The sequence below is a fragment of the Podarcis vaucheri genome (assembly GCF_965113315.1).
Source record: "Podarcis vaucheri genome assembly, chromosome: 17".
Classification (NCBI taxonomy): Eukaryota; Metazoa; Chordata; class Lepidosauria; order Squamata; family Lacertidae; genus Podarcis; species Podarcis vaucheri.
Genome location: NC_138755.1, coordinates 24732298 through 24854193, shown reverse-complemented (window position 1 = coordinate 24854193; position 121896 = coordinate 24732298). Strand labels below are relative to the sequence as shown.

General features: G+C 41.4%; 3 protein-coding genes across 8 annotated transcripts in view; all 3 read left to right on the top strand.

Moving 5' to 3' along the window:
• The first annotated feature begins 3592 nt into the window (after positions 1-3592).
• Positions 3593-5691, top strand: CER1 (cerberus 1, DAN family BMP antagonist). Its single transcript, XM_082205605.1, has 2 exons — positions 3593-4089; positions 5273-5691. The coding sequence occupies exons 1-2, from the start codon at positions 3595-3597 to the stop codon at positions 5564-5566; spliced, it is 789 nt and encodes a 262-aa protein (XP_082061731.1). The 5' UTR covers positions 3593-3594; the 3' UTR covers positions 5567-5691.
• An 11976-nt stretch (positions 5692-17667) lies between these two features.
• Positions 17668-65833, top strand: ZDHHC21 (zDHHC palmitoyltransferase 21). Of its 4 annotated transcripts, none has more exons than XM_082205119.1 (10): positions 17668-17805; positions 24047-24158; positions 25176-25384; positions 26980-27078; positions 29615-29726; positions 31975-32113; positions 40364-40480; positions 55940-55983; positions 56463-60952; positions 61130-65833. In XM_082205119.1, the coding sequence occupies exons 3-9, from the start codon at positions 25231-25233 to the stop codon at positions 56593-56595; spliced, it is 798 nt and encodes a 265-aa protein (XP_082061245.1). In that variant the 5' UTR covers positions 17668-17805; positions 24047-24158; positions 25176-25230; the 3' UTR covers positions 56596-60952; positions 61130-65833. The 4 variants fall into 4 exon arrangements, with proteins under 4 accessions (XP_082061245.1, XP_082061247.1, XP_082061246.1 ...); XM_082205121.1 differs by having other exon boundaries at positions 24047-24162; positions 25182-25384; XM_082205120.1 differs by having other exon boundaries at positions 24047-24162.
• A 15732-nt stretch (positions 65834-81565) lies between these two features.
• Positions 81566-121896, top strand: part of NFIB (nuclear factor I B) — a 300127-nt gene continuing 259796 nt past the window's right edge. For all 3 annotated transcript variants that reach the window (XM_082204901.1, XM_082204908.1, XM_082204907.1), the window contains exon 1: positions 81566-81676. In XM_082204901.1, coding sequence (XP_082061027.1) covers positions 81581-81676 — 96 coding nt within the window. In that variant the 5' untranslated portion in view covers positions 81566-81580. The remainder of the gene's footprint in view (positions 81677-121896) is intronic.

Genomic DNA, 121896 nt, shown 5'->3' with positions numbered 1-121896 from the left:
TGGAATTAAAAAGGAAGTGATGAGGAGTGTAAAGGACCTTGGCATAATATACGTAATAAAGTGGTACCTCGGGTTACAGACGCTTCAGGTTACAGACTCTGCTAATCCAGAAATAGTACCTCAGGTTAAGAACTTTGCTTCAGGATGAGAACAGAAAGTGCACGGCGGCAGCGGGAGGCTCCATTAGCTAAAGTGGTGCTTCAGGTTAAGAACAGTTCAGGTTAAGAACGGACCTCCAGAACGAATTAAGTTCTTAACCCGAGGTACCACTTTATATGGTGATGTGCACAATCCTGCAATTTATAATCTATAGTGTATGCTTGAAAGGCGCTACTAGCATATGGCTAGTTCTCCTGTAATATTTGTTAAATCTTGTACCCTAGAAAACTAAAATAGCATAGGAAAGTAGTTTTCGGGCAAGTCCTCACTTATACGGCAAAAGCTACAACACGAATTAAGGACGCCTTTACATGGAAGTGATTTCTTTAGTAATAAATAGAATCTACAATAGCTGAGGCACAAGAACGAGCCTGCCCCCATGCATAACTTGTATTTGCGGGCACAGGCACTAAACCCTGTCTGTGGTGCCTACCCTTTTCCCCAAAGAATGAGACCAGAGACCAGAGTATGGGTTCAAATTGGCCACAACTTTATTGAGCTTCAGAAGTGGGAAACTTGGCATAGGCCTTGGCAGGTAACCCTCTCAGCCCGTCTGGCTGAGGATATGCAGGCAGATGAGATCCAGTGAGAGGGGAGTGTAAAGCACAAACTTACACAGTATGCCCTTCCACTGACCTCGTCCCGGGAGTTTGACCTACATGCCACTGCTCTAGGGCCAGGGACTCCCGGCTTTTGTCCTTTAACGTGCCCTGCAAACACCGCTGCATGGGAGGGAGCATGAATGCACACACACACACACACACACCCCGACTTGATGTCAGATTAAAGGATACCTTGCCAAGGCCTAAAACCACCAAAGTTGTGACAAAATGCTATAAGGAAAGCAAAACCTGCCAATGCAGGGGAAATTCCTTCCCGGTTCTGAATACAGCAACCAAACCTGGAACGCAAAATATTAGTCTGTAGGAAAAAGTATCATTAACTTGGTGACCGCTGACCTAGGATGAAATTATTTGGAGGCAAGAAATTATTAATTTGAGGGAAGGTGGGTGGGTGATCCTGGAAGGAAGAAAACCAAAAGAGGCTTGAAGAAAGGGGTCAGCCTCTTTTCTTTGGCCTTTGCCCCACCCCCAGCCGGCCGTCCATTGTCCTCCCTGACCGAGGGTGGGTCAAAGGCCAGCCCAAGCTGGTGGGAGACAGCTGCCCAGGTGATCCCTCGTTCGGTGCCGCAAACCCCACCCACCTGTGGAGAAGGCAGGGCGGAAATTACCAGTGTGGTGTAGCTTTTAGAGTGTTGGACTATGGGCTGGGAGACCAGTGTTCAAATTGCCACTCAGCAGTGAAGCTCACTGGGCAACCTTGAGGCAGTCTCTCTCTCTCTCTCTCTCTCTCTTTGCCTATCCTACCTTGCAGGCTTGTGGTGAGGGTAAAATAAGGAAAAGGAGAACTAGGTGCACCATCTTGAGCTCCTTAAAGGAAAAATGGGGTAGAAATGCAATAGATGGATAGATGGATAGATGGATAGATGGATAGATAGATAGATAGATAGATAGATAGATAGATAGATAGATAGATAGATGATAGATAGATATAGATAGATAGATAGATAGATAGATAGATAGATAGATAGATAGATAGATAGATGATAGATAGATAGATAGATAGAAGATAGATGATAGATATAGATAGATAGATAGATAGATAGATAGATAGATAGATAGATAGATAGATGATAGATTGATAGATAGATAATAAAACATACCACTTAATCAAATAAATAAATCAAATATACCTGTGAGCTGGGCCAGATACCACATGGCAGCAGCATTGCATTTGACTCCTAAGGTCAGTTTTACAGTAAATGGGTTTGCTATATTGTGCTGTCATGTGTACATATTTATTACATTATATTTCAAGGTTCCTTAGGCACATGGTCTCAGCAATCCTGACAATAGATCTGAAAATCAGGCTGGTATAATCCCCACTCAGTGCAGAGGGTGATTTGCTTAGCGTCATCGAACAGCTCTCTCCCTCCCTCAAAAAACATACACCATTATTTTCAGACACATTCACTGCCCTCCCAAGTAAAATTCCACTGTATAAATTTAACAATAAAGGGGTTGGGGGGAGATTTCTGTGCTTTCCTGCCGGGTAAGATTTAAGGCTACCTAGAAAGTTTATATCTAAGGACCAGTGTTGTTGTTTTTCTGGGGGGACACATACTCCTAAACATTTTGTGAATCTTTGTACTTTTATCCATTTACTGTATTTATTTTCCCCGATTTGAACTATAAAATGGTGATTTTCTTGAATCAAAATAAGAGTACCCCTAAACATTTTTTTTGGGGGGGAGCACTCCACTCCAGAGGACAGATTTGATCCTAACTCCCAGGAAGTTGAATAACAATCGGGATTTTTATCTGGGGTGTGGGTCTGATCTCGATATGCATGTGTGTCTACGCAGAATAGTTTGAAACTGCTTTAGATGTGTTAATGGATCTGCCCATAGCAAAATGTTTGCAGACATGGGTTGCATATAATACCCAGCTGTGGGAATATCATCTAGCCCAGAAGCACAATAGCTAATTTTGAAGGTGGGACTGTGCTGAGGTGGGAAAGGGGGTGTTATCTCTACCTTCAAAAAAAAGCAGGGCTGGAAGAATTTTGGCCATGTTTGTTTGTTTTTCGTTGTTGTGGGGTTTTTTTTTGTTTTTTTTTTTGTTAGCAGTAGTGACTGGACTGCTCCATACAGTATATGTTTTTACAATGTTATTAGTTCTCTTTAACATGATAGCCACTTCATAAAGTCATAGAAATCACTCTCTGCGTAGCCGCATTAAATGCCACATTTAATGTCTCGCATTCCCCTCGGTATTTACCACAGTGTGTGCACCTGAAGTAAAAAGGGGAGAGAAGCTGTCTGCTTGGCCATAAATGCCATTGGAATTTTACAAATATAGGCACATGGTGCTCAGAGAGATGATTTAACCTTGCTTTAACCTACACCTACAATTGTGGCAGCCTTCCTTTTGTTGTCTTGAGCGGCTACATTCCTTTGTGCCCTCCTGAGATATTCAGCAGGGCAGAAAGAAGCTAATACACAAGTGGGAACTTTTCCACAGTTCCTAGACAGCAGCTAAACAATCAGTCCAAACATTTAAAATCACTCCCTGGCAGGGAAAACACATTTTATGGTAGATCCAAACTTTGAATACACATCCTCCAAGAGTAAAAAGGAAGGATAAGATGCCCTTGGCCTGGAGTCTGGGGTTAATGAGTGTTAATGGGTGTCACCTTCTTGGTCCCCGTTTTTTTTTTTTATCTCTTCCTCATGTCCCCCCCCCCCAATTTGGAGCAGCTGGAATCTAAAACTTCAGGCCCTGTGTATAAATATAGCAGTCTGCCTTCAGCCTTTTTTGAAACTGCAAGAAAGTGAGGAAGGGAAAAGCAAGCCAGAATTTTTCCTAAAAGGTCATGTTTTTGTTGTTGCTCCAGATGATGTTGCTTTCATGGCTTGGAACAACAGAGCAAATGGCTGTACTGCAGAAGAAAAGGAGATTTCTACACCTCCTGCCTCAAGACAGAGATACGCTAGTGAAATATCTAAGAGGCCAAGAAGGAACTCTGGCAGATACTGGTTTGTTTGGGACACCCCTCTTGGCGGAAATGGAGGGCGAGAGGCAAAATGGCCCAGAGGTGCCTAGGTTTCTTTTGGCCTATAAAGATACCCATGCTTCTCAAGATTTGGGAAACAGAACTTCTTCTGCAAGTGCATCTCCAGAGAGAACACTAAATGCTTCTTGCCACCCTCACAGGAAAAGGGAAGCAGAACTGCCCTTCAGGAAAGATGCCAAGAAGTTCTGGGACCTTTTCATGTTGAAAACCAAGTCACGGTCTGATGTGATTGTCCTTCCAATCAAGACAAATGAAATGTATCAGGATACCTGCAGCACCATCCCATTCTCTCAGGTAAAGTTAAATCTTAAAATCAGCACTTAACCCAACGCTCCTTCTATATACTTAGGAACATTCAGTGAAGCTACTATTTGCATTGCAATTTTAATCTGCAAAATGGTTCACACACACGCACACACCCATAGTAACCCTGTGAGGCGGGCCATTGTTTCCCAGATTTACAGAAGTGCGAGGGCTGATTTTCCCATGGTCTTATCAGTGCAAAATTTGCTTATGGAAGCAAAAAACATTACAAGTGTCTGTGCCAGAGACAGCCTATAGCTTTGGGCTGCTAAAACGTTTTGTTGTAATAGCCAGTTTGTTTGTTTGTTCTAGTTACAGGTAGGTAGCCGTGTTGGTCTGCCGTAGTCGAAACAAAATAAAAAAAATCCTTCCAGTAGCACTTTAGAGACCAACTAAGTTTGCAATTGGTATGAGCTTTCGTGTGCATGCACGCTTCTTCAGATTTGTTTTTATAAAAATTTACAAACATTTGGAAGCATGTCAATGCTTCAGGTGCATGATTCCCATTTTATACGATGGAAGTTTCAGAAAACAATATACAGTGCTAGATTTTAGAGCACAGGAATTTATTTGAATTTATTTTCATTTTATGTATCTGAGCTATTTCTATACCACTTAATCTTGACATTTCTAAGCAGTGTACACAAAAATGATAAAAAACTGTACAGTGGATAAAATTATATATATATATATATATATATATATATATATATATATATATATATGTGCCAGAAACTCTCCTAAAATGCCAGTTGAAATAGAAAAAGGGCCTATTCCCACCCCCCCAGTAACTGTAGCAGCAAATATAAAAAGTGACTTAATTTTTTAAAACAAATGTAATTCTGTATACAAGATAATGGTTTCATATGGAGCTGATGTAGCACACTAGTTGAGTGCCTGAGATATGTGCTTACAAGCCCTGACTCAAATCTCTGTTTACCTGTGAACTCACTGGTAGTCAGATGGATAGCCACTATTTCTCACTCCCCTATTTGTAATATGGAGATAATATTACTGGCCTACTGCAGAGTGTTGATCTAAAGATTACTGAGATACGTTTTGAATAATGGTTTCATATATCAAAAGTATTCCATATGATTCTATTTCTTGTATTTATATGCTATCTAATGAAGTGCCATAGAACTTGCTTTAACAGTGGTGTGCTTTTTTTCAGAGCATTGCGCATGAGAACTGTGAGGATCTGGTGGTGCAAAACAACTTGTGCTTTGGCAGGTGCAGCTCTTTTCACGTTCCTGGTCTTGAAGATCGCCTTTACACCTTTTGCTCGCACTGCTTGCCCACCAAGTTTTCCACGGAACGTCTGGAGATGAATTGCACAATCGCTGCTCCTGTAATCAAGGTCGTCATGATTGTCGAAGAATGCAAGTGTGAGGTTCAGAAAACAACAGATCACAAAATGGGATTTCTGCACTCAGATCTGCATGCCAATGTGTATGAACAAAACTGAGCCTTTCAAAACGAGCTTTTCTTAGTAAGTTTTTATCACTGGTGAGAATAGCCAGGACTTCAGTTTAACGCCAACACAACATCTTGAAGAAGCCTCTGATTCAGTTTGTGCAAGTGTAAGAGTGTGAGTGAATGAGTGAGTGAGAGATTCGCCACACGAGATTAAAGAGCTGAGCTGATCTATTCTCAGCTACTACTACAGGTGCCCTTTACCTGTTTTTAGGTGCACACCACAGTTTTTCATGTCTGTAATTGTGATTTCTGATCAAAATTATGTCCCTGTTTATTTATTAGGTGCACATATACCCAGTTAGTTCAGCTGCACTCTGGGTGCAACAATGCAGGAATGTGTTCAGGATTGCCTCTTAACTGATGGAGCCACCTAATTAATTATCAAACTGAAAAAAGGGGGATTCTTTCTAATCAAATCTTTCTGAGCACTCATGGGCAATAATACCTTGTCAAGCCATTTATCCCTATGTCCTTAGTTCTCTGAATAAAGCAACCAGAACTCAGTTTTTCTAACCTTTCATTACCAAAAAAATCCCATCCGGATCAAAGGGAATTTTCAATATGGAGAACTTGACGGATTGGGCCCTAACTGTGAATATGCACCATTTAGAAAGGAGGTATAAAGAGGAAAACAGCAGCTGTAGTAATTGTTAATTAGATTAGTGCCTTAGCTTTTGGGGGTGAGTGTTTAATTAACCCAGCAATGATCAGCTGCATGTAATTAACACTGTATTCTGTTATATCAAGGATGTGTTAATTGGATCTGATTTTCAGAGTCAACTTCCATATTCAGAGCAAGTTGAGCCCAGGTGCTAACGGAATATTGCTCCAAAAAAAAAAAAAAAAGGAAGGAAGAAAAAACAAATTCGAGCCAGAGGACAGTGGTCTTGTATACACCCCAGGGACTGTTAACTGTAGTCACATTTGAAACATAGACAGGGTAACTGTTTCTGCAAAGTTCCCTTTGCTTTTAATTTGTCATAGTGTTCTATTTTATTTAACAGGATTTTCAGAGCTATTCCTAATTGCGGGGGGGGGGGAGGACAGTTTCCAATTATTGCAATGGTGCATCTTGTACAGAGACTGTTAACTTTAAGACTTTTTAAATGAAGTTAATTGTCAGCCCCTAGAGTACACTTTTTCTCTGCTTTAGAATATCAGATTAATCACCACAAATACCTGCACAGTTTCAAAATGCCAGTAAAGTTTAATCAACACTGTGTTGCATGGTTTTTTATTTATTTTTGGTTGCTGATAGAAGAGGTTCAGTTGGAGAAAACTGTAACACCTTGAAACTCTGAAGCCCTTCCCAGGAGCACAAAACCCTTTCAATGCCATTTACCTTTTATTTTAGCCATTGACACTGAAAGATCCACTGCTTGCAAGTTAATAAAAGTAGAATACTAATAATATAATTATTCAGGCCTTTTTTTTACCAGCAACATATTAAAATTGACCATTTTGTCCATTATTAGATTTACCTGTTAATAGCTTCAAAGCATATACAATCTTGCTTTGTGAAAAAGTTGGTAACTATATGGTATTGCTTCTTTTCATGCATATATGTTAATAATTTAGGCTGCAGTCCTAGGAACTATTCGTCTAAATTCATGTGTATGTGACTCTAGTAACATGAGTGGCTTGTTGGCGCAATGGATAGTGTTCTAATAAACCTCTAATAAACCTTAGGACATATTCACATGTACAGATGTATCACTGCATGTCTCATCACTTGATAGTTCTAAAAGTAAAGGGACCCCTGACCATTAGGTCCAGTCGTGACCGACTCTGGGGTTGCGGCGCTCATCTCACTTTATTGGCCGAGGGAGCCAGCGTACAGCTTCCGGGTCATGGGGCCAGCATGACTAAGCTGCTTCTGGCGAACCAGAGCAGCGTGCAGAAACGTCGTTTACCTTCCCACTGGAGTGGTACCTATTGATCTACTTGCACTTTGACATGCTTTTGAACTCCTAGGTTGGCAGGAGCAGGGACCGATCAATGGGAGCTCACCCCGTCATGGGCATTCGAACCGCCAACCTTCTGATCAGCAAGTCCTAGGCTCTGTGGTTTAACCCACAGCGCCACCTGTAAAATGGCAAACTTGCGTCTCATCCGAACCATTTCAGGTTACAGGTGAGTCTCACATATGACTGAATACCCTGCCATGCACAAGAAAAGTACCGGTAGTATGTCATGGGAAAAGACAAACTTCAACCCTTATCCTTAACATCTAATTTTCTGCGTACAAGGGTTCCTCAATATGTGGAACACCTTAACTGAAAAATACTGGTTAAGATAGCATGAGGTGGTTCTAGTTGTTGTTACAGATATTCAAGGAAGAACATAGTTGTTTGAGCTTGCTTTCCATGATATTCTTTGAAAAGCCAGTGTCCCTTGCCATCATTTCCACCTTACAGGATTGTTGTGAAGATAAAGATTTTAAAGCAAACATTGTATGCACTATGTCGGTAGTAATATTAGTGCATCTTCTGAACAAAACCCAGTATTTTGTCACGAATATATAGGTAACAAAACAAACAAAACAAAAAAACACACGAATATATAGGTAATAAAACAAACTAAAATTTAACCATCCTCTCAATGTATAAATATATCCCAACATAAGAATAGTTACCCACAGAATGTTCTTATTCAACTGCTTAAATAAATCTTCCTTATTTCAATGCTGGTATACAGTGGTACCTCGGGTTACGTACGCTTCAGGTTACATAAATTTCAGGTTACAGACTCCGCTAACCCAGAAATATTACCTCAGGTTAAGAACTTTGCTTCAGGATGAGAACAGAAATCTTGCTCTGGCGGCGCAGCAGCAGCAGGAGGCTGCATTAGCTAAAGTGGTGCTTCAGGTTAAGAACAGTTTCAGGTTAAATAGGGACCTCCAGAACGAATTAAGTACTTAACCTGAGGTACCACTACTGTGTTCCAAATACAGTACACATGATTAGGATTGTAACCCAAAGCATGTGTCCAGTGTAATTTTGGGGGGAATAGATGATGGGTGTGCAGAACTCTGCCTAGATGTGGAAAACCAACGTCATGTTATTTCTGCTTCATGCATATCATTTGAAAGTGGAAAAATGTCTCTGGCCCATCAGCATCAGAAAAGTTGGCTAAATGCGTATGTTTGGAGTGAAAAGCTCATGTGGAGGTATCCATATTAAAGCATGGCAGGGAAAAAGGTGGAGATTCTGGTTTACAGATCATGCCTTAAATGCATTGGGAGGACCAAAACCTGCATTAGCATTGCAAAATATCCTTCTGGTGTAGGAGGTTTATAGAACAAAGTGCCATCCCTTCTTTTGCAGGCTGCCTCCATAAGAGAGCATCAGCTGCCGCTACACATGGCATGATTTTAGCATGCTGATTTAATATTTACAGAGTGCCAATAAAATTTTTATGACGACAGCTGGTGGTTCCTGTGGTAATTTATAAACAACAACATAACACAGACATCAGGGAACTCCCGAGGAAGGTTCTGCATGGCTGTACAATATTTAGGAATATCAGACACAAGGTTGTTTCTCCAAACACGGAAAGGGTTTTTGTTTTTGTTTTTTCTCCCCTTTGCTTTGCAGGTTTTTAAGGATCATTGCAGAATGCATTGCTGAAAGACTTTCTGCAGCTGAACTGCACAGTTCAAACTTAACTTTGTAGCACTCAAAAGTCATAATACCTGGATGTTTTCCCTCTTGAGGGCTGAAACAGCAGATGTGTTTTAAGAAACAACCTGTCTGTTGACTTACAGAATACAGAGTCTGTATTCTTCCTATACTGTACCAGATTTTCACAGGCCTGTTTCTGTGGACCTGATAAGCCTGCAATTTCATTGTGGTTGGACATTGCCGGATTTTCGTATAAGCTAAACAAGCTATAGCTTAGGGCCCCACTCTCTTGGGCCCCCCAAAAAAATTAAAGGAAAAAAACTGGGTGTACATTTCCAAAATATAAGATAAAAAAACAAATAAAATAAAACTTAGATTCAGCAACAGTGCTTTGTGTTGTGTAATTTAAGCAATGTGCCCCGCCTGCTAGCTTGCTCCCTAAAGTATCACATATAAAGGGCCGCATTACCTTCAGTAGCTTAGGGCCTCATCAAACCTAAATCCAGCCCTGTGGTTGGAAGACCTATTAAACCTTCCAGACAAGTTAATTCCCTTCCAGGAGAAGCAGAATTTCTCAGCGCTCCAACTGGTAAACCCAGCTGGGACTGAGTCTTGCTCCAGCAAGGGTCAATGTCACAAGTCCTTTCCCTTCTCAAGCCCTTTTTAAAATTAGCAGAATAAACGTTTTATTCTGTTGTATTTCAGCTCCCCCCCCCCCCTTTGGAGGCCCCACTTATGATGCTGGGGTGCATGGCACCTACAATTAACACCACATCACCCCCCCACTGCCATCCCCCAAGCAGCATGGTTATTAGAGAGGACAAAGTTGTCACTTCATGTAACTAGTGCCAAGGAAGTGTGTGGAAAACAAGATTAAATCCTCTCATTCACAAAGAGAGGCTCATAGTCTGTCTAACCTTTCTGGTTCCTACTTTGTACTGAAGACCACAAGACTCAACAAGATTGCAAACAGCCTGGGCATGAAGCATCTCATTATTATTATTATTATTATTATTATTATTATTGTTGTTGTTGTTGTTGTTGTTGTTGCTTTGAACAGCGAAGACTGCCATATCCTTTAAAAGCACTATTCCACTATTTTTAAAAGCCAGCTTCATATTTCCCATTTTGTGAGACAAACTTTTTTCCTCCACAGCCATTGAAATACTTAATTCATTCTGAAGTTGTAGCTTTTCCAGAAAGAAAGAAAAGTGAAATTTTCCAGTGTCCTAAATCAATAGAGATCTGATGAAGTGTGCTTCTTTCACTTGAATTTGGTGAAGAAATGTTTTTCTTACATGCTAATTTTATATGAAGTGTAAATATCTGAAAAGTTATTCCATTAGGCAGAAGTCGTTGGACTGAAAGTGTACAGTACTTAGTGTGATTTTGATGCCATGTTCAAACCAGTTCAAAGCTTGAAGCAAACTGTCCACGGACAAATTTTAACATGTCGTAAGAGCTGTGTAGGGAAGCGGATGGTGCTGTGGGTTAAACCACAGAGCCTACGACTTGCTGATCAGAAGGTCGGTGGTTCGAATCCCCGCGAGGGCTGAGGGGTTTAGATGATCATAAATTGACTCAGTAAGATATGAACAAGCCTTTTGCCTGCTCTTGCAACCTCTTCTCTCCTCCTTTTCATAGCATGCAGTGATTAAACATGGAAGTCTCCAATTAACCACTGTTACCCTACTGGTGGGGGGACGTGGGTGGCGCTGTGGGTTAAACCACAGAGCCTAGGACTTGCCAATCAGAAGGTCGGTGGTTCAAATCCCCGTGACGGGGTGAGCTCCTGTTGCTCAGTCCCTGCTCCTGCCAACCTAGGAGTTCAAAAGCACATCAAAAGTGCAAGTAGATAAATAGGTACCGCTCCGGCGCGAAGGTAAATGGCATTTCCGTGTGCTGCTCTGGTTTGCCAGAAGCGGCTTAGTCATGCTGGCCACATGACCCGGAAGCTGTACACCAGCTCCCTCAGCCAGTAAAGCAAGATGACCGCCGCAACCCCAGAGTCGGTCACAACTGAACTTAATGGTCAGGGGTCCCTTTACCTTTTAAGAGCAGTGTACATGAGAAAGGGCCAGTCTAGCTGTGACATTCTGGATTAGTTGTAGTTTCCGAGTCACCTTCAAAGGTAGCCCCACGTTGAGCATTACAGTAGTCCAAGCGGGAGATAACCAGGGCATGCACGACTCTGGTGAGACAATGCACAGGCAGGGAGCCACAGAGAGGTTGTTTTCAGGAGCAGCATGTGACAAACGTAACATGCGCACTATTCTCTATGAGCATAGAAGAGTTGCACCATAAGTGGAGTAACACCCAATCAGTTGGGCAGGGTACACCTATTATTATTATTATTATTATTATTATTATTATTATTATTATTATTATTATTACTGTTTTACCTGTAGGTTTATAAATCATTTAATGTGTCAATACAAATGGAGGTCGTTAATATTGCAATTGTTGTATAAGGAATTGCTATTTAGACTGAAATTAATAAAATTTTGGAATGCAGAAATAAAGTAAATCATCAAACCATCTATTCTAGCATGAAGGGGGGCACCTAAATTATATAATTTGGCATCTGAATGATTGGTATTAATAATTGTACTGTATTACAGTTTGGCATTGTTATAATGCAGCTATTATTGTAACTGAAAACTTGTTGTTGTTGTTGTTGTTGTCCTGCAGGATCAGGCTAACCCGATGCTCCAAGCAGCAGGAGCAAAAACAAAACCATTCCCTTTGCTTCTGCGTTTTAGCCTAGCTGGCGAAGAGGGCGAGTTTACTTCTACTCGCGCCCGACTTCCGTCACAAGCCGCAAGAGGGCGCTGTGCAACCAACCGCCGCCATGGAGACAGGGTCCCGGCGATCCTCTTTCTGGATAGCCGGATGTTCTGCAAGCTCGGAGCGCATGCGTAGTTTGCCGTTGTGGGTTTCGAGAGAACTGGGTTGCCATTAAGAGGAGGCGGTCTAGGGGCTGGGAGTGGACCCTGGCTGCTCCCATGGGCGTAGCCAAGGGGGGGGGACAGCTGCCCCTCCTAAATACTCAAAAATTATTTTAAAACATTAAAAAGACTCAATTAACTGCTGTTCTGCCCCCTCTCCAGCAGAAGCCTGCCCCCTGCCCGTAATGTCCTCTTTTGGAGAGATTTTTTACTGGTGATCTCCCCCCAAAAACCTCAACAACTCCCCCACCCCCCAAAAAATACTGGGCTGTGGGGGAGGGAGGTGAAGGGCATAGCTGTCAACTTTTCCCTTTTCTTGCGAGGAATCCTATTCGGAAAAAGGGAATTTCCCTTTAAAAAGGGGAAACGTTGACAGCTATGGTGAAGGGATTAATTGAAATTGTTAAAGATTGGTACAGTATTTAAGAAATTTAATTTTTTGTAAAGATTCTATAAGGAAAACAGAACGCAGCAAGAAATATCAAGTAAAGGTATTGGAGAGGAGATCAGTGTAAATGAAAACATGAGACTTACATGAAACAACTTTGGAGTTGTTTGTTGTAAAGCATGTATATTATGTGAATAAAATAAAATAAAAATGTTATAAAAAATAAAATAAAATAAAATAAATGGAAATTGAAAATAAATAAATAAATCCTGGCTACGCCCATGCCCCCATAGATTTGCTGAGCTGGAAGGGAGCCCAGGGGTCATCTAGTCCAACCCCCCTGCAGTGCAGGCAACTTTCACCCAGCATAGGGCTCAAATGACCCTGAGATTAAGAGTCTCATGCTCTACCAACTGGGCTATCCCAGGCTTGTTCCTAAGATAATACAAGACTCTTCATTGTTGTTGTTGTTTTACTGCACAATGCCATCCCTCTGGAAGTTTACACAGAGCAACTTAGGCAGAGGTGGGATGGGCATCTGTCCTGGATGCTTTAGCTGAAATTCCTGCATTGCAGGGGGTTGGACTAGAAGACAACTCTCATGGTCCCTTCCAACTCTACGATTCTATGATTTCCAAATTATTGGCCAGTCATATCTTACAAGCCTTCTTGCACCCCTTATGTTTCATAATAAAAATAGTTAAAGCAGCAGTCTGAGCTACGCTTGCCTGGGTGTAAGTCCCATTGAATTCACTTGGACTTACTTTTGAGTAGACACAGTTTAGATTGCATTGCTTAGTTGCCTTCCGATTACAGCCTCCCAGGTTCTACCTTTTCAGAGCTGTATTGTCGTTCAGGATACACAGAATGCGCAACTCCATTAAATGGTGCAGCAGATATTGCCAGAATCTACCACTATATGTTAACAAGCTCCAACCATTGCTTATTGTGCTTTTCATCATGCATTGCATGTGTAGTGAATGTGAGATTTGAAATTGTTCTAGTTTATTTCCAAACTTGAGCCTAATCCTACTAAAAGCATGTATATTACAGCACTCACAATTTATCCAATAAGTACTTTTTTATTTTTACCAAATACATATCACAGTGCATGGTGATAATCTTTAAACTACCCATTTCATCTATTACAATTTAGGATCTGCTTAGGACTTTTGCTGGAGGGCAGAAGTCAGACTAATTTAGAGTGGGCATCATGCCACTCAGACAGATGGGGGGTGACTTTCCATAGCCAAGAGATTGTGTATGTGCATCAGTTATGGGTGCTCAAGGCATTATTCCCAGCTGGGAGCAGCGAAACTGCTGTCCATTCTGAGCTGCTTATGGCGACCAGCCATCGCTGATTAGTCTCAGGCCAGAATTCTCTTAAAATATTTCTTCTTTCATAGCCACATAAGGGGAATTTGCTGGACTTGAATAATGTGTTGGCAAATTGTAGCTGACCTTATATTTGGCAATTTTTTTGTCAGAAAATATATTTGCAGATGTGAAACGTGGGATACCCAAATTATTTGCATATTTCTGTTAGGACTCCCCCATATATTTTGTGATCTGCAAAATGGATGTCAAGGATGCCCGCTGGAAAGAATGAGAGCCAGCTGAATGCTCGTAGGAAATAATGGGAGCTACAAATTCTAATTGGCACAAATGGGTTCCAATAAAATAAAATAAAGCTACAAATAAAGCAAGGAATAGATTCTTAGAAGGAACACATCAATACAGGCTGTAGAATTGGAATGATGGTACCTGGAACTGGGGTGGTCCTCACCCCACTCCAGTTCCTGAAGGTCTGTCCTTGCAAATACCAATTAGTGCTCACTATCAATCCACAGAGCCTAGGGATTGCCAATCAGAAGGTTGACGGTTCGAATCGCTGTGACAGGGTGAGCTTCTGTTGCTCGGTCCCAGCTCCTGCCCACCTAGCAGTTCGAAAGCACGCCAAAGTGCAAGTAGATAAATAGGTACCACTCCAGCGGGAAGGTAAACGGCGTTTCCGTGTGCTGCTCTGGTTTGCCAGAAGCGGCTTAGACATGGCCCAGAAGCTGTACGCTAGCTCCCTTGGCCAGTAAAGCAAGATGAGCGCCGCTATCCCAGAGTCATCCGTGACTGGACCTAATGGTACCTTTACCTTTTTAATGTGATGAATGATATGTTCCATTCCTGTGGCCCACTCCATCCCTTCTAAATATTATTTGTTTTATTCGTAGGTTATTCTTTTATTTCAGTCATATGCAATTGGCATTCACAGCTCTCAGGAACTTCCCATTGATTCCAATAGGGTATTCTGATAATTTCTGAGTCTCTAGTTCGAGGCATATTCCGGATTACTTATCACAAGCGAATTGCCCCTTAAAATAACATTCTGTACTCTGCACCCCTGCCATTCTTCCAGTGTCCATTTATATGAAAGAAGTGGGACTATAATTTCTACTAGGGAGGATATTTACTCCAGAGTAATATGACCTACAATAAGCATGATCTTCCAGTATCTTCTCACACCCTGTTGCACTCCTGACCAGTGTGGTCCAAATATTTCCCTCCTCCTCAAAATACATGTTTATTCCTCCTAAACATATTTACTCAGAGGTCCCGCTGCAGGAGCGCCAGCTTGGCCCCACAACCGCAGCATGCATGAAACTGGCACCGAAATTTGTGGGTGCCCAGCCACTTCATGAGGAATTTTGTGGGTGCTCAGGAACCCAGGGAGCCAGCCCCTATATCCCGCAGAGTTCAGCAGTACTTATTTCCAGTGCTTTTTTTTCTTTTTTAAAAAATGTTTACGGGTACTCTCATTTTCACTCAAGAAAATAGCCATTTTATAGTTCAAATTGGGAAAAATAAATACAGCAAATGGACAAAAGCACACAGATTCACAAAATGTTTAGGTGTATGTGTACCCCTGTGTCACCCCAGAAAAAAAGCACAGCTTATTTCCTAAAAAGCTTGTTTAGGATTGCACCCAGAAACCCACACTGGTGGCTGCAAGCATGGAACCAGCTGACACTGTAACTCCGAATTTGTGGTAGCTGTAACATTCAGTCTGCAATTGTAACACCACGAAACAATAAGAGGCATGTAACTACGAATGGACCTTTAAGCAAATGTTCCCAGGCATGACACTAATGTGAGAAGTTAGCATTGGCTCACTTAAAAAACACCCAACTATTTTGGAGCAGTTTCAGGGCCGGATTTTCGTTTGATGAGGCCCTAAGCTACTGAAGGTAATGGGGCCCTTTATATGTCCAGCTGTCCTTTGTCAACAACAAATTGTCCCTGTTTTTTTTGTGTTGAATATATGTTGTATGGTAATTTATGGACCTAATAGGTCTCTATGCCTGTTGTCTTTGTCCATGGAGTTTTCTTGGCAGGGATACCGGTGTGGCTTGTCCGGATGTATGGAAGTGAGAGCTGGACCATAAAGAAGGCTGATCGCTGAAGAATTGATGCTTTTGAATTATGGTGCTGGAGGAGACTCTTGAGAGTCCCATGGACTGCAAGAAGATCAAACCTATCCATTCTGAAGGAAATCAGCCCTGAGTGCTCACTGGAAGGACAGATCATGAAGCTGAGGCTCCAATAGTTTGGCCACCTCATGAGAAGAGAAGACTCCCTGGAAAAGACCCTGATGTTGGGAAAGACTGAGGGCACAGGGAGAAGGGGACGACAGAGGACGAGATGGTTGGACAGTGTTCTCGAAGCTACCAGCATGAGTTTACTAAACTGCGGGAGGCAGTGGAAGACAGGAGTGCCTGGCGTGCTCTGGTACATGGGGTCACAAAGAGTCGAACATGACTAAATGACTAAACAACAACAACAACATCAAAAAGAGCTTAAAAGCTCCTTCACATGAAGGGGACCTAGACTGGGATTCACGTAGAAGAGCTCTACCTGCAACTAAACAATAGGTATCTAAAGCCATTTGCACGTAACAAATAGGAGCATACACAACACAAAACACTGTTGCTGTATGTAGGTTTTATTTTATTTGTTTTTTATCCTATATTTGGGCAATGTACATCCAGTTTTTTTTTCTCTCTAAAATTTTTTGGGGGCTCCCAAGAGAGAGGGGCCATAAGCTATAGCTTGTTTAGCTTATACGTAAATCCGGCACTGATTGCACCCAGAAACCCACGCTGGTGGCTGCACCCACCTGACACTGTAACTCCAAATTCACTGTAATTCAGCCTGCAAATGTAACACCACGAGAGAGTAAGAGGCATGTAACTACAAAGGGTGCTTTAAACAAATGTTCCCAGGCATGACACTAACCTAAGAAGTTAGCATTGGCTCACACTAGACAAGAGTTTCAAAAAGCATGGGGGAAATGCAGAGAATAATTCACAAGACAGTGCCCTAAAATACATACCTGGACTTGTTTCAATTAATGTCTGCAGGAGACTTTGTGGATATTTAAGTTATAATTAGAAAAATCTTAATAATTGTTCATAAAGGAAACAGTTTATAAGAAGTAAATAAGGAGGTCAGATACAGGATAAAGGAAGTCTTTTATTTCGTTAAAATAAAAAAATTCCTTCCAGTAGCACCTTAAAGACCAACTAAGTTAGTTCTTGGTATGAACTTTCGTGTGCATGCACACTTCTTCAGATACACCATACACTTCGTTGTTTGTATTGTTGTATGTTATGCTCAATGTATGTTATGTTCACGTTTAATGAGGGTGGGTTGTGTATTGGGGGGCTATGTTATGTTGCAAATAAAATTCAAATAAAAAATATTTTTTTTAAAAGAGAGAGAGAGAAGCTAGCATTGGATCGCTTAAAAAACACCCAACTATTTTGGAGCAGTTTGGATCCGAAGCGCGCCGAGGCTGTTTGCAGGCGACGTCTCCCAGGTTTGCTCACAAGCAAGTCCCACCGGGGGCTTAATGCTCCCAAGGAAGTTTGCGCTGGGTTATTATGATGAGAGCTTCTCCTGCTCTGCTCGCCTGGGACACAGCAATTCCTCCACTTCCGTGGCTCCAGGCTTGCTGAAAGACTTCCAGCTCTGGGCCAGGGAGAAGCGAGCCCTCCGCCCCCCGCGCTCCCGTTGCTAGGATGCCTGCAAAAGCGCCAGGAAGTCGCTTTGACAGCGAAGGAGGCGAAGGGCGGGAAGCGCGCCGTGTCCTTCCTCCGACTGAGAGAGCATTTTTTTTTTTGGCTTCCCCCTCGGTGCGCGTGCGCAGAACAGCAGCCGGAAGCCGGAGTACGGCCGAGTGCATGGGGTACATGAGGGTCGGCGGAGCTTCCCACCGGTAAGTGGATGGAAGGGGAGTGACGCCAGGGGCCGCCAGGGGGCGCTGTGGGCCGGGATGCTCCGGACCCCCCTGCACTTGTGGGCAAGGGGAGGCAAAACTGGGAGGTGGTGGGAGGGAGGGAAGTGAGGAAGGGGAGGGGAGAGTGGTGTGGGGCCAGGTTCTCCCTCTCCTTCTCCCTCTCCCTCTTATTCTTCCTCTCCTCCCTCTCCCTCTCCTCCTCCCTGTCCCTCTTCTTCTCCCCCTTCCTCTTCCTCTCCCTCTCCTTCTCCCTCTCCCTCTTATTCTTCCTCTCCTCCCTCTCCCTCTCCTCCTCCCTGTCCCTCTTCTTCTCCCCCTTCCTCTTCCTCTCCTTCTCCTTCTCCCTCTCCCTCTTATTCTTCCTCTCCTCCCTCTCCCTCTCCTCCTCCCTGTCCCTCTTCTTCTCCCCCTTCCTCTCCTTCTCCTTCTCCCTCTCCCTCTTATTCTTCCTCTCCTCCCTCTCCCTCTCCTCCTCCCTGTCCCTCTTCTTCTCCCTCTTCCTCTCCTTCTCCCTCTCCTTCCTCTTCTTCTTCCTCTTCCTCTTCCTCTTCCTCTCCTCCTCCTCCTTCCTCTCCTTCACATCTGGGCAAGGAGAAGTCTCGCTTTCCTCCACCACCAGGGCCATCTGCAAGCCCAGTGTCCCTCACCACCACCTCATGGTCCAAAGAACCATCAAACATGAACCCTTCTTCCCAAGCTTGGAGCTGGGAAGGGGTTGAGGAACACACACCCTTTTGACACATCCATGGAGCTTGTTGGCTTGCAGTTGAGATCGGCCAGGCAAGGACCTATAAAGCCCGCTTGAAGGGGTTACACTGCCTCTGAAGGAGTGGGCACGTAGCTTGAGGGTGCTTCTGGGTCATCGCTGTCCCTTGACACTCAGGTGGCCTCGGTGGTGGTGTGGAGTGCCTTCAATCAGCTTCGGCTGGTGGTTCAGCTGCGCTCCTATCGAGTGAGCCTAGCCACCAGGTTAGATTACTGCAACACATTATTTGTGGGGCTGTCTCTGAAGACAGCTGGGAAACTGAAGCTGGTGCAGAATTTGTGGTTGCTCACTGGGGCATGATGGCTTTAGTATACAACGCCAATCCTGGCTTGACTACACTGGCTACCAGCTAGTTTCCGAGGCCGATTCAAAGGGCTGGTTTTGACCTATAAAGCATTCAACGGCTCAGGACCGCAATATCTCAGGGACCGCCTCTCCCCATATGAGCCAACCTGGACCTTGCAATCATGACCTGAGGCCCCTCTTTGTGTGGCCCCTCTGCGAGAGGTTCGGAGGGTGCCTACACAAGAAGCTGGTCTCCCCAGGTAGGTTCGGTTGGTGCCAAGCAAAAACGTTCCTCTTCTCCCAGGCCTTTGGCTAATTAAACAATCTGTGTCCATTTAAACTGGGGGGGAGGTTTTTATTGTTTTCGTTTGTTGCTATGTTATATATTTTGGTGTTTCTATATTGTAAACCACCCTGTGCTGCTTGGCTGAAGGGGAGGTATACAAATTAAATTAATAATAGTAATAGTAATGATACTGTTGCGTTCCTGGCTTCTCCGTATCACATGTTTAAGAAAGCCCACTGTTTGCTCTCCTGGGAGGCAGGCCTGAGACTTCCTGGCTCTCTCTATTGCTTTGGAACAGAAAAAGGTGGTGGTTGGCCAACCAGTTTGGCCAATACCTTTTCTATTACATCTGCGATGTGTAGGGCTGGTGCTAGGAAGCTGCCATCTCATCATGGGCGTAGCCAAGGGGGTGGGGCCTAGATCCACAAATATTATTGAAAAGCATTGCAAGTGCTCAGTTATCTGAGGTTCTGCCTCCCCCTTTGGCTGCTCCCCGCTAACAAAAATCCTGGCTACGCCCATGCATCTCATGCCTCCAAAAATGCATTGCCTGTGTTGGGCATTACAGTTTGGGAGATGAATGGTGGTGGCTGCCCAACTTGCATACAAAGGCACTGCCAATGCCTAGTAAGTATGTTCATGGCAAGGGAATAACTGGCAGCACCAATACCAGGGCAGATGTCCTAGTGACTGGCAGCACCAGTTCCTGGTAGGGTCGGAGGTTGCAGTGCTTAGTGAATGAAGCAATCACCTGGGGCAGTTAAAAGGCAGTAATTATGTAATTGTTAGGGGTTTTTTTTAAGTAACCAAATTTATATACCGATTACTCAAATGAAAGGCTTCTGGCCCTCCTGTGGCACAGTGGGTCAGTACGTCTGGAAGGTTGGTGGTTCGAGCCCACCCAGGGACAGTTGTGGGCAGGATTCCTGTATTGGATTTGATGATCCGTGGGATCCCTTCAAATTCTATAACTCTAATGACTTAATTTGAAATATTAATTTAAGATACTGAAAAAGAAAACACAGGTTATATATAGTGGGTTGTATAAGTTAAGTTATATTAAAAATAAAGATCTTTACCAAAATCACAGGTTGAAAATTGCATGCTAAAATTACATGCCTGGGAAAACTTGCTGAAACAAAGGTGTCTCCAAGTTCTACTTCTTCAGGTGAATTGTGTAGTCATTTGGTGCCTGTGGTCTGTCCCATGTATGTAACTCATTCCTTGAAGAGCTCACATTTATCACAGTTGATTCATAATCCACATTCCTTCAGCCTCTTGAAAACATGTTCCAGATTCTTCATATGATCCTCATCACTAGGTGATGTCATCCAGATTGTATCTGTAACTGGTCATAGTATCAATGTCTATCAAATTGTGAGTGAAGGTGCCGCTCCAAATACCAACAGGTTACACAGGAACAAACCCTTTTCAGTGTTGATGGTGGTCAGAAACTTGACTCTTCTTCTTCCATTTGGAGATGAACCTGTGCCACATCTGGTTTACTAAACTCCTTTCCTTCAGATAACAGTAAGAAAATATCCTCAGTTTGAGTCAGGGAACCATTTTCTGCTCTTAGCAGTGGGTTAATGATCTCCATGAAGTCACCGCAGACCTGTTTCAGCTCATATTTTTTTGCCCATAATTAGATCATAAAGTTCAAGCTACCCATTGAACTAATGGCTATGAATTACTGGTTTGTGGCTGTGAAGTGCCTGGATGCCAATATAAATGTTAAGTGATTGTTATATTACCTGTCAGAAATTATTAGAAAATATAGTTTTAATAGTTATTTCAACCTTAACCACAGTTGTGCTCCGTGTGTAAGCATGTACCAACTGATGTAGTAGGTCTGATGGGAATAATTTTTATTGGCTGTGTGAAAGCATGTTCTTTAGTTCTGGAGTTGGCTGAGATTAGCAATATTTGATATAGATAGTACAATTGAAGGTGTGAAATGCCTGCTAAACGTTTGTGTGGCACACCGGGATTAGCTTTTAAAAAATAGATTATTTGTTTAATTAAATTATTTACAAATGGATACTTGTGCTAACAGGGCTGGTTTACAGCAAGGTTACTTTGGAAACATGCATACACCAAAGAAAAAGTTAACAGCACCCTGAAGTTCCCTTGGTTTGATTGCACATAAACTTGTTGAATTCATTTGTTTTAAAATTAATGTGTTAATCGCCTCAAAGGCATTTTACAGGTGTACCACAAAAATGGCTAAGAATAATTTCAAAAACAGGTTTGTTTGTTTTTTATTAAAAAAACCAATGCTAAAAGCAAATAACTAAAGACAGGTTTAAAAATACTACAAAATTAACACCTAAGGCAGCTGGAGAAGCTTGTTGAAACAAAAATGTATCCAACTGTGGCCAGAAACTACAGATAACCAAGTATTCCTCCTGTATAGCGCTTTGACAGCTATGCAAAGTTTGATAGCAGTATAGCAGTCTTTCCTCTGTAATGCTTGCATTTTTCTTGATTCTGTGGCGCTTGGTTTCACAACTCATGCTCTTTTTATTACGTTAATTATTTGTCGGCTTAATCACTCTTGCTGTCACTAGGAGGCTAATTGGCAGAGTTCTGCTGATAGACAACTTGCAGCATGTTCCCAGCCATGCTTACTTTGAATTCAGTGGTATTTACTTTCCTGTTTAGGATCGTCACAGCCGTACAGGGGCCTACCTGAGGGTACCTTGGGGTGGAAAACCTGTGGGTGTCCATATTCTGTTGTACTACAACTCCCATCATTGGCCATTGGCCATGCTGCTTGAGGGTTGATAGGAGTTGGAGTCCAGCAATATTTGGACAGCCGCAGATTTCCCATCCTTGGTATGCCTAGCTGTTATGCTGTTCCTTCCAGTGATTAATGGCAAAACTGCAATAATGCACCCAAGGACAGCTGTGGGCAGGATTCCTGCGTTATGGGGGATTGGACTAAATGACTCTCAGGGTCCCTTCCAACTCTACAGTTCTATAATTCTATGGTAGTAAAAACGAGAACCGATGAAGCAGTGATGCTGGCCTTTCCCACAACCCCCTAGCAACATCATTGCCATCTTACCCAAATGTAAGCAACTGCACTTAACATGTGGAGCACCTTTGTAAAGAAAACTTTTTTTAACTATGGCGAAAAAGAAAACACCTGTACCAATTTTCTGATACGGCAGATATCATAAGGGATGCAAAATCTGTTAATCTGAGCAACAACACAATATGCTAAAACAGCACCTATCGTTGCACATGTTGATGAAATTCTCAGCACTTATGGCACTGTACAGTAAAATGTGTCAGGAAACCTGCTCTGTGTTTGGTTTCCTGTGCTTGATGGAGCTCACAGAATAAAAGGGGTTGCAACGGCTATTTAAAGCTAGTTGCAATGCGATGTAGAAGATTAAGAAAGGCTGTTCATGCAATCTGTGATATTCAAGGAAGAGAGGAATTTAGGTGGAGTTCAGTGGCAGCGTGTAGGTGTAGCAGAAGAAATGCGGTTTGACTTGTAGTAGTAGTAATAATAATAATAATGTATTACCTTGCCCATCTGGTGTAGGACTTTAAATATGACTACCTGAATTCTTAATTGGATGCAGGTGCAGAATTTATATAGGAGAAATTTGGGGTTGCTTGAGAGAGATTTGAAACACATTTGGTTGGCCTATACTTATGGTTTGGAGGCAAAGTGTGAAATTAGGAGTAGAGTAAAGCCACCGCTTAGATACACGTCTGTTTTGTTTAAAGTTTTTGATCATGTACAGCCTGTTCCTAAACACGTTGATCTGAACCTGTGGGAGTTTGATTCTATGTCACGATCAGATCATTTCCCAATGAAGTTTACACTGGCGGTAGTCTCCACAGGGATGATGGATCTATGAGTATTTGGCTGATGGAATCCGAGGGATTTATTTTTTTAGTTTCCTTGCCAAGTTCTCTGTTTGGCAGAGCAAGTACCTCTGTTGAAAACCTAGTCCAGGAACGTTCATGTTTGCCTTGACTTGAATGCCTCCATTTCTATAGCTCAGTCAAGGGAGATGTTGAGAACACCTGTTAGTCTGGTTTAGAAGAGTATAAGACTCTTAATCTTAGTGTCATAGGTTTGAGCCCCATGTTGAGCAAAAAAAGATTCCTGCACTGGAGTTGTTCACCCTTGTGGTTCTTTCCAACTCTACAGATCTATGATTCTCTGACCAGAGGATGTGGATGAGTTGCTTAGAGAGGCGCAGCAATAACACACCGTATTTTTCTCTCTATAAGACGCACCAGACCATAAGACGCACCTAGTTTTGGGGGGAGGAAAATAAGAAAAAATATATTCTGAATTTCAGAAGCCAGAACAACAAGAGGGATCGCTGCGCAGCAAAAGCAGCGATCCCTCTTGCTGTTCTGGCTTCTGGGATAGCTGTGTAGCCTGCATTCGCTCCATAACACACACACACATTTCCCCTTACTTTTTAGGAAGGAAAAAGTGAGTTTTATAGAGCAAAATATAAGGTATCTTGCAGACCCTTTCCTGGCATGGCTGATACCAGGATGTGGATGTGGTTAATGCCTCTTTGCAAGAGGGAGTAATTCTGGCCAGCTTGGAAAAGCTGTTTGTGATAAGATTCCTAAGGAAACCTATACCAGACCCACCCCCAAGCTATAACAAGCCCTGGCCAGTTGCAAATATCTTGTTCTTAGGCAAAGTGATCAAGTAGATGGTGGCTGTGCAACTTTCACCTTTTAAAAATAAAATAAAATTGATCTGTTCTAGAGGAATGTTTCTCCGTTATTTTTCTTAGGGAAATATTTGTAGAGAATGCTTTATGTCACAAAGCCCCCATCGCTAGTTAGTAGTAGAAACAGGATAATAAATCACCTAACTCTCTTTCTTTTTTAAGTCTGATTTCAGGTGAAGTTGCAGAAGTGATGAGTCAATGACTGGAATCAGTAATGGGCTTCATGAGAGCCAACAAACTGAAGCTTAATCCTGATAAGGCACAGGTTTTGTAGGTACGTAATATAGCTACGCGGGTGGCGCTGTACGTAATATAGCTACGTGGGTGGCGCCGTGGGTTAAACCACAGAGCCTAGGACTTGCCAATCAGAAGGTCGGCGGTTCGAATCCCTGCGACGGGGTGAGCTCCTGTTGTTCGGTCCCTGCTCCTGCCAACCTAGCAGTTCGAAAGCACGTCAAAGTGCAAGTAGATAAATAGGTACCACTCCAGCGGGAAGGTAAACGGCGTTTCTGTGTGCTTCTCTGGTTCGTCAGAAGTGGCTTAGTCATGCTAGCCACATGACCCGGAAGCTGTACGCTGGCTCCCTTGGCCAATAAAGCGAGATGAGCACCGCAGCCCCAGAGTCGGTCACGACTGGACCTAATGGTCAGGGGTCCCTTTACCTTTAATATAGCTACCCTTCCCAGGTAGAATTGCCTGGCACCTATGTTCCTCTCTTATCAGCACCAAGCAAAAAACCTTATTATTATAATTTTCCCCCAACTTTTGAAGCTTTCAGCTGTTGCCCTCTTTTTTTTTTTTTAAAAAAGAAGATACTGTTTTATTGTTTATTTTAATGACGATGCTTTTCTTAGTGTGTTTTACTCTCATCTGTTTTGTAAACCACTCCAGGAACTATGTGCTGAATGTAAAGCCCCCAAAAATAAATAAGTAAAAATAATGATAAGCAATGTTTGTCCAAAAGTAATTATTTTTGTGTTTCATGTGACTTGGTTACCCAAAAAAGTGTGTATAGGATTTCAAACTTAGTGGACAACAAGAAATGGAAGACTGGAAGCCTGTCTGGCTAAAGGTCATTCAGTGATGTGTGGAATCCTATTTGATTTCCTAGTGTGAACCATGTAGTGGCATCTCTTTCATGAAAGGGCAGCTTCCCTGGCTTAACTTCTTTTTCACCTACAGCTGAAGGTTGCTTCCGTCATGTGCGGTGCCATTCCTTTGTGTGTTACTGACACAGCTTGGGAACTTTCATAAAATTGTTAAACTAATTAATGTTTTTTCCCCTCCTTAGGCTTAGTCCCCCCCCCCCTTTCTGCGTGGAGCAAGCTGCCTTCAGATTATGTACAATGGGACTACGGATTCACTTTGTTGTTGATCCTCAGGGCTGGTTCTGTATGGGCCTGATTATCTTTGTTTGGCTTTTCAACACGCTCTTCATTCCAAAAATTATCCTCTTTCCACACTATGAAGAGGAGCATATATCACTGGTTACACTACTGTGTAAGTCACATTTCTTGCTAGTTCTTTTATTTCACTCGGACTGAGTATGCCACTGCAGTCAGTTAAAAACTTTTAATTATTATCTGTTTGACTAATTGGGTAATTAGTTAAAAGCCAATCAAATGGACATATTACAGCAGTTAAATATATTGTATGCAGCTTTTTGCTTTTTTTTGAGGCGTCTGAAGGAAAGAGTCAATTTCTTTTAATATCATGATTAGAGGAATAAAAAAAGTTCCCAATAACTGCAGAGGGGGGAGATTGTGATCATAGCAATATTTTCATTGACTTTCATAAACAAATCCACAGTTATTGTAACTGTGTTCAGGTAAGCCAATTTGATACTTCCATAGCTTTTTCCCAATATGTTCTGCATTAACTTTGTGCACTGGCTATATTCTCAAGACAGGAGGCATAGAAACCGGTTTAACAGATTGTATGGAGATACAAATGGGAGAAGAGAGTGAGAAGGGAGCTGGCAGTAGGTGAGCTTGTGCAGAACAGATGGAGCAAAGAGACAAGAGAGACGGAATAATCTGGACGAAGAGATGAATAGCTTTAAAAGTAAAGATCAGACTCTAAAGTTGCAATAAATCCGGACAGAAAAGTTGTTGAGCTTTTTTCATACGTCCACATTTTGCCAATTTCCGCCTGACTACAGTATTCCGGGAATTTCCAGGTGCATGGCAACCCTAACGAAAGGGGTGATTGAGAGTGCTCTCCTGGTTATTCTGCCTGCGAACAAGTTTGGGAGTGCCTTCAAGAATATCGAAAGGTCACCCAAAACTTCTACATTGTACTCTTTTGCACATTTCCCCTTTCCTCTTCACAGCAACATAGTGTTTTTTGAGTGTGTGTCTCCCGCTGTGCTCCATCCACACATGAGTATTGTTTATCCCTTCTGCTTTCCTCCCAAAAGAAGTAACTTTAAAAAAATATGTTTGGGTATTATCCCTCTAAAGATGTACCAAGTAGTACCAGGGATGTATGATTTCACAAACAAGATTAGTCTTGACTGGGGTGTTTTGAGATTACTGATCCTAGCATGATACGTACAGGAAATATTGACTGACTCTCTGAGTAATCGATTTGCCATTTCCAATCAATGCCACTTGTATCAGTAAGATTATATTTTAACAAATATTTCACAAGTAAAAGTCCAGCGGTTGAGGTAGTACCACTCTTATTATGGGCTGCAGTACCTCTGCAGCCCTTTAATATCTTGGAGTGGTTATACCCTTAGTCCACTGAGCTGGGGAGCAATATGAGGGCATAGGAGAGGAAGTTGGTAGCATAGACTAGACTCTCTGCCATCTGCCATGCCCATCAGTCTACTTATTCATAACCAGAAGTGCCACAAATCCTCACTGCTTCTGCCATTTGTGCGGCAGGTCAGTCCACCTGTAGGTTATATCATTGCTGTGTGTGTTGCAGCAAGACATATTCTGTATTCTCCCTATATTTTCTTTTGCTTCCAAAAAGTGGAGCAGTTTGCATTTGAACCTTCAGAGACGTGCATGTAATTCATTTTCTTCAGTAATTTGAGAAAAGCCCGTTAAAATTTCCGTTAAGAAGACTGCCGTTATATTTTACAGGTTACTACCTAGTTGCATTTTTCTGTGTTGTCTCATTACTGAGAGCCTCAGTAGCTGACCCAGGAAGACTACCTGAAAGCCCGAAGATACCAGTTACAGGTACAGTTTTGGTTCGCCTTCCTTTATGTTGCTGGTGTTGTTGTTGTTGTTTTTAAAAAAGGTTCAGTTTTGAATGTATTCCAACTAAAGGAGGTTCTGCCTAAACATCAGAAAAAAACTTTCTGACAGTAGGAGCTGTCAGAATGGTCTCCCTCGGGAGGTTGTGGTCTCTCCTTCCTTGGAGGTTTTTAAGCAGAGGTTGGGTGGCCATCTGTCCTGGATGCTTTAGCTGAGATTCCTGCATTGCAGGGGGCTGGACTAGATGACCCTTGGGATCCCTTCCAATTCTATGATTCTGTGATTTCAGTCTGAGTTTTTGCCAGGGATTTGCTTTCTGATAAAACATAATGTACTTCATGACTTCTTCTTTCTGGTATGCACATTCCTTTGGATTTTGCTGAATTAAAATCTTTAGGTACATACATACATCATTTTACTTGTATGCCACTTTCCCACAGTTCAAACCATGCTCAAGGCAGCTTACAACTTGGGGGGGGGGGAGAGCATAACTACAACCTAACAAAAGTGGTCCTAAACGGTATACAAGACATACACAACAATTAAAAATACACAACCAAACTGAACAATTGCTACATAAATCATGAGATCTATAATAAAGATACAAAAAACAACAACAGCAAGAGCAACAATCCCCTCCAATGAAACCCAACTGACTCCACAAACTTTGTTGCAAAATAAAACTAAAGGAGCTTTGATTATTTTGTTATTTTGTATCTGTTAATTCAGACTGTTTTGTACCATTTCAGAGATAATTTTATCTTTGTTTCTGTATTATTGCACAAACTGGTATGGTCAGATTCATTTGTTGCCTGTTTTAAATCACATTGGAAAACTTGCCTTCTGTTAATGGTAACTCTCTTATTAAAGAGTAACACCTTTGTGACATTGGCTTTATGGGAACAGATTGAAAATCAGTTTCCCATCTGGCATTATTACTAGTTTAATGATCTTGAATATTGGGTTTCCATACTGCCAATGTGCAAATGATGTCATTTTTCAACAAGATGAGAAACATGGCAGCTCTCCGACTTAAAATTGAGCCTACATAAATAAATATATAAATGTTTCCGTATAAGCAAATTCAATAAGAAATGGTTGAAAAACCCTATAAAATAATTCTATATATGACTTGTGTATTAGTGAGAAGCATACGACCATGCAAATGTCACCTCGCCTAATTCCATTTCCATTTCAGGGGTCACCTTTCCTTTTGTCATCCTCAAATATGAAAATCTAATTGTGTCTCCTCTTCACTTAAAGCAAATAATCGAGCTTGTGGGTTGTCTCCTTCCAGAGGGAGGAGCCTTTGGATGAAAATCCCTTTCACTGCAAATGGACTTTTCCAAAACTAAATGCATTATCAGAAGCCAAATTAATCTTAAAATAGCTGTACATATACCATATTTTTTGCTCTATAGGACACACCCGACCATAGGACGCACCTCGTTTTAGAGGGGGAGAACAAGAAAAAAAATACCCCCCCCCGCTCAAGCGCCCCTTCAGCGAAGCAGCAGGAGAAACGGAGCCCCTTCCATTTCTCCTCCCGCTTGGCTGAAGGGGCGCTGCGCAGCTCTCCTACTCTGCTGAAGCTAGGAGAGTCTTGCTCTCCTGGCTTCAGCAAAAGGAACCCGAAGCCTCTGGAGTGCAGCGGGACCTCCTGCTGCGCTCCGGAGGCTTCAGGCGGCTTCAGCGAAAGCAACGCGAACCCAAGGAGCGCCGAGGGAGCGCTCCCTCTGTGCTTCGGAGGCTTCGCGTTGCTGTCGCTGAAGCCAAGGAGCCTGCATTCGCTCCATAGGACGCACAAACGTTTGCCCTTAATTTTGGGAGGGGAAAAAGTGCGTCCTATAGAGCGAAAAATACGGTGCTATTCAGAGAGTGTTAGGTGCACCTTAGTTAATTTATAATAAATGGGACTTAACAGTTTGCAATTCTGTTCTAGTGACCTAATGTACACTAAGAACACCATTTAGAGGTTATTTCCATTGTAGTCACTGCATTAGTTTAATGAAGGCAGGTAGTTTGATCATGGCAGGTGTCACTATCCTTTTCACAAACCAGAGAAACTATCATAGGCACCTCTCAAACAAGCACCCACCACAAAATATTGTATTGGACGCAACAGATTGCTTGATGGACGATTGGTCTGACTTAGTATAAGACATCTTCTGATGTTTGTAAAATCTATAGTCGCATTACCTAAAATTCTGTGAGCTGAGCATTCCATTTTGCATGATGAAGAGTTCTGTGAAACTGAAAGCTTGTATATGTTTTGATTAAATTAAAAGGGGGCGGGTTTACTTTTTATCTTTTGTAGCCATCATAGTGGTCTTCTAAAACACCTGGTGTGTTTTGGCTAATCGGGATGCAAACGAGGGACATTTTTGTACGTTCGTTTCTTTTCCTGTAAAATCATCAACTACACTAAGACTTTATGGGTCTTAAAGAAGCAAAAACATAATGGCAATTCTGGGAAAGGGGAGAGTTTGTAATAACCGACTGCATTTTCTTTCTTTAGAAAGAGACTTTTGGGAATTATGTAATAAATGTAATATGATGAGACCAAAGCGTTCCCACCACTGCAGTCGATGTGGACACTGTGTTAGGAAAATGGATCATCATTGCCCGTGGTAAGTTTATTGCCTCGCCACATCCTACATAGGCACACTGACTGCTAATGTAATCATTGTTTGACATTGTTTCCCAATAGTTGTGTATTTCACAGTAATGATATCACCGTAAACATCAGGTCCCCCCAAAAAAAGTGACTTTAGGATTCAAGATGTAAATGTTGGTTTTCAAAATTAAGCTTTGGAAATGGATTATGAATACTAGAATATAATTTTGTTTCAAAATACTGTGCCAAGATCCATATAAGCATTTGTTCATGCACTCAACCTTTTCTCTTCTCCCTTTATGTTAAACCAGCAACGAAACCCAGATGTTTCCAGTTAACCATGGCTTCCCATTTCATAGAGACATAGAATTGTAGAGTTGGAACTGAAATCGCTTGTAGGGTTACAAGAAGTTTTGTGAGGAGAATTGTATAAATTACTGCAAAAGGGATTAAATGTGAGTTTATTTAGGATTTGGATCTATAGCAATAATTATAGTAATGCAGAATTAGAAATGATTTTAGAAAACCATTAGACGGTTGAAGGAAGTCTTAGGCTGTGATACCCAAAGATTTGATTTGATGTTCATGAGATGTTATGCTGGAAAATATGTGTAAAGACCAATAAAATATTATTTTAAAAAAGAATTGTAGAGTTGGAAAGGACCACAAGGGTCATCTAGTCCAACCCCCTGCAAGGCAGGAATCTTTTCGCCCATCATGGGGCATGAACCCACCACCCTGAGATGCTCTACTGAGCGAGCTATAATCTAAACAGGAAAACTATGCTTACGAGCCAATATTTTGAAATATGGTTTGAGGTTGAGTTAAGATGGCAGGTTGTTCTGAGCCTGTAAATCATCGTTCACCGGTAGGGTAACTGTGGTTAATTGGAGACTTCCATGTTTAATCGGGGACTTCCTTGTTTAAAAGGGACGCGGGTGGCGCTGTGGGTTAAACCACAGAGCTTAGGACTTGCTGATCAGAAGGTCGGCGGTTCGAATCCCTGCAATGGGGTGAGCTCCTGTTGCTTGGTCCCTGCTCCTGCCAACCTAGCAGTTCGAAAGCACGTCAAAGTGCAAGTAGATAAATAAAGTACCTCCAGCGGGAAGGTAAACGGCGTTTCCATGCGCTGCTCTGGTTCGCCAGAAGCAGCTTAGTCGTGCTGGCCATATGACCCGGAAGCTGTACGCTGGCTCCCTCGGCCAATAAAGCGAGATGAGCGCCGCAACCCCAGAGTCAGTCACAACTGGACCTAATGATCAGGGGTCCCTTTACCTTTACCTTTTATGTTTAATCACTGCATGCTATGAAAAGGAGGAGAGAAGAGGTTGCAAGAGCAGGCAAAAGGCTTGTTCATATCTTATTGAGTCAATATATGATCATCTAAACCCATCTAAGCCCATGGTATGACTATTTTCCACCTTCCCATTTCGACTCTCTGGCACCCTATCTGCATAACGTAACAATTCTAAAATATAGACGCCCCTTTACTCTCGCAAGATTGAATGTATTGCCCTTGGCTGTACTTGAGGGATGATTCCACACGAAAAACGCTTATGTCCCTGTGGAGATGGCAGCACCAAATCGGGGGTGCATGCCCTTCTGGCTTGCACTCTTTATAAAGACTTGAGGAATGAGATCATCACCCCTCTTTTATTGTCCATTCTGGGTCGCCCAACCACTGCCACGGTGTCCTTTCTCTTGGCAGATCAAGATGAGCAGGTGACAGCAAAGGTTGCAAGTGTTTTAGCTGGGCCAATAGCGTTTTGATTCAAAACCCTAAAATGTATTTTATATAGCTGACTTTTTGTTTCTATTCTTTGTATATTGTATTGTTTTATTGCTATGGCCAATGGCTGTCGCAAATAAAGATTCACTCATTCATTCAACCTGTCCTATGTGGTGATTCTAGTTACAAAAGCCAAGCAAAATTTAGTACAGAATCTTCACCCCCTACTTTTATACTAAGAATGTTAGATAAAGAGTGGAAGAATGTGTCTCCCTCAAATTCCCCTGTTTACCAAAAGCCACATTGCCTTGGTGTATAAAAAGCCAAGATGACTAATAGAACCGTACAGCTGAAGACTGTGGACAGAGATAGATGAGGAATGAAAGTATAAAAAGATAAGTGGTGAACATTTTCCCTTCTGCCCTGTCCCCAACTGGTAGGTCATTGGTTTGGCTTGAAAGGCTTATTTCATTGTTAAAATTTAGAAAGCGACTAATGCTCCATTGTGTGTGTTTACACTTGTTTTCTGCAGGATTAATAACTGCGTTGGTGAAGATAATCACTGGCTGTTTTTGCAGCTGTGCTTCTACACAGAACTTCTCAGTTCTTATACACTGCTACTTGATTTCTGCCACTGTTATTACTTTGAACCACTAAAAAAAGTTAATTGGGTAAGGAAAAAAAATTATGCTTGCAAGATGTGGATCAGTGTTAACATAATCACAGTTTATTATTCGTAGTTAACTATATGATGAATTATTTTAAGGTGTGTGTGTGTTTGTTTGTGTTTTACCTGTTCTTGCATTCTAGGGCAGAGATGTGAATTTGGTTTGACATATGTAAATGTATGGATTTGTTTCCATTGATCTAGCAAATAGGAAAATAAGGAGGGGGCCAAACACCCGAAAATAGCTCTTACAAAACCAGAAAGTTGCTGCAAAATGCAAAGGCTTTTAAAGGAACCTATAGCGAATCTATAGGGAGAAAATAAAGCAATCTGGACCCTTGACATTGATTCTAATGCCTGACAATTCTAAACTGAATTTAAACACAACAGTTTTGTTTATTTATTTTTATATATATTTATATATGGTTATTTATATGCATTTCTGGTGCCACTCAGGGTACCTTACAACAGTTCAAAACCACAACACAATGTTAAAATACAAATGCACAACAAATAAAATACACAACATTAGTGTTGGGCCAACTATCACATGCTATGCAGGAAATACGATGGTTACATGTACACCAATGGTACAAGTTGTTCTTCTTTTCCATACCAGCTTGGAGATATACTTGAGCACCTTTAAATGCCTAGGTAACATAACATCAGGGCATACCAATGGTCAAGCTCTCCAGATGTGGCAACCTGGGTGTTTACACAGATGTAAGCAAGTCTGGTTTTTTTGGGGGGACGGGTTAGCAGAATCTGAGTGTTAACACCTTCCTTCACATGTGTAATGTTCATAGTGTCCTACTGAATTAGGACCTCTTCAGAAGACATGTACTTGCTCAGAGGCATATCAAGTATTAAGAGCCAAATGCTGAACCACCCTGATGTAGGATGTCTTATACATGAAGAACCATGAACGTATATTCTCCCAGGAACGTACAGTCTTTGGGGTTGTTATATTCCCCAGATAAAAAGGGTCTAGAAGTCAGACATGCAGTGCTGGATTTACATTTAAGTTAAACAAGCTATAGCTTAGGGCCCCACTTTCTTGTGGGCCCCCAAAAAATTTAAAGGAAAGAAAACCCTGGATGTACATTTCTAAAATATAAGATAAAAAACAAATAAAATTAAAAACAAATAAAATAAAACCTTCATACAGCAACAGTGTTTTAATATAATTTTTCTTAAATGTATTTCAGTTCAACAATTACTTTGATAAAATACATATTTTGTTATGTGCAAATGGCTTTAGATACTCATTAGGTCCGTAAATAACCATATAGCATATATTCAACACAGAAAACAGGGACAATTTGTTGTTGACAAAGGACAGCTGGACATATAAAGGGCCCCATTACCTTCAGTAGCTTAGGGCATCATCAAACCTAAATCTGGCCCTGCAGAAATGTATTTTTACAGGACCTCGGGCTCTGTCATAAAGGACCTCACAGTTAAGGTGTAGGCATTGTGTACAAAATCGATAGAGAGGTGCAATATTAAATAATGGAATATATCAGCTTTTGAAAACAATTTTTCATGTATAAGGAAAATGACCAAGGGATAAATGTCATCTTTATAGATGGGAACACAGATAAGGGCCTCAGGTGATTAATGTGGTATATATCTGCAGGAGCGTCTCCACCCCCATCGTTCTACCCGGACACTGAGGTCCAGCTCCGAGGGCCTTCTGGCGGTTCCCTCATTGCGAGAAGCAAAGCTACAGGGAACCAGGCAGAGGGCCTTCTCGGTAGTGGCGCCCTCCCTGTGAAATGCCCTCCCACCAGATGTCAAAGAGAACAACAACTACCAGACTTTTAGAAGACATCTGAAGGCAGCCCTGTTTAGGGAAGCTTTTGATGTTTGATGTATTACAGTATTTTAATTTTTTGGGGGAAGCCGCCCAGAGTGGCTGGGGAAGCCCAGCCAGATGGGCGGGGTATAAATAATAAATTATTATTATTATTATTATTATTATTATTATTATTATTATTATTATTATTATCATAGCTATCAGTTTTTGGGCAAACCAGGATTTTAAACTAACTTAAAACCATGGTTTAAGATCCTGACTGTTTCCAAAGCTGGTGGCCACACTTTTGCAGTTCAGAGTCTTGGGAAACTATGGGAAGCTGCTGAATTGCAACTCATTACCAAACTTAAAACCATGGAGAGACCTGGTCTGAACAAAGACATTGGATTCTTATCTCATTATACATGACTAAGCCATTTTTCACCTTCTCACCCCTTGCCTTTTCCTGTAAGACCTATTGCAGTCGTTAAGAGTCGTCAACAGGCTCATCTCAGCTACCTGCCAATCTCCCATTCCCACCACCCTTCTGAGTAATACCCCTCCCCACCTTCTCACTATATAGAAGGATCTGGCAACTTCTGTTTCAGTGTATCTGAAGAAGTGTGCATGCACACGAAAGTTCATACCAAGAACTAACTTAGTTGGTCTTTAAGGTGCTACTGGAAGGAATTTTTTTTTATTTTGACTATGGCAGACCAACACGGCTACCTATCTGTAATTGGGAAACTATGGTTTATTATATATTTTTTGGTTTAATCATTGATCGCACAAAGGGAGAAACAGAGGGTCTGTATATGTGGGCAAAACTTGTTGATATCTCAACTTATTAAACTGATTATAGGTCCCAAATTATAGATTTTGATGTTTTGAGAGCCTCTTGCTTCAAAAAAGAAAAAAATCACCCTTTGGCATTCAGTGTTGTTTGCATATTGCAAATGATTTGGTTCAGATGATTTGATAGCCGCAATTAAAAAAAAAAATGCAGAATTGGTAGCTGAGTGAAAAATATATGGGAATTCAGCCAGATCTGCAGCTTCAGTAATGACATGAGTGTACTATTTGGCTCATTTCTGACTGTGTAGCTGAGGATTTGATATCCCCCATAAATGTGTGCCACCCAATCACTCATTCTACTGTTTGATACTAAGGGACACAAACAGCAAGCAAAATCCATTTAATTGTCCTATAAAAATTACGTACAGTTTAAGACAATAGCTTAGTACGGTCAACGTTTTGCAGTAGAATATGTCCACTGCATTGAATAGATGTTTCTAAGAATTCGATCCAAAGCAACTGCACTGGCGCAACTGCTTCTTGTGAATGTTTAGCTTCTCCATAATGCTAATGATGACAGGAAGATGCACAGTTTACAAGGGTTGTCACAGATCCACATACTTACTCCAAGTTGTAGGATCACACTGTTAATGACTTCTGCTCATTTTAAAAAAAACTGAATGAAACTAGCATTTACTTGTATTGCAATTTGTAAAACCGCACTTAAATTAAATCTAAGACTAAGCATTTACAGTGGTACCTCGGGTTACATACGCTTCAGGTTACATACACTTCAGGTTACAGACTCCGCTAACCCAGAAATAGTGCTTCAGGTTAAGAACTTTGCTTCAGGATGAGAACAGAAATCGTGCTCCGGCAGCGCGGCAGCAGCAGGAGGCCCCATTAGCTAAAGTGGTGCTTCAGGTTAAGAACAGTTTCAGGTTAAGTACGGACCTCCGGAACGAATTAAGTACTTAACCCGAGGTACCACTGTATTTTTATCCACCCCATCTTCTCCGACTGATACCCACAGGGCATTTCAGTTCCTTAGACTTCTGTTATCTTTGTAAGCTACTGAATAAGATTTAATTTAATGAAAGAGATTGTTATTTGCATGATCCACAGGAACCATTTTTTTTTTTTTTTTGCTGGATAAAAACTTAAGTATTTAAAAATTGAAGTCCTTAAAAGTATAATATGTACTCTTATTCGTTTAGTAGGCTGCAGATAATGTACTTGTTCCTCCAGTAGGAGGAGCAGTGTTACTACAAGAACTAAAAAGAAACTGCACAAAGCTATTAAGGGACTGTTGGTTTTTGTATCCTGGCCACTGTCAGAAAGGATTGCTTATTCATATCTGACAGGTATAACTTTTCCCAGGGAGTGCTGTACTTTCCAGAAAGTATGAAAACAACATCTTGTACTTGACCAGCTTACAGCAAGGGTGGCTAGCATGGGTCTCCATCTCTGTATATTTTGTGTCTTGTTAAATCTGCTGGAATGATAATATGCCAAGTGGAGTCAGACCACTGTCTCATTTAGCTCTGGCAGAAGATTTCCAAGGTCTTGTTCAAAGCAGGATCTGCTACTTTGGATCCTCTGCATTGTAACTTGGGTTGTGCCCTGATGCTGGCCAGTTGAAGCAACTTTTAACTGTGCAGAAAAGCAAGTTGCGCCTGCACTCTTTCCCAAATATTTTTTGGTTTAGATCCATCAGTTCAGCGGGAGATGGCAGCACTGCATGGATGAGCAGGAAAGAACCTCTGAAATCCTTGGGCTCACACAGCCAGGAAGAGAGCTTCAGGAGAGTTTAGTGCAGATCAGGGACCCATGCTGACACTGGTTAGCCGAACAAGGCAACTTCCTGACCCCTGGTTTGAATCTGACTTGCTGAGAAACTGACCAGATCTGCTTGTAAACCACAGCGTCTGGTTTGTAGGTTAAGACAAGCAGTGTCAAGCAGATCATCCTGACTGATGGGAGGAAAATACGTTGATTTGGTTTGAGGAAGGAAATCTCTAATCCAGTGGTTCCTAACCTTTACAAATAAGAGGACCCCTTCTTAACTTCAGAAAATTTCAAGGCTCTCCATATGCTACTTGTCAGGGCTGGTGGAAGCCATAGTCCACACCAGGTCTACTCCTTTTCCAAATCTATTTAGACCAATCAACTAGATCATGTGAAAACATCATGGGTGTGCACATGAGTGTTGTTTTTAAGCACCCTTCAAAGGGAAGTGTTCAATCTGGGATTTCAAGTGGTAACAGTTCAGAGCCCATGACTGTGGTCAGCTTCTTGTATTATATTTTAAGGACATGTTGCATGTTTTTGAATTATTCCTTGGTTTGAATGTAGGTGATTCCACCACCACCCTTTTTTGAATGTTCACATGAGCAAACATATCTTGGAATATGTGCAGCCATATGTTAGGGAAGATACATGAGTGCTTACACTCCCTTGTGATTGTATCTAGGAATTAGGGCATGTTTCTTATTGTTAAATATCTAATAAATTAATGGTTCATATTGCAATCCTTTTGGGTTAGGATGCACTGAGGAATCTAGATAACATTTATTTATAATCCACTTGTCTGCTTAAAAGTACTGGGGTGTGTGGCATCATCATGGAGCTATATAGTACTAATAGAAACGCAAGTGCAACGATTTATAATGTGATATAGTCAATGCTTAGAAATCTAAATGGTATGAAGAGTGTGCCTCCTGTTTTGACAATGCATGGGAGCTAAGGTGTGGCTTGGGGGTTTATGAATCTTGTACTGCAAGAGAGCAGGAGCCTAGGTGGATTTAGGGCAGAGGGACCAGTTCTATGATGTCACAACTATGATGTAGTAGATTGATCAGAAGGCAAGAGGCAGGGGAGTACAGAATTTTGGCCTTGGAAAGGGCGCTGCTGAAATTTGCAAAGTCTTCCTCTGGCAGGAGCAAGTGGTTGAGTAGGAGTGCATTATTCTTACTCATAGTAGTAGTAGTGGTAGTGGTATTTATTATTTATTGAATTCATACACCTCCCTATACCCGGGGGTCTCAGAGCGTTTCACAGAATAGTAGTAGTAGCAGCAGTAGCAGTAGCAGTAGTATTACCAGCCTACCTTCACCAGTAGGTCCCAGGTTTAGTTGCAACAATTTAAAATTCAGAAACAGTAAAGTCACAGGAATAGGCTGAGTCCTGAAAATACACACCTCAGATGTCAAAGGCCAGGAGGTGTGCCTTCATTAGTACTTCTGACAGTGTGTCCACATGACAGGGTTTTAAGACTCTGGTATTAGCTTTGCAGTCCAAACAGCGACCATTTTGGGTGGGGGTTCCATTCCTGACCCCCGTGTGCATTGGTGGAACATGAATAACTCTGCCCCATTTGGGGGCCACTTCCGAGTCGGCAGTGCCAAGCATGCATGTGATCACTCATCAGTCGGACCGGCGCAAATCGGTCACTCCCTGTATTCAGCCTGGGCAAATGTATTCTCATTGACTTGTACAGTGGCACCTCGGTTTAAGTACTTAATTCGTTCCGGAGGTCTGTTCTTAACCTGAAACTGTTCTTAACCTTAAGCACCACTTTAACTAATGGGGCTTCCCACTGCCGCCGCGCCGCCACGACGCAATTTCTGTTCTTATCCTGAAGCAAAGTTCTTAACCCGTGGTACTATTTCTGGGTTAGCAGAGTCTGTAACCTGAAGCGTCTGTAACCTGAAGCGTCTGTAAACCGAGGTACCACTGTACAGTGGTACCTCGCAAGACGAAAAACGCACAAGACGAAAGAGTTTTCCGTTTTTTGAGTCGTTCCGCAAGACGAATTTCCCTATGGGCTTGCTTCGCAAGACGAAACGTCTTGCGAGTTCTTGCAAGTTTGTTTCCTTTTTCTTAAAGCCGCTAATAGCCGCTAAGCCGTTAATAGCCACTAAGCCACTAAGCCGCTAATAGCCGCTAAGCCGCTAATAGCCGTGCTTCGCAAGACGAAAAAACCGCAAGACGAAGAGACTCACGGAACGGATTAATTTCGTCTTGCGAGGCACCACTGTGCTTTGCTGTGGCAGATGAAGAGCAGTCAAGGTGGCCTGGTACATCTGATTGATCTTGCCCTTAAGCTCTCAGCGATGTGCCACTTTTGGCTTTCTCCAATTTCTCTTTGTGGAATACTGTTCATCCAAAACTTTTCTTCTGCTATTTGCTACCTAGTTTCCCTTTAAACACAAAGCTGTATGGTGTGCATAAATTTTTGCTCATTCTCTGTAGGCATCGGGGGGGGGTGAGTCTTTCAGTGAGAATGAATTGGGAATATAGAATCTGGAAGTGTAGAGCAGGTTGTACTTAACTGACATTCTGGAGCTTGAGAAGAGCTGTTCAACAGCTGGTCTCCCTCGGGAGGTGGTGGACTCCCCTTCCTTGGAGATTTGTAAGCAGAAGTTGGATGGCCATCTGCCATGGATGCTTTAGCTGATATTCTTGCATTGCAGGGGGTTGGACCTTGGGGTGGCTCTGTGGTCTAAACCACTGAGCCTTTTGGGCTTGCCAATCAGAAAGTTGGCGGTTCGAATCCCCACAATGGGGTGAGCTCCCATTGCTCTGTCCCAGCTCCAGCGAACCAAGCAGTTTGAAAGCATGCCAGTGCAAGTAGATAAATAGGTACCGCTGCAGTGGGAAGGTAAACAGCATTTCCATGCATTCTGGCTTCTGTTACGGTGTGCCATTGAAGCGGGTTAGTCATGCTGGCCACATGACTCGGAAAGCTGCCTGCTCCCTTGGCCTGAAAGCGAGATGAGCGCTGCAACCCCATAGTCACCTTTGACTGTACTTAACAATCCAAGGGTCCTTTACCTTTACCTTCCAACTCTACAATTCTATGATTCTATAAGTGCGTCTTCCGGTGCCTGATTTTAACTGCAGCTTTTGGCCGCAGTAGTTTTCTTAGGAAATTTGTTTTCCATCACCAGTCCACAAGCTAGTCGAGATTTATGCTCTTGATGTGAGGGACAGTCTGTTCTCTGCATTCTTATAAACACAGCTCTCCATTATTCCATAAGTAAAAAAAGCATGAGTCTGTCTGCATGGACCCTTTCAAAAGTGCATGTTTAGTACATATAGTTTAGTACACCTAGCTCATGCAAAGAGTGAGAAATACTCCCAGGTGATCATGCCCTACATATTGACATGACCTTTGCTTGCACAGCTGTGTATACTGGGCTTTGTAAAGCTACCATTTTCTTTCCACGCCAGTAGTACCTGACTGGCAAATGTGGCTCTAGAAGGGCTTTGTTGAGAAATTCAAATAGAATAACAATTTGAACCTGAAGAGGACAGAACCCTTTTTTTTAACCCATCCAATTCTAACTTGCTAGTCGTTTGATAGGCTATAAATTTTGTGGAACGAATATGAGATCTGTTGTTTCAGATTTGAGATTGGGTGCCAATTCAAAGACTTCCTCTTTCATTAAGAGGCCAGACATTGTTATCCTTCATTGGTCTGTATATATTTAAAAAGTTTGATGCTGAGCGAAACAGCACCCAACAAAAAAAGTAAATTTCACTTTAATTGTATTTCCTAGATCTAATTGTCTTTTTTCTTTCCTTTTCATGTTTTGGAGAGCCTGTCTTATATGCAAAAGACAACTAAAAATGGTTTCTATTTTTCTTTATTTACAGGATATATTTGTATTTAGACATGAACTTGCCCTGATAAGAATATCTACCTTCATGGGTTTAATAATGCTGATTGGAATTACGGGACTCTTTTATACTCAGTTGACTGGTATATTCAATGTAAGTATTTTATTCTTTCCTTCAGAATAACATTTTCCCCCTGTGCATGTTGTTGTGTAAATGCTTAAAAGTATGCTAAGCTGTATATTGAATAAAAACATGTAATTCTTTACCAGGCACAATCTATAATGCAAAATATCAACAAATATGAGAACTTGAGGTACACTCAAGACACAACCAGACAAGATCATCGGAGATTTGCAACTGGGTTTTTCTTTTTTTACATATGGCAAATGGAGCCACAGAGTGGGATAGTGGAGATGATTTGGATCAGAATTGTAGCAATGGGGAGTTGGGGAAAATTATAGTGTGGGGAGGGTGGGCAGTTTCAGCCAGGAAAGTGGTATGAAGAGAAATGGCTTATGCCCTTCTGCAGTGACACAAGCCTGGTATATAAAATTGGCATTATTTTTATTTTATTTTATTTTATTTATTTTATTTATACCCTCCCCAACTGGCTGGGTTGCCCCAGCCACTCTGGGCAGCTTCCAACACACACACACACACACACACACACACACACACACACACACACTAATTAAACATCAAACATTCATAGCAACAATCAGATCCTAGATAAAAAGTCACAATAACTTCGAAATAAACAACCTAATAAAACAAGAAGAAATAATGCATTATAATTCAATAGTAAACAGATGTATGTGCATCTGCCGCTAAAATGGAACTCAGTAAATTTAAGCCGGGATCTCCCTTCATCTCATTTCATTGTCCTATCAGTTCTCCCTCAAATAGTCGTGAAAGTAAAATAAAAATGGTAATTGTGTGATTTTTAATGTTTGTATAAGAAATGGGAAAGCTGCTCTTAAAAAAAAGATGTAGAAGAAAAAATAACTGGGGCCTAAATTTTAAAATATTATTATTTATTGAATTTATATAACACCTTATACCCAGCAATTTCAGGGCAGTTTACCAAATAAAATCAAGATATAAAACCACAAAATATATAATAAAAATAAAAACAACAACCCAATAGCTGCCCCCCCCCAAACCATTTTAAAAGGGCATAGGATGTAAATCAGACGAACCAATGGCCTGGTTTAAAAGGAACATTTTTGCCTGGTGCCTAAAGGTGTGTAATGAAGGCACCAGGCGAACTTCCCTGGGGAGAGCATTCCACAGACGGGGAGCCACTGCAGAGAACAGGGGGTGGGAGAACATCCTGGGAAAGGGAAGACTGAGGGAAAGTACCAAGGAATGGAACTAGAAAGGAGCATGACTGCAAGGAATAGTTTAAGGTGAGAACAGGGAGATAAAGAGCAGCAAAGTCTAGAATCAGTGTCAGAAAACCTTATTGTGAGGAGATGTCATAACTGTTGTGACACAGGCGTTAAATCAACGTTACATTTCGAACAAAAATTAAAGCTGGGAAAAGTAGCAATATATATTGCAACGATCCAAGTGGGAAAATGGCCTGATCCACATGTCACACCAAGCCAACATGTGTTCCAGGAGAGGAGATCTAAACCACTTTTCTCTATCCTGGTCTTTCTGCTGCTAAGCTCAGCCAGTGACTTGGCGTAATGCAGGCATAGGCAAACTCGGCCCTCCAGATGTTTTGGGATTACACCTCCCATCATCCCTGTTAGCTAGGGATGATGGGAGTTGTAGTCCCAAAACATCTGGAGGGCCGAATTTGCCTATGCCTGGCTTAGTGTGTCTTCTGAACAACAGGCTCATGGTTTTAGCTCTCTTGAGATTTGGCATGAGCTGTGTAAACCAGAGGACAAACTTGTATACAGCTTGTGGTAAGCCTGGATAGAGAGATAAACCACAAGCTTGTATTTGGACAACGTGCTAAGCAAAGTCACAGCTTAGCACAGTGCAGAAGCAGAAAGATTTGGGAGGAGCAAAAGTGACTGCAATCTCCTCCGGAGTAGCCTTTGCAGTAAGCCATGGTTTGTTTTAGAACAACTAGCCGACTTGTGTTTGCTTTGCACTAAGCCATGGTTTGGCTTAGCATGACAAGCCTCCTATTTTGAGGAGCTGGACCAATGCCCTGGTATGACAACAGGAAATAGACTTCTTTGTCTTAGATTTCACACAGAGAGATTTTGGAATAGAATGGTACTGAAAGAATTACACATAGGTGTCAAAGGTGACGCGAAGACTCAATATTTCATTGAAAAAATGGAAATACTTGATTTAACATATAAAAAGAATGATATTTAAACATAATAGGAATATGTCTTAGGAAAACTCCAAATCCATACTCCTATTATCCGTGTCCTGAAAAGATTTTGGAAACTAATATCAACCAAAGTGCATGGGTTGCTATATGGGAATTTTGATGCATTCCCAAGACCCAATGACTGCCTTATGGTTCCTGTCCTTTTATTTTCATGCTTGTTTTGTTGGTTTGATTAGATCCCTTGATCTGTATCTGGCAAACCTCATGCAGGTGGGTCAGTGAGAAACTTTCAAATGGAGTACATTTGCTTCTGATTTTAGGCATTTACGGCTGGTGAAATAATTTCCCAGTATGCTAACTTTCAGTTCTTGTTCTAAGCTCATCAGTATATGTTACCATCTTTCATCTGTGTTGAATTATTGTTTTGTATGAATATGTACATGCATCCATCATGTCATTAATTACTGACACACCTTCTAGTAACTTGAATTAAGTGAGTGATAATTTAGAATGATGAACATGTACTATATTATGCAATGACAGAATGTGAGTTGTGCAAGATAACCTTTTTCTTTCAGGTGGCTGGAATTTAGGGTAATGCTCTTACTGTTTGATTTGCCAGTGGTTTGCAAACAGAATGTTTTTTTACCAAACTCTGGGTCTTGATTTGGACACACCACTTGTCTGGAGCATTTTGCCATTTCTCCGTGTGTACAAATGGAAAATCCAGCTTCCCAGTGGCTGCTGGAAGGTAACAGGATAATCACTTAAGCAGTGATCCTCTGATGTCATTGTGGGAGGCCAGTAAAAGCGGATTATCTGTGACCCAGATAAAATAATTAGAAATTACTTGGACACTTACAAATAACTGATCTACTAATCTCATTTCCAAAGTTAAAAAAGGTCTGTCTCTCAACATAACACTACCAGATGTTTCAGTTGAACTGCATCCTTTGAAGAGACTAATCTGAAGCCTAATTTTAAGGATTACCTTTGATTGTTTTTTATTTAAAATTCTAAACAGGATGCATTTTCATTTTTCCATATGCTCTTGCAAATGATTAATAGAGTTAAAGGATTTTTATAAATAAATTTAGCTCATACCCCGACATATTATTCAGTGAAAGACACAAACATAAATATGTCATTATGCAGGTGACATATTTTGCTTTTTGTACTGTTTACAATATAATTTTCATTTCTCCATCTGCTAAGAAAAAAATTCCGAATACATTCTCATAGTTTTGTTTAATAGGTATTTTGCTATACCCTTAACTGATTGTGCACTGACATTAGTAATTTGATTAATGCTGCCGGGGCTCCTTGTTAATTAATTGTTTTAACTGTATATGATAATGTGATGGCACTATTGGAACATAAATACTGAACAGTTGGGTGGGAAGATAGAAAAGTTCACTTTGTTTATAATGGCTTGAGAAGGAAAATAATAACAGTTAGTGGATGTAGAGGGCTCGTGTTTATATTGTGCATTGGTTATTTTTGTACATTATTGCTTGCATTTGACACAGTGCTATATATCATCTCCTTTTTTAATTTTGCATTGTGAATTTACACTTGCCTGAAAGCAAAATTGGTTAACAATTGTAGGGTTCTTTTTCAAATGCTCAGGCTGAAATTAAACATGATACATTATCTGAATGTAACTCTCCTACATGTTGCATATTCCAGTTTGCTGCTTCAGTGTCTGTTACTTACAGATGCAGAATGCCATACATTTAAATAATATGCTGTATATAACTTATTTAAATTTTTGGAAAACCATAGGTAGGGATGTGGCTGTGTGGAAGAAGCAAAGCCACTATATATTAGAAAGGTTAGTAACCATCAAAACCATGTGACGCAATTGGGTTGCCCATACAGCAACTGCAACATTAACAAAAGAAAATAAATATTTACATATTGTAGCAAACTCTCCAGAATTCAACATTCTTTGTTACATATGCCTTAGAGGAAGTATGTGAAGAACACCACTTGGAAAGCTACCATATGGCTAATGAAATCAAATACATGGTCGCTTTCATGGAGAAGGGTGACTCTAGGTTTTGGGTTCAACTGGAGTCTATCTTTCTAAGGAGGGCTCCACATATAGAATCATAGAATTGCAGAGTAGGAAGGGACAACAAGGGTCCAACCCTTGCAATGGGGCTTGAACCCATGAACCATGCTCTACTGACTTAGCCAGCAAGGAAGGTCATATGTTTTGTCCCTTTTGGAAACACAGATTCAAGTCCTTGGATTGGATAGCAAAACATTTCATACTGACCATTTTCAAAGGTTGGAAAATATGGACTGGAATACTTACTCTCACTCTGTCACCTTTAATTTCTATAGCATAAAGGTAAAGGGACCCCTGACACTGCCGACCTTCTGACCGGCAAGCCCTAGGCTCTGTGGTTTAGACCACAGTGAAACCCGAGCAGCGCACGAAAATGCCGTTTGCCTTCCCGCTTGGAGCAGTACATAATTATCTGAACGTGATAATTATTTGAACGTGATAGCCACGTTCAAATATATAAAAGGATGTCACATAGAGGAGGGAGAAAGGTTGTTTTCTGCTGCTCCAGAGAAGCGGACACGGAGCAATGGATCCAAACTACAAGAAAGAAGATTCCACCTAAACATTCGGAATAACTTCCTGACAGTAAGAGCTGTTCGACAGTGGAATTTGCTGCCAAGGAGTGTGGTGGAGTCTCCTACTTTGGAGGTCTTTAAGCAGAGGCTTGACAACCATATGTCAGGAGTGCTCTGATGGTGTTTCCTGCTTGGCAGGGGGTTGGACTCGATGGCCCTTGTGGTCTCTTCCAACTCTATGATTCTATGATTCTATGATTCTATGATTATCTACGTGCACTTTGACGTGCTTTCGAACTGCTAGGTTGGCAGGAGCAGGGACTGAGCAATGGGAGCTCACCCCATCACTGGGATTCGACCCCTGACACCGCGACCTTCTGATCGGCAAGCGCTAGGCTCTGTGGTTTAACCCACAGCACCACCCGTGTCCCTGTAGCATATCGCCCTGCTAAATTTGGAGAGTTTACTTCTGTTCTCCAAATATATTTATAGGCTTCACTTGATGCTCCAAAGGTCTTTATAGACTTTGGGATTTCTGCAAGCATAGTAGATTGCTCATTGTTGGTGCATTGAAAAGAATATAGGACATAGTTTCTTCTACTTGGTTTTTCTGGGCTCAAGTACATTAATTTACATCAAAGCCAGCAATAAAGTAGGCTTCTACCAGACAATTAACACAGTTTGAAAAAGAAATCCTGGATTACACTGGGATAACTGGGGGTCTGGCTTTCAGCATTTATAGCTGGGTCTAGGAATCAGTGACAGGCCCTAAAGATTTCACAAGACCTATGTGAGGAAAGGAATGGGATATTACACTTGAAATAGAGAACCGGAACTGGAGGTGGTACAAATAACATTATAAAAATATAAAGTGAAAGAGCAGTCCATAAATTTGATATACAAGGAAATTGTCCTTAATGTGGCCTGGAATATCTCCTGCATGTTGGCAGGGCTGGTAATAGACTGGGATGTAGATATGCATGCATTGGGCATTTCCCGAGTTCACACTTTTTGGGTACTGATGTTTCAAGAAGCCAGTTTCAGTAGACCCACCCTTCTCCACAATTGATGCTCATGCACACATAAACACACACCTTGATTCAGACTTGAATAATAGACACTGAGTCCACTAACAGCAGCCACAAGGTCTGTGATAGTATGCAACGGGGGGAAATCAAGAAGTGAATGTAGATCAGTGATACCAGAGGGTATGAAAAGCAAACAGAAAAGTTGCCTTTGGGCAGAAAAGAACACTTTTGAATCAGTTTGCTATATGTTTATTAACTTAGTTAGCAGAGCAGAGCATTGACAATCACCACCACCAGCATGCACCCAACTCTGGACACAGTGAGTTGGTTTTTGAGGTCTGCTCCTTTTTTCAGAGGCACCTAGCCTTTGGTATGGACAAATTTACCTTGGCCTTCCAATTTGTCACGGAAATGTGCTTTGTTTAATGATCTAAACTGATGGAAAGGGGTTAAGTAAACTTTGTTAAAATTATACATGCTCAGGGTTGTCTTAAGTAAATGCTGCGCCGGGGTGCAGAGATCCGCCCGGTGCGCCCCCCCCCGTTGCCCAGTCCCAGGCATGCAGGAGGGCGGAGCCAGCTGGCTGCCTCAGCGTCTCACTGGCTCAGTTGCCCCTGAACACACGGTGCAGAGCCGCTCGTAGCAGAAGAACCCGCCACGGCGCTCTGACCGATGGACGGGCTCTTCCCTGGACTCAACTCTCGGGCCTCGGACTCACAGCCTGGCATCCCTGAGAGCCTGGCGCCCTGGGTGCCCTCCACCCCTAGCGCCTATGGGTAAGACGGCCCTGTACATGCTTAAAATTATAACTATATAGATTTCTAAATCTATCTATCTATCATCTATCAATCTATCACCTATCTATCTATCTATCTATCTATCATCTATCTATCTATCATCTATCTATCTATCTATCTATCATCTATCATCTCTGCTAATATACATGGAACATTTACTAAACTGCTCTTGCACAACTTGCGTCCCCTTCAAATTTGGAAAGGATTCTATCCTGTATACCAAATGGTGAACCATTTACATTTTTGTTCTTTGCAATATTTCTCTCATTGCCCACTCCCATTTCAGTGAACGATGGTGGTGAACGATGACTTGGTGCTTTCATTGTAATCAGCAGGACTACCTCTGCACAGAGAAGCTTGGTGTGGATTGTAGTGTTTACTTTTAGGGCAACTGGGAAACTCTACTCCAGCTACAATCATAAAACAAGTTACACATATAGTATTACAGTACTGGAAGGTGTGGTTTCAAAACTTCTGCTTAAGTAGCTTTTTCCTAAAAATCTCTCTTTTGCTAGATGCCTAATTGATTACTATCATAATTGTTGCTATTTATTAAATCACAAGGCCGTCTGCAATATAAAAACTCAAAAATGCATACCATAGTTGCAAACAAAAGTAATACCTCTCCCACTGTTTGTTTAATTAGTCAAAGGCCTGGGAAAAGAGGAATGCTTTTGCCCGGCACCTGAAGATATGAAACAAAGGCACCAGGCAAAATATAAATTACAAATACAAAAAATTGTCCTTAGAATATTAAAAATTGTATCATGTTTGGCTCAGTAAAATTTCTTTAAAGGAAAGATTGTGAAGAACAACTATTTAACATAAAACAAGTGACTTATCTGTAATTGGAAATAATATTCTGATCCCTGTTACATACAGTGTTGATTTCTTGGTCTGTAATAGATACCAAACATTTTCATATAACAACACCAGACCAGAGCCTGGAACAGCCATATTGTAAAATACTTATTTATGGAGATGAAAAGCATCTTATTATAATTAAGCAAAATATTTTAATCATATGCTCAATCTGATAATCTATTAAATACTGTTTTGATTAGTTTAATAATTAGGGCTTTACTTGTTTTTTCAAACATGCTAGAAATGTAATCAAAGGCAGTATTAATCCTTATAATTAAGTTTTAGTAGAGCAACAATCAGGATCAGGGTAGGATGTCAGCATTCTTCTAAGACAATAATGGTCTACGTCTACATATACTGAAATATAAAACAATTAAGTCATGTATGGTTTGTGTCAGATTTGCCCTATATTTTTCTTCATAGTGGAATTATAAGGCCTTTTTTTTTACCCTATTAGCTTTCTCAGCCTACTCTTGTTTGGCTCTTTTGAATTAGTTGATTATTTATTTACAGGCATATATACTACCCAATAAGCAATAATTTATCATTTGATAATTTAATTTAATCATTTATGTATTAACATTCTTTTACACCACTTTTCCAGCAAAGTGGGTAAGATAAAAAAACAATTTTTAATGATTTTTTTTTTATTTGGCTTGGGTGTTGTACCATATCAGAGGCACTGTGTGACTTACAGCTGTTTAAATTTCCCATTGAACTGAATGGGCATTGTGGAGGGCTAAATGATTTTGTAAATTAAATTGTCAACTTGAATCACATGGTAGCCTTGAAATGGAATTGAGACATATTTGTTCCAACGTGGGAAACTGATGTAAACCTACTAATTTTTTGCTTTGCATGAAAATAATGCTTGGCTTCAAATAGCTGAATATCTAAGAAATCTTAGTGATTTCAGACATCATGAAAGGCACGTACTGTACCTTTATTACTAAAATCTCGATGCCCTATGTTGTCTGTCCAGTCTGTGCTACAGTGCATTTGTGGAACTCTTTTATGAATGAGGGGTTCCCTGTTGCTTTTAATGTTAGATGCAGCTTTACTCATGAGAATGGCCCAAGCTTCAACTGGGAACATGCATTTGCATCTATCGGTGTGCAAAGCAAACAGTTTTCAGACGCAACACTGCCATTCTTGATATGAGATTAACCATGCATGTCTACTCAGAAGTAAGCCTCATGGAAGTTCAGTGGGACCTTAAAGGTAACCATTAGGTCCACTTGTGGCCGATTCTGGGGTTGCGGCGCTCATCTTGCTTTATTGGCCATGGGAGCCGGCATACAGCTTCCGGGTCATGTGGCCACATGACTAAGCCGCTTCTGGCAAACCAGAGCAGTGCACAGAAACGCCGTTTACCTTCCCACTGGAACTGTCCCTATTTATCTACTTGCACTTTGACGTGCTTTCGAACTGCTAGGTTGGCAGGAGCTGGGACCGAGCAACGGGAGCTCACCCCATCACGGGGATTCGAACCGCCGGCCTTCTGATCGGCAAGTCTTAGGCTTTGTGGTTTAACCCACAGCGCCACCCGTGACCCTTCAGTGGGATCTACACCTAGGTAAATGGCTATAGCTCTAAAGAAGCTGTAGCTCTAAAAAACAACCACCCAAAGAATAACTTTGGCTCCTGTTGTTGTTATTATTAAATTTGTATATCATCCAAACCTGCAGATGTCAGAGTGGTCCACAACATAAAATCACAGTATGAAGAGAACACAAAATATATAATAAAATCAAAGACAACTCAACAATCCCCCCTTCCACAACACATTTTAAAAGGGCATAGGATGTAAATCGGATCAGTCAAAGGCCTGGTTAAAGAGGAACATTTTTGCCTGGCACCTAAAGGTGTATAATGAAGGTGCCAGGTGAACCACCCTGGGGAGAACATTTCACAGACGGGAAGCCACTGCAGAGAGGGCTCTGTTCTTGTGTTGCAACCATCCAGACATCACACAGAGGAGGCACATGAAGAAAGGCTGATCTCCGGGTCTGCGTAGAAAATGTGCACTGCTAAACAAAGCTACAATGTTGTTGCTATTTGCTCCTAAATTATTGTAGCAGTGTATGAAGCAAAGCTAACATTGTACTTCTATCAGTGTGGAGAACCTTTGGCCCTCCAGATATTGCAGAAATGCAACTACTATTTTCCCTGGCCATTGGTCGTGCTTGCTGTGGTTGATGGGAGTTGTAATATAAGTCTGGAATATAAGGCTAAAATCCAATGCAGTTACTTCCGTGAGCTATATCAAAGTTTATTCCACCTAGAATGTGCCTGCAAAGTTGTTTTAAGTTATAGCTCTTCTCCATTTTTTTCTACCTTGTGAATATTTTTCTGTTGCCCAGAAATATGCTGGATGGGGCTTAAAAGTGCTAGGCTTGTATTTATTCAATGATTTTTTTCTTATAGGAATATCCACCCTGGAACCCAAATCATATCCATGTGGGTTTCTTGGGTAGTTATTCATGCAGGCACTGATCAGACTCAGATCTGCTTGGTGGCCTCAGTCTAGCAGTACAGTCGTACCTCGGAAGTCGAACGCCTTGCGAGTCGAACGTTTTGGCTCCTGAACGCTGCAAACCCAGAAGTGAGTGCTCCAGTTCGCGAACGTTCTTTGGAACCCGAACATCAACCGCGGCTTCCGATTGGTTGCAGGAGCTTCCTGCAGCCAATTAGAAGCCACGCATTGGTTCCTGAACATTTTGGAAGTCAAACGGACTTCCGGAACGAATTCCGTTCGACTTCCGAAGTATGACTGTACTCAGGCTAGAGTACTGAAAGCAGAGTTGTTAACAAAACATAATTTGATCTATTGGGTATTTATCTATATAGCTCTATAAAGTACATGGAACTTTAGAGTTCCAGTCTCTGCTCATTATCCAGCATAATCTTTACATCCTTCTTGCTGGCACCCAGTTATTCCTCATCTTTCACTTGTGCATTTATGAGTTCTTAAAAGAAAATAGTGTATTTTGTTTGCCAAGTACTCCTCTTCTAGTACCCTGTTATCTGGGCTCTCCATTTTCCATTTTCGTCAGTCGTAGATCTGAGTTTCCTCTTGACTCATTTGTAGAATACATTAAACAGCACTGGGCCCAGCACTGGTCCTTGAAGAAACCTGGTGGATGGCTCCTTCCTCTCTGACAGTTCATTCATTGCCATCTGGAGCTATTGAACCAACTTGGATCCATCCCATGAAATCTCTTCGGGTTCAGAATCCTCAAGCAAGCTGATGAGTCAATCACTTGAACTTTTTTTCAAAACAGTTTTTGATAGTTGCCTGCTACCATATCCAATGCTTCATCTGGGAAAATCGGGCAGTAATGTTTTAGTCTTAACAATTCCTACTTTCAAATATTCCAAGCCTTGAAGATCTAGGATTAATCAAGAATGTTTAAGTATTTAACTACTGACATTAAGATGAAAAGCAACTCGTCTACCAGGAAGTGCTCTTATTAAGTGAAACAACAAGAATTCCCATTTGCCCACTTCAAGCTGTGATCTCCTGAGATGTACTGAGCTAAGCAGGGTCATTCTGGGTCACTATTTAGATACAAGACTGCTAGAGAAAGCTGAAACGCCACGGGAAATATTGGCAATTCAGAAAGTGAAACATACCTTCTGAGCTCGTATTGAACCAATCAATATTGTTAAGGGCTGCTGTATAGCTGGGATGGGAGATATAAATGTAACATAGGCTTTGCCCATCTGTACCTTCTTACAAGTAGAGCTAAGCATCTAGACCTTTCCTCTTGTTCAGAATAATTGTTTAATTCTTACCTACATTTTCCATTTATTTTTCCCACGTTGTCCGAATTAACTTCACTTCCTGCCTTTAAGATGCCTTTATGTCATATCGCTTCCAAAATGTTAAATGGCGAATGCTGGAGGAAAAATTTTCTTTTGGCAGGGATCTAAACATCCTGGGCATAAGCAGAAGCCATTTCTGTGCATGTGTTAGTGGCCATTGTTTCTCCTAATCCTATACTTGTTGCTGTTATTTATTAAATGTTCCCTCTGGAATGTCTCTGTCATCAAGAACAGCTTGTGGAAGGAAGAGTGAGGAGCTAAAGGATGAAAACTGGGTGGATTCTGGCATTCTGTATGCAACTGTTAGGATCCCAGTCTTTTTTTAAAAAAATACTGGACATTTTAACCTATATATTCCCTTTGACTCAGTCTGTGTGTAAATATATATTTCCTTTTTCACATACATAGGGTTTTTTAATTAATACTTTTTATTAGTTTTCAATCACAAACCAATAATAGCCTCATTATAACAATACCAATTTATAATACAATTATTAACAACATATGTTCAAATACCGAATTCTATAATTTAGGTAAAGTGGCCTCCCACGTGCTAGATTTCATGAATTGATTATTTGCTTTATTTCTGCATTCCAAAATCTTACCGATTTCCTTTGCATTCCAGTCATAATAATAATCCCTCATACAACAACTGCAATATTAATAACTTCTATTCGTGTTGACACATTAAATGATTCATAAAATTGCAAGTGAGGAACTCAAACTATATCCTTGTTCTTCCTGTGTGTGGCAATTATTCTGTCTGTGGTGTTTCTTCCTGTCCTTGTAAGATGTTATGTCTTTCTTTCCCATGGTTGTTGCTGTTATCCATCATGCCTTGGGTGGAGCTGATATCCCATTCTGTTGTTCCAGAAATTTATCCATTGCTCCATGCTTCATTGTTTTTCAACTTTAACAACAGCGGCAAAAGTCACTCTGTCCCCAATGTGTATAAATATATATTTCAACCGCTCCCCCCCATGCCATATATATAATATATGCAGACAAAATTAAATCTTCCCATATCTGATTTCCAAGTCTTAGGATGACTGAGGATTGAAACTTGCCGTATTCTTCTGTGTATAAGACAAGGGTTTTTTATTTTAAAATATTGTTAAAAATTTGGGGTTGTCTTAAACAGGGTAATTGCATGGGGGGCGGGCGATTGTTGGCAGCCACGAGTAGGAGATATACAGCGGCAATTGGGCGGGTGACTGGTGTATGCACCAAGGGCTGTTTGGGATTGGCTGTTGTTGCGGCAATTGGGCAGGTGATTTCTGGCTGCGGTTGGTGACTGGGCAGACAATTGTTGTCTTTCGTGAGGCATGCGATTGGCAGCTGCGTTCAGGCGGGTGACCAATTGCCGGCAATCACCCCCCCCAAAAAAAAACCCAAGTCTGGACATTCCCCCCCAAAAAAACTTAAGAACTCTGGGAAGTCTCCTGCCATTTTCTTAATTTGAAGTCCCCCTAAATAGGGGGCGTGTTATACACAGAAAAATACGGTATTTCTTTTTTCCTTGAAAGCAACTTGAAAGGAATTGTGGTTGAACATTAAGCGGTGTTTCCCGCAGCTGATTTTTAAAAGCTAACCATGGTTAGCTATGGCTAGTAAACTATGACCTAGAGTTTGGATCAAAGAACAAGCTGCTTTTAAGGGAAAACATAAAGTGTCATTTCTATCTGCAGAGGAAGGGGAAGCACATGTTACCATGGTTTGCTGTGGCTTGTGCTAAACCATGGTTTAGTGTGACAAATGAAGACTGCATGCAGAGTGCACTAGAAAACACCCTTTACTGTTAATGGTATCTGTTATGAAAATATAGGGCAGGAGAAATTTTAGCGCAGTTACAAGTTTTACACTTTATATAAAAGAAGACTACACAAATTAAAACTAAACTGACACCATATTCTGCACTTGCTGCTGAATTTTTCTCGAATACTTACACATAAACAAAACTGTGAATGGCAAAATCTTGCTATGATTTAGACTGTTTTACAAATCTAACTTTAAACAGCCCCTGTATCGTCAATGCAGCCCCCTCATCCCACAGTGATCCTGGACTTAAGGTCCCAAATGATCAGGGCCTTCATATGGGTAAAAGCAACTTAAAAAGGGGACACCCTTTTAAGTTACCCATCCTTTGTGATGAGACACAAATGGGGAGGGGGAAAACATTCCACATGGAGGGGGCTGTTTTAGGAATGATATTTCAATCCTTTTACTTCCAAATTACTGGCTTGACTTTCAGTTGCAGTCCAAAAACATCACATAAGGTAAATTAGTTCGCTCCACATTGAAAGTAGATTTCGCCCATCTGCTTGGTAGGAGAACTTTGCAGGTGGACGAGAGACAAACTTGCTTTCATGTGTTCAGCTGTCTCCATATTTAACTTTCAAAGAGCAGTAGTTTCTTTTCTCCATTCCTCTATTCATGGTGTTCAGCTGAGGTTGCTGAGCAGCCTTTTTGAATATCAAATAGGCTATTGATAGTCCCATTCAGATTCCGAAAAGAAAAAAAAAAGATATTACAGGAATAGGGAGGTATTTTAAAATAGAAGAAGTTCTGAATTAGCAAAATAGAGCAGCGTATCAGTTTGGCTTTGAAATATGGGCATGTTTTATTGCAATTTATTGCAATTTGGTTTAATTCTCCCCACCCTAGCAATGTGGTCAAGCTTTTTTTCGCTTTTTGTACACATACCTCTTTATTTACAGTAGGAACACAATAGGATTATTGCAGTTATATTATTGAAATTATACTATCATGTATTGTTCTTTTTATCCATTTGGCTATCTACCCTGTTGTCTCCTTGGGGCTCATGGAAGACCATAATCTTCACAGTACAATATCTGCTAGAAAGAGCATGTGAACAATTGCACAATTAGCTCTCTAATACAGAGGGTGGGCAGATTTTGGTCCTGTCAATCTATTTTTTACTAGAACCCCAAGATCTACCAGTGAGAGTCAGGTGCAAAAGTTACATAGTTAGGATGGGAGAACAAGATTTCTTTGAAGACTTCTTGAGCTTAGGAATTTCTTTTCAATACCAGAGCTGAACTGACCTTGCAATCTTTGCACACAAACATCCGCTCCTGGTGTGCTTTCTGTTCATTCGAGCAGCCTAATTTTGGTGGGGAAGTAATTTTGTTACTTTTTTTGCTTAAAAAGAAAAATGATCAAATGGGAGTCAGAAATCCTTGCTTCTTTACTACAAATCATCTAAAGGTCTACAGGTAGATTCCAATTTACGGGTAACTTCTGCAACACCCCTGTATTTCTAAACTTCTTCATGCCACATTACCAAATAAGTGATAAAATTCACTTGGGCTGTAATCCTAGACAGCCTTATACAGAGACCGAGGAAGCACAAATGCTGGCAGAAGTTTTTGCTTATGTTTATACGGTGTTTAATCTTCACCCACCTGAGCGGGCAAACAATAAATGCTGATTTCTACTGGGTGATTGACATTCAAAACCACTTTAAGACTGTGACCTTTGCTATGGGAAACTTGTCTTACCACTGGTTTTAAGTGGTGCTATTCATATATCTGTTCTCTTCAGGGGAGCAAGCTCTTATCTGACGGAATGCCTGGTTTTAATAATTATTTTAACTGCATGTTGAATCTAGTGAGGGTAAACACCCATCTGTATTTAGGTATTTGTAATTTTGAGAGACATATTGCTGAGGTGAACCCTCTCCCATTGTCCTTTATTGCTAGGTGTTTATTCATCTCACTCACATGACATTCATTTTATGTTTTTTTGCACTGGCTTTGGCTACAGAATAATATCCATATTCATACTATAAGACGTGTTAAATATCTCTAATGCAATTAGAAGAGGGGTCAGCAAACTTTTTCAGCAGGAGGCCGGTCCCCTGTCCCTCAGACCTTGTGGAGGGCCGGACTATATTCTGAAAGAAAAAAAAGAACAAATTCCTATGCCCCACAAATAACCCAGAGATGCATTTTAAATAAAAGGACACATTCTATTCATGTAAAAACACGCTGATTCCCGGACTGTCCGAGGGCTGGATTTAGAAGGCGATTGAGCCGGATCCGGCCCCCAGGCCTTAGTTTGCCTACTCATGAATTAGAACATTGTATGTATGGTCTTTTATATATACATTTGCAGGAATAATTATTTTGCAATCTTCATTGTGCGAGGGAATACTTAAAGAATGTCTTCTCTATAACAGGACACTACAAGCATAGAAAAACTGGCAAACTGTTGCGAAGACATGTAAGTATCTCTGTTTTGATGTGCTAAAGGCTTAATGGGGGGGCCTATACAGTTAAAGGTTGTCTATTTAGGAAACTCTGAAGGCACCGATGAAAGCCTTGCATGCCCTGTTTTGCCGTGATTCGTATGACCCTTTAGCGAAAAAGAACACCAGACTATTCTTTCCTATCTAAAGCCATCAAAACTCCCTTTTCAAAGCACGGGCTCTAGAGAAAGTTTCTGTTTTGTTGGCAAACACTGTGCGGATCACGAGGGCTGCCGTAGCTTTAAGGCTGCCTTTGGTTGATACAGATGCAGTGCGTGCTTCTCATAGTTAAATCTCATCTGCATGCTGCAGTGAAAGGAAAGCTGCTCTTGTAGTGGCTGGGATGCAATTCATCAGAGTCAAGTAATGGCTCCCCAGCCAACCTGCATTGTTCTCTTTGACTGAAGTGCACCATGGGAATGCTGTCTTTCACTAATAATGCTGTCGTCTGTAGATCGAGACCCCGAAAGCCATGGCAGCAGACCTTCTCAGAAGTTTTTGGCACTCGCTGGAAGATCCTGTGGTTTATTCCTTTCAGGCAAAGGCGACCACTGAGAGTTCCCCACCACTTTGCCAATCACGTCTAAACAGATGGATGGTGGGCACAGATGGGTCCTCCATGCTGGAAGTGTGTTGCAGGTTTTGTGATAATAGAACCATGACAGTCCTCAAGCCAATTAAAATCTACCCACCAATCTTAGACGTCACAATGTGCCCCAGGCTTTATTTAATAATAATGATCTTGATTCCGTATTGGGATTAAATGCACATTTCTCTGTTTACTTTTAAAGTGTACTTACTTTCAAATTAGCTTTTTAGAGGAATTACTTTAATATTTGAGGTTAATAACAAACACAGCTGATGTACAAAGTTATGACCAAAATTGTTTTTATATTGGACAGTGTGATATGTTTTACATAGATGAATAGGTTTCAAAAGTGTCTTGCCTGCCTTGAATTTTTTCATTCTTTTTTTAAAAAAATCAGTAATACTTACTAGTTTATGTGGCGAGACCCGTTTCCTGCTTACCTGGCTTAAAATCCACAAAGTTGTCTTTTATTTATGATGCATGATATCAATCGAACAGTTCATCTCTAGAAAAGGGTGGCATTTTAACACTGGGGTTTTTTTAAAGCAAGGGCAATTTTGTGTCTTATGTCCTCAGTTTTATATATTTAAAAAGTGTCTTTTGTTCCTGTGTAAAAGCAAAGCAGAAGAATTCAGCCCACTGTTAAGTCTAAAAGGAAGAAAAAGATTCTTTTCCTGTTTTTTGTAAATGCAATAATTAGCCCTTTGTGGTAGATGTGTATTTTTAAAAATTAGGCATGATCGAGTCAAAGTTACGCATCTCTTAAATCCTAATTGGGCGGGGGGGGGGGCATGTGAGCCACCTGCCCATCAGTTTCCTGAATGGTAGCTGTGCTAGTCTGTTGCAGCAAAAATATCCAAAGGTCTTATAGCACCTTAATGACTAACGAATTTATTATGACATGTGTTTTTGTGGGTTTTGGCTGCAATCCTCCACACATTTACCTGGGGGGTAAGTCCCATTGCACTCAATAGGACTTACTTCCAAGCAGACTTGCAGAAGACTGCACTGCTTAATTTTGGCTGGATCATACCTATAGGTTTTACCAATCGGTATAAAATATAGCTAATATAAACATATAAAATACTGTGTTGTCACTGAAATAATACTTGTTTTGTATAGTCACTGCTAGAAATATATAGAATTTAAATCACAAGCGTGCATAGGTTGGGTAATATATGTGGGAGATATTTTTAAAAATAGTATTTATATATAGCAAATATGGATGTTAAAAAGATAAACAATAGTTAAGTGTGTATGAGATGGTAGTAATTTATTAAACTGCAGCTGGTGATTAAAAGCGAGATGAAGCGGGCATACCTATCCGGTAATATTAGACCTGATCAAACGGTAATCCGAGTCAAAGATCTATGTTGGTGTTGATTTCAGGTTTATGTCAAGTACTAATCAGCAGGATGGGTGAATTCTTTAAAATAAAATAAAAATTAGCAAGATAGCTCCCCATTAAAAGGATGCTCCCTATTCAGAAGGCTGATCCAGAGAAACAGTTCTGAGAAATGTTGTGTAGATAGCAGCAGTGCACTAAATCAAGGACAGCATCACAGTTTGCAGCAAGAACCCTGGCTTAACCCCAGTTGTACTGCTGGTAAAGAAGCATTGCTGTCCTGGTGCTTTTCCGCCTTATCGTATCTATTTCCTTTCGAGTGCTGTTGTCAAGCAGTTCAAACGTTGTGTCGGAACCGTCCCGAAGTACAGCGTGTGTGCAGCTCTCCCTTCGGTGGCGCGCTTTTGAGCCTTTGTGCTGCTGATTGCTGCATGACCAGCCCTATCAGACAGGTGGCATTGGCAAAGGAAGCAAACCCCTTCTGGTTCTTCAAAAGTTGCCACACGCCCAGATTTCAGCATAAGCGCTTTGCCCATGGAAGCATGATCTGTGCTCCCACTTTTGCATATAAAAGGTGCTCACCTGTGCAAGCAGATTTTGCACCCCAGCAATCTTCAGCCTAGGTGGTCCTGGGCAGGCAAATACTGCATGTGGTTAAAGTGACCCATGTCGGTTAGGAGATCTGTCCTACAAAATCAGAACTAGACATCCTAAACTGTATCTCACAGAGATGTAACTTGATTATAAACTTGATTACATTGTGGCTGCTAGCAGATACTTCCAAGTAAGTAAGAAAGAAAGAAAGAAAGTGCAGTTTTAGTGCAAGCAAAGAAATGGCCAGTCCTTTCCTCGGCCCCCTTCCCCAGCTTCCAGCCTCTTCTAAAAATGGGATATTCTGGTAATTCTGCACGAATCGCCATAAAAATGACAGCAATTATTTCATGTTTTGAAATGTCCCTCTGGTCTTTTCATTTTGAGAAAGCCTGCTGTTGGGCTTTTAGGAAAGTTTAAATAAGTGACTTAATATAAATGTTCCATGCAAATTGATTAAGAAAAGAGATGAGCTACCAGTCTTCCAAAAGTCACAAAAGCCATTCAGATTTTTGACAGAATCAGGGTACACATTTCCCTTTTAAGGAACACAGTTCTTAATTTTTTCCTAAGATTGTTTGTGCACTGGCTTCCGTAACTCCATTTTAGCGCCTTTTAATGTCAATTGGAACAGTTGCTCTATGCAGTTATGTTATTGCTATTATTTATTTTGAAAATCAAATTCGGGACAGAAGCAGTAATGACATCTATTAAATGCCTGTTTCATTCTACTGCCCAAGGTACTGTTATGAATGCATGCCTTTTGTGCAAAGTCCAAATCTAAGATAATTTTGAATGCATCAGAAAAACAGTCCCAGTCATTCTAAAAGTTTCTATACATACTATTCGAGGTTGAGATATCCTTATTTCTCTTGTTCTCAAAGTGCCCTCTCTTGGTTGAATTATGTAATGACAATGGTATTCCACCCTCGAATAAAAATAATGTTCTAACTTCAGAAAACAAGATTCAGGGTATTTTTATGTGTCTCTTTTTCATACTCGAGTATTGAGATTTGTGCCAGAAAGTATGTTTAGATTCTGATGCATGATGGTGCAATAAATGTCTTATATTACCTGACTTGGAAAAACAGTCCCTGTGTATCCAGAAAAGAAAAGAAAAAACAAAGAGCTCATTCTGGCACTCAGATATTTGCAGGTTTTTTTGCTGACATATCTAGTAATAAACCTGTCTGGAGTAGTCAATATCTGCCCTTGCAACATCATCTGATGTGTTAGAGATTAAGCCTTTGTCAATTCTCAGGTGGTTAACTCCTGCCAGTTCTGCATATACTGCTACAAAATCCAAGCAGACCATGGAAATGCTAAAAGTTCAGTGAAATGTTGTAAGCTCTCTCTCTATCTAAAATTAAGTGTCCACCCCCTAGTAAAATGTTATGAAATTATCAGTTCAAAGGAACTGGACTGGTTATCTGCTCTGTGATATTACCTCCCATTTCATAATGATAGATAGTTCTGTGGAGTCACCTCATAACCACTAAACCCCAGATTTAAATCCTAGGAAATGCTTTTCCTGGTGGATCTGAAACATAACATTAGGATAATAAATTGAGAGATTAGTTGGAAATAAATGTGTTTTAATATGACAAGGGCAGCTGCTTAGCTTTCTACTCTTATTTTGCATCTGTGCCGTTTGTTTATAATCTCTTAATTTTTGGATGTCTGAATTGAAGTAGTTGAAAAGTGCATAATGTTCATGCAATGCTAAGCATTAATAATTGTAAACGAGGCAGTTGGCGGGGGTGGGGGGAATGCCTGCGATCTGGCACCTAAAATAATTAATGGCTGTATAAATGTATTTAATATAAGAATCAGACTTTAGGCAGAATTTATTCATTTATTTGATTAGGAAATATATATATATATTAACACCTTCAATTTATCATTCCATTCCAATATCATTAGGGTAGTTACCAACTAGATTTTGTGATGATGTGTCCTGTAATTTTAACTCTTTGTTCCCTGACTGAAGCACACTTTTGCTTACAAAGGGTGATCCTAGGATGCCATACAATCACAGAATTGTAGAAATGGAAGGGGGCACAAGGGTCATCTAGATCAACCCCCTGCAATTCAGGAATCTTTTGCGTGTTATGGGGCTTGAACCCACAACCCTGAGAGTAAGATTCTCAGGCTTTACTGACTGAGCTATCCCTAGGTTAATCAATGAGTGAGGAGACTCAGTGAGGCCTAGTTCAGTTATTGGCAGCTGCCTAAAGGTGGGTGGGAAGGCTCACTGGGCGGATGTAATGACAATGTTCAGCTGCAATGATTGCTGAGATTCCTGACCAGCATATTCATTAGGACCAAGTAAGAGAACAAAGGCTACAAACCTCACCTGTCGATGGAGACTGGGCACTGCAGCCATACCATCTGGGCCACAGCCAGTGGTGTAGCATGGGTTGTCAGCACCCGGGGCAAGGCAAGTAATTTGCGCCCCCTAACCCGTGGATTTGCGCCCCCTAACCCGTGGATTTGCGCCCCCTAACCCTAACCCCCAGATGTTGCGCCCGGTGCGGCCGGCCCCCCCTGCACCCCCCACGCTACGCCACTGGTCACAGCTCACAGTCAAGTCTAGAGATCTGCATGGGCCTCTGTTTCCCCTCCGGGCAGCCTGCAAGTTAGGCAACGCTTTGGAGTAGGGTTCCAAATGTGTACTGCACATGTCTGTTGAATCAGGGATGCATGTAGCAGCTCCTACACGTGTGATTTGCTACACATGCACCCTGCGCAACATGCTTTCTGCACACATTTCACGGGGCGGGACAGTCCTATTGTACTTTGTGTTTACCTCACCATATCAGTGTGATAAATCACAAGAGGTTCCTCCCTGAATTTTTAAGAGATCTGATCTGGAAATGCCCTATCATGTGCACTGATTGAACGATAATATTCCCCCCCCCTTCTCCTATTCTAAGCTATAAAATTAAAAGAAAAATGTTTTACCATAATGGCAAAATGGAGGACAGTTTAAAATTTATACAAAAACTTATACTTAACTTTCTGCATCAGTAGAATGAAAACCACCCTTCTATTATTTCTTATATGTATAGTCGGTGCCATGGGGCATATTTGCAACTAGAAATAGCACCCCAGTCTTGAAAAAGATTTATTGCTCTACACTTAGTGCTGAGAGATGTACAGTGTGCTATAAGAGCTAACGGTGCTCTGATGTAAGTCTAGCTTTATGGCCATGTTCCCATATACATCCATTTCATTAAAGGGATGTCAATGGTATGTAAAGCGAAGAATTCACAACTAGACTTCCTCCATTGTTTTCATCAGCTTGGGAGCTTTATACAGCCTTAGAACTGGACTTGTCATGTCAGTGTATGAGGATAAATATATTTACAGTTCTATAATGTGCAAGTTAGGTTTCAGAGCATATTTTCAAAAAACCCAGAACTCCCTGTAAATTCTCTTGCTCTGGAGATAGACCAGGTGCAGCTTTGCGTAGACTCCATAGACTAGGGGGATGTTCTGTTTCTTGGACATAAGAAATCTTCTCCCTACGGCCCCTTTTAAAAATACTCTACAGCTTGGGTTGGGTTGTTAGACATCGAGATCTTGATGGTATTGGGAGCTACTGTAGACCACTGGATTTGAAAGGTAATTCCATTCCAAACATAGGTCATGGACTTATGGGACACTTAGTCTAATGCAGGGAAACCAAAATGCTTGTTTACAAAGCTATTGTACTACCAACCTTACTGTATGCTTGTAAAACATGGCCCACTTACAAACGCCATCTCCAGCTTCTCGAAAGATTCCATTAACGGTGTCTCCAAAAAATCTTACTCATCACTTGGGAAGACAGGCGAACCAATATCAGTGTACTGGATGAAGCAAAGATCACCAGTGTTGAACCAATGATTCTTTAACATCAATTTCGTTGGACCGGTCATGTTGTGCGGATGCCTGATAATTGTCTTCCAAAGCAACTACTCTATTCCAAACTTAAAAATGGAAAGCGTAATGCTGGTGGGCAATGAAAGAGGTTTAAAGACAAGGCAAATCTTTAAAAATGCAGTATAAACACTGACAACTGGGAAACACTGGCCTGCGAGCGCTCCAGTTGGAGAAGAGCCTTTACCAAAGGTGTCATGGACTTTGAAGACACTCGAACTCAGAATGAAAGGGAGAAACGTGCTAGGAGGAAGGCACGCTTGGCAAATCCACACCGTGAGCAACTCCCACCTGGGAACCAATGTCCCCACTGTAGAAGGACATGTGGGTCCAGAATTGGCCTCCACAGTCCCTTATAGACTCATCGTTAAAATCGTGTTTATGGAAGACAATCTTATTTGGCTATGAGTGATCGCCAGAGAAGAAGAATCCAGGCTTAGGTGGAAGTAAACCCTGTTGATGTAAGCATTGGCACCCACCATACTTGAGCAACTTTTTAAGGGACCCAGCAATTCCCACACCTGGCACCATGTCCCAGGGGGCTCCATCCCAGTGCTTCAGGGCATTGTGAAAAATGGAAAGGGTAGCTCGAGCCAATCACTCGGCACTGCTTAGAATGCATTTCCTACCATCGCCTCTCCCCATGGCTAGGTCAGCCTAATAGGACCCACTGATGGAGGAGCAGAGTCACCAGAGGGCACTTTGCTCCAGGCCTATGACAAACCTGAGACCAGCCCATTTGGGGGTTTGCCCCCCAGCAAGTGTGTTTCATTTTTCATATACAGTATACATACTCCTCTCTACCTCACACAAAACAAGTTAAAGATTGGAAAATAATTTACCCAATAAGAGTACTGTGTCCATTTTTTGTTTAATCATCACACGGTATCTCAGCAAACAGGTTAATGGCAAGATAGGTTGAAATGGCAGAGAAGACTTGATTGTGCAAAAGGCATGCCCAAAATAATGCAAACTGCATTTGATGGTACCATTGATAATGGTATTGACAGTGCAAATTCCTAACACGCCCCAAAGCTACTCAAATGGTTTAGTACAAACCAGGAACAATATGTTTATTCTATAATATACAAAAATATATGCTGCAATTCTAATGCAAAATGGGGTGTTTTGCTATAGTAAATCAGATAACCTATTCTCACACTAGCAATATTAATTTCAATTTCTGGGAATCAACAAATGTTTGCATACAGAGGCACCACACAGATGACCAAAGCAAGCTTAATGAAAGATCTGTAGAGTTTTGCAGTTAGAAAGTTTTAGATAATGAAAAAACGCAGCATTAAAACTTTTTGCTTCCAGTGATTTAAAATTGCACAATCAGAAATGAAATGATTAAAAGTTTTCACTTTTATAGCTAATAGTTTTGTATTGTGGATCAGCATTAAAATATGCCTCTGTTGTAGTTCAGGAGGAAATAACTGCAATCTATGCTAGGAGTAGCAGAAAGCCGCTCTAAAGAGAAAATAACGTAGAATAAAAACTGGGTGTAGTTCAGCATCATTAAAACCAATGGGAGTTTGGCCATGTGAGCTGTATCTTTTAGGCTCAACCTTTGAACAAGTTATTTACTGTGCAATCCTATACACAGGGAGACTTATTCCCAGGTAAGTAAGAGAAATAAACAGTGCTGCAGTACAGGGCAAATAAAAGAGAGCTTACCGTATATCTAGCAAGAGATACTGGTTGTCCACACCATTCCCCCATATATTTTTGGGGATGAGATTTCAACAAATTGAATTATACTTCTGTTTAGCCAACATCTGCCTCTGGCTGCTAAAATCCTATAGCAGGAGGGACAAAAGCTGTTTCCTCTGACCTGACATACCCAAAAGACGGGATAGCTAAGATTTCCAGGTAAAGCAACTTTCTAAAGGGAATGTGTATAGTATTAGTAATTGTGGAACTTAAAGCAGCCAGCACCTGCTGGTCAAGGATCTGAAGGTCTAAAGTTTTGGTCTGGTTTATGGAAATGTGGTTATAGGTTCAAACCAAAAATTTCTCTGAGAAGAAGTAGCAGATGTTTTGGATCTTCAGAAGAAGCATGTCTTTACTTCCCTGTGTCAGTGAATATGAGAAACATGTGTGACGGCTTGATTTCTCATGAGCTGCTATGTTGTAGCTTAGAAAGGTAATGTGTAAGAATTCCTTAGGATACTTCCAAATAATGTTTTTCCTCTAGGACTGCTACAGATCTATGACCCAACATTAATGGCCATTTATTGCTGTGTTGTAGTTTCACACTGAAGCTGGATAAATCATTTTACAGTGGTACCTTGGTTCTCAAACTTAATCCGTTCCGGAAGTTCGTTCCAAAACCAAAGCATTCCAAAACCAAGGCGCACTTTCCTATAGAAATTAATGCAAAATGGATTAATCCGTTCCAGACTTTTAAAAACAACCCCTAAAACAGCAATTTAACATGAATTTTACTATCTAACAAGACCATTGATCCATAAAATGAAAGCAATAAACAATGTACTGCAGTCACACAATCAATCAATTAATCAGTAGCTGAACTGGGTTCCACTCAGTCACAAAAACAAAAACTAAATAGCAAAAACAGACAGACCTCAGCGTAACACTCAAACCAGAAGTGTAACACTCAAAATGGAGAATGTTTGGATTCCGGAAAAAAGTTCACAAACCAGAACACTTACTTCCAGGTTTGCAGTGTTTAGGTTCCAAGTTGTTTGAGTACCAAGGCGTTTGAGAACCAAGGTACCATTGTATCTATATCTAGAAGTATCTATGAAGTGGTTCTTCAGCAATAACTGCTCTTAACAGAAATGTAGAATGGAGCTGAAAACTGCTTGAAGGTACCCTAGGTATGGGATTTCCTACAACCTAGCCCTGTTAAAACTCAAATCATTTCCTTGTTGTGTCTAGCACAATCTCATTGCCTGCCATAGAGTCAAACACATGTAATTGTATACACATTATCAAGACACAATGTGAAAATGTTACGCCTGAGGTTTCCAGAGGGTTGGTATTGTGATAGCTGCTTGCTTGGTTTTTTTTTGGTGGGGGGGGGGCGGAGGGTAAAACAAACTTAGTACTTTCTGAATATACTTGAAGCAGCTTTTCATTCTCTGTTATACTAAAAGTCATATGGTAGATCTCTTCTGACCAACTTCAACCAAAGTGCCATAATAAAGTATATTCTATTGTGGCGCAAATAATGTTTTGTAACAAGGAATTCAGCATTTTAGAGCATATCTGAGTGCCATCTTGGTTGTTGTTGTTTTATCTGTTGTACCAAGACTGCTACAAAACAACACTGAAAAATTATTTACATTTGGCCTTGTGAAGCTGTCTAGTACTTGAATTTGACTAATAAAAGATTACTGGAGAATCATATTGTGCTATTACTGTATAGTGATATATGTGTCTTCTTTATAAACAACATTTTTGTATTTGTTTTCCTTCATGTAACATCCCCGTTTTTCTTTACAAATTATGTTAGCAATTATTATTATTTACTTTTGTTAAGATGTCTTATGTACTGTATTTTGGGAAATCTTATTTTTTAAATAAACATAATTGTATGTTAAATTTCTCTTTTAAAATCAGGACACTGCCTGTAGAAAAACACACACTATTTAGCGGATTTTGCAGTACTTTGATATGTTCAGATTTATGAATCTCTTGAAGAAATAATTAAGCAAGCATCCCAGATACCTTCAAGAGTCACATCTACAGTGCACACATTGCTAATTATTTGCTGTATTTTTGTATAATTCTTATACATACAAAATAACACATTTGTGGTTTCATTTGCAAAATATAATGGTGACATAAACATGATGTAGTAGGTCTTTTTGTCACTCAGGTTTTTCTTTGTCAGAACCAGAGTGTATAATAAATAAAAGAGGGATGTCACACATAAATATTGCTTCCAAAGCACATAGGGCTGACTGCTGCTGGGGACTAAAGACTAGATTAGATCGCTTTAGCAAGGCACTTTTTATGTTCCTGTATTCCAATGTACTCTGCCATCACAATGACAATGTACACAGCAGTTCCCATGGCATATGCGAAATGTGTGATGATGTACAGAAGTTGTAGGGATTCTGTTTAGGAATCCTATTTCATGTAAACAAGCTATGGAGCTGGCCTATAGAGTACACATATTTGCTTTTGGTATTTTGGAATCCAAAGTATATTTTGCTAGGAATATGTTCCATATTCCCACTTGTCTGTCTACTGCATGGCTTCCATGGAAATCATTTGCAAGCTTCCTCTTCTTTTCATGTATTCCAACAGTATCTGGAGGTTGAAAATTCATTTTGAGAAGCTGCCAGGTAATACAGATGAACAAATGCATGCTAGCACTGCTGTAGGCTGACCAATTACCCATATGAGCAGCAATTATATTAGCGTGCAAGGGCAATTGGAAGGAAAATTGGACCCTCTGGACATCCAGCTGAGTAAACAGACTTGAGGAAGGATGGAGGATGTGTTCGTTTGGAATAAAACACAGCTAAGCAAATTTTGAAACGGAAAGACTTCAACATATAAAAGACAACGAGTTCTCTGAAAACTCATTTTTGAACATTCTCTGTTTAGCCGTTTTCCCCTCAAAACATCCCCTTTGCTAAAGCTTTGGTTTGTGATCAGTCATGGTCTCAACCCCAAAATCACAAATGCAGATCTCCTTGTATATATTTGGACCCCAGTGGCCAGCAATTGTGCAGCGTTTTGTGACCCGGGTACTAGTTCCCATTGTGAGCCTGACATGTACTTCACCTTCACAATTCCCCCCCCCCTTAAAATTAAAGAAACACTGTCTTTACCGAACTGTATGTGCAGTTCCCTGAGCATGGAGAACAATGGTGGTTTGTGTAGCTTCAGTGATTTGACCAGAACATATACTGTGTTTTGGCATGAGGAGTATGCAAGTTGAAATATAAATGTGCAGGTGCTGCAGGAAAATGAGCTCTCCAAGAAAAAGAAATAACAACTTGCCCCTTGATGTGGGATAGTTGTTTGATACTAACAATAATGTGCTAGGGTGAACAGAATGTCATCCCTGTACAATATCCAACCATTTATTGCCGTCCAGGACTTGTCCCATAGGATATGGAAGAGCTGGCTTTTTTAAAGGAAGAAGAAGACGACGACAAAATGTTAGAATATCACAGAGAAGCTACAGAGCAGGAGAATCACATGTTACAGCTCTTGCCAGATATTATCACTTCAGCTTTGCTTCCCCAAAGTTTAAATGCAAACATAGTGAAACTTAACTTCTAGGAAATATGTATAATAGGATTACATTATGATGTAGAAAATATTCTGTAATTTACAAGACCCCCCCCCCTCCAGCAAATTTCATCAGGCCAACTTCATCAGGCCAACATCAGGTCAGGGGTCCGTTTACCTTTTAACCCATTAGTCATTGATGTGCTTATGAAGTGCAGGCTCCAATTCAGCCCCAACTATATCGGGATAATCTCTGTGACATTCTATTGCAGCAGCAGAACTGAAAACATAGATAAGAGCAGCCTTGATTTTGGCTGGACTCAGTAGATGGTAAGGAGCAAATTTTTCTCCACTCAGTACTGCGCCTGGGCATGTCACGATGTAGGTGAGTGGTTGCTATTTGTTTGTATGATGAAAAGTACTGCTTTTGGACCAAACCCAGTCTCTTATCATTGCTACTGGAGTGCATGACATATGCTGACACACTCTGTTTCCATCCTGCCTACCTATTATAATGAAATCCATTCCGATTAAGATTTTTCAGTCAATGGTCAATGTTTGGACATTACCCTTCGATGCCATGTAAATGTTTAAAGAGAATCTCTAGCTTAAATGTTTTATGGCTTATTTCCTTTACTGAGGAATGCATGAGCACTGCAAAATCCATGGGAATTTACTCTCTCAAAGCGCGTCTAACTTAATTCAAACCATAGCCTTTCCCCCTTTATCCTGCTCTGTTATTCTGTCCTAATATATTCACGCACATAAGCAATGTAAACTATTTTTAGAACCCTTAGAAGCCATGAATATAAGGTTTTTAAAGAAAAGACATATATGCTTAGTGCAGTAGCTCTGTCACTAGATCCTAAGCTTTTTTAAAAAAATAAAAAAGACATGATATTCAGAAGTAAACATGTGTGCATACTATATTCTGACTGATGGCTATATTGATTGCAAAGGAAAGGAGGGGGAAAGTGACCGGGTGGGGGGAGATAAATGTTGCTTTGATGAGGAGAAAGGCAAGATTTTTTTATCTAAAGAAGGGGCATTGTGCTCCTGCAAACATGAAAACAATGGAAGCCTTATGCACTTCACCCCATCAGCAGCTCTAATACTAAAGCTTCAGTAAAAGGAGTAGAGGGGAAAGCCTTTGTACAAGAGAAAATAAAGAACAATTCATAAGTACAAGGAGTAGGAAGGTTTGCTGGCTGACAGGTATTTGCATTTCATTAAAGGAAAGGCAACCTGTTGGAAAGGAGGACCTCAGGGAGATTAAGGTTTACATTTGATGTGGAGTACCCAGGGATATCGTAAAGAACTGTGCATATAACTTGAAAGCACTAGACAGGTGTGTGCCCAATATGCACCACACCAGGAAATGTTGCCTCTGTGTGTGTGCAACATACTGTATTCCATAGCTTAACAAGCAAGCTTTTTGAGAAATGAATGAGCAATACAAAAGTCACTGGAAAAGAAATAGTTGAAATACTTCATTTTTTTGAGACTGAAAGTGCACTTCCTGTAGCACACTGATAACCTTGGCTTCCCATGCTAATCTTTGCTTAGTGGTGGGACCATGTATCAAGTCAGAACATTGCTTCATTTCTTGACACAGCTGCACTGGCTCCCAGTGCCTGTGGATCTCTGAGCCCCTTTCCACCGGCTGGTTTTGATCTAAAAAGAACCCTCATACCTTTTGGAATGCAGCTGCAATTGGGACCCTTAGATCTTCATCTGCATCCCTTGGCTAGGTCCTACCCATCCACCCCAAAGGAGTTTTGGAGGGTGGGGGCAAAGAAGAGGGCCTTTTCAGTTGTGGCTCCCCATTTGTGGAATGCTCTCCTAGGCCTCCTTGCACCCTTAGCAATGAGATAAATTGGTGCCTCCAAAGCCGGGGAGACCATGGAGCAGAAACTCAAAAAGTTTGCTTTTCATTGCCCTTTGCACTCTGCCAATGACTTCCTTTGCAGCCATCGGCGTTGGGTCTGCTCTGCTCCACCTCTCCGCTACCGCCTGTCCACCTGCTTTCTTCCCTCCACTTGCTGCTTCCCCTTCTGCCTCCCCCCCACGTTCTCCTCCTGCAACTCTTGCACCACCATCCGACTGGGGAGGCGACCTCACAGGGCTGCTGTGATTGCCCATGCCAGCAACCAGATTCCTCTGCTGAGGCACCCAGAGTGAGCCTGCAAGCCATGCCCGTGCGCCCAGAGCAGCGGAGGAGCAGCCTAGGGGGTGCACGGTTAGGTGGACAGGCTCCTAGCCACTTCAAGCCAGAGTGGAGAGGGGGGAATTTTTGCACCTTCCTAGGCCTGCACCGTTGGTGGGGGCCAAGCCCTATTTCCTAGTGAGGTCCAGCAGGCACCATCATTAATATGCTTTGTGACCAAGTAAAAACCTCTTCTGATATTCTGATATTCACTCAAGGGTGGCACTCAGGGGTTTAAGGCAGGAGTCTTTGCCTTTCCTACCTGGACACCCCAGGGATTTAGGGTCGTCTTACCCATAGGCGCTAGGGGTGCGGGGCACCTGGGCGCTGGGCTCTCAGGGGCACCAGGCCAAAAATCCAGGGCCCGAGAGCTGAGTCCGGGGAAGAGTCTGCCCGTCGGTCGGAGCGCTACGGTGGGCTCTTCTGCTGTGGGCGACTCTGCGCCACAAGTTCAGGGGTGACCGAGCCAGCAAGATGCTGAGGCAGCTGGCCGGCTCCATCCTCCTGTGCGCCTGGGACTGGACAACTTGGGGGATGGGTTGCCAGGCAGATCTGTGCACTCCAGTGCTGCATTCGCTTAAGACAGCCCTGCAGGGATTGCTGCCATTCTTATTCTGCAATCTGTGTGGCAGCTGTGATCCACTTTCCTTTCAAATTCCCTGCAATAACCCAGAACAATACTAGGTTGTGGGCAACTGAAAGTGAAGCAGCTCCCAGACATTTGTGCCAGGTGGGCACTACCAAGATGATGAAGCATCAACAGCTGCTCAAAGATGCGCCCCCGAAAGTGCTCCACATCCTTATCTCTTTCTGAGATTATTTATCCCCATATTACAGATGAGAAGTGAGGCCCTGAGAAAAGCACTGTATTCATGGTAGTGCTGAGTCGTGAACCAGGGACTTTCTTTAATGTAGCTCAAGTCATTCAGCCATTACAGCTCATTGTTACATTGTCATGTGCGTGGTGCCCCTACCCACCTACAGTTTGAAGCAGGGATTGTGGGCATGTGCCATGTTCCCTACCTTCCCTGGGAGCACAAGTGGTGCTGCAGTCTAAACCACTGAGCCTCTTGAGCTTGCCAAATCCCGTTCAAATCCATGCAACAGGGTGAGCTCCCATTGCTTTGTCCCAGCTCCTGCCAACCTAGCAGTTCAAAAGCATACCAGTGCAAGTGGATAAATGGGTACTGCTGCGGCGGGAAGGTAAACACCGTTTCCATGCGCTCTGGCACTCTTCACAGTGTCCGGTTGCACCAGAAGCGGTTTAGTCATGCTGGCCACATGACCAAGAAAATCTGTCTCTGGACAAATGCTGGCTCCCTCAGCCTGAAAGCAGAGATGAGTGCCGCACCCCAAAGTTGAATTTGACTGGACTTAACTGACTAGGGGTCCTGTACTTTATCCCCCTCATTCAATTTCCCTCAATCAATTCCAGTTTAAGTTTCAATGCACTCATTTTCCCCAATTTCTCTCCTGCAGAAGCATCACACATACACACTCTTCTTCACCTCGAAGCAACACCCAAACATATGTGTGTTCACTTACACATATACACCAACCCTCGTAGGATCACCAGCCTCCAAACGCTATCAGGATCAGTCTCTCCCCCTCCCCACTCAGGATTGGCAAAACATTCCCTTCTGAAGTTGTGAATGCTGTTCTGTTTGGGAGAATAGCGCACTGCCATACCAACCTGAGTGCCTTCGTACTTAACAACCGGTCAGAGGGTGGCTGTGCCTCTCGTTGACTCTGGCTGCCCCTCCTGCCAGTCCCCATCAGTCTTAATGAGCACCAGTCAAAAGTCGCACTGGCTTATGCCAGTAGCTGCTGCCACAGGAGAGGAAAACCTCAGTAAGTTTTGAAACCACTGCTCAGAACTTCAGCAGAGCACTGGAGAATAAATAGCCTTCCTTGACGAGCCCAAGTAGAGGAAATCAGTAGTTTTCACCAAACTTGGAAAGAAATCTATGCTATGCCTGTTAAAAAATGTCAGCATCAATTCTCATCACTTTTTCACTTGCTGCAGTTGGATTTGGCTCAGCTTGAAATCTGACACAAGCTGGGGACCTCATCAGGTAGTTTATGCCAAGTTCCAAGTTACTAGCTCAACAGGTGCACCATATTACCAAAGTCTGCCCCTGACTTCAGCCAAAGGATCTGACAAAATCAGCTTTTTGTTTCCAACCTTAATAGTCACCCTCTACATTTCATAATTCCTCGCCCACTCATAGCCAGACTGGTGGGAAACATAGAATCAGAAATAATTTTAAAGTAATGTTTTAAGGATGTATTTAAAACATATTTAAGAAGACTGTTTGCTTTGGTTTTATGCTCACAATGAAACAGGACATATTAAAAAAAAAATTCAGGATATAAGATAATGAGAAATATACCCTACAATTCATTTACCATTCTTATTATTATCATTGTCTTGAACAATGAAACTTACATCACAAGTAGATTTTTCCCTTAGATACAGAACTTTTATTCAAATGTTATTGTTTTAGATAGATTTTAACGTGTGTGTGTGTGTGTGTGTGTGTGTGTGTGTGTATTGGGAAGCCCTGTTCTGAGTATGATTGTGTTTTTTAATCTGAACATAAAACTTGTAACATCTTTTCCCCATTAGAACCCAAGCCCCTTTTCTCGCATTATGAATAACTTCCTCTTTCCTTTATTCAGCTCTCACTAAATCCTCTGAAATACCTCCTATTGGAACTAAAGAAAACAGGCTTGCTCTCCAAAAAAACCCCATGTATTCCAGGTTTTTATGGCAGCCTAATTTAGTTACTGTAATATAACCACCCTCCAAACATCTTGCCCTTGGGCGTTCTTATTCGCCAAGATCAAAGTCTTCTTGATGCTGGCATGACTGACAACTGGTTTTGTCAAAGGCCTGAGGTGGTCATTATTTTATTGTTTTATGACAGTTAGGAGGATTTTTAATTAGCGCAAATTTCTGCCTTTGTAATGTTCTACTAAATAAATATTTTAAATGCATGGCTGTTATTTGACAAGACAGTTGACCATGTCGGGGTTTTTTGTATGAGCTCCATGGTCAAGCCTACTTGCAAATCCTGCTAGAAATAATACATTAATTTCCATTTACAATATATTTACGGAAATGACATTTCAGTAAGTAGGATGGTCTGGCATTTCCTCTTCATGTTATGATGGCCTGTGTTGCTGTGTTGGCGGAGGGAGATTGTTAAAATGCTGAACTTTTGCTGGGCTAGAGAAAAGGCCTTTCTGTATTACTTGATGGTAACTTTGAAAAAACTACATAATTGTCAACTTGTATTCAGAACACTAAAAACAAAAAGTAGAACAAAGCAGCATTGATTAGGTTCCCTCCGCCCTTCCTTACTATATTCAGTGGGAAATGAGTCCATATAGGATGGGGAGGGGGGAATCGCCCTCAGCAGAAAACATTAGTCTTTGGCAGCAAAAAGGCAATGAAATCAGACTGTAAAAGCCAAACAAAAAACCAAGCCAATCAATACCAATTATTGAAAAACAAAAGTAATACAAACATCCCACTCCCTAATGTAAAATGCAAAGGTTAACGGATAACCTTTTGCTAGAGATTGCCAGGGGTTGTAAACTAGGCTTATTCTTATTCCCATAAACATTAAGTGCACACCAAATATCAATAAAATCATTACGTTCTAGTTGTCTATTTATAGGCCATACATGCTTGGTAAGTTTCTCCGTAAGAGCAATGGGCCAATTTTGTTGACGCCTCACTGCCACCCATAGAACTGTAATAACTGTTAAGTAATTGTGCTAATCAATTAAAAGATTGTCTTCTGAAATATTTTCCGGACATCGTGTAACCACTGCAAGTGGTAGGTTTCAGTCTGATGATATTTCTTCCAGTTGAGTTGTGAAGCCGGAAGGCTGATTTTACTACATATCATATGTGTAATATGTATTGTGCCATAGAACTTTCTCCTCTCCTCTGCCCTGCATGTCCCTTCTGAGGGCACACAGGAAAAGGAGAGGAAGGAGCATGAGTGAAATTCTGTGTGAGCAGAAATGAATACAACCCGAAGTACAGTGGTACCTCGGGTTACATATGCTTCAGGTTACATACGCTTCAGGTTACAGACTCCGCTAACCCAGAAATAGTGCTTCAGGTTAAGAACTTTGCTTCAGGATGAGAACAGAAATTGTGCTCCGGCAGCACGGCGGCAGCGAGAGGCCCCATTAGCTAAAGTGGTGCTTCAGGTTAAGAACGATTTCAGGTTAAGAACAGACCTCTGGAACAAATCAAGTACTTAACCCGAGGTACCACAGTATTTTCTGAAATAAATGGAAATCCTTTAAAAACCCCTCAAAATGTGACTTTTCATAAGCATACACTCATGCATATATTAACGACCCATTGCCACCTGCTCTTACTTATTTTAAACTCTCTATGTATATGCCAAATGCTTTGCATTTAGAAACACTGATAATAAATAAGATGAATACTCATAACCATGTTAGGTATTTGTTCCCATTGTGTATTAGAACAGTTCACTGTTTGTGATTTGCTACCACTCAGCTCACAGTAAGGTGGGCACTGGTAATGATGTAGGGAAACCTCAGCTTCTGCTCATGAACAGAATGATGTTTTCGCAGAAAGTGGACCACATGCAACTGGAACTAGCACAAACAGGATAGGGGTGTGACTGACCTATTGAAATTAATGTTGCTTTGCTTTCATTTGGTTGGTTCAGATGTAACAGTCCGATCCTCTGAACCATAGTTTGGAGGATTTGGAATATGCTTTGTGCTAGTAGTTTTGCTTCTCTAATCTCCATTTACTTCTGAAGTTTCTATTCTATCCAAATTGGTAAACCATAGCTCTTTTTACTCTCCAAACCAAGATGGGCAAGTGTCAGGATGCTGTCAGCAGCTCCCAGCTGGTTGCCCAGGAAAGTATAAAAACAAGGAAAAGTTTATTGCCTTCCTTTTCTATTTCAGTATTTACAGAGAAAGGCTATAGAATCCATCGTCTTGGATAATGGTGTTGTCCTGAGTGAATCTCCACCCTCCCATTACTTTTACGGGTGCTGCTACATGCCCTCTGTCTTTGAGCTCTTTGCTCTCCTACTTTTAAGGCTTGCTGGGTTTTGGGAGATGGAGAGTCTGGAATGTTTTCTAATGACACCATGTCAGCCAGCTGCAGCTCCGCTTCTGCCTCCTCCTCTCCCATTATTTCCCAACTTTCCCCCTCATCTGCCCCTGAGCTGTGACCTCCCGCAAACCACTGTTGTAAATCTATACTGTCTTCCTCTTCCTCCTCCCTGGAAGGTTTCCCCAGTCCCTGACAGCAAGTGGCTTCAAACTTTGGTTGCCAGTCCTGATTGTGCAAACCACAGTTTGCCAGTTGGGCTTCATGGCAAACTCTGGTTTGCTGAACCACAAAGTAACTAATTGAATCTCAGCAGGTGGGAGAAGCCACATGGTTTGGAATGTTATATGTATTCACTTGAATTTAATTATCAGTGTGAATGTTTTAGTTCTACCAGGTACATTTTTGATTTTGCAAAAATTTGGAAACAATGCTTCTGCAGATGTAGGATGCTGAATATGTTGGCAAAACATATTCTTTTGCTTAGAACTTGTAGAGCTTGAGAGAGCTATGAAGAACTATGATCCTATATGTCTTGAACCTGCAGTGGATCAGCTTTAATATAACATGCAGTATTTTGGCTGTTGTAATGCTGTGCTTGTTGTCTCCAGTGGGGCTTACTGCTTAAGTAAACATGCTTAGAATTGCACCTCAGTGTGTTTACATGCTGCCATTATGACCTAACTTTATTTAATTTTCTAAAATTATTTTTATCATTTAAGACTATTTCCATTATGGGCCTAGTGTCCATGTAGATAATATGCCCCACAGTTTTTTGGCATATGTCTGGCTTTAGTTATATGCACAAAGAGAGTCAGAAATTGGGTGTGCCAGTTTGACATACTCTCTATAAAACCATTGAATCAGCATTTCACTTGGAAAAGCCATATGTAATTGTGTGTGTCATCTTCATGGATGCTTAAGATGTTGCTGAGAAATGGCCTTCAGAACCCATCTACCAGATTAATATACATTTCTGGTAAATAGGGGACAAGTTATCTATTAGAATATTGCTGCAAGATGACATTGTTGTTGTTGTTGTTGTTGTTGTTGTTGTTTATACCCCACCCATCTGGCTGGGTTTCCCCAGTCACTCTGGGCAACTCCCAGCAGAATAAGAATAAGAATAATAACAGCAATAAAACATCAAACATTAAAAACTTTCCTAAACAGGGCTGCCTTCAGATGTCTTCTAAAAGTCAAATAGTTGTTTATTTCCCTGATATCTGATGGGAGGGTGTTCCACAGGGCAGGTGCCACTACTGAGAAGGCCCTCTGCCTGATTCCCTGTAACCTCACTTCACGCAATGAGAAGGTCCTTGGAGCTGGGCCTCAGTATCCTGGCTGAACGATGGGGGTGGATACTCCTTCAGGTATACTAGGCTGAGGCCGTCTAGGCCTTTGAAGGTCAGCACCAACACTTTGAGTTGTGCCCGGGAACATACTGGGAGCCAATGTAGGTCTTTCAGGACGGTGTTATATGGTCTCAGCGGCCACTCCCATTCACCAGTCTAGCTGCCACATTCTATCTTCATTCATTAGAAAATTAGCTTCAGTACTTTAGAGCTTCAAAGCAATTGATTGGTTTGATTTCTACACCGCTTAATATATTAAAAATATTTCTAAGTAGGGTACAAAAAACCAAAGCAGCAACAGACAACCACATCCTCCCTCTCAGACTCTGGGTTCTCACCCAGGGTCCAAACTCAGCTCACCCACAAACGTTTCACAATGAGAAGAGTTTCTGGGGACAGTAAACATCACCCTCGTCTCTCACTCTAGACTTGCTTTTTCTGTCCAGGCCCAAGGTGGATGGTGCTTCCTCAGGCTGACCACAGCTGGGTCCTATTCAGTTGTATTTTCCCTACCTAGTTCCAGGTGCAGCAGGTTGGTTGAGTTTCCCAGGTGGTCCAGAGGAAGGGGAAAGTGGGAGAGGATACAAGCAGCAATTTGCCAGGAAGGTAGTTTGCTTCTTCCCCTTGCTATGGTGCAAACAGGGAAAATGTTTGGACCTTGCAACTTCAGTCTTTAAGCTTGGTATGCTAGAAAACTTATTACAGTGGTACCTCGCAAGACGAATGCCTCGCAAGACGAAAAACGCGCAAGACGAAAGAGTTTTCCGTTTTTTGAGTCATTCCGCAAGACGAATTTCCCTATGGGCTTGCTTTGCAAGACGAAACGTCTTGCGAGTTCTTGCGAGTTTGTTTCCTTTTTCTTAAAGCCGCTAAGCCGCTAATAGCCGCTAAGCCGCTAATAGCCGTGCTTTGCAAGACGAAAAAACCGCAAGATGAAGAGACTCGCGGAACGGATTAATTTCATCTTGCAAGGCACCATTGTATCTTCATTCTCTGCTTCAAAGATGATCTGAAAAGGTAGGAAAGAAAATGTAACTTGGTTTTAATTATATTGTAACACGCTCCCTACTTCCTTGAGTTTTGTTTTCTTTGGATGTTGGATGTCAAAGCACTGAAGACTAAAGGCATCTTTGTAACAGCAAATACAAACATTTACTAATTTGTAAATATTATTTACCCATTGGTAACAATTTGGGAGGAAATAGGCAACTAAAAACAGCAAATTGCTGGTTTTGCCTCCAACCTCAAAGTAAACTATTTGGACCTTCATTCCAGTTCAGATAAATTCCAGCTTTAAAGCTCCCAACTGTCTCTCATTCTCTAAATTCAAAGCAAAAAATGGGTCTTAGACTGTTTATCACACACTTGCTTTCTCTGGAGGCTCTCGCTTTCCAAAGGCTGGGAAGAGATTCCTTGCTCTCATGAAAATATTGTCCAAGAATATTGCAGGTTTATTTTGGATGTTTGCCCTACTGTGTCTGGTGAGGCTTTTCTCCAGAAAACTTCAGGTGTGCCTAGGATTCCACCTGGAAATTCTCTTTGTTAAATCCCTAGACGCTCACCAGCTGGCCATTCAGAATAACCAAGAAAGCCAAGTTCACAATTTTTTTTTAATATTCTTGCACAGAACAGTACCTTCAGCAAAGGAACCAAAGGCAACCTTATAATTTAAGTAACATATTTAAATCACAAAAAAGTGAATAGCACCTAGTGACAAATTAGGAATGGCTTAAGAGCTCCGATCTACATGATGCTGGTTCGAGACTCGTAGAAAAGTAGAGTTGGAAGATCGAACAATGGCATCTTACAACAAAGTATAAGATACAATATAAAGTACACAGTACATTTTGGATAAAATTGCGAGAGCGCTAATTAAAAACTCAGCACTGGTAATGGAGTAAGGGCATCTAGCCGCCTCTACTCAATTGCTTGATTTACACAGGAGGAAAACAAGAAAAAAATATTCTGAATCTCAGAAGCCAGAACAACAAAAGGGATCACTGCGCAGCGAAAGCAGTGATCCCTCTTGCTGTTCTGGCTTCTGGGATAGCTGCACAGCCTGCATTCACTCCATAAGACGCACACACATTTCCCCTTACTTTTTAGGAGGGAAAAAGTGAGTCTTACAGAGCAAAAAATATGGTAGCTTTTGAAAACCTCTGTAATGACCTCTCCTGAAAACTGTACAACCATGGTTTCCATGATGTGGGAATCAGCTGAGTGGAGAGGCCTGTTTATTAGTTCAGCTTTGGCTGCACCTATGTTCCTCTTAGGTGAACCAATTTGGAGAACTCCCCGCTATAGTTCTTCACTAGTTAAAGCAGGCTTCCTCAACCTCGGCCCTCCAGATGTTTTGAGACTACAATTCCCATCATCATTGATCACTGGTCCTGCTAGCTAGGGATCATGGGAGTTGTAGGCCAAAAAAAATCTGGAGGGCCGATTTTGAGGAAGCCTGGGTTAAAGTAATATTGTCTGGCATAATGAACACAGGAATCAAGTGTTGCTTAATTATCACCAGATTACTTTTACCACCACATTACTTGCATGGTGAGTTCTTGATAGGGAGACACTAAATGCATTGTGGTCTTTACCAATTGATAGTCAGCTGTTTCCTGGCAGATAGCTGTCAAGGGGAATTTCATTCTTCTTTATTCACTGCTTTCGCTTGTGATTTCAGGTAAACTGTCAGGTTGCTTCAGATAAAATTCAGGTCAACATATTGGATTTTGTCAGTGTGTTCTAAAATAGGCAAAATGAGTGGAATCTGTTTAGAAACGATGTTTTCAACAGATTTAGCACAAATTCTGTTAGACTTCTGTATCTTGCAATATCTTGTGGCATTTATCATCTTTATTGCTAATTTCACATATTAGGAATTTCTATTGGGACTTTCCCTGAAATGTGTACTTATTTTAATAAAGCCTTTCTCCCTACCCTGAATAATGCTAAAATGTTTACACCATTTAAGTTTTAATGCAGTGTAACAGTGGATTTCCAAGAATTTAAGAAATGACATATTTTAAAGATGAGAAAACCCATGATCAAGTATAACTGTTACTTTATTGTTGTTGTTTATTATTTAAAAAAACACCAGTTGGGGCCTTTAAATAGAATAGTAGCTCAAAATGTCAGAAGGATGGCACTACAAATAAGATATTTATTTTAAAGAGGGAAATTGAAAAAACATTCTCCTTGAAGGCCAGAAAATGATAGGAAAAAATTGTTTGTCAACATGACATGCTAAAATCCTTACATGGATTGTAACAAACAGATTAACAGCAGCTTGAAAAAGGTATCCATGCAGGCATCAGTAGTGTCAAAAGTGTGTGCAAATTGCAACAATAGTTTATACTGATATACTTCATACATAAAGTGATCTTCTATATTCTTGTGATTTTTTAATATAAAATATTGCACATGTGAATTTTCAACACTTAATCAAGGAAAGAGTGTTTGTTTGTTTGTTTGTTTGTTTGTTTGTTTGTTTGTTTGTTTGTTAACATAGCTTTCAACATGGCATTAGGAGATTTGGGATCTTTGGATTTTATATGGCCCATGCTGAAACAAACATGATCTGTACCATAAAATTCTTCATCTTTTTCTTGTGAACAGTAAGTCTGAAGTACTGCACAACAGAAATATTTATTCTACCTTTCGTCTTTTCTTCCAAGAATTCACTTTTCAAGTCTCTCTCCCATTTCATTGAACCTTTCTTTTCCTGGATGTTTCCAGCACAATGTGATATTTCCTGTAATGCAACTAACAAGTTCTTTAATGGAATGAAGATGTAAATCAAGGCTGTAATAATAAATCAAGGCTGCAAAAATATATACCAAAATTCTGTGCCAGTAAATTTGTATATATTTGCATATTTTTCTAACTCTGTCCTGTTTCAGTTAGTTATGGGAATAGGCAAGGAAGTGAAGCCCTGTCACACAAAATGTGGATCAGCTGATTGCCTTTGTTGAAAGTTAACAGTTGGAGTTGTTTTTAAAATCTTTGTAGTTTACAACTGAAAGAAAAGTGGCACATGCTCTTTCACAGAAATAAAGATAACTTTTTCAGTGACTGCAAAGAGTGAAGTGCAGATGATGAAAAGTGGGGGTTTTTTATAGAAAGAGTGCTGAGGCTCATGTCTGTCTTGGAAATGACATTTTGTGCCTTCTAATATCATGGGATTATGGGTTAATCAGTGGTAATCAACACATGTTCAGAAGCACTGTGCTTGACTTCATTTGCTGCTATTGAAAACAGTGAAGCGCTTCTGAGCTCAGATTAAGCCCTGGAAATTGCCCGGGGCTGGGAGATGATATAAATGTATAAAGGGCCAAACAAAGCAAACAAACCTTTTCCTGGACATATCTTTCATCGGACAGGACCAGTTTGGAATGAAGACAATGCAGCTTCATTATGAGCAGTTCAGGAGCTCTCGAGGAGGGAATGTGCAGGAACTCTTCACAGCCTGCCAGTGCCCTGCCCCTTCCCTAACTTGAAGTGTTGACTGCACCTCCTATCTTTATGCAGATTTATTTCATCCCAGCCTGCTGGTCTCTTGTTTAAACATGGATCGCAAAGAGTTAAAACTGTTTCCATATGTCTAGCATGTTAATAGGGTTTGTAGCCTTTGGCAACTTCATCTGCAGCTACTACCTATGTCCCCCCACCGTGTGTGTGTGTGTGTGTGTGTGTGAGAGAGAGAGAGAGAGAGAGAGAGAGAGAGAAAGAGAGAGAGAGAGAGGATATACATACACATTTGAACTGTGCTCTGATTGTGTGAATGAAACCATTATGCCTTTGTCGGGGAGATATTAATTCTCAGCAGTTATAGCCCCCCCCCCCAATTTCTTTTGGTCTCAAAGCAAACCATGGAGCATGTCAAACAATATACAACAGAAAAAGAATGCAAATAAACTTTAGCCTACATTGCCCAGCAAAGCATTTAGCCGCCCACTTGAAAAATACTTAAGTCTTGTACACATGATACACGAGGAATGTTCGCTCGTTTCACCGATCCCTTCAGACACACACACACACACACCCTAACACACAAGCAACAAAACCTGATCCTTGTCTTTATATCTGTGAGGTTGGAGTTCTTGCGAATAAAGGAGCTTTTCCCATGATGCAGTGTGATAAGGATTGGCCTACATGTAGCCCTGCAAGCCACTGCTGATGTTTTCTTGATTAGGTATCTTATCTTCCATTGAGTTGCATCAGATGAAGGTTGCTGACAGCGTAATGGCAGGGAAGGCGTCGGACAGCTCCATAAAATGGCAGCTATGTTATGACATGTCAGCTAGGACTTGGTGGATGGTAAGTTGGCGTGATAACAATTTTTTTTTCCTTCCCGAAAGATTTTTTTTCTCTCCCTTCTCTTTTTGAACTCCTCCTTCATTGTTGCAATGCACGTGTTTATAAAGTTCACATCCAGGCGCAGAAACTTCCAACTGCAAGTTGCACTGCCTCTGCGGAGCCCTGAAGCATCATAGCATGTTAGATAAGGTTTCTCTTCTATTGTGGTTGGGGTCACAGGCAGCCTTTTTAGAAATACAGCGGGAGCAGGAGGAAGGGTTTAACCCCCGTTCCTTTTCTTTAAAGAAACTAAACAACAACAACAACAATCCCCACAAAATGTCAATTTTACTTTGTGCCCAGGCTGGCTGGGTGTGAGAATGTAGACCTAGAAGCAGTGACGGTGGGGAAAGAAAGCAACAATGTCATCATGTTCTTGACTAATTGTTCTTGAGTTGGTCCTAAAACAGAGCAATCTGCCTATTTATTCTGTTTCTTTCTGAATAATTCTTTGGAAAGTGCATTGTATCACGTTGCGAGCTGCTTCCTAATCAGTATGCAATTGTCCCCCCCCACACACTTCCCTTAATTTTCTCCTCCCTTTCATTGAATACAGTAACTAGAGCAACTACTGATTAATATGCCGCTTGGCATAATTAAATTTAGTTAATGAAGCTATGCATATTAAGTCCAATTCTTCTTTGTTTGGGCGAGCATGGCTTAAAAAAAAAATCATATTTGTACAGCTGCAACCGAAGGAAGGAAACAAAACAAAAAGAGAAGGGAGAAACCAGGGAGAGGCAACTTTTAAAATGTTACTGAGAGGAACCGTTTGAAAGTTTCTCTGAACAAAATACTGGGGACCAGCAATGGAGCACTTTGGGAAAGAAAAGCTTTTCTCTTCACCAGCGTTTTCATGAAATTTTATTCATATGCTCATTTTGTTGTCTAGACAATAGCCCCTTGTATGAAATAGCCATGCTATGAATGAAGACCTTCTGCTGGCAAAACCTTTCATTATGAATATTAATTTCATTCCTGAGTTGCTTTGTCTGTCCGTGTATTTTTTTACTCCTTTCATTCCCTCCTTGATTGCCTTTGCTTGTTTGTCTGGATAATTATTATGCTTACTGCATGGGCTGTTTTTTCACAATTAGTACAGTGCAGAGACAATAGACACTTTATTCATGGCCGGTGGGTATGAGGAGCTCCAATGGACAGCACGTCCCAGAGTCTGGACAGAAGGCAGCTCCCTGATTCCTAGTGCTTTCCTGCACCAAACCACTTTCCAAGGACTTTATGCTTGTTTTATTTATTTTTCCTTCCCCCAAAAGGTGATTCTTGCTATATGCCTTCTGAGGAGGTTACATACTCAGGGAGCATTTTCATCTAAAGGATGTTTGCTGCGCGTTGTTGTTTTGTTTTTTGTTTTGTTTTTTTGCTGCGAATTTTTCACAGAGGGAAGGGAACTATTTCGACTTGTTGAGCCCTTGTACGCTGAGTGATCACGTCAATTTAGTTGCACAAAAGAAAGGGAGTCAGTGATTAAAAAGTGGTTTTGTGAGTCTATGTTTTTTAATTTGGCATTAGTACTTGGTGGTAACAGATTGCTGTTGTATGCTTTAATCAGAATTTGGTGCACGGTGCGTGTGTTCGCTCGTTATTTAAATGAGCCATTAAAGTAGCGCAACACTGTGCAGAGGATGGTATTATAAAATGTATGTTGTGACAGGTTTAATTAAATTACTGCATGTTCACAGATTTTATTGAAAAAGTAATATGCCTATGTTTTAAGAAAGGTTTCTTTAAGGACAGCTTTCCAGTAAGCTGGCATTGTTAAAAGAAAATCAATACTTTCACTCATGAGTATTTTATTGGTATAATCTTTAAAATACAGATAATTAATATAACTGTGCTTCCCTTAGTTTGTTCTGCAAGGATATTGTAAAAAAAAAAGTGGTATTGTAGGCTCAAGGCTTCTCTTCTTATCAGATATGTACATTTAAGTAATAAACTTTAAATGAGTTCCTTCTCTTCATGTATGAGGTTTATGTGTTAACTACTGAATCAGTGATGAAACTTTTGTAAATGCACCACCTTCCGTAAGTAGCAATTGCTCATGTTGAAAAGTTTAGGTATGTAATGTTCATGCAATGACTTATCAGGGATATAAATAAACTGCACTGTATTTTCAGAGAACGCTTGAAATGTAGTGTTTTCCTGTGTGGCTTAGATTATTATCTTGTGGGAAATGAATAATTCTATGTTGGCTGCTTGGAAGGAAGTCTCATTGAAATGTTTTTGACTTATATTATTAGCGTTCAGGTTAAAGCTGTGATTGTAGGCAAATTTATTTGTTCCATTTGAAGCATTCGCTTCCAAGTGAATGTGTTTAAAACAGACTTCCAGAGGGAGATTTTCTATTTGTTTACACTGATGTCATCCCATTGAATTCCATGGCACCATGCTTTAAATGTCTTTTAAGAAGTTACTTACATTTTTGAAGGGTCCATCAGTGAATATAGACTCTGATGATAAAGCGTATCACAGCCACATACTTGTTTGCATATCTCTTGATATTTCATATGCTTAAATTTTCCATTCTTTTTAGCATCTCTCTGTTCATTTTAGGCTCCCTTCCTATACATATTTAGCTGGGGTTTATTTCCAAGTAGATAAGGTAGATAAGAATTGTCACTTTAAAGATAAAATTTACAGGATCACTACAATGTTTACAACATTATTGCAATGTTTACAATTGTTTTTTCCTCCTTGTAAGCATTTCTGAGATGGAGAGTAGAAAAATATGTATGTTTTCATATGTATGTTTTCTCCTATTAAAATATTGTTTGTTTTTGAATAATGCAAATTGTAAGACTTGTGGAAGAGTCTAAAAAAGTGAACACAAAGAAAAGGGACTTTAAATAATCTTTAAAAGTGCCTGTACTTTTAAGTAAATATTGAGGGCAATAATTTATTAAACCCTGGACCACTACTTAATGATCAGATAGATTTCTAATCCTGTTGCAAAAATATTATAATTATGATCTGCATTCATCTAATGCTTTTATTCAGTTTGGTCTTAAATTGAAGAAAATATTTGAATGGTGTTTATTATGAACAGATTTTTTTTTCGTACTTATGGTAATCTAGTTTACATAAGTAGGGAAGCTTAGGCACATTTTGGGTTTCAAGCTCAATATTTGCAATTTGGCTTGTGTAAAAAGTATGTCTTAATAATATTAAAAACTAGGTTATAATCAAAGCTAAGGTTCTGAAGCTGTAGTAAAGTATGGACAGTAATCTCTGAGATGCTGTACCGCCTAATTTTCTTTTTTTTTTTTCATTTAGTAAGCAAATGTTTTGAAAGAAATTGTGCCCATATTGGTCTTTCAGGCTTTAGTTATCAAAAATATAATGTAATCACACGCTGTGTTGTGGGCTGTTTGTGTTAATGCAACTTGTCATATGCTACGTTCAACTTAATGAAATAAAGGAGAGTGCCTAAATATTTTACCCAGATTAACTTTGATTTTTGCTTTCATGGAAATACTAATAGCAGGAGTTCCAGCAGGCCACTCTTGTCTTGCAATATATCTCCACAGATTTCAACCGTTTGCTTGCTTTATTTTCAGAGCACCACAAGTCCAGTATTTACTGTGCTAACGAAACTTTTGTTTTCAATAGACTTGCGACATAATTGATTTAAAAGCAAATGGATATATAATGTTGAAGATACCGTCAAGGAGGATCTTCTGTAAATGTAGAGGTTAGAAGGGGTAAACTACAGCAGTATTTGTGAGCTGCTCTTTAGCATCCCAAACATATCATCCCAAACATATCATATAATTTCCAAAAGAGGCATTTGTTTCTGTATAATAGAACTATTTCTACTTTTGTGTATCTGTCTTGATCAGAACACTTGTTCCTGTTATAAACCACCGTTAAGTAAATGAATTGGGTTTGGCATTTCAGATGCAGCGAATGCTTTTGTTTATTGAGGTTTATGATTCTTCTTCATTAACAACTGTACTTGGTTGCTTTGTAATCAGATTAGGGCAGCAATCCTGTACACACCAACGAGAGAGGAAGTACTTTGAACTCAGTGCGACTTACCTCCAAGTAAACCTGTGTTAGGCCGTAATACAACACCAAGCAAAGGGGGTCTCCTTACATAGGAAAGTATATGTCTGTATGTACCTGTGGCATTCACAGATGTTCTTTAGACTTGGTTATTGTAGACAGGTGGAATATCATAAATCAACTTTAATCCTTTCTGATGCAGAGCTACCTCTTGTTTTTAAGGTAATTCAGGAACTGCAGTCCTATGTCTCCTTCGTATTCCTTGCTTCGTTAAGGAAATGGAATGTAGAAACTTTGTCCAATTCCAACATAAAAACATGGACATGGTGGCTTCCATGTTCGTTATGATTTTAAAATGTATGGGAACAATCCTGCCACAGTTAAGCATTTTTGTGCTGGATCATGTTTGATAGTGCTCGGAAGGAGGAAAAGGTTATCTTCATAATTGGGTTTGTTTCAGTCTGCCCTTAGTCTACCAACATTGATGATACTACTTGCTACAAATGTAAAACTTGGACTTTTTCCAGTTTACTAATCTCTTCAGTTAGCATATAGTATCTATTGGATGATACTGTCTGTTACAAGTTTATACTGTCTTTTAAAAGTCTGCATATAGCTCTTAATTTTGCATAATACATGCTAAGTGAAAGTTTGGAAATTTGTAATGTTAAACACAATTCATATGCTTTCAATTTGCTGATGAAAAATGGAAAACGAATGGCAAGTGCTATGGCGAAAACTGATAATGCCTATCTCGTAACACCTTCTGAATGTGAGATACTTACTTAAAAGTCTTGAAAACCCAGAAGAAAGTTGGTGCAGATTATCTAAATAATGTCAGTATTGCCATATTATTGTTTAAATAGCATTATATATACAAATGAAGGACAAATGAAGGAAGAGAGCCAGTGTGGTGTAGTGGTTAAGAACAGTGGACTCGTAATCTGGGGAACCGGGTTCGCGTCTCCGCTCCTCCACATGCAGCTGCTGGGTGACCTTGGACCAGTCACACTTCTTTGAAGTCTCTCAGCCCCACTCACCTCACAGAGTGTTTGTTGTGGGGGAGGAAGGGAAAGGAGATTGTTAGCTGCTTTGAGACTCCTTAAAGGGAGTGAAAGGTGCGATATCAAATCCAAACTCCTCCTCCTCCTCCTCCTCCTCCTCCTCCTCTTCTTCTTCTTCTTCTATTCACACTGTTTCAGTAATTCAATCACTATGGTCTTGATTTCACACCTTTCGGATTGATTTCTCAGATAAAAACTTCACATAGAGTTCACAGTTAATAACACAGCATTGCATTTGTTCACAGCACTGAAGCAGTCCTTCATTCAGTAGTGCGTCTTATACAAACAAACAATCAAATCATAACTTAATATACAACTGAGCTCTGCACTTGGAAATATCCTAACAGCTACTTTAGAATGTTTCCCTGGGCAACCCAATCCTATCTCCTGCTTTAATTGCAACCAAAGCTTGTACCGTAGCAGCTAAAACAGGATCCTACTCCAAGTTCACAGCTGCACACCTTGCCCTTCTTATCTTTAAACTGTTAGATCCTGTTACACTTTTATATAGGGCAACAGCTCTGGAGCAATGTTGAAATACTTTATTGTCACTTGTACAACTTGTATACAGTGAGATTACACAAGCAGCCCCCCTCAGCTCTCTTAGTCTTAATTCCCCTCGTTTACTGATACACACCCACCAATCCCCAAAGTCAGTTGCCCTGTTGTTATCTTTTCATTCGGCAGCCTAACAGCCCACGGATAGAAGCTGTTCTTTACCCTGTTGGTGCGACTAATCATGCTTCTATATATTCTGCTGGAGGGCAGGAGATCAAGAAAGTGCCAGCCAGGGTGTGAATCATCTCTGAGAATTTTCATCACTCTTCTGAGGCAACATTATTCCGCTATTTCATCCAGCAGATTCACGGGACAGCTCATAATACCTTGTGCTGTATTCACCACCCTCTGTAGGCACTTCCTATCAGTTGATGTCAAACCAGCATACCACACAGTGATGCAGTATGAAAGGACACTTTCTATTGTTGCACGGTAGAAGGATATAATCAAATGTTGATTGACATCGTTCTTCCGTAATACTCTGAGATCAAGTCTCTTTGGGCTCTGTTCTGGAGCCCCTTTGAGTGTGGGGCAACTGTGATGGTGGCCTATCCTCAGAAGTTGTGTCGCTTTGCCATGGAAGGGGTTGTAAGTCACATTGAGTTACTTGGTAAGAAAAACAACTAACAAATGCAAGAAAGAATAATAATAATGACAATTTCCCAGTGTGCTGATTCAGTGGTGTTGATGGATATGCTGAACATATCCCAACATAGGGGTGGAAGGATGTACCGGCACAGATTTGGGCTGATGGGCATGATCCTGAACCATGCTACTTCTCCTTCAGTAGCGCATAAGGTTTGGCTGCAGATGGACCCTGTACAGCTTGCATACCAGAGGTCAGGCTATGAAAAAAGTGACAGAGAAAGGATACCACTGCCATGTTAAGCTAGTAAGTTAGGAGTTACAAGCTGTCTGTGCCAAAAAATGTTTGGAGGTAAGTTTACCTTGGTGACATTTTTTTTAATGAGAAGCTCCTACCACTATATAGTTGCATGTCAAATGTCCCTCATGGTTCTCTAGAGCAATATTCTTTCAGTTGCAAGTGAAAGCTGGAAAACCTTTAAAGAACTGCTAGACAATGGCATCTTGCCATTCACTTCAGTTGTATTACATAGTCTGGCAACAGTCCAGCGTACTCTTGTGTGTTTTTAACATCCTATTGTTATCAAAGGGCCGAGGTGCAGTGCAGAGAAATTGCCTTCCTTGTCCTTTTTTCCCCCTTTTCTTTCAGAAACTAGGCAAAAGTCTTGATTGAATTAATTTTAATAGGCTCTGTTTCTTAAAGTTTTCCCTTCTCCAGAATGACCACAATCCAAAGGGCCACCTGCACACATTTTTGCTCCCCTTTCTTTTGATAGCTCAATGATGCCTGAAAAATCACTCTTGAGGGTTTGGGAAGATATCCCCCTAGAGCCACATCTGATTGGGGGGTGGGAATGCAGCTGGGGGGAAATTGGGGCTCATTCCCCATGTTTATGGAAACCACATTATTTCTTGACATGGCCAGAAGCCTCAGCAATCACAACACCAGTCTACAGGGTTTGAGGATGGAATGATGTAGTATGATCAATAACAAACACCAATTTTATGTTTCCATACATATTAAGAGACACGGGTGGCACTGTTGTTTAAACTACTGTGCTGCTTGAAATTGCTGATCGGAAGGTTGGAGGTTTGAGGCCCCGTGATGCGGTGAGCTCCTGTTGTTTGGTCCCAGCTCCTGCCAACCTAGCAGTTCAAAAGCACGCAGTGCAAGTAGATAAATCGCTACTGCTCCAGCGGGAAGGTAAATGGTGTTTCTGTGCGCTGCTCTGGCTTGCCAGAAGCGGCTTAGTCATGCTGGCCACATGACCCAGAAAAACTGTCTGTGGAAGCAGACAAATGCCGGCTCCCTCGGCCTGTAAAGCAAGATGAGTGCCACAACCCCAGAGTCGTTCGTGACTGGACTTAACTGTCAGGGGTCCCTTTACCTTTACCATATGTATGAAGAACAATTGAACCTGACATTGCAAAATTGCCTTAATTTTTTCAGTACATTTGGCTGAAATGCAATAATGTAGCAATTTGGAAGCTAACCACCACCCCGATATTGGTGGACTCCAACTTCCATCAGCCCCTTCCAGCACCACCAACACTCAGAGATGTTGAGATTTATAGTCCAACAGAACAGAGACAGTCACACATTCCCCAGCCTTGCAATAACAGGGCAAAAGCTATGTTTTTCTCATTCATTTTGGTGGACTCTTGCTAGGTAAACAACCAGATTGTATTGTTCTCTCTCTCTCTCTCTCTCTCTCTCTCTCTCACACACACACACACACACTTAGTACAACTTCATGACCTGGCCAGGTATGCCTTAAGTTACCAATATATGAAATTCTCTGATCAATGGTGCCTTTGTTTCTAAATCTAGTCTGCCTTGACCCCTCTCCATGCCGCTCAACCCTCTTTAGTATTCAGCCAACGATAGGGAGTCACTTTGCTTGTTTTGTGTTTTAAAAGTTCTAAACAGTTGGGGTGCTAGATTTAATTTGGCAGCAGCTAATCTCTGCTGATGCCTATACATAAACATAGTCAACGTCTATGAAGACCTTCCTCAGATAGGTACAGTTTGGAAGATGACACAAGATCCCTGTGCAAGGATTTAATAACTAGTCTGGGCTTGTTTCTGCATTTTCTCAACATCAAAGTAAGCAAAATTCCAAGATATGGACCAGGATCGAAAGAATGGCGTAGCTACTTTTGCATGCCCAAGGAAACTCTGAACTTCCGTTTATGTAGCATCCACTCTCTGTGCAGAGCTGTCAATGTTTTTCTTTTTTTAAGGGAAATTCCCTTATTCTGAATAGGATTCCTCACAAGAAAAGGGAAAAGTTGACAGCTATGTCTCTGTGCTGCATGGCAAATGTCTTTTGAAGGGGTTGTCAATAGGAGCTTGCAACGCGGCATGAGGGACTTGCTATTTAAGTGGGGTGTGTGTGTGTGTGTGTGTGTGTGTGTGTGAAAGCTGTTTGGGCTTGGCAAAAGTAGCACCGATTCACAAAAGTACATGGAGAAATGCCGCTGTGAGTGGGATTGTAGAACTGTGGAACTGGCATCTGTTTTCATGATTCTTACTGCATGTATCCCAGGATCTGAAATCATATTTCTGTGTGCATAGCCCATAGCCCCAGCCTGTTGAATTAGTGTACTGAGATACACTGATCCATTGAAACATCTGCTTCAATCTTTTGTTTTAATGTTCTATATCCATTTCCGTTAGGGGTGAGTTAAATGCTCTGGGCCTTGTATGTTGATTTCTCCATACTTTTTCTTCTTCTCAGCTAGCATTGATTTCCAGGGCCAGTAATGAAAGTTCTTGGGTCTCTGCCCCCACCCTTGCCACACAAAGTGTCCTCCTGAAACTTTCAGGGAGAGTCCTCTTTGGTCCTCGGATCAGGCTGCCAACATTTTTTCTTGTGTGAACATGGCCGTTGCTCCCATTCATGGTGTTTCATTTGCAGGAAATCTGAGGGAATGGAGCACAGCGGAATGAAGACTCTCACATTTCAAGTTCCCTAACTATACCATGGAAGAAGAAACTTTTGGGCTAAGGCTTTACCATCTAGCTTACACAGTATAATAAGTAGTTCAGAAAGTAGCCATTAGAAAAATTTACATCTAGCTCTTTTGGGACATGTTGCTAACAGCCATGGTGGGATTATTTATTGTTGCAGTGATGGCTTAAATAAAAAAAGCACAGTGTAATGATCTTTGGGTATATAAAGCATGTTTTTAAAAGCCACAGGTTTACATATTAACTTCATCCAATGAACTGAATTATACATGTTAAAGGGTGCATATGTGAATAATGATGGCATGTGTTAGTTTTTAGTGACTAGAAGCCAAATTGGAATTCATTTATTCCATTGATCTTTGAAGTCCAAAATACAGATGTGAGATGGGCCTTTTGCTGGCTGGCATATAAACAAAGCAGTACAGTACAGTAATATATTATTATTACTGTGCTTTCATAAGTAAGCTAGGCTAGCAAGCCTTTTAGTTTGTACAGTCTTAAATGCTACATACAATGAGTAGAACAGGAATTCTTTTTAATGTGCTTGCCTTAATAGAACAGATACTCTCTTTGATTTTTCATTCTTTTCATCTGTTGTTTTATGCTTTGCAGATTGGGTTTTTTAACCAGGGGTCATAAAGATAATAAAATTATACAAATAAATAGACCAGGTCTTCTCATGTTATTTGTACATCACAAAAATAGCACAATAAATTTGCAGCAATAATCTACAACATATGGTTCATTATTAGTGGTCAACATACAAGTTCTTGATTCATAGAGTGGTTTAAATAAAAACAATAACGATAGCAAAGGGGAAACGGGATAGAGCAGAGTTAACAGATAACATTCAACTGAGCACAGTTGAAACGTCTTATCAGAAGCGCTTTGCAGCTTCTGAGAGATCTGGTCACGTTAGGCACTTCATAGAACACACTTAGATCTAGTGAAAAGTGTTTTATGCAATTGCTTTTTAATGAGCAATTTCACAGAGGAATACTAGGCAGATATCAAAATTCCATAAATGAAGGGAAGAATTTGTCATTTTTTATTTTTATTTTAGCATACTTTTCAGAGTAATGAAGCTTTCAGAATGTTGCATTTGGGGTGGTTGAGTTTGATGCCTGATGTTGCTGAATTCCATATGGATATTTTCATTAACTTTAAAGCATATCAGCATGGCAGCATGTTCTGGTCCTCATTTGATGCTATGGCACAAAACTGGAAGGGTAACTAACAGTATCTGGGCAGGGAAAGGCATAACATGCTATTAGAATGTTACTAAAAGAGAACCAACATGTGAAAATTAGAAGACGGCTTGAATTGCGAAAAAGCAGTGAGTGTCTTTCTTCCCTGGTCACGAAAAGTTAAAACTACAAGAAGCAGAATATATAAATTGATTCCTGATAGCCTACTAAGTCCTCAAATCAAATCAGACTTATTTGTTGTATTCTTGAGGTTGCTATCGCTTAAGTTGCCTTTTGAAAAGTCACAAACTATTTAGCTTGATCTCCTGTTTGCTTCCCTGTGCTAAAATCTGCCTCGTGGTTTATTAAATTCCTCCACAGGTGGGACTTCTGTTCCTCTGCAGCACTTCAGATATTTGGCACTTTTAAAAAAGAAAAGATTTGATACATTTCTGAATAGGAGCTGCCACATTTTTAAAAAGTGTTCTAAAGTTTCGCTTCTTTGTTTTGCTGCCCTTGTTCAACATGTGCTGTGAGATTTATCAGCCTTTAACTGTTCTGTAGTCTGCAGATTGATTTGCATTTAACTTTTTTACTTATATCTCACAAACAGAGTGTCTGGATGTACAATGACAAAAATACTGGGAAGGACGGCGGGCTTTCTTTCCCTATCAGCGTCCTACATTTTACTAGCAGTAATGAGCTGTCACAGTGTGAGTTCTGCAGATGAGATTAGCGCATGGAAGAATGAGTAGACCTGTACACAGGAAAAATAATTAAATCAAGCAGAAAATAACAACAGGCATGTTACTGGTGTTCAATATGAAACCAGGGCAGGATTGAATCAGGCTGTTGAACAGTAAATGGATAGTGCAAAAAAAAAAAAAAAAAAAAAGAGGGGGAAAAGGCCACACATGTGTTTAAAAGTATTTGTGTTAAATTCTAAAAAGTGTTTACTATTTATTTAATACTTACTGAGATGATCAAGGGTTTTGTAAACTGCACATAATTTCTGTAGGACGGAGGAAGAGTTTGCATTTTATCCAGTGCTGCGGCCTGCAAGCTCCTTGCTAAAAGGGCTTTTAGGTGTAAGTTAGACATCCCCATGTATAATGTTTATTAGTGACATTCCTTCTCTGACAAATGGCAGGAATTCGCAAGTGCACAGGTGTAACGGCCAACAGGTAGGTATGTAATCTGTTCCTGTGTAATAAGAGGAGAAGAGTGATTGGTTCCTTCCTTAAAATATTCACTACTATATTCTCTGTGTTCCACAGAGCAGTTGAAGGGAGAAATTCAAGATTTAGCAGTGGCCCTCAGAGTGATGATTGCTTTGTAATGGAACAAATTCAATTACATGAAATATTAGACTCTTCTCTCGCTGCCTTAGCACTCTTCAATCTATTTAGAGAAGTCAGGGGGAAAAAGAAGCCTATTAACAGATGCCTGGCTGCCTCGGCACAGAGAGGAAAACCATAATTTGTATGTAATCCCTAATGCAAACAGTTGTTCATTAAGAAACAAAACTAATGTAATCTTGATTATTTGCTTGGATTTCTACTCTATCATGTTGTTTTGTACAGCTGGCAGGCTAATGTAATTTTACTAAGAAACCCAAAGCAATCTGGTACTCAGACAACACCATGCAGATTTAGGTAAATTCTGGACCCAGATTAGCATAATACTAACTAATCACGAATATCATTTGCATTAATTAGAGTATTGAGACAAGATTTTTCTTTTTTTAATGGAAGAAAATTGAAAGAAAGATTAAGGACAAGAGCTTATGAGCCCAGTTTTTCTGGATGCAAGCATCCAACAGATGATTTATTCCATAATGCCTAATATTTTAATGTTTAAGTATTAATTAAAGTATTGGGGAAAGATTGTTTCTAATTGGAAGGAAACTGAAAGAGAGATTAAGGGCAAAGATTATGAACTGCTTTTGCTTAAGGCAAGTGTGTAGCAGATGATTTCTCCTATAATGACAAAGAGCTTAAAATGTGTAAAAGATAGGGTGACTAATACACTAAGGAGTTTAGACAATGTAAAGGTTTTCTTAAGTGTACATTTTTCTCAACATACAATTTCCTATGCTTAAGGAAATAGCCACAAAGTTAACTTGAATCAATCTCCCCCCCCCCCAATGGTGCTTACTAGGTATAACTCATCCCTCATCAAAACTGAATGAAAACATTTTAAATCATTAAGTTTGTAAAATTACCAATATAAAAAACAGCATAAAAGGCAAAATTACACTTCATGTTAAGTAACGCAAACTCATTTTCTGGTCCCCTAATGTTTGCACCAACATAGCAAACACTTGAGGGGTAAAGTAATGACTTGCGTGAGTTGAAATAGCTATCAGATCAAATATACCACTGGCTGAAGTTTCATATAATCTCAGATGTAATATTTTCCCATTCTGGCAGTTCACACATTTAGCAGCAAATCAGTACAGCCTGTGCAGGCATTAGCAAAATAGTCCTTAACTGTAGTCCCAAATGTCTGATTCAGTCTTCTCATGGTTAACTGTTGCCTGGAACAACTAAAGTGAAACAAGGAACGATACATAGCTTGACACTGATGACCCTCTGTTCTTGGCAGTGGAGGCAATAAGATGGCACACCAGATTTTTCAGTATAAGGAGAACCATAAATCTTGGGAAAATATACATATATTTTAATAAGAGACATAGAACTCCTATAGCAGAGTTATCAGAAGCTGGTAACAATGTGCTAGCAATTGTGACCCAGTCAAGACACCCAGTTGAAAGAAGATGTTCCTAGAGGAAGAGGCCAAATTTTCCTTGGCAATATCCCATCTAGCACCATCTGCTGAAGAGTGTGTAATTGTTTCTGGTGAGAAATACTTTCTGCTTCTTATTACAGTGCACCAGACCTTATTGCAGGAACAAAATCCAGAGCAAACTGCATGAACTGGAGTTCTTGTATGCATTGGCTGGCAGAGTGGTCTCAAAAACACATACCAAGCCAGGGAAAGGAGTGGATTAAGTAGGTCAGAGGAACAGACTAGCACAAAAAAATTCATCAAGCACTTCCAGTGTCAGAGAGGCATGGACTTCTAATGCAAAGCCTTTGTAGTTTTCACAGGTGCCTTGCTGAACAGCCCAGAAGGCTCTCTGCCTGGTTCCCTGTAACTTTACTTCTTGCAGTGAGGGACTCAGAGCTGGACCTCAGTGTCCAGGCTAGACAATAGGGATGGAGAGGCTCCTTCAGGTATAAAGGGCCAAGGCCATTTAGGGCTTTAAAGGTCAGCACTTTGAATTGTGCTCGGAAACATACTGGGAGCCAATGTAGGTCTTTCAGGACTGGTGTTATATGGTTCCAGTGGCCGCTCACAGTTTTCCTGCTGCATTCTGGATTAGTTGTAGTTTCCGAGTAACCTTTAAAGGTAGCCCCACCTAGAGTGCATTGCATTAGTCCAAGCAGGAGATAACCTGCTGGAGAGACACTGTGCAGGCAGGGAGGGTCTCAGCCAGTGTATCAGGTGAAGCTGGTAAACAGCTGCCCGGACACAGAATTAAGTTGCGCCTCAATGGACAGCAGTGAGTCCAAAATGGCCCCAAGGCTGTACACCTGTTCCTTTGTGGTACAGTTACATCATTCAGGACCAGGGAGTCACCCACACCTGCCCACCTTCCCCAGAAACAGTGCTTCTGTCTTGTCAGGATTTGACCTCAATCCATTAACTGCCATTCATCCTCCAACCACTTCCAGACCCACAGGACCTTCATTGCCTTCGCTGGTTCTGATTTAAACGAGAGGTAGAGCTGTGTATCATCTGCATACTGATGAACACCCAGCCCAACCCCCCTGATGGTCTCTCCCAGTGGCTTCATATAGATGTTTGAAATGATGGGGGAGAGGACAAAGCCCTGAGGCACCCCACAAGTGAGCAGCCATGGGTCTGAACACCGTCACCAGTTTCTGGACACAGCCCAGGAGGAAGGAGCAGAACCACTGGGTAACAATGCCCCCAACTCCTCTAGATGGTCCAGAAGGATACCATGGTTGATGGTATCAAAAGTCCCTGAGAGATCTGGCAGAACCAAGAAACAGCTTCCACTGTCAGTTGGTGGTAGGATTACAGTTTTAACTGAGGAGGGGATCACTCATTGAACCTTCCCAGGTCTTTTGCAAACATATGAAATGTAGTTTAAAACAGAAAACATTTTCTTCTTTAGAAAAGCACTAGTGGGGTGTCTTTCTGCTAAAGAGTAAGAACCAGTCCTTAAACTTGGTTCAGAGGCAAGAGGACATGGGAAAGGAGAGATAAGGAAAGCTATCTAGCTAAAGTTTAAGCAGAGGAAAGAAAGAAGGCTGAACACCCACAGTTCATTGCAGGGGACAGTGTCTCAAAAAGATAGTTGTGTGCCAGCTTTCTGAAAGTGCTCCAAAGAGCTGAATGAAATAGGGATATGGCCTGCACTTATTTTATTAAGCATACGACCTTGCCCTGAATCTGAAAGGACTGGAAAAGGAGGAGTGAGGAGCAAATTCTCATGACACTTACACAACAAATGATACAGGTGGAGAGTTTCCTGGAACAGCCTGAGTCATGCCGATTGAAGACTTATCCATGTTTTCTCTTGTTCCACTGCTTCCCCCCTGTGGAAAACCACTCCTTTGCGCTCAATTAGAGCAAACGGCAATTCTGGCTCCCCCCCCCTGCCGGATTTATAGCTAAACAAGCTATAGCTTAGGGCCCCCCTCTCACGCCCCCCCCCCCAAAATTAAAGAAAATAATGGATGTATATTTCCAAATGGAAATATACATCCATGGAAGGACAGATCTATACATTGTGGAAGGACAGATCATGAAGCTGAGGCTCCAATACTTTGGCCATCTCATGAGAAGAGAAGATTCCCTGGAAAAGACCCTGATGTTGAGGAAGATTGAGGGCACAAGGAGAAGGGGACAACAGAGGACGAGATGGTTGGACAGTGTTCTCGAAGCTACAAACATGAGTCTGACCAATATATTCAACACCAAAAAAACAGTGACAATTTGTTGTTGACATAGGACAGCTGGACATATAAAGGGCCCCATTACCTTCAGTAGCTTAGGGCCTCATCAAACCTAAAGCCGACCCTGCTTCGCCTGGATTGTCATTTCTTCTGATCCATCACTAAAGAGTGGGATTTTCCTTGGAAAGAAACTGGGCAAGGGGAAAAACCACTCAAGCCCATCCCTAGAAAACATGGGTCAAGCGGAAGCATGGATGAGCCCTTTGTGGCAAGTCACAGAACCAGACCTCAGCTGTAAGACAGGCTCTGCTCTTCTCCTCTGGTTTTAGAACCAATGGCTTCAAGTTACAAGGAAGGAGATTCCGACTAAACATCAGAAAGAACTTTCTGACAGTAAGAGCTTTTTGGCAGTGGAACGGTCTCCCTCGGGAGGGAGGTTTTGGAGGTTTTAAAGCAGAAGTTGAACAGCCATCTGTCATGGATGCTATATTTGATTTCCTGCAATTCAGAGAAGAAGAGGAGGAGGAGGAGGAGGAGGAGGAGGAGGAGGAGGAGGAGGAGGAGTTTGGATTTGATATCCCGCTTTATCACTACCCTAAGGAGCCTCAAAGCGGCTAACAATTTCCTTTCCCTTCCTCCCCCACAACAAACATTCTGTGAGGTGAGTGGAGCTGAGAGACTTCAGGGAAGTGTGACTAGCCCAAGGTAACCCAGCAGCTGCGTGTGGAGAAACGGAGACGCGAACCCAGTTCACCCGATGAGTCTACCGCTCTTAACCACTACACCATACTGGCTCTCCTCCTGGAGAGAGTTAGACTCAGTGACCCCCAGGGTCCCTTCCAGCTATACAATTCTATAATTCTTTGTAGCATGAATCTTCGTAGCCCTAGCTCAAATTCAAGTCAGAGTAGATGAGAAAAAGATGAAGCACACCTAGAGCATATTCCTGGTTTGTCCTTTGATGTTTGAGGCACTTGATGCCATATGGTGACAGTTGATGAACAGGTAGCCAGGTTGGCCCACCCGCCTGTCAAAATGGGCTTGCAGAGTGTGTGTACCCCTGGTGTAGGGACATGAATTGTCATCTCTGTTAAACAAGTACAGTAATACTTTAGCAATGTTGGCGAATATAAGCACGACACATATATTGGATTTCTAGAAATGTACATGAAAGGAAAGAAATTTCTGGGCCCTTCACAGAGATAAACATCTTAATATTCAATATGACAGCTATTTTAGAAATTCTCAGCTGCCAGTAATTCAAAATCCCAATGGCATGTTACACCATGCTATGCAGAAACTTTTATTCCTCAAATACTGATCTTTCTGCAGAGAAAGCACTTTTTAAAATAGGCCCAGAGAAGTTACTTCTCTAATTAATATGAAACATGAACTAGCATCAGGCGAGCGGAGTGATAACTTGCAGAGACAATGGTACTTCCTCTCCAATTCCAACTCATGTGCAGGTCAGTAGTATTAATGTAATGGAACAGCTTGTTTTACTCTGGAGCATTTTCTCAGTACTCTGAAATGCCTCTTCATACTTCTAAAATACTAAGAATTCATTTCATCTTGAAAATGTGTGGGCCCCTATAGCTGTACCAAATGAAGACAGATTTTGACAGCAGGTTAATCTTCTGTGTTCAAATAAGCTGTAGAGTTGGTAGTCATGGTACGACTGTGGAAACCGCAAATTCTAATTTTAAAATGACACTTTGGAAAGGCATTGTGTGTTCTAATAAGAGGACTTGGTAATAAGAGGACCTATTGGGCAAGAAGTACATTTTTTACCCTAGCACGCCCTCCACCCCACCCCAGAAATATTTGCTGGAGATTGCCTTTGTAGCCTTTAGACAACCTATCTTGTTTATTGGATACTTAAGACGGAGTTTGGCTAGAGTGTTATTTACTCCAGAGTGGACAAGCAGTAATTGTTCAAAGTACATGAAGCATTTGTTTCTTTTCTTTTTAACTTACTTGCCGTTGACCTAGTATATTCTGAAATATACTATTATATTCTGAAATGTACTGTAATGTTATGGTACACTGTCCTGTAACTGTATTAAAGATAGTCCTGAACTATTTCTAAAATCTGAGGCTTGTTCAGCCAGGGAAACAAACTCCATAATGACTAGTTCAACCATGGGAATTACGGTAGTACATATGGGCACATATGGATTCTGTTAGGGCACTTTAGATATATGGTAGATCCTGTTGAAAAGAAGCTTAATTAGATAATTTTTGATATATCATCCAATACTTTTTATAGATTTTGAGCAAAAAGTTGAGTAAGACGTCTTTCATTTGAATAGGCCTGGATTAAGAATAGATATAAAATTTGTTTATGGGCTTAATTTGGGGAGTTCTTTCTCGATTCTCCAAGATATTGACTACTTTCTCAGTCTTATCCCTGATTCAAAAAGGAGGTTATAAGGCCTGTTTACTTCTCTGCACCTTTGAAAGGATTAGAAGCTCTCAATCCTTTGATTATTTCTAAGGGAATGACTAACAGTATGTATAATTTTCTCGAAGTCATTATTTTACAATAAAATGTCAGCAAATTTTATTTTGTCCTCACTTATTCCCTGTTTTAGGCGAAAGCCTATATTGTTGCATAGCTACCTAAATTCGTTATGCTGGGTTATAATTTGTTGATAAACTTATTGTTAAGAATGCACCGTGTGGGAGGTGTGGGGAAGTTCGATAGAAAATTGAAATGGGTTGTTGAAATGGTTTGGTTTTTCTTTTTTCTTCTTTTCTTGTCTTTTCTTTAATTCTTTTTTGCTTTATCTGTAATTGGAAAAAATGTAATAAAAATTATTATTATTAAAAAAAAAAAACTTCGTTATGCTGTTAGTTTGGCATTATGCCAAGACTATTTCTTGGTTTTGCTGTGATTAACTAACCTATCAATGCTTGGGGGGGGGGGTCACTGCCTACTCTTAGACCCAATTCACACGTAACATTAAGTCAAATCATGGCTTAGTACAAAATAGGAAATGAGTGGATCCTCAGAGAGAAGATAATGGTGCTTTGCCTGTCCTTTGGTCTTGCTGCTGGCATGCAGTCTAAATTCAGGCTCGTGGTTTGTTTCACTCCAGGCAAATCATGAGCTGTGCTGTAGTCAAGGATTCTTCTGTGGCTTACGGCTTATGGTATGTCTAGGGGACGTAAATAACAAACCCAGGTTTCGAGGCAATGCTAAGCCAAGCCATGAGTTGTCTCACAGCAGTGCAGCAGCTGTGGCACCAGGGAAGGAGCAAAGAGCTTTCAGTGTCTCTGCACTTTGCTTGTTCCTATGGGTTGCCATAAACGGGACTCAGGTGGCGCTGAATCCCTGCAATGGGGTGGGCTCCTGTTGCTCGGTCCCTGATACTGCCAACCTAGCAGTTTGAAAGCGTGTAAAAGTGCAAGTAGATAAATAGGTACCGCTTTAGCGGGAAGATAAACAGTGTTTCCGTGCGCTGCTCTGGTTCACCAGAAGCGGCTTAGTCATGCTGGCCACATGACCCGGAAGCTGTACGCCGGCTCCCTCGGCCAGTAAAGCGAGATGAGTGCCGCAACCCCAGAGTCAGTCACAACTGGACCTAATGGTCAGGGGTCCCTTTACCTTTACCTTTTATTGGTTTCCATATTTCAAAAAGTAAAAACCAGGACACCCCAAAATTTCTTGAGCGTTTTTTAGGAAGACCCCAAAAGATCAGCTCTGCCTTTGAAATCCTGCTAATGTATGGCTAACTTTCATGCGAACTTTGTGCTACATGTGAAGTGAGCTTTAGGCTTGTGTCTGGCTATTCCTGGCGCCAAGGCATGGCCCGTCACCATTCATAATTATTTCACAGTCTTGATTAGTGATTGTGATGATCTTACACAGGGATTTTTCACGGTAAGTACATAGAATTGTAGGGGTGGAGTGATCATTTGGTGATATTACGGCAGTGGACAAAGCTGTATTGTAACTTTTGTATAAATGTGTTTTATTTTTTAAAAAAACAAAGAATTGTAGGGTTGGAAGGGACCCCGGGGGTCTTCTAGCCCAACCCCCCGCAATGCAAGAATCTCAACTCAAGCATCCATGACAGATTGATTGGGAAGCCACAGCCAATCACTGTTTCCCAGCATGTATCTGCCAGAAGCTCCGCATAGAAAATCAGTATGTGTTATGATGCTGTCAGATTTTGAGGGGCATGATAATAGGGTTCAGGGATGAGACTCTACCTAAGTTAGGCACTTTTACATTTATCTGATTTCAGTGAGAGTATCATAGGCACCAGCTCTAGGGAGTCCTGGGTGCCAGGGCACCCACAAAAATTATTTTTGTGCTTAGCACCCACAACACAGTTTCTACGGGGAGTCATGTCGGAGCCCCGACACAATCTTCCAGACAACATCCAAAGCTCTGTGAAGCCTTGGAAGTGACTTCCAGAAGAAATCAGAAGTCATGTTGGAGATCTCGCGAGGTCTCCCACGCATCTGCTGTGCCTCAACCTTCCCAGTGGGAGCCCAGTGGAAACACCTGGGACCCCTGGAATCTTGCACCACTCATGGAGATTGGGGTGAGATGTAACAGTATTGACACATGCTTAACAATGGGTCAAGTGTCCCTATTTTCCAGGGACAGCCCCGGATTTGCAGAAGCTGTCCCAGTTTCTGATTTGATCCTTAGGATGTCCCTATTTTCGTCGGAGAATGTCAGAGGGTATGGAGTTATGTGACCCCCAAGCCAAGGAGATAACTAACTATACTACCTTTAGAAGACATCTGAAGGCAGCCCTGTATAATAATAAGGACTTTTAAAAATGTTTTATTGTGTTTTTATATATGTTGGAAGCTGCCCAGAGTGCCTGGGGCAACCCAGTCAGATGGACAGGGTATAAATAATAAAATTATTATTATTATTAGTGTGGTATAGGATGTCCTAATTTTCATTGGCAAAATGTTGGAGGGTATGCTGTAAAAGCTTCACCTGGTGTTAATTATTTCCCAAATCCGTGAGTCTTTCAGCTTTCTGGGCTCACTATTCCCTTTGTTATAATGTTCTACAGCTTAGGTGTGTGATTATGTAGTGGAATTATGACCACAAAGTACCAGGAAGTGTCAGAGACAGGATAAAGTTCTATTCAAGACATTATCCTGATCCTATCACTGGTCTGATCCGCAATGATAATTCTTACATTCTAAATCTTACTTTCCAGTTTAACCTGTGGCTTCACGATGATGACCCAGTTTTTTTGTTTGTCGCCTTTCTTGCTAGCATTAAGACCCCTGGTTTTTGCCCTGTCTTTCCTGAAATTCATCTGATAAAAGCTATTATTGTAAGTTCACTTGCCTTCTCTTTTTATTCACTGAAGCATAACAAATTATTATTATTATTAATTCCCCTTCCTTCACACCAAGTTCCAGGACAAGTTAAAGCAATTAAAACACAACAGTAAAAACAGTTTTTAGAAACTTACAGTCATAAAATAAGGTGAGTCCTAAAAGTATACTTCTCAAGTGTCAAAAACCAGGGTCAGTCGCGTTGCCAGCTGTATAATATAGCAAAGCACGATCTCCAGCTTAATTTTGTATCATTCTGAGACCTTCAGACTTGTATTGGCATATATTTCCGCTTATTGGTGTAAGCAAGCTCAGTTTTCATATTGAATACAGGCTTCTTTCAGCCTGAAATTTCTAATACCTAAGGTATTTCTAATACCCAAACTCTGCACTTTTAGAGTGTGTGAAGCTGCAGTCCTAAACACATTGACCATAGTGAGACTTGTTTCTTAATAAACATAAACAGGATTGCAATGTTTGGGGTGGAGTGAAGAAATGCAATTGCATGTGTTTCTACTCAGAACTAAGCCCCATTGACTTCTATGGGCAAGAGTGTATTAGACAGCAGCCTAAGTGTACAGGAGGCACAAAGGTCCTCTTCAGATTTCTGCAGTATCCAAATTTCATAGATAAAGAGTGTGTTCAGACCTCAGGTTTGTTAATGCATGATCAACAGGTGAGTGAGAGTTGAAAGAGTCGATGGCATCTAGCCATGCAAAGAGATCTTGACTTTTGACCTCTGTTTTACAATAGCAAGATTCTTAACCAACGGGAATGTAATTCATGGTTTCATAGAAAAACACAGTGACCTGTGAATTACCTCAAGTTATAGCTTGTAGACAAACACAGAATTCCTTGGTGTTTCAGATAGGGCTTCATATCTCAGATAATGATATTGGATAACTAGCTAAGAAAATTATGTGTGAATCTTGACTTTATAAACAAACTTCTCAAACATTCAAGCATTGCAAGGCTTCTTGACATTAAAGTGCTGTTCAGTTGCTCTAGTATATATTTGAGTCCTAATGCAAGCATTGGCTCCCTGTTTCCATAAGGGAAAAGCTTATCAAGGAGCATCCATTTCAGTTTGACTCTAGCATGGTTAACTTAACCAGTTCCCCACCCTCCACTTGACAAGGCTGAGGGTTCTGTGTCAAAGTACTATTGCGTCCCTCTTGGTATGAAGAGTTGGACCGCCCTAGCCTAGTGCCTTACTTCATGCCACTCCACATAGGCATAGGTGAGCCATTCTCTTCTGTGGCCCGTACCGCCCCAGGGATACTTCAGCAAAAGTAAGTTTAAATGAAGATCACCCTGGGATTGCATACAGTGGTACCTTGGCTTCCAAATGGCTTGGCTCCCAAAGAAATTGGCTCCCGAACGCCACAAACCCAGAAGTGAGTGTTCCGGTTTGTGAACGTTTTTCGGAATCTGAACATGCAACACGGCTTCCATGGTTTCCGATTGAGTGCAGGAAGCTCCTGCAGGCAATTGGAAGCTACGCCTTGGTTTTCAAACCGTTTTGGGAGTTGAACAGATACCTGGAAAGGATTAAGTTTGAGAACCAAGGTACCACTGTACTCTGGCCTCTGCCCTTGGCCAGGGGAAGATGGTGCTTCCTGATTCCATGGAAGATCATGGCGAGGGGAAGATCAGCCTGGCCGCACATACTGGTTGTAGAAGGAGCTTCTGTGCCAGGAAGAACATGGCCTGCAGAACTGGAAGAACATGTTTCCCACCATTGGCCAGAGTGTGCTACAGGCTACTGAGTTGTGTTTGCATGTGTGCTCAAGTACACCTGTCCACTTCAGGGGATAACTGCTGAGATTATATAACCGGGAAGATTGGTACCTGAATTTACTTGCATTCCTGTTCCCTCCCCCATTCTCTTTTGTATCACGTCTGTCAGATTGTGAGCCTGAGGGTGAGGACCAGCTTTTCTTTTAATCTCTCTACGTCTCTCTTAAAATAAAATAAAATAAAATAAAATAAAATAAAATAAAATAAAATAGTGCTTTATAAGTTATTAATGAACTTCACCGAGGATGTTAAGCAGAGAGAGGTTGCGTCTGTTTGACAAACTTACAACTCCTTGCCCTGTGTGAAAAATCAAGGAGAACTTTCATTGTTAAGTTAGGGAGGGGTGGAAGGAATTTCAGAGCCTGCAACCACCACCACCACCACCTCCCTAGAGAAAATGCTATTCATGCACATAGCACAAAAGGAACAGTGAGAAACAAAGGTATTATTCACTCTTGCTGCTGTATCGCATGCCCTTAGTTCAGGTATCGGTTGATTTTATGAGCAAGCTATTCTGAGATAAAATCAGGAGCTTTTCTCATCATTATTTGCACTAGTGCTTTCTTATCAACATGCTAGACAGGATGTAATTATCTTGTCCTTTGTTCACAGAACAACAGCGCAAGTGTGTAGCCATTGTGTGCACGAACCACATTTACCCTTCTGAAGCTCTGGTGTGGTTGGGCCTTGTGGCTCCTCTGTTTAGAAGGAGAAGAGATAAGCCCAATGTTTATGGATAAATGGCCCTGATCCGTTAGGCTTGTTGAAGTAAGGGCTGTTCTTCTGGAAATCAGCGTTTGACACTGTTTTAATGTTTTAGGGATGCATTAAAAAAATTCTTTCTCGCTCCTCTTGCTCCTGCATGAGGGAATTTCTGTGTGGCTACGGTGTCTTTTCTGAGGGAATTCACTGCTCTTTCCCAAAAGTGTGGCAGCTGCAGAGACCACTGGATACTCCCACATACATTTCTACATAACTTTTTGAGTGGTGAGGGGCTTCTTCATTTCTAGCTGGAGCCAAGATGGAAATATTTTTCTGATCTTAACAGTGAGGGAGCAGCTGGCTGTTATCTACAGTGCCAGACCTGAACTTGGTAGGGGGGCTGCCTGTCCCAACAGCACTGGGGGGGAAAGCTAGGGCAAGCTTTGGCCGAAACAATAAGTGGTGGTGGTGGTGGAGGAGGCCATAGGAACTAACTTCTAGGGGCTGAGATCCCTTTGGTGCCCCCAATAAAATATTTTAGCCTTCCCCCGCCCCCAGTTAGGGTTGCCATATTTCAAAAAGTGAAAATCTGGAAACAAAAGTTGTTTTGTTTTGGTTGAGTTGTTTGTTTGTTTTTTTGTTTTGCAAAATCTACAAAAAAAGGAAATCTATTTTGGAGGGAAATTCACCAAAACACCAACACTTCCGATATGGGCTGCCATACACCCAGATTTTACCAGGACATTTTACCCGGTTTCTGAAAATTCCGCCCTGACGCTACCGTACTTTTCCGTGAATAAGACCAGATTTTTTTTACTCTAAAATAATGTTTAAAAATGGGGGGGGAGTGTTATACACGGGAGTCATCTTCCCCCATTTTCACAAATTTGATTCCCCCAAAATAGGGGGCGTGTTATACATGGGGGAGTGTTATACACAGAAAAATATGGTATTTTCAGCAGACGGATCTCAGATATGTCCAGGAGATTCCAGACATACGGCAGCCCTGCCCCCAGTTGTTGGGCATTGCCATTCAAATGGTGTGAGTGCACCATATCAGACCATTTTTGCACTACATGTTATGCTGTTGTACAGTGGTACCTTGGTTTAGAGCAGTCTGGTTTAAGAAAGATTTGGTTTACAAACTCCACAAAACCGAAAATAGTGTCTTGGTTTGAGAACTTTACCTCAGTCTAAGAACGGAATCCGAATGGTGGAAGGGCACCGGCGGCGGGAGGCCGCATTAGGGAAAATGTGCCTTGGTTTAAGAACAGTTTTGGTTTAAGAACAGATACTTCTGGAATGGATTAAGTTCGTAAACCAAGGTACAGTGGTACCCCGCAAGACGAATGCCTCGCAAGACGGAAAACCCGCAAGACGAAAGGGTTTTCTGTTTTGGAGGCGCTTCGCAAGACGAATTTCCGTATGGGCTTGCATCGCAAGACGAAAGCCCATAGGGAAATGCTGGCGGTCGGGAGCAAAGACTTTCGCCCACAGCCGGCCTTCAGAAGAGGACCTCTTCTGAAGGCCGGCGGGGGGCAAAAGTCATAGAATCATAGAATCATAGAGTTGGAAGAGACCACAAGGGCCATCGAGTCCAAGCCCCTGCCAAGCAGGAAACACCATCAGAGCACTCCTGACATATGGTTGTCAAGCCTCTGCTTAAAGACCTCCAAAGGAGGAGACTCCACCACACTCCTTGGCAGCAAATTCTACTGTCGAACAGCTCTTACTGTCAGGAAGTTCTTCCTAATGTTTAGGTGGAATCTTCTTTCTTGTAGTTTGGATCCATTGCTCCGTGTCCACTTCTCCGGAGCAGCAGAAAACAACCTTTCTCCCTCCTCTATGTGACATCCTTTTATATATTTGAACATGGCTATCATATCACCCCTTAACCTCCTCTTCTCCAGGCTAAACATGCCAAGCTCCCTTAGCCGTTCCTCATAAGGCATCGTTTCCAGGCCTTTGACCATTTTGGTTGCCCTCCTCTGGACACGTTCCAGTTTGTCAGTGTCCTTCTTGAATTGTGGTGCCCAGAACTGGACACAGTACTCCAGGTGTGGTCTGACCAGAGCAGAATACAGTGGCACTATTACTTCCCTTGATCTAGATGCTATACTCCTATTGATGCAGCCCAGAATTGCATTGGCTTTTTTAGCTGCCGCGTCACACTGTTGGCTCATGTCAAGTTTGTGGTCAACCAAGACTCCTAGATCCTTTTCACATGTACTGCTCTCAAGCCAGGTGTCACCCATCTTGTATTTGTGCCTCTCATTTTTTTTGCCCAAGTGCAATACTTTACATTTCTCCCTGTTAAAATTCATCTTGTTTATTTTTGCCCAGTTCTCTAATCTGTCAAGTTCGTTTTGAAGTGTGATCCTGTCCTCTGGGGTGTTAGCCACCCCTCCCAGTTTGGTGTCATCTGCAAATTTGATCAGGATGCCCTTGAGTCCATCATCCAAGTCGTTGATAAAGATGTTGAATAAGACCGGGCCCAAGACAGAACCCTGTGGCACCCCACTAGTCACTCTTCTCCAGGATGAAGAGGAACCATTGATGAGCACCCTTTGGGTTCGGTCAGTCAGCCAGTTACAAATCCACTGAGTGGTAGCATAGTCAAGACCGCATTTTACCAGCTTCTTTACAAGAATATCATGGGGCACCTTGTCAAATGCCTTGCTGAAATCAAGGTAGGCTACATCCACTGCGTTCCCTTCATCTACCAGGCTTGTAATTCTGTCAAAAAACGAGATCAGGTTAGTCTGACATGACTTATTTTTCAGAAATCCATGCTGACTTTTGGTGAGCACAGCATTCCTTTCCAGGTGCTCACAGACTGTTTGCTTAATGATCTGCTCCAGAATCTTCCCTGGTATTGATGTCAGACTGACTGGGCGGTAATTATTTGGGTCCTCTCTTTTCCCCTTTTTGAAAATAGGGACAACATTTGCCCTCCTCCAGTCTGCCGGGACTTCGCCTGTTCTCCAGGAATTCTCAAAGATGACTGCCAGTGGTTCTGAGATCACATCTGCCAGTTCTTTTAATACTCTTGGATGCAGTTCATCTGGCCCTGGAGACTTGAATACATCTAAACTAGCCAAATATTCTTGAACTATCTCCTTAGTTATTCTGGGCTGTGTTTCCTTTGCTGAATCATTTGCTCCAAATTCTTCAGGTCGGGCATTGTTTTCTTTATCGGAGAAGACTGAGGCAAAGAAGGCATTGAGTAGTTCAGCCCTTTCTGTGTCCCCTGTTTGCATTTCACCATCTTCTCCTCTGAGTGACCCCATTGTTTCTTTGTTCTTCCTTTTGCTACGAACATACCCATAAAAGCCTTTTTTGTTGCTTTTAACCTCTCTAGCAAGCCTGAGTTCATTCTGTGCTTTAGCTTTTCTGACTTTGTGTCTACACGTGCTGGCTATTTGTTTGAATTCCTCTTTGGTGGTTTCCCCCCTTTTCCATTTTTTGTACACATCCTTTTTTAATCTTAATTCAGTTAAAAGTTCTTTAGATAGCCACCCTGGCTTCTTTAGGCACCTTCCATGTTTCCGTCTCATTGGTATTGCCTGACGTTGTGCTTGTAGTATCTCCCTCTTAACAAACTCCCACCCATCATGAACTCCCTTTCCTTTTAGTATTGTTGTCCATGGGATCTCACCCAGCACTTCCCTAAGTTTTATGAAGTCGGCTTTCTTAAAGTCAAGAAATTGAGTCCTAGTATGCTTGGCTGCTCCTTTCCGCTGTATAGTAAACTTCAGAAGAGCATGATCAGTCGCGCCTAATGATCCTTCCACTTCTACCCCACTAACCAGGTCATCAACATTGGTTAGGACCAGATCTAAAATGGCTGTTCCTCTTGTTGCTTCTCCCACTTTCTGGACAATGAAGTTGTCTGCAAGGCCAGTGAGGAATCTGTTTGACCTTATGCTCTTGGCTGAGTTTGACGTCCAACAAATATCCGGGTAATTGAAGTCCCCCATTACTACTATCTCCCTTCCTTTTGCATGCTTGGCCATCTGTTCCAGGAAGGCATCATCTATGTCCTCCATTTGGCTTGGGGATCTATAGTAAACTCCCACAATGAGGTCTCTGTTATTCTTCTCTCCCTTAATTTTGACCCAAATGCTCTCACTTTGGCTTTGAGGATCTAAATCTTGGATCTCTTCACAGGTATACACATCCCTGACATATAACGCCACTCCTCCTCCTTTCTTGTCTGGTCTGTTTCTCTGAAATAGATTGTATCCCCCCATTATTACATTCCAATCGTGGGACTTATCCCACCAGGTTTCAGTGATGCCTATTATGTCATATTTAGTTTGCTGTACCAAGAGCTCAAGCTCATCTTGTTTATTTCCCATGCTTTGCGCATTAGTGTACAGACATTGAAGACCATTAATCATTCCCCCGTGTATCTTATTTAAGGATTTTTTCCTCCCACCACTAGGTCCGCGTGCTGTTTGCTCCATTTGGTCTATGACATTTGGATGATCATCTTCATTAATTGATAGACTCCTACCTTCAGGAGCACTGTCTCCCTCCCCCACATTAGTCAGTTTAAAGCCCTCCTGATGAGGTTTCTGAGATTTTTGGCAAAAACATTTCTCCCAACCGTTGTGAGGTGCAGCCCATCACTTGCCAGAAGTCCATCTTCAAGAAACTGCAGTCCGTGATCTAAGAATCCAAACCGTTCCTGTTTACACCATTTGCGAAGCCAGCTGTTCACTTCCACTATTTTCCCCTCTCTCCCTGGGCCACGTCGTTCAACTGGGAGGACAGATGAGATGACAATTTGTGCATTTAGTTGCTTCAATTTCCTGCCGAGAGCCTCGTAGTCTCTTTTGATCTTCTGGAGGCTATTGCTTGCAGTGTCATTGGTTCCCACATGAACCAAGAGGAAGGGGTATTTGTCAGTGGGTTTTATGATTCCTTGCAGTCGTTCAGTTACATCTTGGATCTTAGCCCCGGGGAGACAGCACACTTCCTGAGACATCTTGTCAGGCACACAGATCACTGCTTCTGTTCCCCTCAGTAGGGAATCCCCTATCACCACTACACACCTCCTCTTGGGTTTGGTCGGGGTTCTTCCGTGAGCTGTCCGTTCCAAGGTCGCCTGCACATTCCCTGAGGACTGACTTTGCTGCTCGTCTTCATATACCTGATCGACTGTAATGAGGGAGAGATCCTCAAATGGAGTCTGCTCTTCATCTTCCATGCTAGGGGAGAGGAACTCAAAGCGATTGTGTATTTCTAAGCAATCAGAGTGAACCCTGGGCCTCCTACTTCTTTGAGTCACGTTTCTCCATATATCTGGCTCCTGTGTTGGTGAACTAGACTCCTTCTCAGGGGAGTCCCCTGTCTCCTCCTTGGTGGAGACGGTGTGCTCTGTTGCTTCCAAGAAGAGCTCCAGCTCTCTAATTCTTTGGAGCGTAGCTACACGTTGCTCCCCCCCGCCTGCCTTCCCCCCGCCTGCCCCGGGCGATCTTAAAATGCTGGCGGGCGGGAGCGAAGCGTTCGCTGCCGACCCCCAGCATTTTAAAATCTCCCCGGGACAGCAGAGAAGTCCCTGCTGTCCCGGGGAGATTTTAAAATGCTGGGGGTCGGCAGCGAACGCTTCGCTCCCGACCCCCAGCATTTTAAAACGCTGTTCCGAAGGGGGGGGGCACCTGCCCCAGCCGCCCCACTTCGGAACGCTGTTCCGAAGCGGGGAGGGGGGGCGGGAACACCTGCCCCAGCCGCCCCGCTTCGGAACGCTGTTCCGAAGCGAGGAGGGGGGGGCGGGAACACCTTCTGAAGGCGGGCAGGGGGCGAAAGTCTTTGTCCCCCCTGCCTGCCTTCCCAGGGGCTTTTAAATCGCCCCGGACAGCGGAGAAGTCCTCCGCTGTCCGGGGCGATTTTAAAATGCCGCCCGCCAGCATTTTAAGATCGCCCGGACAGCGGAGAAGTCCTCCGCTGTCCCGGTTTTTTTTAAAATGCTGGGGGTGGGAAGAAAAGCCCTTGTCCCCCCCCCCAGCCTTCAGAAGAGGTCCGGGGACAGACTGTCCCCGGACCTGGTCTGAAGGCGGTTTCCCTAGGAACGCATTAATTGATTTTCAATGCATTCCTATGGGAAACCGTGCATCGCAAGACGAAAAACTCGCAAGACGAAGAGACTTGCGGAACGAATTAATTTTGTCTTGCGAGGCACCACTGTACCACTGTAGTTATAACTGGTTTTTAAAAAATCGAGTAACATAGATTTCATGGCATGGAGGAAGATTTCTAGTGAATGAAATTTTGCATTGTCTCTGTAGATTCTCTGACCTATAGATAAAAGCCAGAAACAAATAAGTTCAGTGGTACCTCGGGTTACATATGCTTCAGGTTACATACGCTTCAGGTTACAGACTCCGCTAACCCAGAAATATTACCTTGGGTTAAGAACTTTGCTTCAAGATGAGAACAGAAATTGTGCTCCGCCGGTGCGGCAGCAGCAGGAGGCCCCATTAGCTAAAGTGGTGCTTCAGGTTAAGAACAGTTTCAGGTTAAGAACGGACCTCCGGAACGAATTAAGTACTCAACCCGAGGTACCACTGTACATGGAAGTGGCTTTTAAACAAATATTCAGCTATGCTTGCCAGCATTCCAGGTAGATCCCTGCTTGGCCTGATACCCAACTCTTCAGGCCTCCAGGCCAGCTGTCCAATCTCAGTGTCACCATTTACCACCATGGGAGAGTTGGGGAGGAAGGAAGGTGAATGGGCACCATGCAAATCAGCCTCTTCCTTTTCCTTTTCCAAGTTGGCTTGGAGGGAGGCTTGCATCTTTAAAGTCTTAGGACTAGGAAAACCTATTCGAGCCTGAAAAAGAATTTTTACGACCCAAAGTTCAGATCATTGAGACTATTTTGGACTATGTTCTGAATGTCTGATTCAGCTATGGCTGTGAAAACTTCACCTTCCTAGAAAACTGTGTTAAGGAAATTAAAATTCAGACACAATGATGAGTTTGCATATTTTTTTTAGTAAATTGAAGCTTTGCAAATGTATCTGTCACCCTTGGCCACAAATAACTTCATATGAAATAAAAGAAGTCCATATAGCTTGTAGAGTATGTGTACACTGATGAATAGGCTAAAACATATGAGAAAATGGATGTTGTTTATCCGGCTTGTGTGGCAGACTCTTTGGAGAATATGGCATGCCATGAAATGGAGATGTCTGATCCCTGTCACTCTAGCTGTTAAAGCTTTGTTTACTCAGTGAAAGGTTGACAAGCAAATATCTTCACATGCGCAACTGTCTGGATTAAATTACTCTACCACATTTGATTAAAAGACTTCGGGCAGCTTTATTTCATACCATAAACAGATATTATTATGAAACAGCTTGGAGCAAATAGTTAATTGAAAGCTTTTATTCCACATTTATCCAACTTGTTTTGAGACCTTGTGTGACAGGATAAGAAACAAAAAAAGTACAGAGGGCAGTGAGATTGAAATTATGTAAAGCTATCTTTTATTTTCATGTCATAAACCACTGCCTTAAAATGCCTTGGTCCTGATGCCTTTGGTCTTTATAATAATGAAGGCTCTCTGTTGTCACCATTTGGACAAAACAAGTGCAGCCCCCTCCCATGTTTCCAGATTGTGTTGGGGTGCACATTCAAAAGGAACATCTCTGAGTGCAGGTGGTTTATCTTCAATGCATTGGCTTCAGTGGAATCTGTATTTTCCCATACATCCCAATGCATATTTCGTTGACATCAGTGCATGCAGATGTGTATTCCAGGTAATCCAGATCCAATTCTGGACTGGAGTGAACTGGAGCAAAATCATGCATCTTCCTCCACTTTTTGTTGTTGTTGCTATTAGTATCCCTAACAAACAAACTGGAGCATGTGCAGGCAGAGAGTTGGTTTAACTATGCTGCTCTCCACCCATCTCTCTCTCTCTCTCTCTCTCTCTCTCTCTCTCTCTCTCTCTCTCTTTCTTTCTCTCTTTCACACCCCTCCCCATCCAGGCCAATGTGCCTTGAAGGAAAGTGCAAGAAGGTCAGGTGCATTTATCTGGGAGTCAGTCCTACTGAATTCAATGGGGCTTAATTCTGTGTAGACACATATCAAAGAATCATAGAACTATAGAGTTGGAAGAGTCCATGAGCTTCATTTAGTCCAACCCCCTGCGATGCAGGAATCTTTTGCCCAATGTGGGACTCAAACCCACGACCCCAAGAATAAGAGTATCATACTCTACTGACTTGAGTGAAACTAGGACCTGTCTCCATTTATAGAATTGCAATGGAAGACCCTCCAAACTCTTCTTTTTTCATGTCCCATCAGACATTGTGTCGATGGGTTGATAACAAAAGGTGGGGTTTTCAAAATGAGCAATGTGACACTAGATTTGAGAAACGGATTAGCAGGACATGTGGTCCTGTTACAATAGAAAGCAAGAGGAGGAAGAGTATGGAACCATGGAGGGTGACAAGGCCCAAACCAGAGTTGGAAAATGTGGGTTTTCAAAGGAGGTATGGAAGAGCCCTTAGACAAAAAGAAGAGAAAAAAAGGGGGGGAGACCAGCACTTTTATTATCTGGAGATGGAACTTGCTGGTTCATTTTAAAGTACCACCTTGCTGTCTTCACCAGAACAGAAAGTAAAGGACCCCTGGGCAGTTAAGTCCAGTAAAAGGCGACTATGGGGTTGCAGCGCTCATCTTGCTTTCAGGCCAAAGGAGCCGGCGTTTGTTCACAGACAGCTTTCTGGGTCATGTGGCCAACATGACTAAACTGCTTCTGGCACAACGGGACACCGTGACGGAAACCAGAGCGCGTGGAAACGCCGTTTCCCTTCCCGCCACAGCAGTACCTATTTATCTACTCACACTAGTGTGCTTTCGAACTGCTAGGTTGGCAGGAGATGGGACAAAGCAACGGGAGCTCACTCCGTTGCAGGGATTCAAACGGCAGACCTTCTGATTGGCAAGCCCAAGAGGCTCAGTGGATTAGACCACAGCACCACTCACATCCCCTTTACCAGAATAGAACCAGACAGTGTGAAGGACCTTCTTTTGCCTATCCTAAAGCTCACCACATTCAGCTTCATCGAATGACCCCAGGTTCTAGTACTGGCAATCCGCGTTTTGCACTGGAGTTCTACTCGGGACTCTCGCATGCGTTGACAGGGCGCATGTAAGCCTACCCTATTCCGCCCCTTTGTATGATGTCTTTATGACATTTCAGGGCTAATTCTGGGTTCAGTCCTCCCTTACTTTGCAGCTTTGCAACAGTCAGTACTTTTTTTTCTTAAAAAAATCTTTAGGGGTACAGTGGTACCTCGGGTTACATACACTTCAGGTTACATACGCTTCAGGTTACAGACTCCGCTAACCCAGAAACAGTACCTCGGGTTAAGAACTTTGCTTCAGGATGAGAACAGAAATCGTGCTCCGGCGGCGTGGCGGCAGTGGGAGGCCCCATTCACTAAAGTGGTGCTTCAGGTTAAGAACAGTTTCAGATTAAGAACGGACCTCTGGAACGTATTAAGTACTTAACCCTAGGTAACGCTGTACTCTCATTTTGGCTCAATAAAATCACAATTATATAGTTCGAATCAGGAAAAATAAATACAGTAAATGGACAAAAGTACAAAGAACATGAATTACTTCATGATGATGAAAAATAGTAATTTTCCTACTCATATTGAAATACAGCCCACCAATGAGGCCAAACCTTTGTCAGTGAAACACCACACATCCCACACTGCTTCACATATTAAACGCTCGCTTCCATCTGAGACTCAGGAAACACCATGACAGGAAATGAAGCTGCCATGGAGGGTAGCAATGGAACTGACAATTTGCCATGCTAGAGAAGAAGCTATTTTTTAAAAATAAATAAATAAATTAGTTTCTTCTCCCATTAGATTCACAAAATGTTTAGGGGTATGTGTACCCGTTTGTACACCCAGAAAAAAAATCAGTGGCAGCAATAGCCTTTTTGGGAAAAAAAACTGTCTGAGAAATGTGCATCATATTCAAAGTGTGGTCATTTTGGCATTGCAATACTGGCAGTTTTATTTTCAACCCCCTCCCTAATGACCCCTAACACAGAATGTGCCTTTTTCATAGATAGTGCACATAGAGTCAAGGTTTTCCTTTTCATTCATCCACCACAACACCAATATATCTCTTTCCTGGCTTCAGAGAGTTGAGGGAGTCTCCAGTTGGGGGCATGGGGGAAGGCTTGGAGGATGGAGGGAGAATCATTTTTAAAAAATAAAAATGATGCCCTCCCTGTTCCACTGATGGAAGCCTTTTCATGACACTCTGAATGTTTTAAAGGTGTTTTAATTAATATAGTTATACAGTGGTACCTCAGGTTAAGTACTTAATTCGTTCCGGAGGTCCATACTTAACCTGAAACTTAACCTGAAACTGTTCTTAACCTGAAGCACCACTTTAGCTAATGGGGAGTTGCAAGTGCCTGTTTTCCCTTGCTAAAAGGAAAGCAACTTCATTTTATGCATTTCGTTTCCTGTTTTGTGTGAGAAACAGAAGAAGCTTAGGTGCCCTCAAGTGGTGGTTTTTTACCACTGCAGAAGAGAAATGCAGGTGGAAAATGCAGTTTTTTTTTAAAAAAAATGCACCAGAATAATGGAAGTGAATTTGAGATCATTTTCAGATTATTGAAGAAAGCATGCTCATAATTTGTAGTATATTTTGTTGCAAATTATGCACTTCTGAAAGGCTTTGAAATTCATCCTTCTTTTGATAAATTGTGGTATTTAATCAGCATAACAGAATTTTAAGAATGGTATAATATTTTAAACCTAAATGTATTCATGCAAATAATTTATTTTGGAATCATTTAGTATGCAGTCCATTGCCCAGTAATCTTGTCAGTAACCAGAAGATGTTGCCTCATTCCAATTTAACCCTAAACATTTTTACTTTGGAAGTAGTGTTTGAAACTCCCATTTTTTAAGGCTCGTTTTGTGACAGGGAATTTCATTAAGACGAGCAGTTTCTGAGCTCTGGGTAAAAGACTGTGCCTAAGATTTCAAATTAAAACTGCAGAGTGGAAGGAAAGGAGGACCTTTTCTGCCTCCCAACTTCCAGCTACTCTCTGAAGACTGGAGAAGAGACCCTCTTAAGAATATTAGAGAGGTGGGCAGGGGAAGAACTACACCACGTGAAAAATGAACATAATATATTAGCTGCAGTTCATTCTTGTTATTAAAAAGTGCACCTAGGCATTCCGTAACCTAGGTTTAAGGTGCCATTTAGCTTCTAGCTTTCATATCTCTGTTTCTAACACTGCTTGGAAGCAATACCAACTAAATTCAAGGGGACTGAATAGTGCATGTTTACAGCCGAGGCCTGCATGACAGAGAATTAACCTTGCTAACCAGAACCATTACCTTTTTACTGTCCTCTGTCATGTTTTCGTTCTGAAACAGAAAGCGTAGGATGCTGTGTTGGTCCATTCCGGGAGCGAGCGGGGAGCCCACAGTTGGGCAATGTCTTTTTTTTTTTTTTTTTTGGGATGTTGTGATGGAGATCTTTGTTTTTTTTTTATAAAATATTTATTAAAGGTTTTAAACAATACAACAAACTTCACATTCACAACCAAAAAAAAAGTAAAAACACCATCACAATCAATCAAAAAGAACCAAAAAAGACAAGAAAAACATACGAAGCATACAAGGAATAAAAAAAGCATAAAAAAGACATAAAAAAGGTTCAATTTCTTAAACATTGTTTCCATAATCCTCTTTCTTGACTCCCTCACATCTCCCTTTTCTGTATTCCCATTTACGAAATCTTATTTAGCAATACTTCACCTTCTTTCAAATCTTATTTTATATTATACATTTCAGCTATTATGTCTTCAATTTCCCCCCTTTATTATCAGTTATTTGAGCTTGACATAATATTGTTTAAATTTCACCTTTGTTCTTACAAACCAATTTTGCATACTCCTTTCAAATATGTCACTAATGCCACATTATCTTTATATCCTGCATCATTCTAGCATTTATTGGGCAATGTCTTTCTTGGATCAACACAATTGTCACAAAATGGTTATACATCTACTATGAAGAATTTGAGGGGTTGCTCGCTGTTTTATGATGTTTTTGGTGATGCTTTTAATATTGTCTATATAAATGGACAAGACCTTGTTTTGTGGGTGCTTGATCTACATTCTGAGCAGTGAAAAGGATGACTGGCAGGCCATGGGCCAGAAGTGATTTCACCCTTCGTGGCCCTAGAATAATGGTATGTCTCCCTCGTGGATTTTGTCTGCGATATGAACATGTTCATACCTCTGTGTAATTATACTTATATTTATTTTAAAACATTTATGCGCTCTTCTTCCGGACATTTTAAATGGCTCACAAATAAAACACTATGAAAACAATTACCATTATTTGCATATAAAACCGTATAAAAATGAAAAACCCAGAACCATAGCTATCGATAAATACGAAACACGGTTCCAGCTTGCCAAGCCCGATGATGCATGGTTGAGCCGAAACAACAACAACAACAACAACAACAACAACAACAACAACCCCTTATAAAAGACTTGAACATGTGAATACTGTATCTGCGAAGCCTTTGCAGATGTTGTCATCCTCATTGTGCAGCCAAATATTGTTGGGCTCCAGATCACTCTCTGGAAAACAGAGTAGTCCCAGAGAATGCAAAGGTTGTTCATTGTCTGCTCTAGAAAAGTAAGTTGTGGATGGATTTCACAAGTGGATATCCTTGACCTTTTTCTTTCTTTCCCTTTTGGAAACTACTGAACCGCATTGCCTTGAGGAAACAGAATGCAATAGTTCAAATTGTGCTGTAAGTTGTAATTTGATGCTTTGCAATGCTTGTTTTAAAGAATGTAGAAGAACTTTTTTTGTCTCTTTGGTCCAGTGGAGTGGAAATGGAAGAGGAGCTTTCTGCGATTTCCTCATTTTTCCTGCAGTCCCCTGGGCTACGTCTCATGCTGCTTCAAAGTGTTCCCCAAACCTCTGCAATAGATTTGGAGAGGCACAGGGAACTGCAGAGGCAGGGGCAGAGTAAGGGGGGGTGCACCACCCCAGGTGTCACCACTGAGGAGGGTGACAAAATACCAGGCGGCACTCACCAGTGCAGGAGCCAGTGTGGTGTAGTGGTTAAGAGCAGTAGACTCGTAATCTGGTGAACCGGGTTCACTTCCCCACTCCTCCACATGCAGCTGCTGGGTGACCTTGGGCTAGTCACACTTCTCTGAAGTCTCTCAGCCTCACTCACCTCACAGAGTGTTTGTTGTGGGGGGAGGAAGGGAAAGGAGAATGTTAGCCGCTTTGAGACTCCTTAGGGTAGTGATAGAGTGGGATATCAAATCCAAACTCCTCTTCCTCTTCCTCTTCCTCTTCTCACCACAGGGCCTTCAGCACCCCTGCAGGCTTCCACACTGACCCAAACAGTCAGCCAGCCACCTCCCCCTCAGCTGTAGGGCGACTGAGTGGGAGGGGGCAGGCAGACTCCTCAGAAGCCCCGTGGAGCGTCCTGCCCCAGCTAGCCCTGCCCCACGGGTGGCTGGCCCCACCTCCGTGGGCTGCTGGTCCTGCCCCTGGCTGCAGGGCACCCGTGCTGCCCCAGGCGCCCAATTGGCTTGTTCTGCTGCTGTGCAGAGGGAAGGGGGAATTCAGTAAAAAATTGTACCTCCCTTTTCACTCACAGGACTGTTGGAATGAACAGTCATCAGCTGAGGGAACCAAAGGCATACAGTTTGGGGGAAAATATTTTAGAAGTCCTATCTTATTAATATACAATGAGAAATAGTTTGATAGCAGACTTAAATTCATGCATGCTTCTCTTTTCTTGAATCTGTCTTTTGGGGAGAATGGAATTAACAGGATCCTGGCTTAAAACTGTTTTTGTATTTTTACGAAGTCCCAAACTTCCAAGATTAATTTCAGCCAAGCCCTCTGAATCCCTGTTTTGCTTTCTGCTAGTTAGGTTTTGTTAAACGCACACTTGTTGCCCTTACAACATTAACATCTAAACACATTACGTGTAATTAATGCGCTTAGGATCTGGGTACCAGTATGCTGGCTAAAGGCTGACTTCTGTCTGGAAGAAGATAGGCTCACTGATAACTTCAGGCTACAACTGCTGTCAGCTGAAGTCACTGATTTTGTTACTGATTCTGTCTGAGTGTTTTATGTCACCGATTAGCTGAAGGCCATTGAGGGCACTAGAAATGTTGCCTTAGTCAGTCTTTGTGTTTTTTTTTTTCAAAGCTGTTCGCAGAAGTTAAGGAACATTAACCTGCTGATTTCTGTTAACATTGGTCTTGGGATAACTAAGTCTGAACTATTTTAAAAAAAACATTTCCATTTTTTAAAAAAGAGGTTATTTACAGATGAATATGGGCATAAATTACATTGGGGGTGAAACTGAATGAATGAACAGGGAAGTACATTAATATCCCAGCTTGCAATTATTAGACTATTTCCACTTTCTTAAGGAGGTCTTACTCTCAATTATTTGCTAGCGAATAAATGACTAAACTAATAATAATGCTGGGTCTTAAGTCCTGCTTCCATAATAGGTGGCTCAGAAGAGATCCTTTGTAATTCAGTCTCGATACCATATGTCTCTGACATTAACATGCTTAGTTCCAAATGAGTTGGCTTCATTCAAGCATCTTAATTCAAGAGTGGATGATTAGATCTTAAGCTGAAAACCTATTAGGAGGTAAGCACTTATGTTGCTGCAAGTTATTAAAGGGACATCATCGTGCAGTGGAAGATAAATCCTTTTGTATCTAGTACTGGTTAGTTAAGTGAGGGTTGCTTGTCATACAATATTAAAAACCAACCAAAATGTTTGTTCAGAGTTGACCACATTCCAAGAAATTATCTAACTGAATGCAATGCAGCCAAATACTTTTTTGTCTTCAAAGTAAGAACTGAAACCCAAACTCTATGTTGATGGCAGGCTCGTGGGATTCTTCCAACGTGTGCTTCCGAAGGAGAGGTGTGAAAAACCATGTGACGTGTGACATCATCACAGTAGCATTTCCCCCATACAGATTTGCAGCCAATGAAGCCAAGCAGGGCAGAGGGAATCACTAATACAAGGGAATCACATTATGCTATGATTTAGTTAGTTATCTAGTACATTTATATGTGGTTTGAAACAAAATGCAAATAGTAAAATCAGCACAGTGATGCAAAATGAGAACAATTCTAATAACTAAATGAAAGCAAGAGTCAGAACTTGTTAAAACGCAGAAGCCCGGGGGAACAAAAACATTATTTCCCTGGTGCTAAAATAAATAGCAGAGTAGGCACCAAGGGAGACTCCTTAGGCAGAGGGTGCCACCACTAAAAAGGCTTTTCAGTTGCCTCACCTCAGGATGATGGGAAGAGTCTCTGATAGACTCAGGCCGGTTGATGTGCAATTGGGCATCAGATTTCAAATGGTGCAGGGCTTCACTGGTGAGCTTTAAAATTCAGCTTTAAAAATGGACCAGAAGATAATGCAGTCTTCCAGCTACACATTACAGGCGAGATAGGAGGGGACATGGATTGGTGGAGTCCTCTAATCTATAGCATGGGATCTGGGAGGTAAACTAAAAAACACACGTAACCAGACATTAGTGAGGATGTGGTTATTCTGAACTAGTCATATAACTCAGATTCAACTGCCATGTGTGAAATAGGAATACAGTGGACACTCGGGTTGTGAACGTGATCCGTGCAGGAGGCATATTCACAACCCGAAGCACCGTGTCTGTGCACACGCGGGTCGCGATTCAGCACTTCTGTGCATGCACAAAGCGTGATTTAGTGTTTCTGCGCATGCGCGAGCGCCGAAACCCGGAAGTAACCCATTCCAGTACTTCCAGAACACAACAACCTTGTGAGGTAAGTTAGGCTGAGAGATGCCCTCCCCAAATCTGTAACAATACCGTGGTGAGCATCCTGGTAGATTTACACATATTGTTTTCTTACTATTTAGTCACATGGTAAAAAAAAGAGCCCAACTTGTGTAGAGAAAGCATGACCCCCATGGCTCCTTGCTCTTTGAACACAGATCCTCTTGCTGACATGAACTTTGAAAATGCATCTGTCCTGTACCAGTAAAAGTGAAGCAAGACCAATGCCTTTATTGCTCTCACACTGAACACTGTATCGGGTGTGTGTAAGAGACACTCTCCTTAAGTGCAACTTGATGTAACATTTACATTATTCATGGCGCCTCTATTGAAAAGCACTGCCCAAGCAGCACACCAGGTCTGGTGGCACCAAGGAAGTGTTGAAAGGCTATGACTCTTTTGTTTGTCTCCGCTTAGTGACAGCCACTCTCACACATATGGTTTGTGGCAAAGTTGGGTCTGCAACGTCGGTCAGCACAATTGGTCAAGCAAGGCTTTCTTGAGTATATTTACTTCAAAATATTGTTATAGGGCGAACCCCTAAACCCTAGAAATTATTGGTAGGATCCTGATTATTTGGGATGTGAAGGGAGAAATACCAGCTGCAGAGGAATTCCTGGGCTAGCAAAATGATCAAGCCAGGCTAGGACCATTAAGAAACAAAACAGGGCCATTGGCAGTGCAAGAGAACTGTCCTTCTCCCAGGCCCTAAGGTTTCAGTCCCTTTTTCTCTTTTTTGAAGCTCTTCATCTCCAGAAGGCGACACCATCGCCTTCCAATTCACTATCCTATTTTCTGACTTGACTTCTAGACTATATTTTTAATAACCCCTCCCAACCTTGCAGCTAATCAGGGGGAGTAGAATCCTGGTTAAATTTCTATTTCCAGGTTCTTATGATGAAACTTTGACCCTTCTCTTCACAGTATCCCCTTGTACATTTCCTGAGCAAAGCATCCCCTTTTACTTTTGCTTTATTTCCGTTAACTTTTGACTCTCCTGTTAGAGAAAACCTTCAAACCAAAAAGCAACTATTTTAGCAACCCAAATCCGGTTGAAAGCATTTCCCCTCC

Bases quoted from the DNA above. Each gene is read 5' to 3' on its own strand.
- CER1 (XM_082205605.1), top strand. From the start codon at position 3,595: ATGTTTTTGTTGTTGCTCCAGATGATGTTGCTTTCATGGCTTGGAACA. The intron at 4,090-5,272 runs GTAAAGTTAAAT...GCTTTTTTTCAG, and splicing joins GCACCATCCCATTCTCTCAG to AGCATTGCGCATGAGAACTG.
- ZDHHC21 (XM_082205118.1), top strand. From the start codon at position 17,771: ATGGGGTACATGAGGGTCGGCGGAGCTTCCCACCG. The intron at 25,385-26,979 runs GTAAGTCACATT...TATATTTTACAG, and splicing joins ATCACTGGTTACACTACTGT to GTTACTACCTAGTTGCATTT. The intron at 32,114-40,363 runs GTAAGGAAAAAA...CTTTATTTACAG, and splicing joins CACTAAAAAAAGTTAATTGG to GATATATTTGTATTTAGACA.